Source organism: Candoia aspera, chromosome 1 (genome assembly GCF_035149785.1).
Source record: "Candoia aspera isolate rCanAsp1 chromosome 1, rCanAsp1.hap2, whole genome shotgun sequence".
In the NCBI taxonomy this organism is placed as follows: domain Eukaryota; kingdom Metazoa; phylum Chordata; class Lepidosauria; order Squamata; family Boidae; genus Candoia; species Candoia aspera.
Window position 1 is genome coordinate 200773861 of NC_086153.1, and position 127014 is coordinate 200900874.

The 127014-nt window shown below is 42.0% G+C and overlaps 3 protein-coding genes across 3 annotated transcripts; all 3 read left to right on the forward strand.

The window, feature by feature from the left end:
- The first annotated feature begins 423 nt into the window (after positions 1-423).
- ACVR1C (activin A receptor type 1C) lies at positions 424-50928 on the forward strand. The gene is made up of 9 exons (XM_063318344.1): positions 424-645; positions 13792-14022; positions 27794-28039; positions 32576-32806; positions 37507-37674; positions 40299-40455; positions 42793-42917; positions 44426-44556; positions 46035-50928. The coding sequence occupies exons 1-9, from the start codon at positions 573-575 to the stop codon at positions 46155-46157; spliced, it is 1485 nt and encodes a 494-aa protein (XP_063174414.1). The 5' UTR covers positions 424-572; the 3' UTR covers positions 46158-50928.
- Positions 50929-64067: 13139 nt separating this feature from the next.
- CYTIP (cytohesin 1 interacting protein) lies at positions 64068-79377 on the forward strand. Its single transcript, XM_063318346.1, has 8 exons — positions 64068-64386; positions 68527-68576; positions 69728-69782; positions 72173-72260; positions 72381-72474; positions 74990-75059; positions 76911-76977; positions 78339-79377. The coding sequence occupies exons 1-8, from the start codon at positions 64216-64218 to the stop codon at positions 78800-78802; spliced, it is 1059 nt and encodes a 352-aa protein (XP_063174416.1). The 5' UTR covers positions 64068-64215; the 3' UTR covers positions 78803-79377.
- A 24764-nt stretch (positions 79378-104141) lies between these two features.
- ERMN (ermin) lies at positions 104142-112778 on the forward strand. Its single transcript, XM_063307155.1, has 2 exons — positions 104142-104385; positions 112312-112778. Exons 1-2 carry the CDS (start codon positions 104142-104144, stop codon positions 112776-112778), a joined length of 711 nt encoding a protein of 236 aa, XP_063163225.1.
- The last annotated feature ends 14236 nt before the right edge of the window (positions 112779-127014 follow it).

Consider the following 127014-nt stretch of genomic DNA (forward strand, 5'->3'; position numbering starts at 1 on the left):
CAGAAAAAGAAGTGCGCTTCAGAGGACAGCCCCGGGGTCGATAGGCGGTGATTGTGGCGCGCTCCTGCGGCCCGCGGGAAACTGCTCTGAGGCCACTGACGGCCTTTTGCCCAGGGGTGGAACCAACCCTTCGATCCGCCGTCTCCTTCGAGGTGGGACCGGCGGAAAAGATGCCTGCCTGCTGGAAGGCCACTTTCAGGGCACGCCGCCCTGGGCTACCTCGAGCGGTGCTTTCCTCCCTCGGAGCCTGCCTGCCCGCCTGCCCGCTGGCACTGACCCTTCAGGCGGCTTCTTCACCCCGTGCAAACCCTCCGCTGGTAAACAGCTGTCAGGGCAAAGGGGTGTGTCCGAGCAAGGCGGAGCCGCGGGAGAAACTCCATGCCCGCCTCTTTCTTCCAGCGCGGAGAGTCGCTGGTGGCCAGAGCTCCGCGTCGCACCGCGGGAGGGGTGGGGGGGACCCAGCCTCTGGGAAGCTTGCCTCTCCGGCCTGAGCGTCCCCCGCGCCCCCCGGCTCGCTCCTGCCGCGGCCTTGGCGCGCTTCCTACCTGCCAGAACTTCTCCCATGTGCTGTCATGAGGCAGGCGCTCCGCTCTGGGCTGGGCGCTGCGGCGCTCGTCCTGACAGCTTGCGCCTCTCTCTGCACAGGTAAATGCAGCGCCAGGAGCCCGCTTGGCTGACGGGCCGGAGGTTATGCTTTGCGGTGCTTGCTTTTTTCCCCCGGGTGCCGAGCGGGTATTGGGAGCGGCGAACTGGGCAGCAGAGTTTCTCTCGGATTACAGTAGTCTTGGCCTGATTTAAAATCTTTGCCTTCTGTCTCAAAACCGTGTCCCCAAAGCTTTCTGGTCACTCGGAGAGGGTGGGTCGAAAGGTTTTCTGCGCATTTTCAGCCGGCTTGCAAGTAGGGAAACAAAAGCGTAAACTAGGCTAAAATGTGCTTCCGAAGTTCGAGGAACTCCGTTGCTCCTGAATAACCTGGTAAGTTAAGTTTGATACAGACATATAGCAACCCCGCTTTGGAACAGATAAATAACGAAGAGAGGGAATGTTAAAGCGCCTCGTAAAAAGTTCTGGTAGGCGAGAGCTGAAGAGCCGCGCTCGGTTTAATCCTGGCGAATTTGGTATAATATAAACTCAGTTGGGTGGTGTGGCTGTGACTCCGAGGGCAAAGGACAGCTAAAGGGAGAAACGTACCGTATCTTTAAAGGGCAAGTCCTTCATTTCAAAATAGGCTCCCTTGCCAGAAGTGACATCCGCTCGATCCAAGACTCTTTTGTGGCTCTTTGTTATGACTGCAGGTATGTCAAAAAAACACCCGTGGTTCCATAAAGATACTGCACCTTCTTAGAGATACGGATAGTCTTATGACTTCAACTATTCCAGGGCTTAATCATACATTAAAAACAAGTTTTACAGTAGGTTCTTGGCTTAAATTACAGATGTGGGTCCTCTTAATTTTATTAAAAGTTGGGAAAGGGAGAGAGAATGGGGGAGGAATGCTTTATTGGGAAGGGATTTGGGTTTACAAAAAGCCAGAACTGGAGGTGGCAATCCCAAACCCACTTACCTGTGAGAACAACCCTAAAATAAATCTCTGGGACCTGCTTCTAAGTACATATGTGCAAACTGAATTTTGTTGTAAGCCTCCTTCTTGTGCTGGATCATGTGCAGCATTTAATCCAAACTTTAATTAAATACCGCAGTCCAAGTCAGGTCTACTCAGAAACACACTGATTTCTGTGAGCAGTCCCAAATTGCAGCCATACTGAGAAACTTGTTTCTGATCATTTTAAAATAGACTTGGTCCAGTTAGATACACCTTCCACCTTCCCTTTCTGTTCTGTCAGGTATCTGACTATGATTATTAAAATTCTGATTTCATCATTGTATCCATATTTATCATTGGTCCAGTTTTATTATTGCTGTCAAAATGCTTGGGAAAAAATTAAAGCCTAACAGTTGTGACATCCATTTCACTGACAAGAAAGGTTAGTGTTGGGTACCAAGTCAGTAGATAAACAGTAACATTTCCTTTTGGTTGACCTTGATTTCAGTCACTTTATGGATGTATCCCTGCAATTTCTGAGATCAGCTGGGGCAGTGGGGTGCTACATATCTAGTTTCCAAACAAAGAAAGAAAATGGCATAGTTGGCAGTGATTACTGTATCTGTATAAGAGAGCAAGCAAGGATATGTTGGAGGTATTGGCAGAAAATGCTTATGAAGAAGTTGGATTTTTTTAGTGAGCTTGGGAAGAAGTAGATTCAGAATGGAACTATAAGTAGCGTGTGTTGATGTGGGGATACAGAATGTTAGACGAAGTATTGAAATGACCAGCAGTTTTTTAGGACTGGAGGAAGAGGAGGTGGTGGTGGTTTTGAAACTAAGTTTTTGTGGTTTAAAATGTTCTGGGGAGGAATTCTATAGTGCAAGGAGAAGATGCTGGAACAGGTGTGAGCTGAAGTTGGAAAGAAAAAAAAAAGCAAGCTGCGAAGAGAAGGCTTGAGTTTGAGACACAATCACTATGCAAACATTCTGAATCCTTTTAAATATACAGTATGCCGATTGGAATCCTGTGTTGGGGTCAGCCAACACATTTTCCAGAGAAAATGTGAATAGATCTTTTAAAAAGTCTGTGACAGGGAAGGAAAGAGTTAAATTTCTGCTCCTCACAGTTCTGAGTTCGTTCAGGTTTCCCCTTGGCTGCTATTTACTTAACCAAAAAAACAGTTCCTAATTGCTTTGCTGTGATTATAATCACATTTGGCCTTTAAGCTATTTTGCCAACCTAAGCAAATTAGTTTGGCCACTGTCTTGCATTGTGTTCTGTGGGGTAACTATGTCCGCACCAAGGGTTTTCTTATTGCCCTTTAAAGATAGATAGCAGAAAGAAAATCTAGTCCTAATACATGGAATAAAGGTATTCAAGTATTCATTTCAGGAAGTCTGCAAGAAGAATGAGTTGGTTGGTGGATGCAACAGCTTCTTTTATCTAATGTTATGTTCTCCAGTAAGTTTGGGAGTGGATTCTTCTTAGCTTAGTTTTTTATAAGATTTCCCAGTTCTTCTGGACCATTTTAAATTCTGCAGCTCTACCACCTATCCATGATGCGTTATTGGAGTGGATCAGCCCAGTGTGCATAATCTATGTATATAAATGTATATGATCACGTTTAGTAATAGTAATAATAATAGTAACATTATTAAATAGGAGGAGGAAGGAGTATTAGGTATGTTCGCTGCCTTGAGTTATTTATAAAAAAAATAATAAAGGCAGGATAATAAATAAATAAATAAATAAATAAATAAATAAAATTAATCAGGGCTGTATATTTTTCCCAAAATATAATAATAATTAAAGGCTTGTGCCAAGGCAACAGATATTTTGTGCTGAAAAAAAAGGGATCCTGCAGTCTATACAAACAGCATGAAGTCATAACATCTTTGAACTGATTTTGTCTGAAAGCGACAAATAATTACACAGGTCAGAGATCTCTGAAATGTTCAGTATTTTGCACATTTTGAAGCCTAATTAACACCATAAGGATCTGCTTGCCAAAATCTTTCCAGTGTATGGGACTTTGCTTCTATACTTCACAGCTCCCATCATTTCACAGTTTTATCATGATGATGTTTCTGTAATCGAAGCTGTGAATGCATGTCACACATAGTACACAGTGAGTGAGTGTAAATTCCTGCTAATATGAATGTATACGGCCTCAGTGAGGAATCTGAGACGGACAATTCCTGACTTATTTGGGGGGAGTATGTTTGCAGATACAGTTTAATTTGATATGCGTTTGGGTGAGGGGTGGAAGGCTCAAAATAGATTGAGGTGTGTAAAGTCCCAGCCGTGGTAGTAAACTATCCTTTTGGGATATTACTTAGTCTCTGTTCTGTATGTTCAGTTCCTCATCTTTTTAAATGAGATGAGTTGTATAAAGACCAGGAAACAGCCAGGAAGGGTGTGGATGTAAGGAGCAGGTGTCTGAGCTCACAGTCCTCAGGACCTGGTCCACTTCCCCAGGCCCAACTGGGCAAGACTCTTCCACAAGGATCTCCCCTGGACCTGCAGCAAGGCCGGCATCCAACTGCGAGAGAATTTGAGCAACTTTGTCTGACAGATGCTGAACAAATTCTTCCGCACACCCCTGCAAGGGGTCCTCCAAGGCCCTAAGAGGCATGCATCACCCGAAACAGGGCTGTGGGATGGCTATCTGCAGACACAATAGGGTGGAGAAATATTTATTTATTTATATTTCAAATTTCGTCGCAGCCCATTTCACACAATATTGATGCTTTGTTGCCCTTACCATCCCAAGGTAGGTCTTAACTGCAGTTCTAACCCGCTATTATGCAGTACAGCTTACCCCAATGTAGTGCCCACCAGATATGTTGGATTTTAGTTCCTAAGTGCCAGAATTCTCCGACCAGTAGGCTTGCTAAGAATTAAGATCTCATAAATTTGAGGAGTGCCCGATTGCAGATGGCTGATACAGTATATATATTGAGTCATCCCCATCCTGCAATATCTGCTTTATCTTCACAAATATGTGCATCTCTGTCCCACTTCTTTTCATTTGGTCTAGTTGAAACTACTGTGGGAAGGATTCAGATATTTGAAAATGTATTCATGAAACAATTAGAAGTTAACCAAGGTGGGAGTTAGCTCCAAAATTAGGCTTATGCTGCCATGATTGAAGAAATGTAGCCTATAAGAGTATTATAATGAATTAATTTTGAAGTCATACATTCTGTGTGGATTTTATAGCTTTCAAGTATCCTATTAGATAGGTTGGAACTAATATGTGAATAAGCTTAAATAAGATTGCACTGAAAGTGAAAAATATCATAGGGTGTTCTTGATGATGCAGAGTAAAGTCAGAGCAAAATTTTAAAAGGTTTCCCTTTATGTTTTAATATGGTGGCATTTAAATATGTAAGGATTTGTTCAAGTGCCATCATTAGAATATATAGGTGAGTTTCAGAAGATTGCTATTAATACTCATGGAATTTAATAATAGGCTGTTTAGCTGACTCTGCTCCCAGGAGTGTTTGTATAGCATACAGAACTCTATTTTACAAAGGAAAAAAAAGGGGGGGGATGTTCCCCTTGCCTCTGAAAAATTGGCCCACTGAAGACTGTGAGACCTATTAAGAGAAAGGGAAAAGGAAAAGCAGGAGGCTGAGAGGATGGGAAATGAAATTAATTATTATTATTTTACTCAAGTTGTTGTTATTATTTATATGTCATCCGACTCAAAGCAACTCTGGGCAGTTTACAGATGCTTTAAAATATGAAAACAAGACAATGAAGACAACAAGAAACAAAAAAGGGTAGAGATGGCAGAATAGCAAACTGGAGGGTAACAAAAGAAAACAACCTAGTTAAAAGGAGGCTTCAGCCATCCTCACCAATGTTGGATGCCACCTGACTCCATCCGACTTTGGGCAATTCACAACAATAAAATAACATTAAAAAAAAGCTGGAAGCTTGGATAGCAACTTTTCTCATGCTGCAACATTTTCTTGCAAGTCTTGTTTGAACACCCTAATCTGCTAAGAAGAGAGACTCTCAGTTTTTAGAGTGTTTTGTTCTTCCTAATATTCTCCTTCCTATTCTTTGCATGATATAGAGCAGTGTTTCTCAACCTTGGCAAGTTTAAGAGGGGTGGACTTCAACTTGCTGGCTGGGGAATTCTGGGAGTTGAAGTCCAGCCCTCTTAAACTTGCCAAGGTTGAGAAACACTGATACAGAGAATACCTTGGATTGTGTCCTATAATCAAGACAGACATTTGTGATAATTTATCATTTTACGTTCTGCTAATTTTCATTTCAGTCTTTAATCTGGGTTTTATTTTGGTCTCTAGTAGCGTGATAGGAATGTGGGATGATAAAAATACTCTGCTGGGTCAAACTACAGGCCTTCAGTATTTTGTTCCACAATGGCCAGAGGTGAATGGGAAATTCCCAAGCAGGTCCTGAGAAATGCAGCCATGTCTCTTCCACCCCCGCATGAGCCAACTAGCAATCCATATTCTGAACTAAAACATCTCTCACACCGTATATGCAAAAAGTTAACCACGCAGAGTAGGAGTGCCAAACCTAATAACACAGATTCAGTACTGAACTGTTCCATAATTGTCATATAACATGCAGCAACCTTGTCATATGGCAAAATTACTGATTTAATTGCTAAAAGGTAAATGCTTTGCTAGGGCAAAAGAGCAGACTCACCTTTAGCTGCTACTACATGCTAGAATAAGTATCTGTTGGTAACTTTTAGTCCTTGTTTGCTAGTTGGTTTGGGGAAGAATGGAAATCTGTGATTTTAAAAATCCACCAAGTAGGTGGGCATGAGATTAGATTTAGTTATTCTACATATTTTATAAATGTTTCAGAACAGGGCTTTTGTCTGAGTTTATGTAACAATTTCTTTCCTTTCTTCTAAATATTACCAAATAATTAAGGAAAAGTTGATGTTTTCATCTGATGTTATGTTTTCAAACAGCAGTTTCCGGATAGCTAATATGATTCTTCATCCTGGTTAAGCAGTTCGTTTCTAAAGGATGGAGAAAAGCTAGATGCAGTAATTTAAAATGGCTTTTGCTTAAAGTTTAAAAGGCAACTTTGAAAACAAATTGACAGTATCTCATTTAAGAGATAGGCACAATAGAGAGGATAAAAATGTAGGCTAAAAATGTTTATGCTGCAGTAATATTTGTTTAAAATGACCTGTGAGTTAACTTTGGAGGATGAAAAAAAATGAAAATGCTTTAAGAAAAGTGAGGTTTATGCTATTGTGTGCTGTTATTTCCAGACAACACTTGGCTGTCCTATTAGTCTGATGTGTATCAAAATCTTCTGATAAAGTCCAAAGTCTTGCATGTAGTTGAATGACTACAAGACTATGTATGTATCCCTGTGTCTGTATACTTATACGTATACATATATGTATATGTATAGGAGAAAGGTGGTGATTAAGATGCTAGACACGGGGGAGAAGATCCAGGTTCCTGCCCTCTATTAAACTTGGAAGCTGCCAGCTGGGTGAATTTGGCCGGAGTTTCTCTTTTAGCACTAGACAGATAGTCGAAAAATACCGATCTACTAATCCACACTAGACCAGCATGGTAGATTACAGTCTGTAACCTTCAATCAAGATAACTTTTCCTTCTGTGGATTGATTCAGGCTGAGATATACAGACAGACAGACAGATAGATGATAGAAGCAGGATAATTTGATGGCCCTCTTGGCCTCACTGACAAATTGCTATGCAAAAAAGCAATAGTTATCTAATGTGCTTGGAAAAAAAAATAGAAGAAAAGGGGTTCAGAAAGAGACGGAGAAAATGGTGGACCTATCTCCCTTCAGCTCTGGCCTTATCTTGCTTCAGCTTTACCCAAACAGAATACCAATGAGCGATATGGGCTTTAAAATAAAAAAAAGATTGATCATCATTCATATTTTTGTACATATTCAAATTGATGGAAAGTCTCAAATGAGTAGAATTGACTCCTGGTGCTACATGAATATGCCATGTCATTTTTAATCACCATTACCTTTGCCTTCTTTAGGGATGTTTTTTCAACTTCCCAGAAGAGGCTACAACCCTGGGTTTTCCTAGTCATCTCCCAACCAGATACCAACCAACTCTGGCCCTTCTTAGCTTTTTGAGATCAGCTAAGATTGGCTAGGTGCCGCTACCTGGTGGTCACTTGGATACAAAGAAAGGGCAGGATACATAAGAAAGTAATTTCAAAAGTAAGCTGTAGGATTGGTGAGCTTCATGACCTACCAAAGTGTCACACTACTTACAAACTTATTGTAGAAACCATAGAAATTTCTAAACAGGAGTACATGGTGTTCTATTCAATTTATGATAAACAAAGAACATCCAAAGTATTTTCAGTGAATATAGGATTGAAGTAATTGGTGCAATCATGTCTTGTAATTTAACTGGCTTTTTAGGTATAGCATAGAAATTATGCTGGAGGCATACTGAATGGTAAATGATATGGGAACAAGAATGAGTCACTTCTTTATGGAAAAAGTTAAGTGACTATAAATGTTTTCCAACCAGTAAAATCTACTATAGAAATATTCAGTAAACAAGCATGATTATAGTAGAGTTATGTCGAAATGTGGTTTCAAAGTCCATTAAGCTTATCAGCAGGCTTTCTGGGCAAAAACAGTATTTTTTAAAATTAAGATCACTTTTTAATTTAAAGATTAAGTGTTTGCTTTCCGGGAAAGAAATGTGAACTGAAGATGGCTCTGCTAAAAGTGGAGCCAATGACTGAGGCGGAATGAAGAGCCGGTGAGTAGGCCAGCTTTTCGTAATTCCTCTCCGGACAAGGAGAGGACTTGAGATCGCCTGCAAGTGCTCCATACAGTTGCTTCTTGTGAAGAGACCGCAAGACAGTGGTCTCTGGCAGGTTTAAAACTCTGAGAGATGAGGGAATAGACATCTTTTTGCTCAAATTATTGTCAGTGCCTTCAAAAGGATACTGGGTTCACATACTTCCTTTTTCTAATCACTTTTGGAAATTCCTTGTTAACTGCTTTTCAGCTGTTAGGAACCTTTGGATTGATAGGTTTCACAGTACCAGATGAGTTTCCTTCAGTCCTTATTTTGGAATAAACGGCAAAAGGGTGCTTAGAACTTTGATTTTGGAAAGTTACAAATGGATTAATAGTCCAGATGGATTTGAAATTAGATTTTGGAATTAATTGTAAGAATTCTTCCCATGGGAAAATGCTTTTGTTTTGAATTATCTTTAAAACAATGATAGGATGAGCCTTTGAAGATTGGACACTAGAGGGAACTAGAGGGGACTAAATATTACAATTAAAGGAGAAGAACACTTAAACTTGACTTACAAATACAGAATGAAGTAAAATATTTTAACATTGGACATAATTGAAGGATATTTTTGAACAATGGACTCAGAAGTTAATTTTAAGAGTGCTTGCCTATATAGATAGACTGTGTTTAAAATATGTTATGGAAGAGGAACAAGTTATATCTGTCAAGATTGAGACTGATCTGAAACTGGATTTAAAAGTGACAGGCTACAAGCATCCTAAAAGAAGGCAAAGGCAATGATGATTAAAAATTATATGGCATATTCATGTAGCACCATGGAAAAAGATACTACAATAGATATACTTAAAAGGCATTTGCAATCAATTCAATTGATTTTATTACGGTCACTGACCAGTACAAGATACAATTCTATAAAAATATGCACATTAGCCATTAGCCATAAAATATGAGCCATCTAAATTAAAATAATTTTAAATTTGAGTTTACAAGTTCCAATTTGGTGTTAAAATACATTTGGATCACAATGTAAGTGAGCCCCTTAATCAAGTTTAAAAACAATCTTATTAATTTGCATTATCATGACTAATATTCTATCAGGTATAAGTGTCTATAAAAATATGTGTAAAATATTAAAAGGAGTGATAAAAAGAGTAAAATATCATATATAAAATGTGTTATATATACCACAAAGTTATTAGAAGGGATACATTACTACATTTTTCCAATCATAATCTGACGTATCTTCATAGCAGCTGCGCAGAATCTGGCTACTTGTGCCGTGACAGTTGGATATTCATCTATAAGTAACATTTGCATACAATCTATATCTTTCCATCTAGAGCATTTACTAATCAAAGGTAATATTAGTTTACTCCTGAGCTCTTTATAAAAAGGACAACGGAGAAGCACGTGGTCTGTAGTTTCTATCTCTCCATTGTTACAAGGGCACCGCCTTGCAGCTATTGGGATTTTTTTGTATCTGCCTTCCAAGACTGCAGAAGGGAGTGCATGGCTTCGAGCTAGGGAGAAAGCTTTCCGTTGGCTAGGAATTTCAAGTTGAGACAGGTAGTTAGCGGTATTGACAATATATTTATTATGCTCTGAAGATAGGAAATGAGGGGCAACTAGACATACAAAAGAAGCTGGCTGATGAGAGTGAGCTGGATGATTTTCCTATACTGAATTTACAAAAGAGGCTTGTTAAATCTTTGAAGAATTCTTTGAGAAGGGACAAGAAAAAATGAAAAGAAATCAAGTTCTAGGACATTATTTGAAGGGACTAAAGAGTAAGGTTGTTAAAAGTAAAAGGAAGGAATATAAACTTTGTCTATTTGATCAAGGTTAAAATAGGCATGTTACTTCTGGTAACCCTTAATGGACTTTTGCTGATTAGGATTGAAACAACAAGGCTTTAAGGATTTGTTTATAAATAAGAGATGGGATATAGGACGAAGAGATCATTTGTTTTATTTTAAGAGAAGGTGATAAGTTACTAAAATTGTTTATACTTGTTGTGATGAAGGGGGAAATAATTTCTTTATATATTTCTTTTCTTTTTCTTTATATTCTTATTCTATAATCTTATATATATTCTATAATATATTCTATATTCTAATTTTTTATATTTTTCTTTCTATGTTTTCTTTTCTGCACTTTCTTTTTTTCTTTTCTTTTTTAGCTTGCATGAGTTTTTTATCTTTTTAATTGTAATTTTTTTACAATTAAATAAATTAAATACAAGTAAATTGTAATTACTGGATTAAGTGCTACAGGGCAGTCTTTTATGATGGATATGTGTTCTGTTATTTTTGGAGTGGGACGCAGCTTGGCTCGTCTGTAAATGTTAATTTTGGCTGAGTACACAAATTTCATCGCTGAACCATAGTTTGTTTCAAGAAGCAAGAAATCCTAGTTTCATACATGCTAAAACCTAATTGGGAATAGGTTTTCCTTAGCCTGTTGTCAAACCCAGCCCCTACTCCTTAGTTTAATATGAAACATGAAAAAAGTAACTATGTCAAAGGCAGGGTCAGAGTTTGCATATCACATTAAACCCAGTGGCAACAGTGGTTTCAAATGGTGCTTTGCAAACACATAATGGTTTATTAACTCATATTCTTTACACATCACATTAAATCCAAAGCAACCACATTATGGCTTAACACAGTTTTTCAGTGCAAAGCTAATGATGATTCAGATATACTCCAGTCCTGCTAGTCTTGTGGTTTTATTTATAAAAGGTGGGGTGGCCAGACTGTGGCTTAAGGACCACCAGTGGCTCTTAGGCAATTCATGTGCAATTTCTGAGCTAACAAAGAACCCCGACTGTTTTGCAGTTCCCAGCATCCCTGAAAGATGCTAACAGATAAGACAGTGCTTCCCTGCTACAGGATCTTGAACTGCCAGCACCCACAGAGAACAATGGGGAAGTGTCCAACAGGCAGGAGAGAAAAGCAGGAGTTGCTTTGTAGCTGTAATCTCCGTGAGAAGGAGGTAGGAGATGGCTACTGAAAAGTGGGAGGAGGTTTAAATAACACGGAGAGGGAACCAACCCAGCCTAATGGCATAATCACAAGCCAGTGGAAGAGGAGAGAGAGTATGTATGTTACCAATGCCTGGAAAAGGGCAATAGTAATTTAATGTTTTACTTTTCAGGGAATCATTGCTTTGGCAGGCTAGCAAGAATTAGGCTTTTCCATAACTCAGGGAACTTCTGGGAAAGGAGGAGGAGGAGGAAAAGGAAGAGGAGGAGGGGAGGAGAAGAGCTCTCAGCTGCAAAACAGAATCAGAGATCTAACATTTGCTGGATGTGTCAGATAGCATTGCATGTAGGTGTCGAATCAATATTTCCACCAAGTTTGCTGCTTCCTAATATAACCGAAATGAAGATAATTAAATTTAATCATAGGAGAAAGATAGAAGCTCATGGTATTTTAAGTCAGGTGGACCTTGGCTTTGTGATAACAAATAACTTGCAGGATCTGGATAGTGTTGTGTCCCAAGTGTCTTCCCCTGTTAATGCTTGAAGCAAAATTATGACTGATCCAAAGATTGTAGCAGGCAAAAGTTCCATTAATGTGTCCGTGAAAGTCATCTCCCAACACTTTTTCAGAGCACCAGCAAAGGAGCATGATACCTGGCTGGAATTCTGAAAAGGAGCACTTGGGCCTTAGTGCAATGTCTGGCCAATCCTATTTGTTTCTGGTAAATGCGGTGGCTTCATGTTCTAAAACTTTCTCTTGCTGTCAGAAAGCTCTAAGTAATTTTATTTGTTAATCATGACTAACAGAAAAAATGTTATCTCTGCAGCATTGCATAAGTAGTAGTTTCAGAGAGCTTTTGACACAAATAATACCTAAACTATGTGGCACTAAATAACTGTGGAAAATTATATACTTTTAGGAAAATGGGCCTCTGTGTTTTAAATATGGTTAAAGATAAAGAGCACGTAGAACAATGCACAATATATTGAAAATATACATCAACTGAGCTTGAAATAGTTCAGTTAAACAAGACAGATCAAATAATTTTGTTCTTTTTCCCAAAGGACTTCTGAATCTGTACTGACAAAAAGTAAATAACAGTTTTCAGCAGGCAGAAGTACTGTCTTCAAATGTGCATATGCATGTATGGTTTTGTTTGGCAAGATTTAAGAGAGAGATTCTGTGTCATAACTCAACTCAACGAATACATAATGCAGAGTATTATAATTTTAGCAATATAGAATTTGGCAGAGATACAGAGAAATGTTCATGCATCACTTCTGCTCCAAATAGATGCAGCAATGGTTTTATTGCCACTGTCATTATAAAGTCTAAGTTTAATGTTGTACATAAGGAATGGAGTTGCTTCCTTGTCCTTTTTTCTTTCTTGTCCTTTGTTCCTCTACTTTTTCTCTGTTTTTGTATTTCTGTATTTTTTAAAATCTCTGTATAGTAGAACAATTCAAATATTAGGAAGTCTCTGGACAGATATTATTCAATAATTGAATATTTATACACTGGTTACCAGACACAAATATGGAATTAGATAGCATATAAATGTTCAAAAAACAAATAAATAAGAAAAGTTGGGTAAGTTATTTTTAAGGAGAAGGCAGAAACAAGACTTGCCTTCACCAGAATATACTCTTTCCCTGTGTTTACCAGTCTGGCATGTCTTTCCTGTGACATAAAACCATTGCAAAAAAGGCTATGCACGATTACTGTAGTTTAGTGATGTATGAGTTTTGCTGAAGTACCATTAATTGTATTCCATAGAAGTATACTATTGGGGTATTATATTTTTTTAAAGGGAATCCTCAAAATTGTTTTTAAAAATGCAAGTATCCATGGGACAGGTTGAATGCTACTTTAGCAGCTACATCTGCATTGCTTTTTTTGCTTGTTTGACTGAATTTATATAGCCCCCCCATCTCAACCTTTTGATTCTAGGTGGCTCATAATACAAAAAACACAGAAGATCCTATCGTTTTACTGTAGAATAAGTATAGGTAACCAGATCGGTATCCTTATGTCTGCATTTTACATTATGAGAAAATGAGCTATTTTTTCAACAGTGCAGATCAAGATTGGGCAACTGCAGCGGGTAAGGGGTTAATAAACATCTCCCATGTCCTATGTTAAGGTCCTGATCTAGATAGGGTGTCCTGTGCTTATTTGCATATGTGTGTGGAGGCTTATTGCCATAACTGCCTGCTAAATTTGTATAGTGATATATAGTTTGGCTTCCATCAGCTCTCAAAAGTTCTTTGTATCAGAACAGACCTGAGCACTGGGTGATGCACCAAATTGGATGGAGCTTGTTAACTCTTTGAGAGTGCGTTGTATTCATTTATGGCTGTTTAATTGTATATTGTCCATTAAGGTCAATATAGCTTTTCCCATCTTCCTCATCTTTTGGTCTAGATGAAATCTTGCTTTGGATTCATGGTTCAAATTTAAGACTTGATTATCATTTCAGGCCTAACATGTGTGTGCCAATTATGTGAAAAAACAAACTTCACTTGTGAAACGGAGGGAGCATGTTGGACTTCTGTCATGCTAACAAATGGTCGGCAAGAAGTAATAAAGGCATGTGTTTCCCTACCGCAGCTGAAGGCACAGATCTTCTGCCATGGTTCTAAGAACGTAACCAGAACAGAATGCTGCTACACAGATTTTTGCAACAATGCCACCATTTACTTGCCCACAGGTAAGTCCTTGTTAGTGCAAGAAATCCCTACTGTGAAGGCAGTCCTGTCACATCCATTTGGGCATAAACCCAATATAATGCAGTAAGATTTATTTCCGAATAAAGATGCAGAGTTGGGTTACACATTAGAGCTAAAAAAAGTTCCTTTTTTATTTTGGTTAAGATTTCATTATGAGATACAAGCATTAAAAATTATATTCATATTTTTTTAAAAAAATAAGAGAGATGCTATCCTTTTACTTTCCCACCAGAAATTTCTTTAAAGTATTTGAATTAAGACTTCAGTTTTTTTGTTTACTCTTGTGAGCCAGCTTGAGTCTTGGATGGAGATGGCACACAGATGATGACAATAGATAGATAGATAGATAGATAGATAGATAGATAGATAGATAGATAGATAGATAGATGTTCATAAGTTACACAGCCCTAGAATTTTATAACCCATTTGTCAAGATAAATCTTATAAATCAGTATTACAATACGAACATTATATCATTCCCACTCTCCATGTTTGGTATAAAGGATTACTTTAGTTCACTTCAAGTCTTCATTTAATGATTTTTTGTATAGTTCAAATTTCAGTTCTATGAGAAAATGAAAATCAGAGGAGGAAAAGAAGCCTACAACTTGAGGGGTAAAACTTCAAGTCTGCACTCTGTCAGGCATAGTCTGGTCCCACTTACTCCTACCCTATAAACTTTGTTGAAGTTAAATTTACCAAACAACCAAGTAATAAAATAATAAATATAAATATAAATATGTATGTGTCTAAGTTTGAGGAGTCCTCAGCTGTAGGACTTCCTTTGATCAACCATGAGCTCACTATAGTATTGCCTTAAGAGATACCAGAAAACCATAGACATGTATTCCAATTCCTAGTTTTGAACTATAAATGGTAAATGCTATGGTCAATGACTGTAATTATTTTGATTCTGATTCTGAACAAATATTTACATTCAGAAAAATTATGTAACCAGGTTCTAGTATTGTCAAGGTGAATTGTTAGAATTGTGGGCCACGTGTTTGTACAACGTGAGCACTATACACTTTTTCCTTATCTTTTTCCACATACCTACTGTATAGTAAGATCTTAAGGACAAAAATATTTGCACAACATTCATCTGTGTATTTTTACTTAGGAGTAAATTCTGTTACACTAAGTGGAGCTTATTCTGAAGAACATATAAATTGGATTTTAGCCAAAATCTTACAAAAGAAGTAAGCATTTACTGTCCTGGATGGAGGGATTTTGTTCAAGCTTCCAAAAACTTTGTAAGGGCACCTTTGAGGCACTGTTGTACAATAGGAGGTCTGATAGAATATTTCCTTATCCATTTTATATTGCTTAAACATCTCCTGAAGTTTTATTTTCATTCTGTATTTATTTTGTGGTTAATGTTTAATTATTGTTGACTTCTTGCTTCAGTGTTTAATGTTGCTTGACGACAATAGTTTTTTAAAATGTTTGTTTTGGTAGTTCAAGAATGAATTTCTAAAATTCTGTCTAACATCAATCTTGTAAACACTAGAATGAAGTATAATATACAAAACTATAATAATTAGAGGTTTATTTAGGTTACAGAAAGAAGTTGTTTCTTAAAGAAAGTTAATGAAATACCTGAACTGAGTTTTTCCTATTGTATAGCTGTTGCCTAATGCAGAGGTTCAGTTTAATCAGGGAGCATTAATACTATGCCTCACTTCCATAAGTTGGCTAAATATTTTATTTATTTATTATTCAAATTTCTATCACTGCCCATCTCCCCCTGAAAAGAAGGGACTCTGGGCGGTTTACAATAAAATTAACCATTTAAAACCATCCATATATAAATTACCAAACAAACAACCACATAATAAAATAATAACTATAACTATAACTACGTATGTGTCTAAGTACATATTTGCACTGGAAAATAGGAATATCAAAATACACAATTCCTGCCAACCTTTATATTTTGCCAGTGAAAAGATGTATACATAACCACTATGTGAGATTTTTGCTTAACTTAAATCCTGAGACATTCTTTTCTTCTTGCTCAGTGACAACTGGTATCAAGTCTTGTAAGCTTTTACTATTAGTGAAAGAAAGACTTGTTTGCTGGCCTGAAAATTCTCTGTTTCATGTTTTTGCTAGCCTGTTTTATGGTTTTAATATAGCTTGCTGTTTTGTACTCTGCTTTGGGTCCAAAACAGTAAGCATTTTTTTTAATGAAAACCAGTTAACAATTTGTGTTAATTGTTTTGTATTTATTGACATACATGGACAGTTTCTGCAAAGCAGCTGGAAATCAATTTGCATCATCATCACTCAAAAGGTTGAAAACAGCACTATGGCAAGGGGTACCTCAAAGGGTGGGGAGAGATGAGCCAGGATGCGACAAGAATTCCAGTCAGTAGGAGAGTGAACCGTCTTTGCAGATCTGTAGAATTTTAAGTGAAAGTACTAGTATTGTTGCAATTTTAGGTATATGACTGCTGTCAGCATTAAATTGAGTCATCTCCTGGACACAGGCAAGATAGTAAGATACGGCAGGCACAGAAATGAGTCTAAATTGTACAAAGACCATATGTACCCATAATGTCAAATAAAATAATCAATTCTCTTACCTGAGGGAAGGTATGGTAGTATATTCAGTCATTGGAATACTTGCAAAGGCTGTATTTCTGGAAGTAGGTGCAATTGCAATCAGTTAAACATACTTCAGAATGAATGGGCTTAAGATGGGATAATTCTGGCTTCCTATCTTTTCTGGCCCCATGCACAGAGAGAATTAATCTTTGAATGTGCAAAAATACTTGGCAAGTGTTAAGTTCCCCAGTTAGCTAAACTGTATCTGCTGTATGCTGAGCATTGGGTTTCAAAGATGATAAATAGCCTTGAAATGTAATGACATAAATATTGTAATAAGTAGGTATATATTTAAAGCTTGCATCAGGGAAATGTTTGTCAAAGAAAAAAAATAGGGCCATCTGTATTTTAAATAAAGAGGGTTTTTTTTGCAATTTACATTAACAATTACATAAATTAGAGAAGATGCATAGAAATCTCCCATATGTTATGAAATGTAAATATGAATAGTTATTAAATTTCTTACATTGGTTTTTAAATCAAAAATTACCATACTGGAACTCCCCTACTGGTAACACACACACTAAAACAGTATGCCATTCTGGACAAGTTGTGTAGTAAAATTTACTCATTTATCTCTTGTTTTGTACCCTCCTCAAATTAGAATAAGGGGAGGATTTTAAATATCCCCTGGTTTAGCATTACAGGTAGTCCTCACTTAGTGACCACAACTGAGACTGGAATTTTGATTGCTAAGCAAAGTGGTCATTAAGCAAATCTGACCTGATTTTACAACCTCTTTTGCAGCAGTCATTAAATGAATCACTGTGGCTGTTAAGTGAACCACATGGTCATTAAGTGAATCACTTGGTTCCCCATTGATATTGCTTGCCAGAAGCTGGCCAGGAAAGTCAAAAATGGTGATCATGTGACCAAGGGACACTGCGATGGTCATAAATGAGAACCGGTTGCCAAGCGCCCAAATTGTGATCACATGACTACAGGGATGCTGTGACAGTCGTAAGTGGGAGCACCAGTTGTAAGTTGTTTTTTTCAGCGCCATCGTAACTCTGAACTGTTACTAAACGAATGGTTGTTAAGTGAAGACTACCTGTAATGTATTTTTAATTTGACTGATCTTGGAAAAGCTTGGGCAACTGAAAGAAATAGAATGTCATGCGCTGCCTGCCTCTGAATAAGGCTCAGACACTGGTTCGATGGATCAGGCTCTGATTTATTCACAGCGCAGTTACAGCGTCGGAAGAAAAAAGCTGAGAGTGACAGGAGCGCGCCGGTGCGGGGTTTAAATACCCCGCGCCGGTCAGCGCCCCCTCACTCGCGGTCACGTCACCCCCCTTTGTCCAATACGTTGCCCTGCCGGTGGGTGAGGGGTTGTGAGGCCCCGCTGGCGTTCCGGGATCGCCCATCATCGGGTTTTCTATTCATCCGGTGATTGCTGTCAGCTGGGCGATCTCCGTTGTATTGGCGCTGATGGCTTGGGTGTGCTCCGTGATCCGTTTAGTTATTGTCTGTTGGCCGTTAGTCGTTGTGAGTTGATGGCTACTTATCTTGAGCCCCTTCTCCTGTTTCCTTGCTATTGTCATGTGTGCCATTGCGCTGATGACTTCAGCTCAACGGCACTCATGACATAGAAGCTAGAAGCTTGTGGCTCTCATGAAATTAAGAGCAGATGCAAGAAGGTAGTGGGCATGGGAATGAAGGTATTGACAGAACAGTGATCATATTCTTGAGTTGCTGTAGTAGTTTTTAACATACTAAAGTTTCTGGAGTTCCCTTGCTATAGCTCAAGGCACTCTATGCTAATCCATCATATTATGATTCCATTTTTCATAACTAGAATCTAGGACTATGTTGGTACAGACTATGAATATGGATGGTGGTGTATTGTAACAGCATCAAATTGTGGTGCAAGTAAAATTTATTTCCAGCAATGCAGAGTTTTGGAAAGCCAAAATTTAACACTGAGGACACTTTTACACCGTTAGCATTTTCATTACTTTCTTGCCATTTTATTGGTTTCTAGTGTCTTTCAGAATTACTTTTAATAATAGCCCTGGAAAATAGTGCAGTGGTTATAACTCTTGTCTAGCATGTAGAACATTTCTGATTTGAAACCCCCCAGTATTTTAATTATTTTTCTTTTCCAGTGCTACCTACTTTACCTGTTACCTCAAGCATTTGCAAAAGAGATAAAACAAGTATACCACTTGCCTTATTTGAAAAACCCAAAAACATCAGAAATTAGCTCAAGTATGGAAATTACTTCAAGTGACTGGAGAAATGACAAAATGGCACACCACTTGACTTACTAAGTGAAGAAGTAGCTACTCAGGAGGGCAGGGAATGCAATGTTTTAGAGAAAACTTTCAGCTAGTTTTTGAACCAGAAACATTCTCTGCACTGGAAAGTGTTTTAGCCATTATGCTATTGCAGGGATACTGGGATCAATCACTTTAGAGGGTATTAGAGACCATGGTAACCATTGACTTAGTTGAAGAAGTTTTCTGCCTCTGCAAAGTAGCTGATCAAATTGTAGGATTGGTTTAGAAGAAATCAGAATGCTGCAAGCAAAATAAACAGCAGTGCTTGAGACAAGAGAAGCAGGAAAGCCATACTTTGAAAGCAGAGCAGGAAACTACAGTATGCCTAGAGGTCCTTTTGTGGTGTGTGAGGAGTGTTGTTCCTTTCTTCCACCTAAACATGGTCATTGCCCCACAGTGGTGACAGGGCAAGCCAGGAGTGCAGGTAAACCCATAGTTTAGTTATATTTTTAAAAATTACACTAACAGTATACCACTGGAATTCTGTAATATTACAAACAAGAGAGGAGAAAGTTAGCTCAAAACTGCTGGATCACAAGATGGAGGCTTAGTACTAGGCTTAGTATTTAGTGCGACTCATTTGGTGAGACACTCACAGGATTTGTACAACCATACTAAGTACTCCTCATTTTTTTTTCCTTTTTGTGCAAGAAAGGCGAAGAGACAATCTGATTGCAAACAATCATGTCTCTTCCAACTTTTCCCTCAGATTATTGTTAGGAAAGTAAAATCAGAACTATACACTTTACAATTATCTAATAAATTTTATAATAATTACAACTGTATAATAAATACATACAATTATATAATAAACGTGATCTTTAGCAAACTCTGTAACAAGTCAGATTTTACACATACTAATCCATAAAGTAATTTGCTTTCCTTAGCATAATGTACAAGAGACACCATTCTAATTTAGGACTTTGCCTCACTTGCACCTAACTACAGTGCAGACATGGCCTGGCATCCTATTTTTTCTGCCCTATCCACTTGACATTGCCTACATCTCATTCCCAGGTTCAACGGTTTTAAGTCCCCCTTAGCTATCCAGAAGAAAGAGTGTATTTTCCCTGTTATTGGGATGCCTCAGGCTATAATCCAATAACCAACATTATGCCTCAGTGTAATGAGTGAACTGTGTAACAGGTTATAACATTAAAGCACATTTTTGCTTTACCTCGGAATGCATCAATTTTCTGAGGAAGAATAGCATTGTTATTCAAAATCCTGCCACATCTAAACAACTAGTAAATTAAGAGTATTTACTAAGGAACAAGTCATCCATCATTCCATAACAGTATAGCTTACTGGGTGAATTGTTTTGCAGGGGTGGGGGATTGTGTATAAATGAGACCAAAGATAGTCTTTATCTAAAGTTAGGTCAAGAATCCACTTCTGATAAACTTATGGAGTTAGGCTGTGGCCTTTGTTCAAGCATTGTTAGCTCCTTTGGGAATGCTCTCATGACAAACTTGAGTGAGCAATGCTGCTTGTTTATCATTTATATTAAGTTTATATTAAATTGGACCAATGATCCATCTTGCCCAATACTCTTCAGCCAGACTGGCAACATGTCCAGATGTGTTTCTCAGACTGACTTTCAGAGATCCTAACATAAGTTGTTTGAAATATACTGCTTGCAGTCATAGACCAAAGTTCCTGAAAGTAAATACTGTAAGGGTAAACTGGGAATGGGAGAGTATATTTTCATGAAATTATAATTTGCAGGGAACTTTTTAAACAATCTCTCCCCACCCCATGGTCACATAAATTATGTCCCCTACATTGCAAATTGCAACTAGGGAAAAAAGCTTCCTTTTCGTGTCAGCTGAGAGTGTTTTCTATCACCATTTGCAAGGTACATATACGTTATTGTCAACACTGTGAAAAGGGAAGGGAAAATAAAGCCTTTCCTTCACATTTATTGGGGCTCTGACAAAAATCTTTCCCTTCAAATTATAGTATTATTTTAAAAGGAAACAAATCTATTTTTCATGAAAAGAACTTTATATAAATACTTTCTCATAGAGTGGGTGGCCAGGAGGATGTCCCAAACTACACTTTAGTAATTTTGGACCATCAGTTTCTCCAAGGGAGAAAGAACAGTAAAAGAGTTCTTATTAGTGCTTGCATATTCCTTTTAAAAGATTTTCTTGAATCTGGTTCGTTCTGTCTTTGCTCCTCGGCTTCAATTTCTAGCATGACCAACTTCAAGTTAACATAATTCCTGATCTTTGTCCCATGGGATTTTTTTTAGCTGCTTTCAGTTCAGAGCTAATTAAATTTACAAACAAGATTTACTGTATAATTGCCTGAATAGTAAAAATAAATAAATAAATAAATAAATGCTGCTCGGTATGGCTTCGATCATTATGTTGTTTTAAACTAACATTATGTTGTTTTAAATTATTTGAGTCTAATCCATAATCTTACCAGTCACATGAAGTAAGTTTTAGATAAGTGGGTTTTTTTGCATGTATAGTTATGATCTAGCTGCCCAACACATGGCAGACTAAGGATGGTTTGGTACAAACAGCTGCTTATGCTATCAATCAAAGGAGCAGTATTTGCTTTCCCATCATAGAAAAACTTGCATGCGCCTGCGTGTTTTGTTTTGTTTTATGTAACAGGGCAAATAGGAACTGCTTCTGTAGGATGCTTAGGTGGAAGTAAGTGGGAAAGAAAGGCTAGTATAATACTGTGCTGTTAAAGATGCTATTTTCTTACAAAGAAGGTGGGAAGTAGAAAAGATCATGATTGGTTTCAGCCCATGTCAATCATCTTTACTTTGTTGTAAATATGAAGGAAAACTATGAGAAATCCTTACAGCTGGTGCTACAGTATTTTACCTAAGAATATGATGTCAATGTGTCCTGTGTGAGAGAAAGAAACTTCTGAATTGAGAGAAAGAAACTTCTTATACAATACTTTCAACTGCACAGGCAAAAGTTCTTAAGTTATCATGACTTAAGTAGTAACCAATCACTATTATTTTACTATTAATTATATTCACTGTATATACTGCTTTTCTGACTAAACAGCTCAGATCAGTATTTTGTAAACTTGACCTATTAGCAGTTTGGTTCACCCATTCTACTCTAGCTCCAAAATACTTAAATCTTTGACTTGGACAGTTTCTCTGGTGAAAAATGTAAAACTTGTTTAGATGTTAACATATGGATATCAAATAGCTAGTACAGGTTTCTTGAGATGTGTGCCAAAGTGTGCTTGACTTGAAGCAGGATGTGGAAATGTCTGGGAAAAAGTGTTTTTTGAGCTTTGGTGAAGACATGGATTGTCATAACATACTATGAAGGCTGCAAAATGAAACACAGAATGGAGCAAGCCAAGCTGAATACATAGACTTACATGGTTAACTCAATGCTATAAGTCTCTGGTCTTTTTTAACATATGCTTGTTAAAATAATTATGCGCTAAGATGTTTTTCTGCCACTAATTAAAATTGACTTATTGTTTGCTGTGCAATGCTTTTATTGAGTGTATTTTCAATTGCTTAGTAATCACATGACATCCTCCTCCCATTACCTAATAGTGGCCTTCATCAACCAACCGTGGCCACTATTTAAAGAAGTACTTTAAAACCATCAGGTGGTTGTCAGATTAGATAATGTATTAAAATTAATTGATAAACAGCTCCTGGGTTTGAACCATGAATTAATAGATAGGATTCAAAATCAGAAAGGCAAAATTTGATTTTTCCCCCCACTGGTGCCCAGCAGAGGGTTCAGTTAGTCAGTAGGAAGTTTAAGACTTAGACTATGCTGCTGTTTCATTTTTCAGCACTGTTGTGAGCTTGTGCTCTTCTGCTTCTAGGGGTTCTGATGGTCTGCCTCTGGGTGTCGTGGTGCAGAGTTAAAAACAGATTTAGCATTTAATGGACAGCATGTTCTATTTTCCAGGACTTCCTTGTGGTTGCTGTTTTTGTCTCCAGACAGAGACATGCATCTCTTGATCAAACTCTCAGGAGATTTAAGGTCTGAAATCTCAAGCATGCTTTCTTGGAAGTTAGTTCAGTTAAAATCAGTGGCTGAAGCAAATGTGTTGGGTGAAAGAAAAAGCAAAAAATGAAACATGGAATGCCCACCAGTCTAACTTATGAGGATAAAATAGTTATTCTATTTATTACATTAAATTTATTATGACACTGATTGCTGAGGTCACTTACTCGTGATAAACATAAAATCAAAATTACAGTAAAGCTAGAGACATTAATTAAAATAGTGATTAATGACAGTTAAAATTGTGTTAAAAATATGTGTTTTTAGGGCCTTTTAAAAAAATTAGTGAGGAGTGGTCCAGGACTGTTTCTCAAAAACTGCAACATCTTGGCTTTTCCAGGGAGGTGTCCCTAATAATGGGTTATGAGCATACACTTAGTGCATTTAAACAATGTATCAAAGATTTGGAAGTCCAACAGGACCTGTCTGCTCTACCTAAGAACGTTTTCCTGAGTAGTCAAGCCCATTGTTATAAACTGGCGAGATATTTACATTATGTAACTGTCTCCAAATTCTGAAGGGCATTAACTCTAGCATGTTGCAATACTCTTCCCGCAGCAGTTTTGGAGGGCGATACAAAAAGGTTCCATATGAGCTGAGATTGTGGTTGACAGGGGGTTGACAGCCTCATGTGGCTCAGAGTGGTAGGCGGCAGTATTGCAACCGAAACTCTCCCCACGACCGGAGTTCGGTCCCAGCGGAAGCTGGATTCTCAGGTAGCCGGCTCAGGTCAACTCAGCCTTCCATCCTTCTGAGGTCGGTAAAATGAGTACCCAGCTTGCTGGTGGTGAAGACTGGGGAAAAGGTAAAGGTAAAGGTTTCCCTTGACGTAAAGTCCAGTCGTGTCCGACTCTAGGGGGCGGTGCTCATCTCCGTTTCTAAGCCATTAGAGCCGGCGTTGTCCGTAGACCCGTCCGTGGTCATGTGGCCGGCATGACGACACGGAACGCCGTTACCTTCCCGCCGAAGCAGTACCTATTGATCTACTCACATTTGCATGTTTTCGAACTGCTAGGTGAGCAGGAGCTGGGACTAGCAACGGGAGCTCACCCCGTCATGCAGATTCGAACCGCCGACCTTCCGATTGGCAAGCTCAGCAGCGCAGCGGTTTAACCCGCAGCGCCACCGCGTCCCACGAAGACTGGGGAAGGCAATGGCAAACCACCCCGCTATAGTCTGCCAAGAAAAAGTTGCAAAAGTGGTGCCCCCCCCAAAGGGTCTGACATGGCTCGGTGCTTGCACAGGAGACCTTTCACATCATCACAGACAAGGGGTTATTGAAACTACAGCTCATGTCCTGCTATATTGTACCTTCTACAAGGACTCAGAGACCCATTTTATAACTCCCTATTTGATAAAATACCCAGGAAATTCTGATCTTTTTTATGTACAGCTGTTGCTATCTGATCAGTATGATTCAGTTTCTTTGAACGTAGTTAAATTTTGTTATACTGTCTGTAAAATTAGGCAGACTTTATTGCCCACTGATGATTTCACCATTAATATCATGTTTTATTTTATTTTATTTTAATGCATTTTTATCTGTATTTGTATAAATTTGTATTTTATTTGTAATTCTGGTCTGTGACCATAATAAAAGATTGATTGATTGATAGTGAGGAGATTAGGCCTCCCAATTCATCAGGCAGTGCTTAGTTCTGTACCAACTGAAGTTTCTGGAATAGACAATGGCAGCCCCATACAGATTGTGTTAGATTAGTTATGACTCAGCATTACCTATGCATGCACTGCAGTTTTAGTCCTTTTTTTTCCTCCCTAGGAATGGAGGCAGTATTAGCTCCCTAGGAATGGAGCTAATAAAATATACTCAAGGCCATTGGTGAAACAAAAAAGAGATTCAGATCCAGAAGCACTTCAAAACTATGGATCTGTTCCTTCTGGGAAAGTATGATCCCACTCAGAACAGGAAGATCTCTCGCCTCTTTGGAAGGGTGACACTCCTTACTAAGCATATCTGTCTTGTCTGGATTCAGTTTCAGACTATTATTCCTCACACCAATTTGTCACTAACAGCAGGCAGGCTTTCAGGAGAGTCACATTACTGCAGTATACCACAGAAAAATAATTTTGGATGCCATCAGCATTAGTGGCTTTATAATTACATGATTTGTGGATTAAATCCTTGTAAATCAGTCTTGTTTAGTAACTTGTTCCCACATTGGTCTAGAGATGCCACGATAGGTATAAAATACCTTTCTGCTTCATGGTTCCCTAGCAAAATTTAGTTAGGTTGCAACCAGCTTTAAATCCAGGATGTTCCATAGTTGACAGGACTAATTTGTTTAATCCCCATTTATAACAATCCAAGTGTCTATTACTTTATCTTGTAGCAGCAAAATCTAACAATTTATACATCATTACATCTTAATTCAGCAAAAAAAGTTCAACTTATTGAACTTCATTGCATTTATAGAGAAAAGGTTTAAATAAATTGTCATGTTGTTGGAAATGCAGTAAGATTAATGCTTCTTTTAACCATATGCTTGTACTATGTCCTATATTTGTTCTTTCTGGGAATGACGTTGCTATACTGTATACAGTATATTAACTTTGTGACAAGATTTAATATGCTCAAATGTTCATATTCTTCTGAACTATATTTCTATCACATGGAAATTTATATCAGGATAAAGAAAGAGGATTTTCCATGTCCTACTTATAGATAAAAGCCTTATTTGTCAGCACTGGAAATAAAAAAATATATGGTCTCAACTACTCAGTAGTCCACAGAGTTGATAGTTTAGCAAGTTATGAATGAATTGCTTATCAACATAGATTAGCTATGGATGATTACAATGAAATATGGCTGCCATTTATTAAAATGCTTATATAGAACTTATGTAATATGTATTTGTGAATATATGCCCAGTATGTTTTTGTTTCCTGTTTTTTAGTTTTCTTGTTTTTCATTTTTTCCCTTTTTTCATAACCATGTATATAATTTCTTTTTCTTTCTCTTTGTTTTTTTGGATTCAATTAATAAAAGCAAAACAAGCAAACAAACAAAACATTTTGGCTGTCAACCCCAGAATGAAGGGAAAAGAAAGGGAAAAAAGGAAAATAAGAATGTGTTGTGTTTGGATATAGATGTGTCCAGATGTGTATGAATCAGAATGTATGCTATATAAGAGAATATTATTATCTTCACCACATTGGGAGGTTGGTATATAAATTAAATAATTAGTGAGTCCCACCCACAGAGGTCATGCGAGCCCAAGAAGGCTAATCCCCAGGGATGAAAAATAGCCCCTGGTTTAGACTGTTTTTTTCTGGGACACCCAGTAAATCATTGATTCTTATGTGACATCCCATATGCCATTCATGGGCTTCTGTAATTATGTTCTCTCTTTACATTGTTTCCCTTTTGCAGAAGGCCATGCTCAACAGGCTGGCAGAATGTGGTGGGTATTTTGCATGGGCTCACTTGCTCCACAGCCACCCTCAACACATAGGGCCTCCTTTGCTGGAATAAGAGGCTTAGAGTATCAGTAGCAGGTCCACAATCCGTGTTTCTGTCTTAAGCTTATCTGTGATGACATTCCATCCAACAAGGAATTTATTTACAGAAGCTGAGAGCTTGGTTGCACATGACTAAGTAATTAGTTAAATTTAGGGCAGTAAGTGTTATTTTATCATTGTGTATTCTACAAGGCTGGCCTATGCCCTCTAGGTCTCTTCTGTATTTATTCTCATTTTATTGTAAGACAACCTTTCCTAATCTTTTCCAGAAAATTACATGTGCTGCTGTGCATATTATTTCCCATAGGAAATGTTTATTAGGTATCTATAGTAATTTCATCTTTTTAAAATATTGGGTTTTTACTTGACGGATTATTCATTATGTGGAAAATAAAATTGGTATCTTTCATCAAATTGGATATTAGTGAGTTTCAAACCCTGATCCAAATATTTAAACAGTAGCCACTCTCAACTTACCTGAATGCTTATTCCTTTCCTTGTACTACTGATTTTTCACTTGAATTTATCTCTACTTCACCCTTTTTCTTTCTTTTTTTGTGACAATACAAAATCTATCATCACACGGTATCTTGTGCTCTTGAAGGGGCATCGGAGGAGACTTGTTATAGTTCTTCACTACCCAGAATTACCCCTTTGAAACTGGGGTTAATTCCAGTATATGGAAATAGACTGCACTTTTGGGATATGTCAGGTTATGCCAGCAATCAAGGAAAAAAATCTGAGAAGAGATAGATAACAATAGAATTGTAGAGCTGAGAAGGCCATTTGGCCCATGAAGTCTAATCTTGTGTAGTACAGAAATCCCAATTAAACAATGCACAACTGATGGTTGTCCAGCCTCTGCTTGAACATGTCCAATGAAGGGGAGTCTGCCCCATCCCCTCAATGGGTAATGGTTGAGCTGTTCTTACTCTTGATGTTTTTCTTGTTCTTGCAGATATCTTTGCATATTATTCTTTTATAAGATGCTTAATACAAGCATCAGCATCAAATAAACAAGTAAAGCTTAATTCATCCTCCACTCTAGCTAGCATCCTTACACAGGTAATACTATCATATTTGGAAGCTAAGCATATCCTTTATCTAACACTAGAGGTCTCTTTGGTCAACAGCCTGAGAAGCAGTAAAGGAGTAAAATGTTCAATTTCCTTTTAGTTTTCCTTCCTTTAGCTTATAATTTTTCTTATAATTTTGTTTTATTTATTTTAAGCTCCATTAAGTAGTGAGCTAAGGTCAGTTTTTATAGCAAAATATAATGTAAATCCTTCCAAAAATATGCATTTAAACCTTTTCTAAGAAGATAATGATTGCATTCTGATCTGGTTTTGTGTGTTTTTAAGGTCAAGATACTTCAAACAAATCAAAGCTAGGACCTGTGGAGCTGACCGTAGTTATAACTATACCAGTGTGTGTCTTGTCTATTGCTTTATTGCTGACAGCATACACATGCCAAGGACACCACTGCAGACACAGAAGGAAAAGAAGGCCAAATATTGAAGAACCTCTGTCTGAGTGCAGTCTGGTGAACCCAGGAAAATCTCTCAAAGATCTAATTTTTGACATGACAACATCGGGTTCTGGATCTGGTATGTTTATGTGCCCCAGAGTCAGTTACAGTTTCCTTAGGTGTGTAGTTCTTTCCATAAGGTAGAGCTCGCAGTGATGCAGTTGTGCATGAAGACTCCTATTACATTGTGTGAGTGGCCTAGGAGCTGGTGCAGTCTTGTTTCTTTCTGGGTCTGGGTCACTTCAGAGTTGTAAATTCTCCAAGATCACATGTAAAGGGACCATTGACACAACCACATTCCACAACATTGCCCTACATCTCAGGAAAATATGGTGAAATAATTTTGTTTATTAATCCAGATCACACTGTCCTGTATTTATTATTAAATGAATTGAAATAAATAAATTTAAAAGATAATGTAAGCAATTAAAAGCTTAAAATGCAACAGAGCAGCCTAAAACAGTATTTCAGTAAATGTAGTGTTGAAAATTTAATGGAAGAGTACTTAAGCAGGCATGATGGGATAAGAGGTCTCTCTGTAATGAAGCCTCTACACAATCTGGGCATCACAGTATAAAAAAGGTGTTTTTGCTCCTGAGGGAGGAGAGAGAAAAGGAGAAGGAGAAAGGCCTAAGTAGTAAGATGGGTATCTTTCACATAGAAAAAGTATATTTCAGTGTCTAGTAGATGAAAAATAATTCCATCATGGATTTATAGATTTCACCTTCAAAGGAATTGAAAAGAGAACAAATATTACTCACAAACAAAATCAAGCTAGCATTTGTTTTTTTCCTCAAAATAAAATCAACTGGGGGGCTACATTTACTTTTTCAAAATTTAGGAGGTGGTTGTGGGAGTCTGTTCTAATTTCCTTTGATCTTTAAGAGCCTGACTTTTATACAGAAGCTGCTTCTTTTCTCTAACTCTTCCTGACTGACCATACAACACTTTTAAGTAAAGAGATCCCTCAGCCATTTCATGGTTTGTTTGTTTTCATGGCAGTCTCCATCTCCTCCCATGGGAAAGGGCAACACATTTTTTATAGATTAAAAAATAAAAGAATAGCAGAAAAGCAGGCAGTATAAAAAGCACCTCTTTGATGCATCTCTATGCATAAGGCTTTAAATATGAAATCTAACACTTTGCACTGAATCTGGAAACAAATAGTTACCTAGTGTAAAATTAAATCTAGGTTAATTTTTGAGCCCCAGAAAAAACATGGCAGGAAGATTCTAAAATCATTAGGTTTCCTGTCTCATCCTAAAGACAGTTGCATGTACTCTGCTGTCCAAGGGCCCAACCAGAATGTCTCTGGAGCAGTGTTTCTCAACCTTGGGAACTTTAAGATGCAGGGACTTCAACTCCTAGAATTCCCCATCCAGTGATTCATGGACTTCAATTCCCAGAATTCCCCAGCCAGTTGAAGTTCACGCATCGCTGGCTGGGGAATTCTGGGAGTTGAGGTCCATGCATCTTAAAGTTCCCAAGGTTGAGAAACACTGCTCTAGAGCATTGATTCCTCTTTGAGATTCTTTACCTTGCCAGAGCTGAATGAGAGAAGTTCTGTTGCACCAGCTGCCATGGTAACTAAGAATAAGCCCTTATTTGTGATACATCTTATAAATGATGCCAGAGTTGCCCTTTGTGAAGAGCTGTGCTGTTTTATCTTTCAGAACTGCCTGTAAATGCCAAGTCTCAGAACTGAGGCAGTCCGTAAAATCTTACTTTTTAATAGTGAGAAAATGCTTGTCTCGGGATGAACTTTTGGCTCTACAGAGAGCAGGAAGGACAGATTCTCATGCATATTGCATGACTCTTGCATGTGGTCTGGAGCACTTTTATAGTGAGGGAAGTCTCTTGTGGGTTGGGTGAGGCACATCTATTTCTCAAGAGATAAAATGCAGTGTGCGAGTGTCATCTAAGACAAGCATGCACAACTAAGGGAGCATGGTCCGAAGAGCACCTCAAAAGTTGCCGCTGAATTGTAATTTTTACTGTGACATAAAGGGCAAATAATTAAATACATATTTACTTAAACTGTATTTAATTACTATAACTGAATTGAACCGTAACTCCATTTGTTTTTGTCCCAGCCTGTTCTGCTTTTGTCCTGTCTCTTCCCACAGTTTTAAATTGCACATATTCCCTGCATTTGGGAATATATATGAAAGTATTCTGAGAGCATCTTTTCTGGACAGTGTGAATACATGTTAAGCAATGATAGACTTATTTACAATTATTATCTGCTCAGAGTCATTGGGAGATGGGCGGCATACAAGTTTTTATTATTATTATTATTATTATTATTATTAATTATTGTTCCATGTGGAGCAGTACAAAATTCCATGGTAAAATTTCTGAGAGTGCCCAAATGTCTGTCTTGTCATCCATCCATCCATCCATCCATCCATTTTTTCTCTCTCTATCATCTAGTAAAGCCATTAGTTGCATTAGAAATTTCAGCTGCCCTCGGAATATTCTGCATATACTGTATCTGTAGAGAGAAGAAAAATTTGCCAAAGGAAATCACCATTTTTGACATTCCAAGTAATATGTGACTATAAGCCAAGTGTGGAATGGGTTCATCATTATAAAGCTACAATAGCTAACATTTCTGCAGTGTTTCCAGACATGTTTTGGCTTCAGAGGTCAGGCTCATGATGACAATTCCTGGATATTTTCTGTTCCAGTAACTTTTGAACTTTTTTTCTGAAGTAAGTATAGAACTGGTGAAATTCTTGCTTAAAACTGTGCTTTATGTGAATTGAAGTCACTGAACTCTCATTTCTTCTAAAATGAACAGTCTAAGCCTTGCCCTGAGAAAGAGCTACTCTGTTGAAGATAGCTTAATGAGGGTTGTGCCACTGTTAGTTAGCTGATATCCCTAGGCAGCACCTGGAACATGCTTCAGACAGCCATTGGCTATAATATCTTTGGGGAGATGGCATCACGATTTATTTATTTATTTTCTATCTGGCCTTTATTATTTTTTATAAATAGCTCAAGGCGGCGAACATACCTAATACTTCTTTCTCCTCCTATTTTCCCCACAACAACCACCCTGTGGGGTGAGTTGGGCTGAGAGAGAGTGACTGGCCCAAGGTCACCCAGCCGGCTTTCTTGCCTAAGGCAGGACTAGAACTCTCAGGCGCCTGGTTTCTAGCCCGTTACCTTAACCACATCTCAGAGCCTATTTTGATCGCTAGGACAAATGGCAAGAGTTGGATAAAAGGAAGAGTGCTTCCCATACTGTCCCTGTATCTATATCTCATCTGGCCTATTAGTCAAACAAGTCTTTATGTTTAAGAGAAAAAAGGGATCTCTCTCTCTCTCTCTCTCTCATATTCTTTCTCTCATGTTTCCCATTCTACAGGATGTGGCTTAGGTAAAAGTAAGACTTTCCTATTCCCATCTGTCTGTTAGCATTCATTGAAAGCTGAGCTAAACCCATACTCTGCATCCAAGACAACAACATTATGAGCATTTTACTTTTTCAGTGGAATGCTCTGCCACTTAATTACTGTACATATGCTGAGAAGCACATCCTCTAATCTCCAATATGTTTCCATCCCAAATGGAAAACAAAGCTTTAAAAAGCCACCTCTTCCTGTATTAATTTTTCAGTCTGATGAGCAGGGAAGGGGAACTGGTGACCTGCAGTATATTTATCTCCATGCTGGCTATACCTGCTCAGCATTGTTACTCAGCAACAACTGAAGGGTCACAGATTTTCCCTCCTGCTATAGAAGGCCAAAATAGATTTGTTGCTGGGTGAGATACAACATGAGCTGACTATGTCATCACTGGGTATAAAATGAGGAAAAAAGTTTGGAAAATATTTAATGTGGGTTGCCCCTTATGGAAGAGTAGTCATATGTATTTGGGAAACAGATATTTACTTCTGTTGTAATGATGGTGAATTCACAAAACATCATGATTATGATATATGGAAAAAAGCACCCCTGCTTACAATCAAACTCTGGGTACATTATTGTCCATTAAAGTGTCTGTGCTGAAAAAACACCATGCTTTCTTACATGGACCTTTGTTTAATGAGGTTGCTCTTCTCAGTCCCCACAACTGACCATAATTATAAGATTATTAACAGGCTGTGTATACTTTGCAAATGTGGCAGCATACCATCATCACATACTAAACAATAGTGCTTTGTTCATTATTCCAGTGAGTGTGTTCTTTGTGATAGGCCTTTCTATTCTTTTCCGTTTTCTGTTTTTCTGTTTCAGCTAAAAATCTGTGGTCCCTGAGCATGTGTAGTCTTCATTAGGCTGTTTTAATTTTTTTTTCATTTTATGTTCCCTCTTATTTTTTGTTTTTAGATTTTTAGGGGGTGCTTTTACAGACTTTGAGGTTTCCACATGCATGTTGATACTTTCAACTTGTTTCTCAGTGGCCTTGTTTTGGTTTGGCACTTTACCATTTGAGTTTTGTTCAAGGGGGAAAAAACACTCTACCAGTCTTGTCATAGAGAAACACTCTATCAGTCTTGCCACTGATTTGAATGAGATGAGATTATTTTAGCATAATATTAAACCTGGTAAAGAAAAATTCAATTTAAAAAAGTTTAAAACCTGTAATTGTATTTTTTTCTTGTTAGGTTTACCTCTCCTTGTCCAAAGGACAATTGCAAGGACTATTGTTCTTCAAGAAATAGTTGGAAAAGGTCGATTTGGCGAAGTCTGGCGTGGAAAATGGTGTGGAGAGGATGTTGCTGTGAAGATCTTTTCCTCAAGAGATGAAAGGTCGTGGTTTCGTGAAGCAGAAATCTATCAGACAATCATGCTGAGACATGAAAATATCTTGGGTTTTATTGCTGCTGATAACAAGGGTATCGTACTTCCAAAATGTTTCACAATGTTTGTCTTGTGCTGGATTAGACCAGTGGAATTATTTTTCTATTTAAAAAAAATAGGTTTGAGGAAAAAGAAAGAAACTGATGCATCTTATATGTAAACCAGTTTTGAAAAGCTTAGCTGATCATGCTTTGCATCTGGAAAAGTGAGGAAAGATGTATTGTGTACTTCTGCTGTGAAAAATCAGTACTTCCATATCAGCTGCATGGAAAACTGAAATTATCAGTGGCCTTCAGGGAGAGCCACTGGTAGCACACCTTGGTTCCAAGAGAGAACATTTCCTCTGGATAGGTTCACATATCATGCTAAGTTGTGATTTGTTTTAACCATGGTTTATTTAATAAGGCATTGTGCCCTGGTTAATACATACCACTACTCCATAAGCCATGATTTATAAACCACACACAGAACTAACACACATTGTGTCTTACATGTGAGTCAGCTTCTGTTGTTGAATTCTAACTAGGAATTTACATAGCAAACATCTCCTGCCTTAGCTATTATCTTCCGGGCATTATTATAATTTACCCTCTCTCTATATGCTTTGGAGAGATTATCTGTAATGGTTGCCTAATCCCAAATACTCAGTCTCACAAGCTCGGGCTTAAAGATAACTGATTTATTAAAGGAATAGTATGCAAATACAGAGAAAGCTGAGAATGAGCAAAAGCGCGCCAAATACAAACTTAAAAAGCATTGCCTGTGAGCAAGTTCCGCCCCCATTCCTCGTCAGTGCGCACCCCCTCCCAGGTGCTAGGAACCGTTAGACGCGCCTGGGAAAGTAACCTTGAGCAGGAGCGCAAACCCAAACATACATTCCAAGCCCTCAAAACAACGGAGGGCGGAGGAGTGGAAAAACCCGGGATGAGCGAAGGAACACGGAACAGAAGATGACATGTGAAACGTTACAATGTTAACAGAACACTGAAATGGGTAACATGACATTATCTAATTTATTTTACTATAGTTCTCCCCAGTGAAAAAATGGGACTAAGTTTAAATATAAAGAATACCAAACTAACGACAAAAGGTACAGCAACCATCTCAGACAGTGAAATTGAAGTGGTGGATAGCTACTACTTTTCAGGATTGACTATCGACAATAAATGTACCAGCAGTCAAGAAATACGCTGAAGACTAGCACTTAGCAGGGTAGCCGTGAAGGACTTGGAAAAGACGTTCAGATGCCATGATGAGTCTACACTTAACAAAAATCAGAATTATGCAGACAATGGTTTTTCCTGTAAACCTCTATGGAAGTGAAAGTCGCACTTTGAAGAACCAGTATAGAAGGAGTATTGATGCTTTTGAACTTTGTTGTTGGAGAAGACTCTTGAGGGTACAATGGATAGCCAAGGTAACAAATAAATGGATCATACAACAAATCAATCCAGAGTTTTCACTCAAGGCATATATGACCAGACTCAAATGATCATATTTTGGACCCATTATGCCAAAACCTAGCTCCCTTGAGAAGACTATAAAGTTTAGAAAGGTGGAACGAAAAAGAAGATTACCAGCAGCAAGGTGGATGGCTCAATTGCAGCAGCAATGGACTATTGAAGACGTGAAGGGCCAGGTTGGGAACAGATCATACTGGAGAAGGTCTGGCTATATGGTTGCTAAAAGTTGACACTGACTTGATGGCATTTAATCAATCAGTTTCCTTTTTTTAAACACTGCTGTTAGCATTGTTTTTAGAATTGTTTAAAGCAGGCTTTTACAACCTGGTGAGCTCTCAATGTGTGGGGAATACAGTTTCAACATTTCCTGCAAGTATAATCTGCAAGGCAGCAGGTTGGGAAAAACTGGATATAGGTGTATCTTTATTTATGCAACTATATGAAATCTGACTTTTTTTTAATGATGTGAACTAAGGGTTTTTAAACTTTTTCTGGCTGCAGAATCTGTTAAAAAAAAAATTCCAAGACCGATGATCAAGAGGCAAAGTCTCATTGAGCACAAACACCCCTGGGAGAATTTGGCTTCTGAATGTTGGCTGAAAAGCTTGCTTGCTTGCTTTCTCACTTGCTTACTTTCTTACTTGTTTTGCTTCTGCAGAACACAGTTTGAAAAATCATGGTGTAGACCATAATTATTTTTTAATGATGTAGACATTACTGCCTCTAAGTGCCCTATTCCTTATCATTCACTTGGGTTACTAGGGAGTTGATGAAATAGGTAGGAGAGCATTTGAAACGGATTAAACAAAGATTCAGGCCTGCTTGAAGTTTAACTCAACAGTGGTGGAGACAGCAAATAATGCTTATTACTCTGGTGCTATTGTATCCATATGGAATAAGTCACTGCTTTTTTTCCATGCTGTGAGTCATCTCCTTCATCAAGATGATGGAGACTGGGAGAGGGAGCCAGAGTAGTCAGTGGTTTGCTATGAGTAGTCTGCATAATTCTTTACAGATAAGACTGTATGCATCATGACCTGGGCTTCAGTGTTGGGGTGACCATAGGAATGAAATTTAATTGGATCTGTTATTCAGAATTCTTACAGCTTGTAGATCTGAAGGATGAAGACAGCATAAATGTTAAGATGAAGGTTATCATCTTGCTCATTGTCACTCCTTGCCTCTTCTGATTGATTAAATCACAAGAACAGGACTGGTCCCTTGATTAAGGGTGATAAACAATGCTTCCTTGGTAGTAGGATGGATTTCGCTCTGCCTAAAGGAGGAAATTATATGACTTCTGTTGAAGAAGCCCTCCCTTGACCTGGGATGTCTGTGCATTTATAGCAAATCACAAACATTCTATTTCTGGAAAGGAGACTGAGAAGGTTCACAGCTCAAGCTGCATCTGTATGATACTTATTACCTGGACCCATTTCAATTGCATTTCTGGCAATTGATGAATGATATACTAGAAACTGGATGCAGGAAGTGGGTAGGTACTGTGGCCTACCTAGTTCTGTGCACCTCAGTGGTATTTTTCTGAATTGTTTGCCAAGGTTGGACTTTAGGGGGCACTGTTTCACAATAGTTGTCCTTCTGTCAGGTTTTGTCCAAAACCTGGTGCTAGGAAACTACTATTTGACATCTAGGCCATTGACCTGCGATATCCATCAGTATTTCATCTTGACTTATGTGTCATTCACTCTCTTCATGAAATTGATGAGGGAAATCATTCTGATGACACGAAGCTCTGTTGCTCCTGATCACCCAGTCCCAGGGAAGCTGCTAGAAATCCTTGAATGTTGTATAAACTTGTTATCTTATATTTGTTTTGTATGTTCTTATACCAATGCCATAATGAGAGAACTGTAGAATGCTCTTAAGATATAGTCCTGTGGCAGAATGAATTCCAGGGGCTTCTTTAAATAAATTGCCTCCTGTGGTTTATTTATTTTGACCAAGGAGCAAATATCCTCTGGCCTCTGGCTGTCTTCTCTGGGGATTATAGCATTGTACTATGAAGGGTTGTAGTGGAAGGGAAGGGAAGTGGGGGCCAGGGAATATTGCTCCTTTCTTCTCTGTTGGTCTGCAGCTGCTGGAACTTTAGGCTCAGAGAGATTCTAACCAATTAACTGGATGTTCTGTTAAGTGTGTCGGTTTTAGTAGACTCAAGAATACACAGTTCTGGATGGAGATTTCCACAGAGGGCAGGACTTTTATAGCAAACAGCTGAGCAAATAAGAGAAATAAAGGTGCCACAGATCTCTTTCTTCTCCTGTGTGAACAATGTTTTGAAGGAATGATCTGATCCTTAAAAAGCTGATTGCATCTTTGATTGGAGAAGGGGCATGGTGGCCTTGAGGCTATTAATCTTCCAAAACATTCTTAAATAATTGTTATTAGTATAAAAACTCCAGAAATCATTTCCAGTTTTTGCTGTTCCAGTTCCATATGCCCATTTCTGTTTCATGTAAATGCTGATGTCGCATCTAGGTGCTAATCTGACAATTTGAGATAGTCACAATTTTAGTATCATCTAAACGTCTTTGCATTTGAGGATAAGATCCATGATACGTAGAAGAAGCGTGTCAGTAGATTTGTAAAGATACTGTTTAAGTGAACAGTTGGCATGGGTGGGCTTCAGCATAATAGTTTAAGTCCTATAAATGAGGTAGATGAACTACAAGCAGATAAAGGGCAAAATATACCCCTGCCTGCCCTCCCTCTAATGTGTTGATTTTCACTGATGAGTCTTATGCTCAGAATTATAGCTTATGCCGTATATGCTTGTTTGGAAACCAGCCTGTCATGAGCACTGATGGTGAGCAGGATGGGGCCCCTATCCAGGGGGGAAAACGCATGCATAGTAGCGAGGATTTGAGCTGTCATTCAAAGAGACACAGATCAGACCCGCCTTGACTTTTGGGGGTTATCTGCATGGGTTTTCTCACGCTTCTTCAGTTTGTTAGGATTTTCTGTCTAATGTAGCAGTAATAAAACACTAGAGAACTATTCCTCATCTCGGCGTGGTTCCTGCTTGTCAGGACACAGCCTCTGCATTCAGTGAGAGTTACTCCCCAGGGTTGTGGACTGATGCCTTAATATGAGAAACTCCATTCTAGCATGTTTTATATAGTCATGTTAGCATTCTCTATTGCCAAATCCTTCCTAAAGAAAGGTTTTGGGAATCTCCTGAACCTTGGCATTATTAAACTTTTGTGCTTTCTTGTAATTTCCTGTTAATGCATATATAAAATGTCTCTCCATAGACAATGGGACCTGGACTCAGCTGTGGCTTGTAACTGAATATTATGAACAGGGCTCTTTGTTTGACTACTTAAACAGCAACACTGTGACAGCTGACGGAATGATTAAGCTGACATTTTCAATAGCCAGTGGGCTAGCACATCTTCACATGGAAATCGTTGGAACCCAAGGTACAACCCTTTTCAGTGCAGTTTTGTGTTAAAGTCATAAGACTTGAGAATGACTTGAATGGAAGCTAGAGGGATACACTCAGTGCGGCAACCAAGCTTAACTCAACTTAATTGACATTCACATCTCAGCCTAACCAGGAATAATTGCTGTCCTCCTCTTCCAGCAGCACTATAACACCTGGCAACTTCAGGAGTGGTGAGAAATTGCCTTCTTCATTAGCTTGAGTATCATTTGCTCCTCCCTCTGACTGACATGTGGGATTGGCATTCAGTCTGATTATTGAAACTCTGCGTAATCATGAAGAAGTCCTCCTCCTTGCTTTTTCCACGTCCCATCTTTCCTTTTGCATTGTCTGAATTAAATGTATACAGCACTTGAAAATTTTTATAAGCACTTTATAAACAATTGTGAGAGTAAAGTCTCCTTCACCTTGAGCTTGATTGCTGGGGAAGTCATGGATATGTCCATAGAGGGATTGCCTCTTTCCAGGATAGAGGGCTTTTGTTTTTACTTCTTTACAGTCCAAGGATTTCCTGGTTGTCTCTTATCCAAATACTAACTAGACCCAGCCCTACAGTACTTAGCTTTCTGAGATTCCAGCAAATTCAGATAATGTAAGTGGGGCTTTCTTCACAAAATCTCACGGGTTAGATTCAGTTGAGAGGTCAGACCTCCTCACCCGCACTTTCTTTTGCTGGGCTAAATCCACCCAACTGCACAAAGGGTGGATTTAGACATCTGAGTCACTTTTTTCTGGCTTTATCATTTTGGCTGAGCCAGAGCAGAGCTAGAATTGGGCCTTGTCTTTTTCTTCATTTTGTAATTCTGGGGTTTGATCTGTTCACTTGCTGTACCACATCTTCTAGCTCTGGAAAGCATATATGTCCTTACTCATCACTTACTGTGATCTAACTATGTTGGGGAAGGAATATAGGCAGCCTTATCAGTAAAACTAATCTTAATCCTTCTGGTTAATTTCTAGTGAATTCCATATTTGTTATAAAGAAACTGCTTGCTTTGATTTCCAGTGCTTACCTTAGTAGCATGCACTGAATTCTTGCACCTGCCAGCCTGTGGCTGAATCAACCCCACATATGTGGAGGTTCCATTCTGCCATAGTTAGAGTTATTATGAAGTATCTGGTTGCAAACATGTCATCAAGCTGTCCTTTGAGCATCATAGCTTGCAAAAGCTTTTTAACAGAAACAGAAGCAATGGCATATCCCTAGTAATGTGACTTCCCTGCCTGTTACAAGTGCTAATTTTTAATTCGTAAATGGCCAGACAAATGCACACAACGTTACTGGAATTATGGATGGGGTGGGGATAAGCAATAGCATTTTTTTTTAATGGAGTGAAGGTGAGGAGATCTTTGTCATTCTAAGAGGCAGGGCACTGTCTGAATCATGTTTTTTGAGCTCTTGTGTTAATCAGGTGGAGGGAGAACTGTTTCTCATAATATTCCCCACCCGTTCTCAGCATGTTGAGGCAGGCAGAAGTGATGATGATCAAAGCTCAGGTTTGTGAGGAATGAGAGAGATTAGAAATGGAGTGAAAAATATGCCAAGTGGAAGTGCCCCATAGTGAAGTGTCTGATGACACCAAATGAGTGTGGTGATTGAGTGAGGCTTAGTTCTGGAATGTTTCTGATCTAATTTGCTAGATTAACTTGCATTTCCTCATTCTGTTTTATTTTATAAATATAAGATACTTCTAGAAGTTACAGAATGGTCCTTTTCTAAATCATTGTTTGGAAGCATCTTAGTTTTAGTGTTCATAAATGAGTATGAAATGAACAATAAATGTAGTAGCTCTATTTCTACAATTGGCCATAATGTGGAGTATGTGTTTGTGGAGTAGCCTCGGTCCAAAATGGGAGCTATAGAAGAGTGGTGGACAGCACCTGCTCCCAACAGCCTTCTGTGGGACTCACCTATTGCAGTCAGCCATCCCTGCATTTTCCCAACAATCAGCTGATAAATGGATTTCAGGGGATGCCACTGTGTTGCAGAAGCCCTTCTCCAATATAATACCATGTTCCTCCCTTGCAGCATGCAAAACAAATGCTTGATTGGTTGCCTGGGAGCATAAGATTGCTAACCAGCTGATTCGTGGAGAAATTACATTCTCATAATTTCTCCACTGATCAGCTGTTTAGCAGTCTTATGCTCCCAGCTGTCTTCATGACAGCAGGTTAATTGGGAGGCAATAGAAAAGCAGCACTTAAAAGAAAAACCAGGCTTTCCTGTTCTTTTCAACCCTTCTAGCTGCACCTTGGTGCAAGAAATATACCCCTTTTGGTTACGGTGCCTGAAGAATCCACCTGAATGTGTAAGTTGGATGGGGCTCCATGTATTAGTCCTGCTGCAAGGATCCTAACCATTCCAGGTTAAGCAGCAAAGACTGCTTGAGATTTCTATTTGTTTTCACTTGAACATAAATGGAAGTTGTCAACCAGGAATCCTGCCTTATCAAGTAGATAGAATATTTTATTCTGTTCCTCTTACTAGTGTTGACATATTGTATTCATCCTAAGACCTGAATAGCAGTGTAGTGTGTATTTTCTGTTAAATAAACCAATTGTATATTATTTTGAACTTGTCATATATTTTGTGCTTGAAAGGAAAGCCAGCTGTTTCACACAGAGACCTGAAATCTAAAAATATTCTGGTCAAAAGGAATGAAACCTGTGCTATTGCTGACCTGGGGCTAGCTGTGAAGCATGACTCTATATTAAACACAATTGACATACCACAGAATCCTAGAGTAGGAACCAAGAGGTAAGACAAAAAAACTTGTTTTTAAAAATTGTATGATATGAGCATAAAACTCAAAGGGTGTTGGGCAAATAACCTCTTGTGAATTGTACCTCTTCATTTCAGTGCTAGGTCCCCAGATTTGTGCAGTCTGGCCAATCATTCTCTAGTTTTGCTTTTTAACTTTGTTGTGGAGCATTTTGAATTATCACATGACCCATAGCCATATATGTCTGGGCAAGAAAGAATCAAAATACTGCTGAACTCTCCTTGTGATCCTTCAGAAATTACTTTTGTATGAGTGGATGATATGGTTTTATTAGTTCATTCTCAAGTTGGCCTGAGAAGATTGCTGCGAAAGCTAAGTTCCTATTGCACCTTTAACTCTCTAATTATTAATAAAAGTAAATCTAAAGTGCTGGTATTCAGTAAAAAAAAAAAGGTGAAATACAATTGGCCTATAAATGGAAAACCCACTGAACAAGTTAATTCTTATACTTATTGAGGGGTGGCTTTTACTAACACTGGTTTGTGGATAAAACATTTTAGAAGAGGCGCAGCAAGAGCCAAAGCAAGTACTGAAATGCTATACAAATTATTTTATCACAATGAACCAAGCACGTTGACACCTATCTTGAAAGTCTTTAGGGCCAAAATAATTCCAGTGATGACTTATGGAGCTGAATTATGGGGTTTGAACAAAGTTTCCCCACTCGAACAAATTCAAACATGTTTCCTGAGGCACATTTTAGGAACCGATAGGAACACGTCTGCCTCAGCAGTCAGAGCGGAATTAGGCTTTTATCCTCCAAATAGTTATCTAATGATTAATTTTTTTACATATTGACTGAAGATTCAAACAATGGACCTTAAGAGACTTCTAGAATCTGCCTAATTGAACAGCTGAGTATGATGCAGCCTAAGTTTGACACGTGGGCTTGTCAAATTTATGATGTTACCTCACATTGTGGGCTGTTTATTCAGCACTTGCTATCCAGGGCCCCCCAGGCAAGGAAAATTTTTATGCAGAGAGTTATGCGTATAAGTGCCCAAACTGATTTGGAGCTTTTAGCCAAAAATAGTTCTTTAAAGTGGTTGGCTATTAACAAAAACAAATGTTCACCCTGAAAAATACCTCTCTGTGAGTCTGCCCCAATCTTTAAGAAGGGCTTTTTCCAGAGCAAGATTTGAGTTGTTGGATTCAATGGCCAAATATGGAAGCTTTCACAACATTCCATACTATGAGAGAACTTGGATATGCAATTTGCCTGATATTGAAAATATTTCTCATATCCTGTTTAATTGTCAACTATATGCATCTATCAGACTTAAATATCTATCTCCACTATTGGAAAGAACAGCGTACTGGGACCCGAATTTTAGATTGTCTTATTTTCTCCAGGGTAATAATATATATATATATATTGTATGCAGAACTGCTATGTTCATATTGGAGGCTGGGGCTTTAATTGGGGTACCCTGTAAAGGTGACTCTCTCATCTGATTAGTGCCTCCTTGTACTGTGATTACATATATTTGTGTTTTGTTTTATTATTGTATCCCTTCCTATTATTTGATTATGCTTTGTTTATATTTTAATTTTATCTTGCTGTATTGATAAGGCCAATTCAACTAAACAATGACATGAAATACTTTTGTATGACTCAAAATCTATTGTTTTGCCCTAGTAAACTCTATAACTTCTTGAAATCAAATAAGGAATTTCCTTAAATAAATGTCTTGGCTGTACGGGATGATTGTGTGGGGTTGTGTAGGGTTTAGCTTTTCCCCAAGTCTCAGGGGCTAACACAAAACCAGCAGCTTATCATAGAAGGAAGATTGTTGTTCATTGCTAGTTATTTCCTATCAAAGCAAATTGCAGCTTCAGAGAGACAATTAGGTGAATGAATCAGCATTTCTATGTCCATCGGAAAGTAGTAATGAACTTATTGAAACCTTTTTATGTAAAAAATCAAGTAGATTGGACATGAATCAAATTGACCCATGCCTGATGTGGGAGTGCATATTTTGTTTTGACACTGTGATCAATTGATGATCAATGTTATATTTGGGGAGCGTTTATTCCATTCCCTTATGTGTGTGAATCTTGCAAATTGATTATAGGGAAGCTGCTAAAGTAGGAGGCTTTTGGGAAAAAAATATGAATAATATTTTGAATCTTTCCTCTCAAATAAGTTCACTTATTTAAAAATATCACATGTATAGTCCATTTGGATTATCTTTCCTTTAATCATGCTGCTGAATATTGGAAAGACTAAATCCTCATTAGGTGTGGTAAACAACATATAATTTCCCTTTCTTCAACAAATCTGTGAGTTTCAATGTCTCTGTGTTTGGAAGGTACATGGCTCCAGAAATACTTGATGATACAATGAACACAAATATCTTTGAGTCTTTCAAGCGTGCGGATATCTATTCTCTTGGACTGGTGTATTGGGAGATATCCAGAAAATGCTCAGTTGGAGGTATGACCCATGTCTCTTATTATGGCTACTTACACTTAACCAAAGTTTTGCTTCTTACTGAATTTTTGATTCATTTTGGACATAATGTATTACGTTTATTTATACAAAAATGTATAATTTGTTGTAAAGAGCTTTCAAAATATAATATGCCTATCAAGGCATATTAACCAAACCAAAAGAAGCATAAACAGAGTAAATACCAAAATGAATATTCAATAAATTAAATGAGATAGAAATAAAATAAAAAACTTATTTAAAAATGTTTTCAGTTTTCAAAAGCACATGCAAAGAGAGCAAGGTAACTCTTATTTATTTATTTATTTATTTATTTATTTATTTTATTTATTATTCACATTTCTATCACTGCCCATCTCCCCCCAAAAGGGGGACTCTTTAATACAGTTCCAGGTGGTTTCAAATCAGAGAGAAGTAAATTCTGGGCAACGCTGATTTGAACACTAAGGGGAAATAATCTTTTATACTTCAATTACATGTCTGAATTTGGAGAATAGGGTTGACACTTTTTGAAACTCATGATCTTTGAAGACTAACTGGATTAAGAAAGTCTATTTGATGCACTGGTTATGGTGCCAAGCTAGTAGCCAGCTGGGTGACCTTGGGACTGTCGTTTTCTCTCAGTCCTAAGAAGAAGGTAATGGCAAACTACTTCCAAAAATCTTGCTAAGAAAACTGCAGGGATTGGTCCAGGCAATTGTCAGGAATCAACACTGGGACACAAAACAAAACAAAACTGGATTACAGTTAGAAACACAGTTCCAAAATATACTTATATAGAATTCTATTTCTGGTCCCTTAAGACATTTCTACAATCGCACTCCTACACTGAAGTCAAACTTGAGGATCTCTTTTTGTCATCCAGACATTGTTATTACAAGATTGTAGAGCTGGATATAGGTTCCTGTAAGATTTGTGATCTCATATTAGGTAATTTATAACTATGTTCTGTTATTACTGTTATACAGAAATGCCTAATTCACCCCCTCTCAACCCATACCAAAGTTTGTTAGTCATCAGCTGATCTTTTTTTACATAAGAAGGATTGGTATGGAAAAATACATGCCAAATTCAGGATCCTGTCTATGCTACAGCTTTAAATGAAGCTTGTTTCCAATTATTTTTAATTTGAGCCTAATGGCTCTGAAGATTCTGTTTTACAGCTTACATTGTGTATGTATCTACACAAAAGTTAATATTTTGATGTTGAATCATCTTTTGAAAAAAAACAGATGATGTTGATAGAGAAGCCATTCGCTCCCAAGCAAGTGTCTCCAGATGTGTTCAGAAGTATAGGTCAGCATTTCCTTGGGAATTCAGGAAGTTCTACTCCCAACATGTTTGGACACACCACGTTGGGAAAGGCTTGCAACAGAAAGTTGTATTAGAAAATTGGTGACTAGTATTATAGTTACAAAAATTCTGAAACCTGTTTTCTACAACATTTGAAATGGCACTAATAAATTTCTATTTGTATTACGTTGCTGTCTTAGGAATTGTGGACGAGTACCAGTTACCTTATTACGACGCTGTGTCTTCTGACCCTTCAATAGAAGAAATGAGAAAGGTAGTCTGTGAACAAAAGCTGAGACCAAATATCCCAAATCAGTGGCACAGCTGTGAGGTAACATCATCACCTTCATTTTAAAAAATGTACATTTTCAATAGTCTCTAATGGAATAAAAGAGACACAGTATAAAGCAGGATTCACCTCTGGGTGCCTTATACCTTCACGTTCCTAACTTCCATCCTAGAATAAGAAAGTGCTAATCCAGTACCTGAAGCCACGCTCAAAGAATATCTTTAGGGTTACCTGATAGCTGAACAGGCAAAGGAAGACACATACAATTGGAAAGGAGGGCAAATGGGCGGTGGGGGGAGGACACACTGCCCTGCAGAGAAAAGGTGCTCTGGAAGAGATACCTTGTTAGATACTCAAAAAGCTGGACAATATTTGATTTTAAGCCAGGCAGAGGACATGAGGATGAAAAGGAGGACACATCCTCCTTTTGCTGGATGTCTGGTAACCCTGTTTCTACCCATAGAAAGACATACTGTAAACAGCTTCTGGGGATACTGGCAAAGGGAAACCTTCAGGCAGCCCTGGTGATGTTCTGCATGAAATGTATGTACCAATATAAGGAAAGCAGTATTGGATCAGACCAAAGGCTTCATTGATTCAGCATTAGTTCCCACAGTTGTTGGCCACACAGTTATGGAAAGCAAGAGTGGGCAATCTGTGGCACCCCAGATATGGCTAAACTACACCTCTCAGCACTTGTTACTGTTGCCAGTGCTTCCTAGGGATATTGGGAATTCCCTAGGAAGGCACTCCTAGCAAAAACTGGAGTGCCACCAATTGCCTACAAGCAATGATGGCAATAGCCCTTTTCTGCTTATGTCCTCCAGCAAGTGGTATTATGAAGCCAATTGGAGATATGGCTAGTACGTGATGGAGTAAAAGCTTGAGCAGAAAAGGGGTATAAATTGTATCAACAAATGAATAGTAGCCAGTGTTTTCCTCCATGAATTTGTCCTCTTTAAGCCATCTAGGTGCGTGACCATCACTATATCAATTGTCAGCTTATCTACTTATGAATCTTCTATTTATTCTTTTTGTGCGATGTATGAACCTAAACTTGGATCCAGATGTAGGTGGAGGAATGAAAGTCATATACATTTGAAGAAATAGATGTTTCTCATTTTTCATTGGCTCAGACCAAAGGCTTCATTGATTCAGCATTAGTTCCCACAGTTGTTGGCCACACAGTTATGGAAAGCAAGAGTGGGCAATCTCTGGCACCCCAGAACCCTTTGTTATGCAGTCCTTTTTGCATGTTGTTCTAGAGTGTACCCCAGCTCTCAGCAGAATAATTTTTTGGAATACACAGGGGGTTGCAGAGGGAAGGATGGGATGAGTATGTTCATTCCATGACCAGAATGGAAATTAGGATCTAAGCCAAAATATAAGTGAAAAATAAACATAAGTATGCAGAGATCAATATTTTTGAAATCTTTTCTTGACTTCTGGCAATATTTATACCATACCAAAATACTGCAGTGGGAGTCATTTTTCTTATTCTTGCTTTGCTCTTCCTTAAGGCACTCAGAGTTATGGGCAGAATCATGCGTGAGTGCTGGTACACCAATGCGGCAGCTCGACTGACAGCGCTTCGCATTAAGAAGACAATTTCTCAACTCTGTGGACAAAATTCCAAAGCTTAATTTTATACACTTTGTAAAAATGGAGCAGGAAATGTATTTTTTGTCTTTGGTTTTTGTGGTTGTTTTTGATTTTGCTCTACCTCACATGATGCTAAGGATAGTATTGCAAAGCCCAAATCCCAGACTACTAGAAAGTAGCTTCACTGGTTCTTCACATTTCATCAGGATTAAGTTTTGGTTGCTGGGTGATGTGTGTCTTGTTTTGGCTGGTATAGGAAAAGTGATTGATCTATTTTATGGGCATAATCCATGAATATGCTCCACAGTGTTGACATGATCCTTCCTGCCATGGCAGCAGAAGCCCCTGAATCGCGGAGAATATATGAGAAGTGAACATCAGGGAAGGCATGGCACCATAGCAGAGCTCTCTTCCTGTTTGTGTTGGTGGCATACATGAATCTGATGTGCTAGACCAGAAGTGAACAACTTGTGAGCTAATTTTATCTCACCCGCAGTCTAACTTCACCCTTTTATACAAAAACTGCTTCTTTCCTCCTCTTCCTCCCCCTCCCCCTCCTCCTCCTCCTCCGGTAAAAACTGTCTCTTAACCATCCTCCTGGTTAAAAAAGGGAGAAAGGTTGAAAATAGGTTTCTTGACCTACTTTTGCCTTTGGTGGAGCCCACCGCATGCTGGAAAGTTACCTCAGAGGGGGTGCGGCATTTAAATGCAAGGAGGCTATTTGCTCTTCTGAGGATACTAAATGCATTGAATCTATATTAAAATATATTGGCCACTGACTTAAAAAAAAATCTTGCAAATGAGTGGCTTTTCAGTTCACCTCAAGAACTGAGATGTGAGCCATAAGAACTCATAAGATGTTGAGCCTGGAGATCTCTGGAAAATATCATGCTTGACTGTAGACTTTCCTTGGAAGATTTCTACAGACTTTCTTAATGTTGATTAGATTCACTTAGTATTTTATTTCAGCCAGCAGCAGTGCCTGCCTTACTCTGCAGCATCCTGTGGGGGGAACAGATTTCTGGGAGAGCTTCCATCTTTTGTTCAGGAAGCCCCTAGAGAAAGTTGAGCCCTCTCTCCACTAGTGGCATTGCAAATCCCCCTTTTTAATGCTGTAAGGAAAGCAGAGCATTTTATGACCACAGAAAAAAGTGCAAGCACACACCCTTGACACTGCCACCGTAAAGAATCAGGAGATGCTGCCAGTCAGAGCTGATGTGATTGGGCTAAATGAGCCAAAGGTTTGGTTTTTCTGCATTCCTAGGGAAGTAAGCAAGTGAGAAACTGAGACCAAAGTATCAAGGCATTTTTCACAGAACTTTGTAGAATAGGTGGTACAATATGTTGTGTGTGTGTATGTGTGTGTGTGTGTGTGTGAGGGTGCATTTGTATGTATAATGTGTATTTGTGTGTAATGCACACAAAGATCTTTTTTATTAATCAAATAAGAGTCATTAAATAGAACATGCTTATTGTGAAAGTTCTTGTTTTATTATTAGTCACATTATAGATGATCATTTATTTAAAGCTTTGACCACAACGTTATAGTTAAATGTCAGAAATTCTATACGTTACATGTCTTTTGTCTTCAGATTTCTATCTGTGAACTAAATATTCTAAATCTAAAACAGTGTAAATGTAATAGGATAAATCTGGAATATCTGTTTTGTGGTGCCAACATTTAGAACAAAGTCCTAACAAGGTCCTAATGTAAAATATGTGTAATACTTACCTGACTGAAGAAAAACCAAGGTGTTAAAGAGTAAGTGTTTGGCTAAAGAGAAGTGCTATTTTACACAAGTCTGCATTGATCCATAATTCTGAAAAAAAAATCAATGAAAAGACAGAAGAATAAAGGAATGTCAGATAATCACAGGTATTAATTTTTTGTAAATTTGAAAAAACGGATGCATATATATTTAAATATGTCTTCAGGAAATCAAATTGTAGTGAGTATTGGATTTGGGAAGGAGAGAAGAAGTCTCTCTCTCTCTCTCTCTCTTTTTTTAAGGCCCCATTTTTAGAGCAATACATTCTCTCTTACAGATAGAAGTCAAAGCAGAGCAATTTAGGCAGCAGGAACAGTCATTCAGCTGTGGAAATGCAGTTTAGTTCTTTATTCCCACAACCAGAGTTGGATAGATGTGGCTTTTTTGTGAGCTGTGTTAAGATCTTCTCCTGCGACCAGCATTTTCCCATGTGACAGAACCTGACTGTGGAGGGAGATAACATGGGAACTGTAATTCCCATACATGCCTGTTGCTCACATGAATCCAAAGTGGCATGAAAATCTAAGGCAGCTCTTGGATGGCTGTGGTTTGCAAGTGAATGGCTCCAATTATTTCACTTCATAAACAATTTGAAGAAGAAACTAGTAAGACCAAATTGTTGCTGGTATTTGTGGTTATATCTGTCTCTGTGCATGACAGAGAGAAAGAGCTGTTCCTACCCACCCATGCTATATTCAGCCTGAAATCCCAAATGTTGATTCTCCAAATTTCTAGAAAGAAGGTTGTAGCTTAGTGGTATAACACATATTTTGTAAGGAAGAAGTCCCAAATTCAGTCACTGGGGCCTCAGGGTAGGGCTAGAAAGACTTTGTCAGTGAACAAAATGCTGTCCTGAGGATGAAGACGGAACAACTTTATTTTATTATTCTCTATCTTATAACAGGAACCAAGCCATTGTCAATTAGTGGTGTCCATGTTAACTTTGGGGTCTTAAAAATGCAAACAAATACGTTGATTTCCATCTGAAAAAAATAAATAAAAAACCTATATGCATCTCTGAGCCAAAACTTCAAAAGTGTATCAACCATGAAAGTATGATTTTCAAATTTTGCTGATAACTGACTCTTGTGATATGAATGTGACCTGTGCAAATAAAACAGTAAACGGGGATTTTTAAGTTGCCCATTGCCATCTTCATCAGTATGGCCCAGGCCCACAACCAGGGTCTGTGTCACCTGGGGCAAGTATGGATCCCATGCCCATTTTGGCACCCCTCCCAGCGTGGCACCTGGGGCACATGCCCCGCTTGCCCCCCGCCCCCCGTTGCGGCCCTGGTATGACCATTATTCCTTTAGCTAGTTTTTCGCATAATGCTTGAGATTTTGATGCAGAGGTAACGGCGGCTCCTATTCAACCTGGGCTGAACTCCATAGCTAAGCAAGATCAGCCCTGGTTAGTACGTGAATAGGAGAGCGTTTGCCAATTCTTATGAAATCAGAAAACATCCATCCCCACAAGAAACAGTGACCAACTAGTACTGTACCGATGCCAAGAAAACAGTGTAGGTGTAGTCACTAGCAGCTAAGCTCAACTCAAGGGCCTTTAATTAAGCTAAACATTAATGGTCTTTATGCTGGTACAAAGACAACCGAACCCGTCTAAAAGTCGTCACATATTCACACACAGTGGTCGGTGATGTTCCCTGTCTTTTAATTTGAATTGTGACCTAAAAGCCCTGTGTTTGATCATCTCTAAATGGTCCATGCAGACACACACGAATCATCTGATGCTGCATTTCAGAACTGATAAACAAGCGAAAGTATGAACTGATCCTGAGTCACCAAGGGTGACTCTGTGAGACTTAGAAGTAGTCCTCTTGGATTTTCTGCAGTGGTCACTCTTCTATTTGTCATGTTGCCACGTGCTTACATTTTAAAATTAGAATCCCATTCTGCTGCTGAAATTATTACTGCTATGTGAAAGGGACGTGGTGGCGCTGCGGGTTAAACCACTGAGCTGCCGATCGGAAGGTCGGCGGTTCGAAACCGCGCGGCGGGGTGAGCTCCCGTTGTTAATCCCAGCTCCTGCTCACCTAGCAGTTCGAAAACATGCAAATGTGAGTAGATCAATAGGTACCGCTTCGGCGGGAAGGTAACGGCGTTCCGAGTTGTCATGCTGGCCACATGACCCGGAAGTGTCTATGACAACGCCGGCTCCAAGGCTTAGAAACGGAGATGAGCACCGCCCCCTAGAGTCGGACACGACTGGACTTTACGTCAAGGGAAACCTTTACCTTTACCTATGTGAAAATAACAAAAGTGAGAAATGGCAAATGGTTGTTCCTATTCCTTGTTCTTTAGGGACTGCTGATAAAGTCTGAAATCTATAAGCTGTGCAATTAGCATGTGAATAATTACAGTAGTTGCCTTACAGTTTAAAATATCTTGTTATGGATCAGCTTGTGCTTTTCTTACTTGTGTGAAGTAATCCGAAAGAATCAAGCACTTCCCATTCCTTACAGGCACCACAATTATATGGCCTAGAACAGAAAATAAGTATCAAATGCACAAAATAATACTCTGGAATGTGATGAAAGTGCAATTAAATCAAATCTGAAAAATTTATGTTGTATAAATCTATGTAGGAAGAAATAATCTCTTAAATTCAAACGATAGCTAATGGTGGAGCAGAGCTCCATCCCAGAAGGGGAAGATGTAAATTTTCAATCTGCAAATGCCTATAAAGAATATGTGTTAGGAATAGATTTCTCTTAAAACACAAACTAACTTTAAATACAGTTACAGAACTGAATGATGAAATCAGTTTTCATGCTGTACATGGTTTAACCTAGTGTATACTGTCACAAGAAAATATTTATTTTTTAAACAAATTGCTTTAATATTGCTGCTGCTGCCTCTAGTTGTAAATAATATATGTCTGAATGGTGTATTTTTGTATACCTACATTTTGCCTCTCAAACCATATTTTTAAAGTGCCAATTTTACTATATTAATCTTTCTTTGCTGTTTGTTTTTGTGAAGCGCAACCTCTTTTAAATAATAAAAACCGAATGTCTGAGAAATGTATCCTGTTTGCTGCTGACACATTCAAGCACGAATAATTACAACATTCCAGCCAAAAATTCAGACTTTTTTTTTCCAGTAAAAGCAAAACTCACACATACATACATACATACATGCATGCATACATACATACAGTATATTCCCAAATATATGTGCACACATAGAGAGCTCTCCCAACAAAACTCCCTCAAACCAAGCCAAAGGCCACTGTGTATCTCAGGTGTCATGTTCTTCTGTGTCCCCAGATGTACTTCTAATTGCAAAGACATTTCAGATGTTCATTTGATGGGTTAAGCCTGATGCCCCATTTGATCTTGCATATTCATGACACAAATGAATTAAAATGGTGGTGGGAAGAAAAAGCCTGCCTCTTTCTCTTAATCCGGGAATGGAATATTATTTTTTGTTGAAGGCTCTGTGCAGTCAGGTATTACTGATGGCAGAATTGTGGGAGCCAGCAAAGGGGCACTATTTATTTACTCAATACATTTATATGGCCGCCCCTGTCTCTGAACATGACTCTGGGTGGCATACACTAACACTTAAAGCAATATGTCTGTTTAAAAACTTTATAAATAAAAGCAAGATTGTGGGAGAAGAACATCCATCTAAACACTTCCCCAGGTATTAACATCATTTTGCAGCACAACTTTCCCTTTCATTAGCTATCAGAATGGCAGATATACAGGATGAGCTCTTCATTTAATGGGGGATTTTTAAAAGGATCACAAACACTTTTTGAGAGCCAGTCATTAATAAGAGGGAAGAGTGTGAAACCCTGAGAATAAAAATGAGAAGCTGGGGGGTGGGGCAGCAGAGTATGTTTGCTGTAATGAATAGCAGAGGTGCTGTGCTTCCACAAAGTCCAAAGCACTGTTTCCAAAGAGTTTTCCAAGTGTGCACAGCCATTATTGTGTTTTTCACGGATGCGTGAAAGGTGAAAGGTTCCCTGTGCAAGCACCGAGTCACGTCTGACCCTTTGGGGGGATGCCACTTTCGCGACGTTTTCTTGGCAGACTATATATAGTGGGGTGGTTTGCCATTGCCTTCCCCAGTCGTCACCTTCCCCAGCAAATCACCCTGAAAAACACAATAGTGTATAATTAAAGTAAAGCGCTAGTAATATCCCACTCAATAAGTTATTAGTGCAATTCCGTTTAAATGCAAAAAATTCAAAATTGTACATACTGTAGGAATTGCCTGCTAAGTATCACAATTCTAGGAATATGTAGCACACTCTACCTGGAAATGGCTTTCTTCAAGGTAGACAAGTAAGTTTTTTTAGGCTAATATCTCTGCACCTGACTATAGTCCAGAAAGCTTCTGTGGAATATATGTATTATGGTTTAAGGTGCCTGCCACCAGACTCTTGATATGGCTCATCAAGTTATGGTTTGTTTATTGTTTATTGGCTGGATTTACAGAATAGGCAAAACCATAAGCCACGGCTTTTAAACTAAAAAAGTTGGGTCCAGGCAGCATGTTATATAAAATCCAAACCATATGTTGTGGTTTGTTGGCTGAAGTGTATCTGATTTTGCTAGAACAGACCAACATGGCTATTTTTCTGGAAAAAGTGTACACTGACTCTGATCTGAACTCAACAGCAGCAACATACAAACCCTTCTGCCCAAGGGTCATCCAAAGTCTACTGCCTTCTGGGGATATTTTCTAGTTTCAGCCATAAGGTAGGAAGGAAAATTGGATTATGTTTTTCCACCTTGAGCAACCCCCCCCCCCCTGTATGCTCTTTGTAGAGGGAGAGACTTCATGGTATTCTTCTGTGAAAATGTCCATGTCACCCTGGATTAGTTGATCAAACCACAATATGATAAAGAAGAAACTAGCCTTCCAAAAGGCCATATACTGAGTTGGACCAATGCTGACTTTTGTCTGAAACAGTCCTCTCTGTGTCCAGTGGTTGTCCTTTTAACTGGCCAGGCCAGGTATCAAAGCAGGACTTGCCTCCTGCAGAGAGCTGTAGCCCCTTCCTCAGACAAAAATGTGATCTATTTTCATGGGCCATATTGTTCTAAGTCAATGGAAGATGCTGACGATCCGTGAAGGTTTTGATTAATGGGTTATAAGCTTTATTAAACAAGATATGATATTCCTCCATGGGTAAGTGAGTCTAGATGGGTTGGCTGAAGGAATAGTTTGTTTCTCCAATGTTCTTTGGATTATTACTCTCCCCTCCACCCATCACCAATCACTGCCGGTACTACTGATCCATTCCTGCTCTACTTCTTCATAGCCTCCTCTCTCCCCCTCCTGCCACCTTATCCTGCGGTGAACTTGCCCTGCCTTGTCACTCTGGTGCTGAGTCAGAGTGGGTCCAGATGTACATCACTATTCTAAGCTTCCTGTAGCTCATCTGCAGACTTTCATGAGAACAGAGCCCCAAGTTCATAAGAAATGGTTGCACACGTTGAGTCACAAGTTTTGTTTTTAAAAGACAAAGTTGAAGCAACCCTGATGCACCAAGCTGATGCAAGATGTTGCTCTGAATGGAAATAGATCCCGTGATACGTTTTTAGATGAGATGCAAAACTTCTCCTGGGTAGAAACATTTGGTTAAAAGTCATTTTCTAAAGCATTTGTTTGTTTCTCAGGAGGAGGAAGGCATTTCAAACCTGTCCCCAAACAATAATGTAATATATTGACATTACATGTTACACTTAGGGGGTGAAAAGTAGTAACTGTGCTGTTACCACAGTGAATGTCTAAATGTGCTAGCTATTTGGCTGTTCATTTGTTTGGAACGGTTGGTGTAGGGACCTTGTGAATTCTGGATTTTATTCATTAGCCTCTGCTGGTGCCTTGACTCAGAGCACCACAATCCATCCCCTTGTTCTTGCAAGTCACTTCATGAGAAAAAAGATATTTTTTTAAAATAAAAAGATTCTCTCTCTCTCTCTTCTTTCCCTCCCCCCCCCCAATACAAAAGAAAAATCTACTTGTCAATTTAGTTGGGGATTAAAATACAGCTAGAGAGTAACCTCACTCAGTGAGGTGATCGGTAAGGAAAAATGCATCCCCTTCAGTCAATGCTACAATGCTACAACAAAAATAACAAGTAGGGTGACCATGAGGGAGACCCAGGTGCTGATTTGACTTCTCCCTTAGATTGTTCTGAAGATAAAACGCTTTTTCAAAAACAATGAAACTAGAATGGTTTGCTCAGCCACAGAAGTGTTAGTATTACTTTCCACCCAGGAGCTGAAGACATGATACCTTGGGTCAGGAATGGCAGCTGAGGGTGTGACTTCAAGGCATTTGGCTTTGCAGCCTTTGGTCATTTTTTAATTGTATTTTGGTAAGTGGACCATTTATACGCAGATTTTATGATGGTGCTATGAAGAGAGCTTTCTAAAAAGTAATACTTAGGATTCCCCCCCCCCACTCCCCCCAGGGGAGAGGTTGTGTTCCAATTCTTCTTGCAAGGGAATTGAAAGGAGTTGGAAGGCCATTAATTTTCTGCTTTAGCAGAATCCTCCTCTTTTCCCTTCCAGGTTCAAGACCTTGTCTTACCCATCTAAGGGACTATGGCTGCCTTTGTACAGTCTAAACTAGCTGGTCACATGTTAGTCTAATGTGTTGGGCCGATCCAGCCCTATGACCCACTGTAGGGCTACCGGATCTGGGTTGCAAAGCTCTGGATGACCATTAAAGAAGGAACGTCTATGCTTGCTGTAGTGTAGCAAGTCCAGATCAGGTACCCCTAAGCCAGGGTGGTTGCTTTATGTTGGGCCAAACCAGAAAATTGGTTAAGTGAGCATATCATCATTCAGTATGTTGCAGGAACACAGCCAATAGTGCACTAAGAGAGAGGGGGGGGGGGGAGAGAGAGAGAGAGAGAGAGAGATACAGAAACCATAATGAACTGCTTTGGTGATGTGACTAGTGTTGGGATAGGATTGAGGAGTCCCAGTTCAAAATTTCACCCAGCTTCCAGCTAAAAGGATGACTTTGGATCTCTGTCTAACTTATTCTTGGGATTGCTGTGATGGAGATGCAGAGCTTGATGATTGTGTAAAGTGCCTTTGCCTGAAGGAAAGGCAAAGCAACACATCTATCATTTGTTTTTTATTTGTATCTTTTTTTAGTGTCTTTACTGTACACTGCCCAGAGTCCTTATTGGGGACTTTACATGGGTGGCCATATAAACTTAATAAAACCAATCAATCAATCAATCAATCAATTAATTAAAAAGAAAAAATGCACAATCTTCAATGTAAAAGCATCACAAAAGGAACATCCCAGGGATAACTGGTCTAGATTTGCCCTCTCCCTGTTGTGACTCTCCTCCTGCAGCTTGAAGTTATTAGCATTGCTTGGGGGCAACCACCTTCTAGCACCCCCTTCCCTTCTCATTTAGCTATCCATCGGGACTACCACCTGGTTGTAAGCAGGCCTTTGTATTTACACCAGAACACCTAGAGCAAATCTGCACTTCCTGCTCATCCCATCACCAGGAGGCCACTCACTGCTTTCTGAATGCAAGAGCAGATGACATCATTCCCCCCCAGCTCCAGCCCACCGTAAACACCTCCACGCTGGTGTTTTCCAGCTTTATTTCACCCAAGTTGTCTTAAGCCCTTTGGAGCAGATGGTCTCCAGTACTTCTTTCTATCCTAGTTCTGACTGGCTGCAGTGCCTGGCACATCCCCTCCTTTCCAGTGGCTGGTTGCTACCCTGAGCAGCCATTTTGTCCTGGCCTGTCATGTTTTCTGATGTTCAGCAAATGCTGGTATTAAATAATCTTGCAACTGATTCAGCAATGGTCCATTAAGTCAATGAACTATCCTCAGCCCAGAATGGAGCTCATGTTCCATTCAACCTTTACATCTCCCAGCGGGCACATTTCTACTGGGTAGAGCATGTCCCCCTTGCTTTCCCACCCCCCTGCCCACAGTACTGCAAAACTGCCCTTTCTCTTATTTTTAAAGACATCTTTAAGTTGCAATGTAGGAACTTTGCTTCTGTGAAGCTGCACGATCAATTTGTCCCTGCCACAAAGTTTCCATGGAGCTACAGAGGAAAGTAGGAGTGAAAGAACAACCTGTTCCCTCTTGCTTTGATTACTGTAGTATCAGAACAACAATGATACCACAAGGGAAAAAGAAAGGAAGGAGGGAGGGAGGGAGGGAAGAAAGGAAAGAAGGAAGGAGTCTGCATTTGTGTCAAAAGAGATGATGTGGGAAGGGGAGTGAAGGCATCCACGTGCACAAACATCTAAGAAAGCCCAGGAAAGCCACAGGGACCAGTGAGGAGGAAACAGTCCCTAAAAGGAAAAGGCAGGCACTGATAGAGCAGTCCACCAAAGAACCAGCCAGGGGAGTTGGTCTTTCCTTCAGGGAGTCTGGACTGAGCACCAGCCTGGCTGCTTGCCAATCCACTGAGATCTGGATGGGACTTTCTCAAGTTGGCTTAAGGAACAGCTGGGAGCAGCCTGGGAGACAAGCAGAGCTGGGCCTCTGGGATTATTGTTTCTCAAAGCTAGAAGTCAGGAAGGAATGGTCTTAATTTATTTATTTAATTGACTGATTTGTATGGCTGCCCATCTCAAATAAATGATGCTGGGTGGCTAACAATATTAACAGTAAATAAAAACCAATACTTGTGATCAAATGCTAGCACTACTCATTGGTCTCCAGTGTGTTTCCAGGTGCAATCCAAGATATTGGTAGTCACCTTTAAAGCCCTTAATCCATCACAAGTTAGCAGAGAGCCACACATTGGATTAGAAGCAATTCCAGAAGCCATATTCAATAGGCTTTCCCCAGTGTGTTTTTAAGGCAGAACTGGTCTAGCTATGATTCCCTATGGTTTTCTATTTCTTTTTCAGTCTTTATTCTTCATTTTTAACTTTCCAGGGCCTTGACACTTCATCTTCTGGTTGTTTGTAGCGTGTGCTCCAGTTGTTGTGCCAGCAAAACCTCCACAATGGGTGACCAGCCTAAGGGCCCAGGACTTAGGCTCCCCCACCTTGTGCACAGCTCCCAGTGCAACTTAAAAGTGACCCCTGTAAGATCATTTCAGTGTGACGGAAGGTGGAAATTATACTGTAATCATGTTAACTGTATTCAATTAATATACACTTGTTTAAATGAGAATCTAATCAAATTTAATTTAATCCATTTTTGTTCTAGTTCTGCCACTTTTTTTCCAGGCTCTGCCTACTCTTTGAAATGCAGCCCCGGTTTGCCATTCAAAAGCCAAGGATGAACTTCTACCTGAAAAGAAAGGTGTGCATCCTCTGTGCTCCAATATTATCCTTGCTCCAAGTAATGCTTCTTATCTTTTTTAAATAGTCATGTGAATGCATTATCAGTACTTATAGATCTTCCTAAGGAGTGTTATAGGCTAGCAATGGAGCTGATGGAGGCTCTTCCTTTTTTTCCTGCATTCTGAAAGAAGAAAATAAGAATGCCTTATAATATTTAAGGGGCAGAAATAGGCACTGGTTGTTTTCTGCAGCAGACAACAAAACAATGCAAGAAGAAGAGGAAGAAGGACAAAGAAGGGGAAGCAAACTTAAATTAGTGGGCACTAATACATTAGTCACTGGAGCAAGAGAAGTGATGATACGCTCCTGGGAGGAACTGTCTGGTTTGTGTTTGGAAGAAAAACAAGCCCAGAGGGAAGGTGATTTACTTTTAATCCAGAAAACCAACTGTGGTTTACACCTCTCACCTCAAATACACAAACCCACTGTAGTAAGAGGCAATAAGAACTGGGATGGGAATCTTTGACTTGCCTGGGTTCACAGGCCACCTGTCCAATGTATTCAGAATACTGGTGTTTGCCGTGAGCTGGATTTTCTTTTGTCTCCAAAGATGCCTTAATGGTGGAGCTGCATCGGGTTGAGGTGACCCACTTTGTCTTCTGCGCGGCTTCTCCATATTGCCTGCGCTGCACAGAATCTCCTTCCAAAAGCAGAGAGGCTGCCAAAGGACAGCTTGCTTGCTGCTCTTTCTCTTCACTTCTTGATTCTTGCTGCTTTGTGGGGCTGGCAGGGGGGCTGATTGTAAGAAGGATTGATCCGCCTGGATGCAAGACAGGTCTTTAGCCTGAGCTATAAATAAAATCACAGGATGAAAGGGAAGTAAAGAGAATGGAGTCAAGCAAGGGAAGGAAAGGGGAGGAAATGGAACAGAAGAGAGAAATGGATGGAGAACAGGCAGAGGGTGAGGGTGATGAGGGAAGTAGATCATCCTCACTGGTCATACCAGTGGCATAGGGTTCGCTTGCTCTGTTAAGTCAAAGCCAGGATGGACACTGCTGCTGAACAACAACAACAACTTTCAACAGGGTGCATAGTATACATAAGTCCAACATTTACAACATCAGAATGTCAAGGGCAACTAGTAAATACAAAGCCGTAGACAATAAATTTGTAAAAACACCACAACCTGTGTGGCTGTCTCTGCTACTCAGCCTACCCCACCTAACCAGGAGAGCCCAGGGCAATACAGCAGTGTGTCACCTTCAGCTGGTATTTGCTGTGAGCACCTTCTTTTCCTGCCTTCTTTCAACTCCGTGATAAGAACAAAGCCAAAAGTAGCGAAACCACTTTCCCTTTTTTGCCACTCAGGGGCAGCCTGAGTTGCAGTGGTTGGCCATGTGGAGAGGCCTAGATTTCCAAGGCAGGCTGCAAATCCTAAGACCCAGATTGACATCAAAAATAGTTTTAGAACCCCTAAGTCCCTGGTAGCAACTGAACAGGGGACCAGGAGAAAGATTAGAGGGGTAAGAAAGGGGGGGAGAAGGATGTTGTGATGAAAAACCAAGATCTGCCTGAGACAATGCACTGCCATCTCTCCAAGACAGCCCAAAATGGATTTTGAAATATGGACACCGAAAGGTCTCCCAGTAGGCTATTCACTCCTGTGTTTCTCAAATGAGCTTTGCCTCTCAGGGCTTCTTGTATCTAATAGGGAGGGAATGTCGTGCCAGATTTAGAAAGCCATAACATCTTCCTTATGAGAAGACATGGCTCCAATTTCTTTAAAATGTCTCCCTGAGAGCTTTCTTGTAGGACAAATAAATCATTTTTCTAAAAAATGAATGAATGTGGGTGGTGCTTTGTAGTTCATATTCCAGGGATAGTAAATCTGATGTCCTCCAGATGTTTTGGACTACTCAGGATTCTTCATATCAGTCATGCTGACTGGGACTGCTGGGAGCTGAAGTCTTGGAATCTGAGCGACTTCAGCCTTTCTAACCCTGCCTTACACCATACTAATCCCATGCCCCCAGTGTGGTAATAGGCAGTAGTCTATAAGGAAGGAGAAAATAGTAGAGTAGAGACATTTTTAATTGCAGAGAACATATTAAATTCTTTTGCTTTCCTTCTAGCACCTGCCGAATCAGACAAGAACTTTTGGACCAGAGTTAATGGAAAAAAAATAGAAATAAGTGAGGGCATCTTAGCCAAGAGTAGCTCTATCATACAACCTACAGTTTTCTGATGGAACTTGGAGAAGTTGTATCTGTGCATAGCTGAAACTTAGTAGGAAATCCTAAATATCTATCAAATATTCTTGTAAGACCTAAAAAATTTGCCTAAAGATGGCTTGTGCAGCCTGGCAGAAGAGCATCTTGAAAGCTGCCTGACCACATCCAGCCCAGGCATACAGATTACAGGAAACAAGAACGCAAATGAAGCACATTTTTCATGTGCAAAGGTAGATACAGGAAATCAAAGCACGGTCAGAAACAGGAAATTTTAGAAAGTACCATTGCTCGTTAAAAATTATTTAGAAGAGAGAAGAAATTAAACTAAAAGATTGAGTGAAGCCCAGATTTCAATATTTCGTGGGTTTTCCCAAGTGATGGCTGTCCTTGTGTCATTTCATGTGGGAAATACTAATGTGTTTCGTCAAAGGTTCATATCATGAGGCATCATATATTCCTGGTGCTCAGGCAAAAATACTTGACCATTAGAAAATGGCCTGATGACTGGTGAGGTCCTTGACTTCTACACGTTTGCATCCTGGGAGCATTCCTAGAAGTCCTCAGAAATCTCCAGAGATGCCATTTATGGGGCTTTCTACACGTTCTGCCTTGCTGATCTCCTTCTCTGCAGTCCCTTGAAAGGCAGGAAATTGAAATAAAGGAAATCTGCGATACACATCCACAGAGACATTCAGGCTTTTGTGGCTAAAAACAGTTGTATTGAAGATTAATATCCAACTGCTCACTCCAGCTCTTTTGTGCATCATAAAAACTTGTGTTTCATCAGTAGTAATTTCAAAACAGACATCGTATTCTGTGTCTTACTTGTTGCTGCTAGTGTACAATAAGCATGATATCTGAGTGGCATAAGCACTTTCAGCATCAAAGCTATGATATAATAAATCACTGATATTTTTGCATATTTTGTGATACTTATCCTCTTGCATTTGAACACCAGTCTCCTGAAAACGTTCAGGTATGAAACTTTTTCGTTCTATAGAAATCAACACATAACTCCCTAAGGTTTCCATAGTAGCTGGGACAGTTCTTCTAGGCCGGGATTAAGGTACTATTGGATTTTTGGATTTTTGTAAATTCTTCAACAGAAAAAGCCATATATCCATGGAGCCTTAATCCTTTGCATTCAGAAAGATCTGAGGACCGTTTATATGAACACAAGACTGCCTTCTAGTTGATCAGGTCGTTGGTTTGATCAAGCCCAGCACTGTCTAAGACTTTAGGCTGCCTTGAGTTCAAAACCAAGGTTCCCAAATTCTCTTACAAAATCCCTTTCCAAATTAAAATCAAAACAAAACATCTTCCCCTAAAATTACATGTTGAGTCACTATGGGCTTCTGTGTCCTCATCGAGAAATGGTTGTGTGGAGGACAGAGGAAGCAGCTCTATTCCCAATGGAACCTACAGACTTATTCATTGTGACAACCGTGTTGCTACAACTGTGGACATTGCTACTACCTGTATCTGTGCATTGGCCTTTTGTACAATAGGATGTTTGGGAGATGGTTGGAAGGGTAAACTCTAGTTATGGGTGGATTGCTGCACGCCCTACTCCAAAACAGCTTAGTAGTTAACGAGCTTTCACAATGAAGATCCCAAAGGGGAAAATATATATTTCTAACCCTTCTTTCCTACCTTGTGTTGTTGGCCCATGCACCCTGATGATATCATGTATTTTTGTATTACTTAGTGCAGATTGTTATTCCTAGCCCAATCCATGATGGAGGGAGCCTTGGAAATTCACCCTAACTTGCTAAAATAAACACATGAGGGAACATAAAGGTTCGGACGTGGGCAGCAACAATATCAAACATTTGGAAATAGCAAAAGGACATCCTCACCAAATAAAAGGCTGCTTGATTATGATTCATAGCACTCATCAAGGCTTTTAATGAAAGCAATGGTTTTATATGTTTTAAAATGCATCTGTCATTACAAAACAAAAAGATAAATACTTCATATAGTTTTACTGCAATCACACAAGTTTCAGAAAATAATATTTAAGAAACTTTAGACATATATCTAACTGTAATCTGTTAGCCATTAAAAGCATGCACACACAAGAAGAGCGTTTCCCCCATCTGCACTTAACCATATTACTAATTTGCCACTCTTATTGTGTCCATGGATTGCCATCTGGTGCTCCATTTAAGAAGACCAAGTCCCTGAGTCTGAAGATCATCTGAAGGGCCACTATGAGGACTATTCAAGGCAGATTTTTTAGATAAAGTTGCTTGGATTTGCTCTGAGTTGGACTCCAGCTGTGTTCTTCCAGGCAAGCTCCAGTTGGTATTGATGGGTGGGGGGGAGATCTAGCCCTTGGCTGTTGCTTCGTGAGGTGCCTCGGCTCTCAATTCTCTTCCCACTCCTATTTAATATCTGTGGATGAGGTCATCTATCAGCATGGGGTTAGATATCAGTAGACTGATGATGCCCAGTTATATATTTCCATCCTTGGCCAGCCAAGCAGTACCATCAAGGTTCTGTCTCATTGTCTGGAGGCTGTGGAGATCTGGATGAGAAAGAACAGGCTCAGGGTCAACTCTAGCAAGACTGGCTATAGACCTGGAGGTCACCTGGATCTGGATTTTCTATGTTTGGTTCTGGATGGGGTTGCACTGCCCCTTGAAGAGGAGGTGCCAGTTGTGGTTTGGAGGGCTTTTGCCCAAGAACATCTTATGTACCAATTGAAGCAAATATTTGTAGCTCAGGGTTGAACTGTGGAGTCCTTGGTGCTCTCTGAGCCTTGTTGTTTTCCTGCAGATGTTTCATTGCCAGACTAGGCAACATCTTCAGTGTGAAGAGGGAGTGGGCCTTGCTCTCAGTTTATATACGGTGGCTTGCCCTGCTTGTGTTGGTAGGGGTGTTTTTTTTTCTCCTTGGGAGTTCTTTGATTGGGCTGTTGTTTGCTGCTTGGTTGATTGACTGAGTTAATAGTTCCTCCCTTGCCAGCAATCAACACCCAGATATGCAAAAATCAACACTAGGATTAACACCAGATGAATCATCAAACAGCACAATTCAAGTCACTAATCAAGCAACTATTAACTCAGGCAATCAACCAAGCAGCAAACAACAGCCCAGTCAAAGAACTCCCAAAGAGAGAACAACACCCCTACCAACACAAGCAGGGCAAACCACCATATATAAACTGAGAGCAAGGCCCACTCCCTCTTCGCACTGAAGATGTTGCCTAGTCTGGCAATGAAACATCTGCAAGAAAACAACAAAGCTTGGAGAGCACCAAGGGCTCAACAGCTTACGTGCCAATTGTGCCCATTTCTGGATCTGGAGATCCTACTTATGATCATCATGCCCTGGTCACCTCTCATCTGGATTACTGCAACATGGGGCTGACATTGAAGATCACTCAGAAGCTACAGCTGGTCCAGCATGCAGCAGGATGAGTAGCTATGGGTGCACTAGTTGCTTCTGGGTACAATTCAAGTTGCTGCTTGTCAACGCAAAGCTACAGACCTTGGCTACTTGTGGGACCACCTGTCTCCAATTACATCAGTCTGTCTGATAATATTGGACAGGGTTGGTATGCTCTGGGTCTTCCCCCAATGCACTGGGTCAGGAGGTTAGGTAAACCTAGTTGGATTGTTCTGAATCACTTCCAGCAAAATATGTTTTAATATATTTGGTTTTGTTTGGTTGTTATTTGTTGCTTTTAATTGTGCACACTGCCTTGAGTCATATGTTGAATGGCTGCCCATATACTTTGAAAAACTGGAAAAAAAGAAAAATTATATTAAACCAGTATCTTAAATTGTACCTGGGATCTAACTGGCAGGCAACACAGCTCCCATGGTAGTGGTGTTGAGTGGTGATGAGATGACAAGGGAACGAGTTACCATCTTTACATCACTGCCCTGTCTACTGCACTCCTTACTAGCTGCCAAAATGTTTCTTACATCCAAAGAAAAGAATATAATAGAGGAAGCATGGTTATAAGGATTTCAGCAAATTTTAAAAGTGTTAGAATATGGGCCTGAAGAAATGTATATACCTTGAAGTGCCTTTGGGCAGAGTCAGAATAAGGGGAAATGTTACTTTAATACTGATACATCCAAGTATGGTGGGCTGGGAATGAGATGCAGGCAACATCATGGGGAGACGATGGCAGACAAAGGAGGTTGCTAGGGACATGTTTGTGCTGTGGTTAGGGGCAACTTGGAAAAGACTACATCAGGCAATGAAAACAAAACATGATTTCCAACTTTTCATTCCCACCTTGGCTCAGTCAGGAAGGGTCCTGTCTCATTTGGAAATGAATGACAGCCCCCCTGATATACTTGAAGAATCATTGCTTTACTTTTAAGTAATGGTTTTAATCTCTCTCTCTCTCTCCCTCTCTCAAAATAGTACTGATTATTTCTGCTATGCTGTGGAAAATGGTGGGTTCTTTAATAAGAATGTGAAGACATTTCTAAAAACACCAAATTATCAGATCTGGAGAGATTGGCAGATGGTATTTTGGACACGGATTATCAAGGGGCAGAAAAATAGCATGTGAGAGTCCCTTCTATTTGCCACTAGCTGGAGGAGGCGGAGGAAGAATAGGCAGATTGCTCAGTTTTGTAAGCAAAAAGAAAAGGAAAAAGAAAAAAAAAACCACCCTGAGTCACAACGAGTGATCTGTGAAGAGATTTATGTAACCTGCACCTAAACCACAAGTCACATGGACTCCCCCTATGTCTTTTTTTGGGGGGGGTATATTTTTGGCTAGAGTGGTTATGCTTTTAGCTGGCTTCCTCACTCATGCAACACTCTCCAGTGCTGAATGAGTTCAGCCTGAACGCAAGATGTCCTTGAAGAGGCTTATTCAACAGAGCAGCAATGCCAACTGTGTGGGCTACTATCTCAGCTCAACTTACAGCCCATCTTTGGAGCCAGTCGCCAGTCCACCTTTGGACAACCAGAGAAGCCAAGTGTTCCCAGACCCAACTGGGACGTTGTCCAAGGGCTGCAAACAGGTACTGCTTAATGGGGAACTTGGCAGGATTTTTTTTGCCTATGATGGACATATTTATTTCCTTTCCTTGCGAGTTTTGGCTAACCAGAAATACAAATGTAGAAGATTTATTTGGCAACTTAGATTCAAGCCTAAACTGGTTTATAAGGAAAGTTTTGTACCAGGAGAGTTGCCTGAATGACAGAAATTTAACAGAATTTAGCAGGTGGATTTTTGTCTTCCGCTTACCTTCATGTTACTCTCTGGTTATATATAGAAAATAGTCTTATATCTATATGTGTGTGTACGCATTTTTGTATATCCCTGCCCCCCTCCCCTCTCTTCTGGGATATTTTTATTTTAGGTGCCAAAATAATTCATAGCAATTTCAGTGATATGAAAGTTGCTGGAGAGCATGGTGCCCTTTGCTCTTCTCTGTCAGACAGAAAAATGCTTTGGGCAGTCTCTAGGTAGAGGAGTGGGGTTAATAAAGTGGTTGTAATCCCAACTGATTTCAATGCAATCCACAGGCAGAGCCCAGACGTAGCTTGTTCCCCAACACAACTGAAGAGTGCCAGATGAGAAGGCCGCTTTAAAACTGCAGTCACGGGTTCCGTGCTTAAGATCAGTCCACAGTCCAAGCCACCTTTGACACAAAATTCTGTTGCTACTTGTTAACTGTCTAGTTGTGCCAAACTGGGGACTCTGCTCTGTTTAAAAATATTCTGAGAAGGTTAGGTGGTGGTGGTGGTGGTGGTTAAACCAGGAGCAGCTCTTACGATTTTAGGGAGCTGAGTTTTGTTCCCACAAATGTAATCTTTAACTTTAGGCAATACGGTGATGATGTTTGAGTTTTGGATTACTTGGACAAATGTTTGCACAATTATATAGCTTAACAGCTAATTTTTCAGTTTTTAAAAATGTTTGTATGAGGGGAGGAATAAAGTGACAATGAAAAATAGCAACTCAACATTCTCCTTTTCCCCAAAGCTTGCATTATTTTGTTTCTATCATTACAACTAGCATCAATCGGTTCTCCTCTATGTTTTATTAGTGCTTTAGTTCTGGAAAACATACTTTTATCACATATATCTGCCTGATAAGCACAGGAGGGCAAGGATATTACCTGGAGGGGATAGCATGGAATGAGAGGTGTAGGATGGCTAGCAGTGAATAAGTTGCTTTCACTCATGAAGGCAGCTTTTGGTTGGTTAGAGGAGAAGCAAGGACTGGTTACTGGGTGTTAGGAAGGTGCTTTGCTGGGTTTATAAAACTACATGTTTAGCTAGGTGGATATAGGTAGCTGTTGACATTTATCAATGCTGGATTATTCAATGCAGAACACATTTAGGATGCAATCCTATGTGCTTTTACTTGAGAAGAAAACCTGCTGAACTCAGCAGATGTTATTTCTGAGTAAACATGTATTATTAATTCTGCTCTTTGAAAAAAAATCAGTCTCTAATTAGTTAATAATTAGTTAATTAGTTAATAATTCATTAAATTATTTATCAAGTCATATTACTTGAGACAGAGTAAGGGGAAGTCAACATCAAAATGGTGGGTGTGGTTGGCCAATCAAAATCCTACCCCTTTTTAATGTGCATGGCACACACTTCACACAAGTAAAAAGAGGTGGGGCTTTGACTGGCCAGTTGCGCCTGCCATTTTGACATCACTGACTCCCCTTGAAGATGCCCCTGCGGAGCCTGAATCTGTGTGACAATAATTCCTGCACCTGAGAGAATATCTGAGATTGACCTTGCTTTCTGGAAATCAGTCACCACACCCAAATGCCCAGACAAGGTGCCCCCAGCAAAACACTGAGGGAAAAAAACTCCAAATGCAGAAAACAACACAATATTTAAAAAAAAAACAGAAGTTCATTTTAAAGAGAATAAAAACCTACCTGCCACCCCTGAGAAACCACTCTCTCTGTGTGATTGCCTTAGACAAGTTCTATTTTGTAGCTGTCAACTCCCCACTCTAGCTTAGAAAAGTTGCTGAAAATTAACATCATAATTAAAAAACAGGGAGCCTCCTGAAATGCCTCCTTCGAATGCATCCCCATCTACATAGGTAAGCTAGCCCTTCTATTTTACAGATCTCCCCAGCGTTAAAGGCACCACCAAAATATTCCCCATCTCTGCAGCAGACTTCACTCCAGGTGCAACACTAGTTACAGGCCCTCCAGAAATCCAGTCCTGATTCTGTTAACTATAGAAACTTCAAAGACTTGACATGGCTAAACAAGCTGCTCTACTGCAGATGAGAAAGAAGTCATGCATGTTTGCAGGAAGATCTGCCTATAGTGGATTATAGGAAGCAAGGTCTCTGTGTACGTCATCCCTGAGATTTAAATCCTAGGCCTTTTCCTCAGCATCTTTTAGTCAATGGACTCTTGGTTGTCCTTTTCCCAGTCTTGAGGGTTGTAGACATTTGTTCCATGTTTACATAATGATTTTGTAACTAAGCCTCAGAACAGATGGTTCCCACCTTTCCGGCTTTAGTCCTTCTACCTTGTTATATAGTATTAGTTATCCTGGTAATTTCGGTGCTGGAATGAAGTTTCATCACCTGGAAATAAAATTCTTTTTCAGAGGTGGTATCATAAAGGACCATTGCACATAATGTACATTTATGCCCCACCAATTGTTCATTATCGCAGCAGATGGCAGCATGTGAGAGGGATTACCTGGGCTAGGAATCTGAGGAGGGATAGGCCTGGTTAGTTCATGGATGGGAAATCTCAGGAAATCCCAAAAGTTTTTAAAAAATCTTAGAAGAAAGCAATGGAAAACCACAGTTGTATCATTGCCAAGAAAACTACAGGTACATGTCCATGAAGCCACCGATAAGTTACTTAATTTTTATAGTTGTTCAGTGGTCAGTAGTTATTGCCCTATGACCAAATTTAACTCAAGGCAACCATATAAAATGCTTTTAGCTGTTTTTATGTTTTCCCTAGTTTTATACACTGCCCAGAGTCCATGGAGTTAGGTGGCCAATACATTTCAATCAATCAATCAATCAATCAATCAATCAATCATAGGACCCAACTCATACAGTGCCATGCTTCGAAGGGACTTCTGCTTTTCCAGAGAAGCATAGTCCACAGCATTCTCTTGAGTTATGAACATCATGTGTATGACCATGTATGTGGCATGATACATTATCTCCTGGTTAATCACTGTATAAATTATTGTAAAGATGCTTGAATTGAGTCCTGCTATAGTCTCTTAAATACAGTACTGCCAGGTTTATCAGAATTAGCAAATTCACGCTAAAAACTATCTACAACTGGAATGAGCCCTAGCAACAGAATCAAATATCTGTAAAGATACATACCTTTACAGCCTCTAGTTGCTGTTTTTTTTCCCACAGTTCACTGATATTCTGGAATAAGGAATCTATTTTGATATGGCATTTTGTTCAGGAAGATGGGAGAGACTGCCCTGTAAAAGTTTGGAAAGAATAAATAAACTGGAATTTGCAGGGGGAATACAAATTTGAATAAAATTAGAAAGACACATAATTGTTCATCCCATTTATTTGAACACTTAGCATGTCATGTATGAATTTTATCAATAACAATTTTATGGCAAAACAAAGGAAGGATTCCCCCCCACCCATCCAAATTACTGTGAAAGGATCTTCATAGATCTGAAGACTTTATGGAGAAGAAGCTGTCAATGATAACTGAATGAGATGCCCACATTGAGAAGAAAGGTATCTATTGCTCAGGGAGGCTTATTGACAACTGAAGGTGGACCGGCCAGTGGCTGCTAGGCATGAGTGCTGCCCAAATGAATATACTTCTACTAATAGCTAAAGATGGAAGATGGTTATTGTGGTTATGGTCTCCATGTGGTTATCTACTCTGGGAAAGTTGGTTATGAACAAAATATACCTTTGAACCTCTCTAACTGCTCTAAGCCCTCTAAAGTGGGGTCAGTCAATACAAGATTTCTAACTCAGTAATGCTGGCAGGGTTCTTACCCTGGTGAAGTATTCAGGAAAGCAATTCTGTTGTTTATTTCGTTATTAAGGATTTCTATTGCCCTGCATGTAATGCTTTCATCATGTTAATGGTTTTATTTGATAGAAAAAAAAATTGTGTTTATGATGGAACTAATTTCCATCTCTCCATTTCTATTTCTAGCTTGCTTTAAGTAGAATGAGTTCCATAAGCAAATCTTCTGGCCCACAGAGGTAATAAAGATATTATTTTGCTCTTTTCTTTTATTATTTGTTTATTATGCTCCAGCTGGCAAAGCAACAAATGTGTAGGAAGGCAGAGGAACATAATGAATGGTGAAGATGTAAGCATGAGATTACCGCAGTGAAATATGTGGGCTGCGCTGAGGTGAAAAGATTAAATAATTCATAAGGGCAACCTATCTGTGAATCCAGTAACAATACAGTTATTATGCCATATTGTGGTAAAATGGCATTGGAGAGATAAAGTAGGTATGCATATTAATTTAGCTAAAAATCCCTCTTGAAATACATTGCATGCAAGATCATTTCTATGGAAAAGAAACTGTTGTTTGATCTGCTAACAAATGCATGAGGAAGTGACCGACCATTCTATGTTCTGTTAACTTCATGATATGGTTTATCTAATCAAATTGAGAAGCCAAATAGGTAATCTGAATGGAATGATGCAGAGAATGAATATGCTGAATAACATGTTTTGTTTTGTTTTTTAATTGGGTGACAATTGTCCCCAAAATTATGCTGGGGAGATAAATATGAACATAAATTGTGAGCTGGGGGAGATGTGAGATAACAGCACAATTGCTGCACACTTTGCTCCACCTTGATTTCTTAGCTGTGTCCTTGGTTAACTTTTTCACACATTGGACTGATCTAGTATTCCCCCTTCAGAGTGATAAGCAGCTATCTGCCTTTACTGTCCCTTATCATGACTCTACCCCATTTTGACTCAGTAGAACCCAAAACTCTCTCAGGTCTGTTTTTTCACCATTTTTTGAGTTCCAGCCTGAAAGCCATAGCCTTGCTCTGCATTTTATCTCATTCATACCATTTGGTTTATTTCAGCCTGCTTCTCCCTTCCACTCATCTTCATTCTAGAGCCACCTTCTCCAACATGGTCCCCTCCAGATGTTTTGGGATTTTATGTTACTTGAAGACTGCCAGGCTGGAGAACTATTTGATCTCCACAATGAATGAGTTTGCTGAATTAGTTTTGTTATCAGTAAAGCTGAAGATTATTTTACATGAAAAGCCCTGTTCAAATATTATGATTTTTTTCACACTATCTCTTAAACACTATTGATACCAATATTAGATAGCATAGCTTAACATGTTTTTCCTATCTATATTTTTTTTTAATGCAGAAAGACATTTACAATCTTCAAAGAAGACAATGAAACATATGGATTTGAAATCCAGGTGAGGCTTTAACTTTGTGAATAGATATCTCCATGCCTAACACATGGGACAGCAAATAGCAGTTCTAGAAGACTGGCTTCAGCAAAGGGCATCCATTGATACTTGGAGAGATCCTGGTGTTCCTCAGTTATTGATGCCCATCTTGGCTCATTCCACAATGGCAGCTGGACCTGCAAGTTTCTTTTTAAATTTTGTACAGTGCTCTGCATCAAGCACCCTGGGACATTGTGGAAAATTGAAACAGCAGCTCCCTACCAAGCTTAGAGTGCTGCTGCTATTGTGTGTGGCACGAATGACACAGAAGTCCCATCAGAGGCATTTTGCTCAAAAAACTTCCAGTCACACACTGGTTCCTGAAGGAAGAGACTTCAAACCTACCCTCATTTATGAAGATGATGGCGCAGTCTTGGGCCACTTACTCCTTGTCTACTGTATCTTACATTGCAAGTCTTTAGGGAGAAAACATAAAATTGCATGGACATATCTATGAAGTCACTAGAGTTAACTCATCATGTAGGAGACTTTCCCTTCTTAGAAGGGGACCAGTGATATATGCTCTTCTTAATTCTTTCAAGGAAACATGGGATTACATGGCATGGACAGGCTGAAAATACAAGCAAAAGAAGAGGGGATGTTGATCCACTACTTAAACATCTTAGCTATTCCTATGTGGAAGGGGGCAGATGTGTGTGTGTGATTTTTTTCCTTGCCACTAAAATATATGCAGAGTTCACATTTTATAATTGTTGACCAACGGTGTCCACAGCAAGTGGCACTGATGCCCAAATGACAACAAGCGTGTAATTTTGATTCAAGTGCTTAAGTCATGGCATTTGCCTGCTGACATCACAAGTGTCATTCTTTATCACCCTGCCCACCACCCAGTTGACTGTGGAGGGCCTCTCTTTCAACTGAGAGACCATGGTTCAGTAATTGCCAAGACAGAATGAAAGGGGATTATGTGTTCCTCTCAGTGCCAGACCTACCATGGGGCAAAATGAGTCATTTACCCTGTGTGTCAGATTCCAGGAGGTATCTACATTGTGCTGTGGAGAGAATTGAGTGTCATGTAACCTGACCTGCACCTCTAAGTTAGCTTGTTCCTTTCAGATGCAGGGAAGGGTGTTATCTCTAGCAGAGCTGAAGGAACATTCAACTGCCAATCCAATCAGATTTTGCATATGGAATGGAAGGGGATGCTACCTTGTCCTCTGTCATAGGCAGCAAAATGTTTGGGTCCTGGTCCTGGTCCTGGTCCTGGCTCCTTTCCTGTCAGGGGTGTCTGTGAGGGGGAGAGGGTCAAAAAAGTCAAGAGGGCAGTCACAACTCTGTGTGATGCATATTTTAAAAGGTGGGATTTAAATTGCATGGTTGTGGCTGCGCTCTTGACTTTTTTGACACTCCTCAGAGACCCCTGTTCCCTTTTCTTCCCTTTACCATGTCTAAAAGCTGAGTATCATGCTGTGGAACAGTGCAGGGAGTCTTCTGTGGTGCAATAGCAGAGCTTCCTCCTAATCATATTGCTGCAGCTTGGTAATCATTCATACGCAATGAAAGAACAGGACAGCCCAGTTGTTGGGTGGGAAGCCTATTTTTTCCTCTGATTGTTCCTGTTTTTTTTTTCTTTAAAGGATGAAAAGAGGAAATGTTTATTTTACATTTGACAAGTGAAGCTTTCCAGTGAATTGATGAGAATAGGCAGTTTGGTAGTGATGTAAGGCAAGCTCACCTTTGGTGGACATACACCACAAATGAAGACAAAAGAAGTCATCATTTTATATATTTTATATATGTATCATATATGTATAATATTTAAGTTTCCATTGATACAATATATATTGATACATATATACTAGAGGGGATGTGGAAAGTGAAGGCCAAAGTGGTCTTCATACTTAAATACGTATCAATGGAAACTTAAATATAAAAAGGATACTTTAAATAAAATACACTAGCCCTCAGCGTAGTGAGGAAATAGGGGTCTATGGGATCCATCTGCCTGCTGAGTCTACTAATTATTGCCCAGCTTCTAACTCTGATGAATAAATCCAAGGACTTGGACCGGACAACCCTTCCAATGGAGGACATTTTCCAACAGGATGAATTCACATGACATGCTTATCTCTGGTTGATTTGGGTGATAAACTAGTCATGTGATCAACTGACCACCTAATCCAGAGTCTGCACTGCCATCCAGGCTAAAACGTGGTTGGCTTCTCAGTGAGTCATGTGAACCCAGCTAAAAGAACAAGCTATTCTTTGGAAAGGGGGGCAGATGGTCACCCTAATGGTAGCTATGAATTGGGGCCACAAGCTGCAAGATAGAGTTTCTCTTCTAACGGCAATTTGTTTTGTTTTGTTTTGATTTGATTTGAATTCTTCTTTTTCAGTGCCAAAGTAATAATTTCATGGGAACTTACACTTACATTTGCAATGTGAAAGAAGGAAGCCCTGCCTCTCTTACTGGACTCCAACATGGTAATGAACCTTTCCTCATCGTAACATTTCCATGGTTTAGCTGATCACATTTCTAAGGAGGTAGAAGGGCTGATGAACATCAAAAAGCACTTACGGTACTTCATTTTGCAATTGTCACAGGTTATATCCTGATCAGTATCAATGGAGTGAGCACTGAAGGACTAAGTCACAAACAACAGGTGGACATGATTAAATCATCTAGGAATCTTTTAAGGTAACCAAGAAGTCTTGGGCTTGTGTCTGTGCTTATATTTGTAACATTATTTGTTATTGATTGTGGTGGCCACTGCATTAATTTTTCACATGCTAAGGAAGGAATGTGGTTGCTTCCTCTAGATTGGAAAGCCACTACAAATAAGAGCAAACACATCCAGGTACAAGGTTGGAGAACAGTGGCCAAGATGACTTTATGATGGATGAATGAGATTCATCATAACAAATGGATGAGGATGCAGTTGCAGCACTCTGCCACTCAAAGTTACAGCTTTCCCAAATATCAGACATAGTGGACAATCAGATAGTTGTTTTTCTCTCTCATGGTTTTCATATACTGAATAGCAACTAGAGAAACCACCTTTCTCCTTGTTTTTCCCTTTTGACTAGTTGGGCATGATTAAGTGGCATTCTTTTGCAAATACGTCCATTTCTTAACTACTGGCGCTTGTCTCTTTTAACCTTTAGTCATCTGAACTACATTTTAGTTCAGATAGGGGGGACTTGCAACCCACAGCCCCATTTTTGCTGGTCTACAGAGCAGCATGTAAATAGCAGGTACCATCTGCAGCAAAATGGTAATTCCTGCCAGACTGAGGTAGGTAGGTAGGTAGATATATTCCCTTCTCACCCCTATGGGTGGTATGTGTCTTCCTCAACCTCCGGTCCTCTACCAGAGGCCTGGAAGTTTGAGGGTTCTGCACAGTATCTTAGCTGTTCCTAGCACTTCACTCTTCTGGACAGAGAGCTCTGATGTTGTTTCTGGGATCTGTTGGAGCCCCTCTCCCAGCTTAGGAGTCACAGCCCCAAGTGCCCCTACCACCAGCGGGACCACTTTGCCCTTCACTTTCCACATCCTCTCCAGTTCCTCCTTCAGGCCCTGGTACTTCTCCAGCTTCTCATAGTCCTGCTTCCTGATGTTGCTCTCACTTGGCATCACTACATCTATCACCACTGCTGTCTTCTGCTCCTTGTCTATTACCACGATGTCCAGTTGATTGGCCAGTACCTGCCTCTCTGTCTGGATCTGGAAGTCCCACAGGATCTTAGCCCTGTCATTCTCCACAACCTTCTGTGGAATCTCCCATCTGCACTTGGGAGGGTCTAGCCCATACACTGTGCAGATGTTCCTGTACAGAATGCCAGCCACTTGGTTGTGCCGTTCAGTATATGCTGTTCCTGCCTGCATCTTACACCCTGCCACTATGTGTTGGACTGTCTCTGAGGCCTCTCTGCACAGTCTGCACCTTGGGTCCTGTCCAGTGCGGTAGACCCCTGCCTCTATGGATCTGGTGCTTAGTGCCTGTTCTTGTGCTGCTCTGATCAGTGCCTTAGTGCTATCTTTTAGTCCAGCCCTTTGCAGCCACTGGTAGGATTTCTCAATGTTAGCCACCTCAGCTATCTGTCGATGGTACATCCTATGCAGGGTGTTGTCTTGCCATGGCACTTCCTCTGCTTGATCTCCCTTCCATGTCTGCTGCTGCCTCAGGCATTCTCTCAACAGCTCATCTTTAGGTGCCACCTTACTGATGTACTCCTAGATGCTCTGGGTCTCATCTAGGACAGTGGCTTTGACACTAACCAGACTCCACTCTCCCTCTTTCTGCCTGGTATACAGTCTCTGGGTGTTGGACTTGGGGTAGAAGTCTCTGTATATTGTGAGGAGCTTCCAGGTCTTCACATCAGCAGCCTCCACATCCTCCTTTGGCCAGCTCACTATACCAGCAGGGTATCTGATGACTGGCAGGGCATACCTGTTGATGGCATGGATCTTGTTCTTCCCACTGAGCTGGCTCTTCAGGACCTGTCTTATCCTTTGGTGGTACTTGGTTGCTGCTGTCTTCCTTGCCTCCTCATCGTGGTTCCCATGTGTCTGTGGGATACCAAGGTACTTGTAACTGGTCTGTATGTCTGCTATGTGGCCTGCTGGTAGTTCCACCCCATCAGTCTTAACTACCTTCTCTCTTTACTACCATCCGGCCACACTTCCCCAGTCCGAATGACATCCCGATGTCCTTACTGTAGATCCGTGCCAGGTGGATCAATGAGTCGATGTCTCGTTCACTCTTAGCATACAGCTTGATGTCATCCATGTAGAGGAGGTGACTGATAGTAGTTCCACTCTTGAACTTGTATCCATATATGTATGTATGTTCAGCCTAAACAGAATCCAGTTCTTCAGCAATACATATATATATTTAATTGCCCAAAATGTTGCTCCATCAACTCCAGTGGTATCATTAACATGGCCCCCAAAGGCCTTTGTGGCTGACCATGATGGAAAAAATGCCTCCCTCAAGTCAAAAATATTTGCCCACTCTACCTTTTCTTGGCCTCCTAAATGATATTCCTTTCTGAATGCTGTCTTTTTGAAGTGGTCTAACCTCTTGCTTGCATTCTTGGGTTTATATTGCCACTATAAAATTGTATAAAAATGATGATGATGATGATGATGATGATAGTAATGCAGTTTATTGGTTGGACACTGATGATGATATTGGTAATGCAATTTGTAGGTTAGACACTGTGAACGAAGCTCTGATTATGAAAAGAATGGAACTGGAAATGAAGTTGCAGTGTATGAAGGTATGATTTCTCCATAAAATGGGAAGCAAGGGGGTGTGTTGGTTTCAGCCAGATTCTGAGGTGAAGGGGCCCCTTTGGACTGCTCAGTGAGGCAAAGCTGGATCCCATCGAAAGCAACCCCCACTGAATCAGGGCTACCGTAAAGCACTGTGAAGTATCCAGTGCTTCCGGGTGCCATAGAGAGGCAAACAGGCTGCAAAAGAAGTCTACATCCAGGTTTATTCCTCCATAAAAAGCCAAACTGGATAGAGGGAGAAGAGTCAGAGGACTGACTGACCTATACTGGGACCACCTTTAAATGAAAAATACTTGATGTCGAAGTCAGCTCCTCCACTTACCTATTTGGTGTTTGGCAGGATTTGTCTCCATGCTTTATAGCTACAGATATAAACTCAACCTGTTAAAAAATAAGGAAGTTACAGGCACTCCTATTTATTATTAGTTGTTTGAAGTGCAAAATTCAGTGAAGTTACCTTAAAACTCTGCCATCTGTTTCTATAAGATTGGACAATGTTCTCGTCAGAAATAACCATTTTAGGGTGGGCAACTTTCAGAGTTTGCCCTGCGATACAGGGAGGATTCAAATGTGCTGTGGTGGTTAAGATAATGTGACTAGGACCAGGAAATCCAGGTTCAAATCCACTGTCAGCTATGGAAACTCACTGGGTCATGTTGGACAAGTCATTCTCTCTCAACCTGACCTACCTTACAGGGTTTTTGTTGTGGGGAAAAAAAAGAGGAAGAAAGTATATGCCACTGCCTTTTTTTTCCTGGAAGAAATTCAGGCTATCAACCAAATAAATAAAAAAGTTAAAGAAGCCCCCACTCCACTATTTCTTTGAAATTGGATGGATCTCTACCTCATGATCCATCATGCCTGCAAATGGCATCCCATTTCTAAATGGACTTCAGGTTGTCGTCCACTTCTGCTCTAGTGCTAGCCCTCAAAGGGCAAGAAAAAGTTAGGGGAACAAAAGGGCCAAAACTGAGGAACTGGGGTGATCCCTTTGCTAGAGCAAGGAGAACTGGGAAATGGCAACACACGGGCTTCTAGTTACACCATATTACTGGAAATCCAGGTCAACCCTTCTGTAGTTCCTTAGATTCTGTCCACATAATGTTTAGGCTCACAAGAGTAGAAAGACCAGGTATGAATTATATAAACTACAAAGATTCCAGAACTGAATTGTTCCAACAATTATTAGAAAAGCCCAGTCTATGGAAGTAGCACATGGGATCGGCTTATACCCTTGCTATCAGTCTGTGCAGGGATAGCCAGTCTGAATGAGATGCCATGTGCCCCTACAAACCCACCTGGCCATCAGTTCCCCAATACAGGTCTTAACTACACTATTAACTGCATACTAGGATATTTCTGGGCTACACTGCCGTGCTTTGCCTGCCTGCTGATGGCTTTCCCACTCTGAAAATTGCCACCAAGTTGTGATATTTAATAGCACCAACGAGGCAAATTAGTGTTTAACCAAAACTTCCCCAATTTTTGGAGTGCAGCAACTGGCCCACCGCTCAGAGGGCAGCTGTGGCCCTGAGCCTCCAAGCAACTGTGCATCTAACTAATGCTTGAAATGCAATCCATACCGTAACTTCCTCGGTACATTAAGTCATTCACCATTATGATGGAAAACTACTGGGCTCCACTGCAGCGGTGTAGAACTGCATTTATACAAAAGAAAAGTTCAAATATGGTTGTACCAGTCCTGAGATACCCATATCCTCGGGACAAGTTCTTCACAATGGCAAGTAACTGAAGCACGGAGTCACCCTCTGTTAAACACTGTGTGATATTTCGGAGCAGTTTCCAAATGACAAGGCACTGTTTCCCTTTCACAGAAAACTTTGCAAGATAAGTTGGCTTTGCTCCAGGCCCTATGCTTACGAGAAAAACACCTTGCTCGTGGTAAGTCTGAATATCCTGTTGCAGAAGTAAGAAATAGCAACACCCAATTTCTGTGCAGACATGATGCAAACTCAGTTAATATTTGTGCAGTTGCTTAGTTTCAGTTTTGTTTGTGGTGTTCTAAGGAAGCTCTGAAGAATATGGGTCATGTGGTACATTTACGACACTCTTAATTGTGGGTGTGCCTCATCCAAGAAGTTGTATATTAAGATATTAGAAATGATTTTTTTTACCTCGCCATTCTGATGTATTATGTATTGCTTAGTTTTATTATTGTTCCTTGTCAACCATTCCCCAATAAACTTTTATGATATCTATGATAGTCAGCACATACATTAAGCAAACTAGCAATATTTTTTCTGTCTGGCTCATATCAACTTTTCTGGCTGATTTGGAGAATCATTCTTTAAATCATGTCAGGGTACATGGAGTGCTCTAGAGGCTTAAAAATCATGCTTTGGGAGACTACAGTTCTGATCAACATGTAGGACTTTCAATGGGGGTGTGATTTGCTTAGCTCTTTGACACATTCATCAAATGTGCCAATCTTGGGTTTGGCTCAGCTGTAATTTGAATTGGAATGGTAGGCAAAGAGAAGATCTGTGCATGGGACTCAGTTGAAGGGCAACAGATTAGGCTAAGGGATCATTATTAAAGTAAAATCCCAATTCTCCCCAATTGCAATCTGATATCCTAATGCTGGCTCAGCAAAAATAATACTTAACATTTGTGTAACATTTCAAATATTGAAAATATGATGCATGCAATAGCTAATCATAATCCTCATAACACCCTATTAAGGTAAGTCCATATTACGGTTTCCCTTTCTACAAAGTGGGGACTTCACACTAAGGGAAAGTAGCTTTGTCTAACCCATGGAAGGAGATAGTGGCAAAAATAAGGTTGGAACCTGGACTTTCTAATCTATAGCTTAGCCTCCAGGGACTGAAAATCATCTAAACTACAATTCCCAGTGTTCTTCTCCATTAACTTTGCTGGCTGGGTATCACAGCAATTTATTGTCTCTTCTAGAGTCTTCCTTATTGCTTCAACAGTGGCTGAGCGATGCTATGAAGACTTTACCTGGGACTACTGAGGAAACAGCCTTAAAGGTTGCCGGGAATTGTAACTCAGCAACATGTAGAAGCTTTCAGGTTAACCTCATGCCTGTTCTTCAATTCTCACACTCGTACAGAATAAGTCTGGCAGAACACAGAATTAGGGAAACTAACTCTTTTGCTTCACATGTGAAGGCTTCCAGTATCTTCCCAGTAATCAAATGGTATTTTTGGTATTCTTGTGGTACAAACATTTCTGAATATATAATGCTTGTTTTCTTCCATTGTTTTGGGGTATTTTAGGAGAAGTGTGCTCACCACCAGATTCTGCAGGATTAGAAGAACCTAGTCCCTTTGGTGATCATACTGGATCAGAATCAGCACTGGGCAATAAGCTCCGATTTTCCAGCGAAAGCAGCTGTTTAAGCCGCCTCAGCTCAATGACGGTGGATAGTGAGGACAGTTTTTACCAGTCCAGTGATTTTGAAGACCCTGCTAAGGAGATTTTTAGCCAACAGTCAAGCACAGAAGATGACTGCTTTCTTCCAACTGGTGGTAATGAAGTGAAGAAGACGTCACTGAGAAGGCACCGGAGTTTCAGTGTGACTAGCAAGGCCTCTAGATCTCCTTCAAAGAATGGAGACAACTTCTCAAAGATCTTTGGGACTCTCCCACGGAAAAGCAGAAAGGGGAGCATTCAAAGGAAGCTGTTGACTTTCATTCCTGGCCTTCACAGAGCTGTGGAAGAGGAAGAGAGTCGTGCCTGACAAATGGAACAAGTTCAGAATGACATGGTTCATGGAAACCTTGGGCAGCAATCTGCATTTCTGAAATCAAACTAGGCCTGCATTTCATATTCTCAATCAGTAACTCAGTGGAAGTGAAATAAATCGTTTGGACTGATAGGTGTTTTTCCCCCCTGATATAGTTTCAGGATAACCAGGGTGATAACATACATTTGGGAGTTATTTGTGGAGTTTTGATGGGAGGCAAGAGTGATGGTAACTAGAGTTATTGCCTAGTAACATTACTACAATGTAGGCCTGAAACAATGAGAAGGCAGCAATTTCTAGGAGCTAAGACTTCACAAAGGTACTTCTTCTATAAGTGTTTAACTGCTAGCAAGAAAAGAAAAAAATACTTATTTTCTAAATAAGAATGTATATATTATATAAGCAATTCATGTATTTGATATTATGATCACATGGGAGAAGTTGTATATGAACCAGAAATCTGTGTGGGCACATTCACAAAAATGCAGTGATTTCTATGATCAGTATAGTTTGGAACAATCTAAACACCACAAAGCCAATTTCAATAAAGATGAGAAGTGAAACAGCCACACAGACCAGTATATTCATCTACCTAGAGTTCACACATTACTTTTTGGGGAGGAACTCAAGCTTGAGCAGGCCCAAAGGAAATGTTGGCAGTGTTACTGAATTCCAATAATAATTACTGCTTTCAGATTTTTATAAAGATGCCTTGGTTCACCCCCTCCTCAAGAAGCCTTCAATGGATCCCGCCATACTGGACAACCGGGATTCTTTTCAGTGAGGATTCAGACCTGGGTATGGGATAGAAATGGCATGGTCGCACTTTGGGATGATCTCTGGTATGGGCAGGATAGGGGTTGTGCATCCATCCTTGCCCTACTTGACCTCTTGGCAGCCTTCGATACCATCGAACATGGTATCTTTCTGGATTGGCTCAGAGCATTGGGGGTGAGCGGCATAGTGTTGTGCCGGTTTGCCTCCTTTCTCAGGGGTCGATTCCAGTGGGTGGTGATTGGGGAGGAGAGGTCCCGCCCTCAGCCCCTACTATGTGGGTTCGGTGCTCTCCCCTCTCCTCTCCCTCAGCCCCTGCAGGGTTCGGTGCTCTCCCCTCTCCTGTTTAACATCTACATGAGGCTGGTAGGTCTGCTCGTCTGTCCCCTTGGGGTAAGGTTATACATCTCTGCCTCTGATGAATTAAGCAATGCCATGAATGTCTTATCCCAGTGCCTGGAGGCTGTGAGGGTCTGGATGGGGAACAACAGGCTTCAGCTGAACCTTGGCAAGACGGAGTGGCTTTCTGGGGCCTATTGTCATGTTCACTGTTTTAATGTGCACTCTACATCGTAATGTTTCACATGCCATGGCGCTGACGTGCGTTTCTGTTTGGAAGGGAGCTGCTGTGAAACCTTGTGCCAAGCTCTGTATCTATGTTCATTTCAATGGAATGTGTTTGGGTTATGTGCTCTGCTCAAGGACTTTTCCCCTGGACCATCAGAGGCCTTTAGGAGCACCTGGGATTGTGAGCTTGGGAAGATTCTACAGGGGGAGGGATCTCATTCGTACCAAGGGTTTTTACTTTGCATTTGGCGCGCTTTTTTCATTCTCAGCTTTCTTTGTGATCCTGCATAATATTCTTTAATAAATCAGATATCTTTGTGATCCTGCTCATGAGTCTGATGGTGTTCTAGAATGGACAATCATTACACCTACTGGTTCTAGAACTATGCCATCTTTGGTGCTGGATGGTTTGAGCTACCCCAGACAGACCTGGTGCACAATCTGTGGGTTCTCCTAAACTCACGACTCCTGCTCAAAGTCACCTCTAAATTGGACTACTGTAATGAGCTTTACATGGGGCTGCTCTTGAAGAGGATCCAGAAGCTTCAACTACTGCAGAATGCAGTGGCGCGGGCAGTTACGTGTGCTTCTAGAAGAGCACACATTACACCTCTCCTCTGTGAGTTGCATTGGCTGCCAGTCTGCTTCCAGATCCAATTCAAGGTGCTGTTTTTAACCTTTGAACCCTTCATGGCATGTGACCGGGTTATCTGAGGGACTGCCTCTCCATGATTACATCAGCCTGTTCCATCAGCTCTGGCAGAGAAGGCATGCTGTGGGCACCATTTGCTAGGGACTTACATTTGGTGGGTCCCTGGGCTTTCTCTGCTGGGCACCTGCCTACATTCTCCCGCCGCCCCCCGAAGTCAGGTTACCTCCATCTCTGTTAATCTTCCCGAAGTCTCTCAAGACCTGGTTATGTCACCAGGCCTGGGGGTTCCAGGGAACCAGAAGCATTCTTAGATGGCTCCACTGTGGTTGATATATTCACTCTCTCACTGACTTGTGGTTTGTATATTTTAAATTTTTAGTAATATTTTATTTTTTAATAAGGATTCTTTATATTTTTATAATGATTGTTTGTTTATATATTTGTTGTTTTATTCGATTGTTGTACGCTGCCCTGAGACACTTTTTGTGAGATAGGTGGCCATATAAATTTGACTATAAATAAATAAATAAATAAATATACCACTGCTTCCTGTTCTGTGAAGTCCATGGCTTGTTACAGAAGAAAACGCAGCACTGAAAGAGGAAATGCTTTAGTACAAGGATTCTACTACTTTTTCTTCTTTTTCTCTTTGTAAATATACAGTAGACTCTCAGTTAACTGGCACCCATGAGGATTGGTAGATGCCGGATAAATGTAGTTTCTGGTTGCTTGTGCCTAATACCCACTAGATGGCAGCAGAGAGATAGATTTTTTTTGCTGGTTGCTTGAGTTCCGATTAACTGAGTCTGCTGTAATCAGAATAATAATTTAACCCATGGGTTTGAATATCAGTTTTTAAGCATTCAAGGTTTGTATTTGCTTGCCCACTACTTTGTGACTGAGTTGGCCGAGAAACGTGTTGCATTAATGTAGATGCTGAAATTCAAGTGAAATATTCAAAAGTAAAAACACTGAAGGTTTATTATCCAAAGCTGAAAAAATGGAAACGAAAAAAAGAATAAGTCAAGCAGACTGAAAAATAAAATGTCAAATTTCACTATCCAACTTGAAAAATCAAAATATCTAACATTTGGATTTGTCTTGCTTGAAGGTGTTTGTATAGTTCCATCTTTGAAGTAAAATGGCTGAATTGCCAAACTTCCTGGGAGCTCAGTGTCTGGAGAATGGATGTTCTGGAGGGAGACTGATGAACTTGTCTTTCCAGGGAAAGTGTTCCCATTCATAAATCAACAAAATAAACAGTGCTATGCTAGCACCACTTAGCAAATTTCTTCCAGTTCCTATTTCCCGTATTCAGCACCTCAGGACCTGTTACTGGACTGATTCTGAACAGACATACTGTTTCCATTTCCAACACAGCATCTGGAAGTAAACTATAATTTATCGAAGCATGCTTCTCAACTGATATAAATGTGAATAAATTAATCAGCTAAAATGATCATCACAACCTGCAAAGGAACCTTGTGGGGCAGCTGCAGTACTGCAGTCTGTGCCTACGGTCTCAGCTTATATTATTACCTTGAGAGTAGCTGACATTTTCATTTCTCTTTCCAGTTAAAATGCTCAGCACTTGAGCTTTTCTGCACTGAAGCTGCTGAATTCTTTGGGGACATCTGGTTTCCATTGATAGACCTTCTGTCAGGCTCTGCCTGCTACCCAGTAAAACACAGACACTAGTGTAGGCTTTAGGTTCTGGTTTTATTTGAGTATAGAATGCATGCCCTTGGAAAAGCTGAGAGTGAGTGGAGCGCAGCGGAACGGGATTTAAATAGCCCGCGCCGGTCAGCGCTCCACCCCTCCTTATTCCGAGTGTGCCCTGAGCCCCATTGGCTCCGTTGCCGTTAGGTGAGGGGTCGTGGAGCCCCTCCTGTGCCTCGGGTGTTTCCTTGACTGTTTTTCCCGGCCGGTGATGGGTCATTGCTGGGCGATCAGGTTCGTAATCTTTCTGACAGCTCGGGTGCACCTCGTGGTCAGGTTTTGTCAATTACCTTCTTTGCAACATTGTATCTCTTCCTTCCGCACCTCTGGCTAGAGTCGATACTTTGTTGCCAGCACCTGTTGCTCTCTTTTGTTAGCTAGTTGCCTTCTCCCTTAATCCGCCCGGTACCCATTTCCTTGTATTGTTATGTGAGCCGTTGCGATGCCACAAGCATCGCAACAGTGATCATGACATACTGTCCCCCTTCAAGAAGGTTAAGCCGCGGGTTTAGAGGGGTAGGCGGTGTGGAAGGTGCGGATCAGGTCAGGAGCCTGGACATCATGGGCAGCGACCCACTCAGGGTGTGGAAAGTGTTTCCACTTTACGAGGTATTGGAGGGAGCCCCGCTGCTTACAGGAGTCAAACACCTCCTTTACTTCAAAGTGTTGCTTTCCGTCTATCAACACTGGTGGGGGGGGGCGTGTGTGGGTGCCACCAGGAGGGATCACTTGCCGGCTTGAGTAAGCTGCAGTGAAATACTGGGTGCAGTCTCTTAAGATTATGGGGCAGGTCCAAGCGCACCGTGACTGGGTTCACTATTTGTGTCACCCGTAATGGTCCAATAAACTTGGGGCCCAGCTTCTTTGATGGTTGCAGCGATTTTATGAATCTGGTGGATAGATAGACCATGTCTCCCACCTGAAATGTTGGTTGCTGGAGCCGGTGCTTGTCCGCTTGTGATTTGTACGCTGTTTGTGCCTCTTTAAGCGCGTCCTTGATGACCGGCCAGAAATCTGCGATTTTCTCACTCCAATCACAAGCGGCCACTGTTGGGGATGGAGGCTGAGGTAGTTCAGGGATGGGGACGAACTCCCGACCCGACACCACCCCAAATGGGGCTTTTCCGGTGCTCTGGTGTATCGTGTTGTTGTACGCGACCTCTGCAAACGGGAGGAGGTCTACCCAGTCGTCTTGGTGATAGTTTATGTAGGAGCAGAGGAATTGCTCCAGTGTGGCATTAAGGATCTCTGTGGATCCATCTGTCTGGGGATGCCAGGAGGTTGACAGGGCTTGCTGGGTACCTATCAGTTTCAAAAAAGCCCGCCAAAACCTCGAGGTAAATTGTGTGCCCCTATCAGTCACCAAATGGGAGGGGCATCCGTGTAGGTGGTACACGTGGACTAGGAACAGTTTCGCCAGCTGTTGGGCTGACGGAATCGAGGCGCAGTGGATGAAATGCGCTTGTTTTGAAAAGTAGTCTTTTACCACCCAAATGACCATTTTCTTTTGGCTGGGTGGTAAGTCGACTATGAAGTCCATTGAGATTTCATCCCAAGGGTGGGAGGGTTCAGCTACGGGTTGCAGCAGCCCCTGGGGTTTGCCAGCCGGTCGCTTGGCCATAGCGCACACTGGGCAGGACGCCACGTATGTCTTGACGTCCTTCCTCAGCGAGGGCCACCAAAACTGCCTCTGAGTCAGGTGTAGGGTTTTCAAGAACCCGAAATGACCAGCCTGTTTTCTGTCATGCGATCTGTTGAGGATTGCCTGCCATTGTGAGTCGGGTACATATAGCCTTCCCTCCGCCCATGCGAGGTCCTGGTCCATGGTGACCTTGTTGGGGTTGGCGAGGAGCCAGGGGTCAGATTTCAATGCCGTTATGAAGTCTGCCCGTAGCCCACCTGGTATTTGAGGTTGCCTGCATCTGGGGGCGGGTTGCGTTGTAGTTGTTCTGTTTGTGAAACAGTCCGCCACTCAGTGGCCCGTTTTCCCACACCTGGTACACTGCCCGCGGGCAAGCCTCCGTTGTTGGTCTGCGTGCCAGGTTGGGCCTGGCTGTGGGACTGGTCCTCTTGTGCTGGGCAGGATTTTGTCATCTGCGGTTGCGAGCAGGAACGTGCGCTGAGCATGCTCTGCTTTGCCGGCTAGGCAAATCCACCCATGAAGGGAGGCTGGGTCGTCCCTGTAGAGTGCCCATTGAAGCACCTCCCGGTTGAGGCCACGCTTGAACATGTCGATCAGGGTGGCCTCCGACCATTCCGTGATTTTACTCGCGAGGACCTTGAATTCGAGGGCATAGTCGGCCACCGTTCTTCTTCCCTGTCGCAGCGCTAGGAGTGTGCACTTTGCCCTTTCCTTCGCCAGGGGGTCCTCAAAGTAATGCTTCAGCTCGGCAAGGAAGTCATGGAAATCGACCAAGGCTGGGGCTCCGGACTTGGACATCTGTACGTACCAGTCCGCAGCCCTGTCTTGGAGCTTGGTGGCCACTGCCGAGATTTTGGCGGCTTCTGTGTTGAAGCAATGGCCGTATTGGGCCATGTAGTCCCTCGCATTAGTTAAGAAGAAGGACAGTTTCATGGGGTTCCCGTCAAATTGTACAGTGAAGTCTTTGGCGAACCTCCCAATTTGCGGGTCCCCTACCTGTGGGTGTTGAGGGATGGCTCCCACTGGCCTGGGGCCGCAAATCCCTGCGACAGAGTCTCGTGCTTGGCCCCTTCCGCTCGGGGTTGTTGGCGGGGTGGGTGTGTTGCCCCGATCCCCTCTTACCCCCTGTGCCGCCTCAGTCTTGGAGCGCTTGCTGACGACTGTTGCTAGGGACTGGAGCATATGTTCCAGGTCTCATACCTTGGCTTTCAGGGTTGTGTCCTCATCTGCCGATGGCGGGGACAGGAGCAGGTGCTCAAGGTATTGTACCCTGGCTTCCAGGGCCGTGACCCTGTCTGGCGTGCCCTGGTCGTCTGATGTCGGTGCTGCCAGATGCTAACTGGTACATAGTCTTGCACCTTCCTGCTTGGGCGTTTGGGGGTAGCAGAGCCTCCAGGTGGAGTAGGGTGTTCCCGTCCGAGATCCTGCTCCGTCGGCCCAAGCGAGGAGTTGCTGGTCCCCGACCTCATCTTCCATCGGGGTTCTCCTGTCTGGGTTGGGGCTCCAGGTCTGGAACTGGGATGCGGTGTGGGCAGGGAGGGTGTCCGCATCTCCTTTGGGGTGTGCTGCCTCCAGCCGCCATCGGGTTGCCTCTGCCTCTTGCGGGCCGTCCTTCACGCCTCTGGTGCGAAGTGCTGGCTCCATCGCTGTCCCCGGTTCTGTTTTTCGCCAGTTGGTCTCTCCCGCGGAAAAATTTTCATCCGGTGGAGCTTGGCGATTTTGGTTTGGTGACTCTCAGCTTTTTGTCAGGCTCTGCCTGCTACCCAATAAAACACAGACACTAGTGTAGGCTTTAGGTTCTGGTTTTATTTGAGTATAGATGTCATGAGTGCCGTTGAGCTAAAGTCATCAGCGCAATGGCACTCATGACAATGACAAGGAAATAGGTGAAGGGGTACAAGTTAAGTAGCCATCAACCTACAACGACTAACGGCCAACAAACAATAGCCAAATGAATCACGGAGCCACCCAAACCATCAGCGGCAATACAACGGGGATCGCCCAGCTGAAAGCAATCAGCAGAAGAATGGAAACCTGATGATGGGCGATCCCGGAAACCCTCACCCACCGGCAGGGCAACGCATGGGTCAAAGGGGGGTGACGTGACCGTGAGCGAGGGGGCGCTGACCGGCGCGGGGTATTTAAACCCCGCACCGGCGCGCTCCTGTCACTCTCAGCTTTTTTCTACCAACGCTGTACCTGCCCTGCAATAAACCAGAGCCTGATTCGCAAACCAGTGTCTGAATGTTATTCAGGGGGAGGCAGCGCATGACATAAAGCTGAGAGTCATAAACTCAGCCTCGCCGAGCCCCACCGGACGACAACGAGCCGCGGGAGGAGTAGACGGCGAGAAGACCAGCAAGATGAGGCCGGAACGGCGCGGGCAAGGAGGGCGAGCCGCGCGGCAAGAGACAGAGGAGGACCGACCAAGGCCAGAGGCACCGCGGACTCCCGGAGCCATGGACGCCCACCCCACCCGACCCGAGCCTCAGCTCCAACCCCAAGGGGAGATGGCGACGGAGGCAACCCGACTGCGGGAGGGAGCAGCACGACTTCCGAAACCAGCGGAGGACCCCGCGCCCCACATCGCACCCCAGCAACGGGCGTGGAGCGACAGCCCCACGGCGCTCAACACGGAGGAGGACGACGGAGACACCCATCAGACGGCGGAGGAAGCGGACCCGCGGCAGAGGGACGATGAACCCCGCCGGCAACCCACCCCCGAGGACGCGCCAACGGAACCGGCCCCAGCGGCGGCGCGGGCTGTGGACGAGGAGGCACGAGCTGAACTCGCGGCCATGCGGGCTCAGCTGACGGAACTCCGGACCATGCTCCAGGCGCTTATGCCCCCCGCGCCACCCAACGACGTCCCCGCACAAGCCCACACCCCGAGCGAAGCATCGAACCCACACGGGCCAGCGGAGGGCCAGCAGACGGCACAGGCGGCCGACACCACACCCCGAGAAGCGAGAGGCGGGGCCGCACAAAACGCCCGGGCCCCAAAGGACTTCCCCATCTTCTTCGATGGGACCCCCACAAAACTCTCGTTTTTTGTGACCAACGCTAGGGAGTTCATGGGGAGGCACGGACACTCCTATGACTCCGAGGCCGACAAGATCGCCGCCGTGGCGATCAAACTCCAAGACAGGGCGGCGGACTGGTACGTCCAACTGTACGAGTCCAGCTCCCCCGCCCTCGCCACCTTCCCTGCTTTCATCAAAGAGATGAAAGACTACTTCGAAGACCCCCTAGCCAAAGTGCGGGCGAAAAGCGCACTCCAAAGACTTAAACAGGGCACCCGCACGGTCCCTGACTACGCCCTGGAGTTCAAAGCCCTCGCGGGGAAGGTCAGCGACTGGTCCGAGACCACTCTGCTGGAAATCTTCAAAAGGGGGCTCAACTGCGACGTTCTCCAATGGGCCCTCTACCGCGACGACCCAGAAACGTTACACGGGTGGATCCACCTCGCGGGGAAAGCCGAACACGCGCACCGCACCTTCCTCATGACAACCACGGAAGACACAAACGATGCCGGGAAAAAGGTACCCGCACCACACGGGGGGATGGCCGGCCCCATATACCCAAAAAAGAAGTTCAACCGGGAGCCCTGCGGGAGGTGTGGCAAATTAGGGCACAAGACGGCGGATTGCTTCGCCAACCGACCGCCGACCAGCGCGCCCAAGCCCACCCCGAAAATTAGCCCCAAACCACCCAACCCGGGGCCGCCGCCTCACCGCCGAATGACCGTGGCCACAGCGACACCGAAAGAGAGCTGGGACGCTTACTGGGGGGAAGAGGACAATACCGACCCCGACCAGCCGGCGGGAAATGCTCCCCGCCTGCTCTGAGACGCGTGGCGAGGCAGGCGGTGGGACAGCAACGCGGACCACCTCAACGAAACGACAAAAGCTCCGTAATATTGGCAGCAATTCAACTCTCTACCGGCAACGGAGCCACCACGGCCGCGGCACTAGTGGACTCGGGGTGCTCAAAAAACCTCATCCACCCCGACCTAGTCGCCAAACTCGACCTCCGCTGCTTCCCCCTCCCCACGCCGCTGGCATTCCACCAGCTGGACGGCTCTACAGCGGGAGGAAAACCAGCCACGCTACAAACCGAGCCAGTCACCCTGCAAATGGGCACTCACACCGAGCGCACATCGTTCGTAGTCACGCACATCGGACGGCCCATTGCAGTCCTGGGGATGCCATGGCTCGCGAAAAACAACCCGCGGATCAACTGGGCGACCCGCACCTTCACATTCGGCGACGGCGAGTATCGAGCACCAGTACCAGCTGGCAAAAGCAACCCCACGGTAGGACGAGCGGAGGCGACCACACAAGACAACGCCGCTACCACAGCAGACCTACCAGAACAATACGCCGACTTCTCCGAGGTCTTCGGAGAGGCAGAGGCGGACCAACTACCCCCCCACCGCAAGACGGATTGCCGGATCGACCTACTGCCCGACGTCCCCTTACCTAGACCAAAGATCTATTCGATGACCCCGAAGGAGATGGCAACCCTACGGCTCTGTACCGACTACCGGGGCCTAAACGCGGCTTCCCTGTCCAACAAATATCCCTTACCCCTGGTGAAGGACATGCTCGCCCACCTGTCCACGGGCAAAGTCTTTTCCAAATTGGACCTTCGCGAGGCGTACTATCGCATCCGAATCAGGGAGGGGGACGAATGGAAGACGGCGTTTAACTGCCCCCTAGGCGCTTTCCAGTACAAGGTACTGCCCTTCGGACTCGCGGGGGCCCCTGGGGTGTTCATGCAGCTCATCAATGAGGTACTGCATGAACATCTGTTTAAAGGGGTCCTGGTCTACATCGACGACGTCCTTATTTACACAAAAACACACGAGGAACACGTAACCTTAGTCAGGCAAGTCCTCGACAAGCTCAGAAGGGCGCAGCTCTATGCGAAGCCTACAAAGTGCGAGTTTCACAAAGAGCGCCTAGACTATTTGGGGTATCGAATCTCCGGGGACGGCATCGAAATGGACCCCGCAAAAGTCGAAGCGGTGCTAAACTGGGAGCGGCCCCGCAACAGACGGCAACTACAGAGCTTCCTGGGATTCGCGAACTTCTACAGGTCATTCGCCCGGGGGTTCGCTGAGATAGCCCTCCCCTTAACGGACCTCCTCAAAACCAAAGGGGTGGGGGACACCCGACGCGCCAAGAACCCAGGCACAGTGCTGAATTGGACTCCCGCGTGCCAGACCGCATTCGACAAGCTGAAAGCGCTGTTCACTACGGAGCCAATCCTCGCGCACCCGGACCCAGAACGGCCGTTCGTGGTCCAAGCCGACGCCTCAGACTTCTCCCTGGGAGCCATCCTACTACAGAAAGACTCCACGGGGCTCCTGAAACCATGCGCCTACCTGTCAAGGAAGTTCTCCGAGACAGAGAGGCAATGGCACGTCTGGGAGAAAGAAGCCTTCGCGGTGAAATCGGCACTAGAGACATGGCGACACCTACTCGAGGGAGCCACCCAACCATTCGAGGTCTGGACGGACCACCGGAACCTCGAGGCCCTACGAACGCCTAGACGCCTTAGCCCAAAACAGGTCCGATGGGCCCAATTCTTCAGCCGCTTTGATTTCCAGCTGAAGTTCATGCCGGGCAAGAAGAACTTCCTGGCCGACGCCCTCTCCCGACTGCCCCAAGACGAAGAGCCCGCCCCAGACACCATTGGGACGGTCCTATCCGCCTCGCAACTGGGGATGGCCGTGACCACCCGAAGCGGCGCACGGAGGCAGCTCGACGCTACGGCGCAGCCGACGGCGGGACAACCGGCGACGGAAAGAAGCCAACCGCAACTACCAGGGGGAATGCGCACGGACCTCGCCGCCGCCCTCAAAACCGACCCCTGGTTCCTGGCGAACCCCGACAAGGTAACGATGGCGCAAGACCTGGCATGGGGGGAAGGCAGAATCTACGTCCCGGACTCGCAACGCCAGGCGATCTTGCATAGGTCACACGACGCCAAGCAAGCGGGACACTTTGGGTTCCTCAAGACCCTACACCTAACACGGCGCCAATTCTGGTGGCCCGCGCTCAGGCGAGACGTAAAAACCTACGTGGCGTCCTGCCCAACGTGCGCTAGGGCCAAACGGGCACCAGGCAAACCCGCGGGGCTATTGCAACGGGTGGCAGAACCCTCCCGCCCATGGGAGGAAATCTCTATGGATTTTATAGTGGACCTCCCACCCAGCCAGAAGAAAACGGCCATTTGGGTGGTGAAGGACTACTTCTCAAAGCAGGCCCACTTCATCCCCTGCACGTCGGTCCCATCCTCACAACAACTAGCCAAACTCTTCCTCATCCACGTGTACAGGCTACACGGATGTCCCGCACGTGTGGTGACCGACAGGGGCACACAGTTCACCTCCAAATTCTGGCGGGCCTTCCTGAAGCTGACGGGGACCCAACAGGCCCTATCTACGGCTTGGCATCCGCAGACGGACGGAGCCACTGAGGTTCTTAATGCCACCTTAGAGCAATTTATACGATCATATACGAACTACCACCAAGACGACTGGGCTGAACTGCTCCCGTTCGCCGAAGTCGCATACAACAACGCCGTCCACACGAGCACGGGGAAAACTCCGTTCGAAGTAGTCTCGGGGCGCGACTTCGTCCCCATACCGGAGCTACCTCAACCCCCGGAACCACAGGTGGACGCCAGCGACTGGGGATGGAAGATCGCGGAAGCATGGCCAGTAATCACGGCGGCGCTGAAGGAGGCACAGGCTGCTTACAAAGAGCAGGCCGACAAGCACCGGCACCAACAACCGACGTTCCAGGCGGGGGATATGGCCTATCTATCCACCAAGTTCCTAAAGTCAACCCAACCCTCGAAAAAACTGGGGCCTAAGTACATCGGGCCGTTCCGAGTCACGCAAATAGTGAACCCGGTAGCAATACGCCTGGACCTGCCACACAACCTCCGGAGGCTCCACCCGGTGTTCCACACCAGCCTCCTAAAACCGGCAACCACCTCCCGATGGCACCCAAGCACGCCACAGCCCGCACCGCTTATGATCGACGGGCAACACCACTTCGAGATAAGGGACATCCTCGACTCCCGCAAGCAACGAGGAACTCTACACTATCTGGTCAGGTGGAAACACTTCCCCCACCCGGAATGGGTGGCGGAGCACAACGTTAACGCGCCTGACCTGACCAGAGCATTTCACCGGGCATACCCCGACAAACCGCAACCAAGGTCAGCAAAACCAAACCCCCCCCCCGCAGGCCTCCCCCCGCCTCCCGTGCCCCAAGGGAAAGGGCCCCCCCCAAGCCCGCGACTTGGGTGGACCTTCCCCCCCCCGGGACTCACTCCCCCCGCCCCGGGCCCACGGGGTGGTGACAAACGATCGCCAGCACCCTCCCCCCGCCCCCCGGCCGCGGGGGAGTGGCAAGCAAGTCAACAGGGCAACCTGGGGGCAACGCCCAGGAGACACAACAAAGGCGACGCACTCTAAATAAGAAAAGAAGGGCCCTGCCTGGAGCTGAGAAGCACCCGACCAGCCACGCCTCTCGCCTCGCCGAACTGAGCCAAACAAACAGGGTGTGGTTGGAGCATGCGCACGCCAGGTCAGAACCCGAGCATGCGCACCATGGACACACCCTGGGAAGGCACGTGGTAGAGGGAGGAGCAAAGGGAGGGGCGACAACTACTCCGGCGGGAACTTTGAAAAAAAAAAAAAAAATGTGGCGTTTTGACAGCTCCACGGGGAAAACCCAGAAACCCGGGGGAGAACACTATTCGGAAAGGGGGCAGTATGTCATGAGTGCCGTTGAGCTAAAGTCATCAGCGCAATGGCACTCATGACAATGACAAGGAAATAGGTGAAGGGGTACAAGTTAAGTAGCCATCAACCTACAACGACTAACGGCCAACAAACAATAGCCAAATGAATCACGGAGCCACCCAAACCATCAGCGGCAATACAACGGGGATCGCCCAGCTGAAAGCAATCAGCAGAAGAATGGAAACCTGATGATGGGCGATCCCGGAAACCCTCACCCACCGGCAGGGCAACGCATGGGTCAAAGGGGGGTGACGTGACCGTGAGCGAGGGGGCGCTGACCGGCGCGGGGTATTTAAACCCCGCACCGGCGCGCTCCTGTCACTCTCAGCTTTTTTCTACCAACGCTGTACCTGCCCTGCAATAAACCAGAGCCTGATTCGCAAACCAGTGTCTGAATGTTATTCAGGGGGAGGCAGCGCATGACAATAGAATGCATGCCCTTGGAAAAGCTGAGAGTGAGTGGAGCCCGCGCCAGTCAGCGCTCCACCCCTCCTTATTCCGAGTGTGCCCTGAGCCCCGTTGGTTCCATTGCCATTAGGTGAGGGGCCGTGGAGCCCCTCCTGTGCCTCGGGTGTCTCCTTGACTGTTTTTCCCGGCCGGTGATGGGTCATTGCCGGGCGATCAGGTTCGTAATCTTTCTGACAGCTCGGGCGTGCCTCGTGGTCGGGTTTTGTCAATTACCTTCTTTGCAACATTGTATCTCTTCCTTCCACGCCTCCGGCTAGAGTCGATACTTTGTTGCCAGCACCTGTTGCTCTCTTTTGTTAGCTAGTTGCCTTCTCCCTTAATCCGCCCGGTACCCATTTCCTTGTATTGTTATGTGAGCCATTGCGATGCCACAAGCATCGCAACGGTGATCATGACACCTTCTGTATGAGCCCCTCTACCTTGTCATCTTCCCACCTGGTGCATCTGCTGGTAGGCGGGAGGGAGGGAGGGAGGGAGGGAGGAAGGCAGGAAGGAAGGAAGGAAGACCATTTTACCTTTCTTCCAGTCACTTGGGCTAGAGTCGTTGTATACAAGTTGGTTGGTTGAGAAGTTTAATAAATAAATAAATAAATAAAAATAAGGAAATTGGCAGAACTCTTGTCAGGTGTCTGTGTGTGTCTGTGTGTGTGTCTGTCTCTGTGTTCATGTGCTTTAAATCCAAAGGGAGAAAAAACAGTTCATAGGTGGAGGTCTCCTTAGAAGGGGACAGTCCAGGAACCCAGGACAAAGTGATCAGGTAGGACAGTGAACACCAGAGGAAAGCATTCCTGACACACTGCACAGCAGCCAGTTGAGATGGAAGTACTGTCCGTAATGAAATGAAAAGTAGTAAGCAAACTGGAAAGTCAGAGAATACTAAGTTGGATGTGTAGCAGGAGAAGATAGGTGGAGGTTGCCATCCTGGTGGGCTGGGGTGGGTATATTCCTGCCCTCAAGAAATGGTCCATCCTCTGCTTAGGGTAGCCAAATTGTGCAGGTCAGCCCTTTGACCCCCAGGGGTCTCAGGCTGAATGAACCAAACAGAAAGCCAGACACTTCAGAAAGCAGATGAGTGGCAGCGAAGGGTGGCAGAGAGAGCCTGCCCTGCCCCTCCTGTGAGAGTCCATTATCCTCTGGTACAATGGTAGATTTATTAATTTGCTCAGTTTATATCAATTCTCACCCCCCCTCCAAACAAAAACCCCTCAGAAAAGTGAATCCTGGTCCTTTAAAGACCTGCTATGGAGATGAGCAGGGCCAAACACAATTCCCAAGGCACTGTATTTTAGAGCTGAGAAGTATCATAGGAAAAGCCTTTCCTCCACAATTTGATATGAGTCCCTGAAATTCAACCTCCCAGAAATCTCTCCTGCATATTTTATACTCAGAAAGTTTGTAACCCCCCTCAGTTTCAACTGAGCCCAAAATATAGAAGGTCTGTCAATGGAAACCAACTAGTGAGATCATTCAACCCAACCTGAGCATGTGCTCTAGGAGTCCATGGCCAGTGCTGGATGTCCTGAGAACTCTGTTGGGGTTCAACTGAACTGCCAGTTTGCTTAGATTCTGTCCATGGCATTGGGCAGTGGAGAAGGCCAGGATCTTCTTTCCCTTGGCTGGGCCAGCAAATGTCCTTGACAAGCTCTGATGAAGTGGCTTGATCCTTCCCCTATGACTCTTTTAACAGCAGCCAACCATTATTTTTATTCTCTAAGAAAACTTAAGGAGTTTCTTTGGGGCCAGAGGTATTATTGGAAATAAAACTGATGTTGGAGGCAGTGTACCACCTTTCCATGTTTTAAAACATTAGGTCTGCGGGGGGCAGGGGGGTGTTTAAATGTGGAAATCAAGTAGGGCAGGTACCATGGTAGGTGAGCCCATTAGCACCTAGATCCTATATAGGAGATCCCCCCAAATAGAATTTAAAAATAAAACTAGCTAAAACCAGTAAAATAATAAAACATCTAAGATAACAATGACCTTAAGTAGTGCATCAGTAGGAGCACAAATAACACCAGAGAAATGATCAGGCTCAATCAGTTACTAAGGTAAATTTTAAAAAGCGTTCAACTTTTATTAGTGGATGTGGGTGGGAGGTGTTGAAACAGAAAGGCCCTTCTATGTGGTTGATGCCAAGAGGGTGGGTGAATGTGCTACTTCTAGATTATTCTTCACCCAACTGTTTCCAGATTGGAGTTAGACACTGATATGTGAAGATAAGATAGAACTGCTGGCAAAGAAGATACGAGAAACCGAATATGTAAATACCTGAGGCAATTAAAGACATTTCACTTTGTGCTGAGAGTGAAGGCACCAGGCAAGCCTCCGCAAGGAGCAAATTTTAGAGATGGTCTGTGTGTGGATGTGTGAAGATATGTTGATGGGAAACGTATCAGAGAGGAGGACAGGAGAGTGTCCTATCTCTTCTTGCTTCTTTGTAACAACATTAATATGTATATGTCCACTAGTCAGAACTTTGGGATTTGTAATATTTTTGTCTTTGTGGTTAAAATGTGAAAAGTTCTCAGGCACCAGCAAGGTTACTATCACTACATGAATCTGAAGCTGATCTACAATCCCTGCTTGTTTACAGTGCTAACATTACTCAGGTGGGCGTATGGTCTGTTCCTCTGCATCTACAAGTTTAATATAGCAGGAGAGAGAGGAAGTGGTTTTCTATGGTGTTGCTATACACCAGCCATTGCTACAGTAACTTTGGCTTTGCAGTCTTCACACTGATGACGTGAAAACTTTCAACTGCCAGATGTTCCTTTTGAAAAAGGTCCACAAGTAAATAAGATTTGTGCTACTTGTATGGCTTCCATCTCAACAGAAGTACAGGTTGCAGAAGATCAGCATGCACCTTGCAAATCTTTGTCCTCTTTCCCTGAAAATTTACCCCTCCCTCCCAATCATTCAAGTATTATGTGTCTTTGTTTGTTTTCTCTGAGCAATGAGAAGAAAAGGAAGACGACACTTTAGAGCCAGATGGGCTAACAAGCAACTGCAAGTACATAATACTGAAACTCAAGAAGAAAGAAAATGAGGATCAGTTGGACCCTGGAGAAGAAATCAGGAAGGAAAACAACCCTGGGCAACTCTTCCCTCTCCAGCTGGTGCCCAGTAAAGCTCAAGAAATGTTCTGAGACAGAACTAAGAAAGCATTTAATATCCCTCCCTGGTCAGTGTCTGACAAGCCATAGCTAGACACCGGACTGTTCCCTGCCACTGTGGAAGGAAAGACTTCTAAAGAAGCCTTCTCTTGGTCCAGCCACTTTGGACAACTGTCAGCCCCTCTCCAGTGTACCCTTCTTAGGAAAGATTTGGGAGAAGGAAGATCCTAGATGAAATGGATTTTCTGGGCCACTTGCAGTCCATGGCAAGTTGCCAGGTAGGTTAGGGTGAGAGAGAACAGCTGACCTAAAGTCATCAGTGAGCAACTTCTGTGGCTGAGGATGAACTAGCACCTGGGTCTCCCTACTCCTAGTTGAATATCTTAGCTGCTAGACCACCCTGGCTCTCAAGAATTAAGCACTGCTACAGACCAAATCAAGTGCTTATTTGTTATGTATTAGCAGCTTGCTTGACGCCTGGTGGCTTCCTGGAAATTGCAGCTGGTACAAAATGCAGCTACCCATGTACTTGCAGGACAATCATAATGTGGCCATATGACACTGTTGCTATGGGAGTTGCATTGATTGCCTTTTTGTTTCCAGATGCAAACCAAGGTGCTGGTCATTATGTATAAAGTCCTACGTGGCTCAGGGCATAGAGACCATCTCTGATGCTTAGAGACCATCCCAAATGTTGAAGATCCAATGAGAAGGGGCATAGAGACAGGCATTCTAAGTGGCTGCTCCCCACCAGCTTATCCCAAAAGCAGGAATGTCTCCCCCTCCTCCAGAAGACTCAACTTTTCTGGAAAGCCTTTGGAGATGAATACAGGAATTAGAGCTGCATCGCCACAACTACTGTTCCTGTTACTATCTTGCAATGTTATTCTGTATCTTATGATATTATAATTCTTTTCTTGTGACTTTATTGTGTTAAGGCTTTGGAATGGCACAGCCATTACAAACCAACAAAATATTTTACAATAACTAAATATATAGACTTAGTCTTTAGTCTGCTTTTCCTATTAAAGCGCTCAGTCCCCAGCTAGTGGCTTCTGTATTTTTGTCATTCTTCCTTGTAATATTGGTTCCTTTTTCTCCTATTTATCAATTAGGATCACATTTCCTTAGCATCATCCTCCATCCCCTTTTGTATAAGGAATTTTCCCTCTCCTAATTAATTAACTAATTAAGATCTTCTTAATTTCTTCTGAAATTGCTAATATCACAATTATGCATTCGCATTATCGGGGGCGTCACTCTATTTTTTTTCCATTCTTCACTGAAACCGATTTCTACCAGGTTGCTGTTGACTTTAGGCCAGCTGCTCTCTCTCACCCTAACCTACCTGGCAACCTGCCATGGACTGCAAGTGGCCCAGAAAATCTATTTCATCTAGGATCTTCCTTCTCCCAAATCTTTCCTAAGAAGGGTACGCTGGAGAGGGGCTGACAGTTGTCCAAAGTGGCTGAACCAAGAAAAGGGTTCTTTAGATGTATTTTTAGCTGTAAAAATACTGTATAAACAACCAGACCACTAGATGGGAGCAAAGTGACACAGAAAACTCTTTACTGCCATCTACTGGTCATCAAAAAATTGTTTGCATTCCATATATGTTTAACACACAATCACACCCTGCCCACTATCCTGGAAGATGACTAATATTGTCATGAGTACTGATGGCGAGCAGGAGGGGGCCCCTATCCAGGGGGGAAAACGCATGCATAGCACTGAGGAGTTAAGCAGCCATTCAAAGAGACACAGATCAGACTTTGGGGTTTATCTGTCTGGGTTTTTCCCACGCTTCTTCAGTTTGTTAGGATTTTCTGTCTAATGTAGCAGTAATAAACACTAGAGACCTATTCCTTGTCTCAGCGTGGTTCCTGGCTGTTAGGACAAATATCATGAAATCACTAGAAAGCCATTTTTATTCCCTTGGAGCTCACCTGCAAAGAAAGATAGTAGATAAATAAAATGAAATGATGTTACCTGCTGGGCCGTTTGTTAAACAGGCAAAAGGTTTCTGTGCAGTTGCTTAGGAAACACCCATCTTCTCTTTCATAGGTTTCACTCTGCATAAGGTTCACTCTTCCATTATATTCATAAGGTTTCACTCTCTGAGGAAGAAGCAAGACTGAAAGTAATGAGGTATATACTGGGGAAATGAAAGAAAATCAAAGGGGAAGAGCAAGTGAACAGCAGTTTAAGCTTCCTTCTTTAAAGCAATCCACAAAAGTGTATGAAATCTAATGACTTATCCTACATCACCGACTTTACTTCCTTGCTGTAGATTTCAGTGGTTGCATTCTGATATTTTATTTGCCTTAATTTATTCAATTTAGGCGCCATTTGACTCGAAACAACCTTTTGCAACATTACTGGTCATAGAAGATCTCCCAGGATCTCCTTACATCTGGAAAGTGATGTGACTTGCAGTTAAAAGCCTGGATTGACAGGCTGAATTTTTGCTGAGGTTCAATTTCTAACATGAAAATAAGCATTGGAGAGGAACATGTTCACAGCAAAATGTTTAATTTGTAAATAAATATCATTATCGATAGCAATGATATTTATTAGATATCTATCTCACCTTTCCACTGTGAAGCATGTTTAACAACAGCCTCCAAGCAAACGCAACACAAATGCACATTAATAATAAAAAACACAATGAAATCATAGTGAAAATAATAAAAAAACATGAAAAATTAATGCAAACTAAACACTACCCGTAAATCTACTTCAAAACCTAAATGAAAGAGGTGCTTCTTGATGCCCTTCCTAAAATCAGAGAGGAAATTAATGTGAGGGAAGTGTGTGGATTTTGCCCCGTGTATCTGCTTCCTGCAACAAAGAAAACACACAGGTGTGTCAAAAAACTCTCTCTGGTCAGCAATGGAGAGACAGTTTGGTTCTAATGGAGGGACCAGCCACGATGATCTGCACTTCAGGAACAACACATCAGATGAAGTCATAGTCCTTTGGCTCCACTGCTGACCAGAGAGAGTTTTTTTGACACACCTGTGTGTTTTCTTTGTTGCAGGAAGCAGATGCATGGAGCAAAATCCACACACTTCCCTCACATTAATTTTAAGTGGAGATGCATCCTTTTAGCATGTGGCATACTGGTTACATGATAAGAAGTCATTTGCTGAACTGCATGCTTAATTGGTAGACAAGCTGAACAGGGTATTTATGTACATTTCCGTATGGTAGCCTGCAATTAATCAATGACATGCCACAGGATTTGGAGAATGGACCACAGCCAAGTTCCCTTCCGTCTGCCCCCTCCCCTCCCAAACCTATCTTGTTTCAAGCAGCGTTCCAAAGTGATACAAAAATGCCAAAAACTGGGGAGAGGAAAGGGGAGACATTCTGAAGAATCCCAAAAATGTTGTCCCATCTTGGTTCAAGGTGGTTTTAGTTATCTGCAGCATCGGGCAGACATGCTTCCAGCTGTTATGTGATGTTACCTGCAAAATTATTCATGATAAGATAACCAAAGGCTTTTGTTTATTAAAAAATACCTCTGAGTTAGGGTTTGAATGCATTCCTTTTGACTAAAAAGGAGCAGGTGAGGAAGAAGAACAGTTCAAGTTCTTTAATCTATAAGTTGTCCTCCCAATGCTTGCTTTCTAGGAGTGCTCCAGAGAGACACTTAATCCATAAGGATGCTCGATGAAGAAAAAATAAAGCCTATGTTCATTTTTTCATCTGCTGTTAGATTTTCACAAGCAAGCTGTCTGTCCTTTCTAGGTAATGTACATTTTGTCCTTTCTCCTGAGGCTAGGTTTTAAGCCTAGGATTTCTTGATGCCCTGGAAAGCAGGTGGTTTCTTCATCTCCTGCTTGATCTTTGGATAAAGAGGGCAACTGTGGGAATCAGCTGCTATTGACAGGCAGCTATTTAAACATGCCCTGTGAATAGTTGCAAAGGTGTTTTTATCAGCCATTGACATCCAATAATTTGCCTCCGTTTGTCTTATTAATCAGTAATGAAAACTGGTCCTTACTGGTTGATCCCAGACTTGCAGCTGGTAGAAGCATCAGGGTATTCAATGTGGTTGTGCTTTGTGGATTTGCTCCACATGCTCATTCTACTTGCTTAGAAGGCAATTTAGGCAATCTGGTTGGTTTGTTTTTTTAATAAAGTCTCCTTTGAGTCAAGCTTGACTCCAAGTGAGTCTATGGACATGTCCTTTTAGCTTTCTTGGCAACAGTATGGAAGTGGGTTGACAATGCTTTCTTCCCGCATGGTGATTTCCCAGTCTAGTCTACAGCCCTGGGATTTCCATCAAGTCTAACCTAGTTTAGCTTTTTGATATCAGCTCACATCAGCTAAGTGCTGCCACCCGCTGTTTCACTGAAAACATGCATTGTTTTTTACCAATTCCCACTAGAAAAGAAATTAGAGCATCAGAGAAGAAGGACATCTGACAGCTAATGGATATCTTTCCTTAGTTTCCAGCTGGATAATACCATTTTAATTTTAGGTCTGCAGAACAAAAGACAAATAGAACAGTGTTGCTGCAACACAGTCCTTGAAAACCTAATGGAAATGCTTATTTTTTTAAAAAAAATAATACATCCATTATTTCCTAATTTCTTACCTCTCCTTATCTACAGCTCAGATAATCATGTCGGCTCTTTCTTAATGTGCTTCCAGAAGAATATGTTCTCGCTATGCCAGAGTTTACCTTCTAAAAGCACTTCTTTTCATACCTCATGTAGCAGGGGTCATCCATCACTTGGGCTGGGCGGTAGATTGAGGGCTACAAATGTGAATACCTTAAGAACCTTCCTTGATAATGTTGTCCTAAGTCTAGATGCAGTAGGAAAGGTCAGGTATTTAATATACTATTTGATGCCCTGGGGAGGGGGGGGGAAATAGCATCATAGTAAAAGTAAAGTCTCTTTTGGGTTGAACTAAGTTTCTGGTAATGTCATACAGTTTTATTAGAAAAATGCAGAAGTGGTTTGCCATTTCCTTCTGGGATTTTTTTCTACTTCCTGATTCTCCCAGTGACTACTAATCAGGCTAGACCCTGCTTAGCTTCTGAGCCCAGATTAGGCTAATTAAATGCTGCCACTGGCTAATGCTGAAAAGAATGGCACAATTGAAACATGAAGGACTATCTTCTAACCCCCCCCCCCCCCCCATAAATCTAGACTGGAGAGAGCCATTACAAAAAACAACAACGTTCTTTCCAATCTGTGGTTGATTCCCTGGAAGAACAAGAGGGGGGCATGGACATAGCCCCAATGAATCTGAAGCAGTCGAATGAAATCTAGTAAAACTTCAGATTTTTGCTACCCCCTTATTACCCTTATTGTTATGTATAGGCTTATTGTTGTTCTCAGCAACAGACGTAAAGCTTATAGATACTCTTCTAGAACAACATGTCAGGGAAAGGCTGTGGTTCAGGAGCAGTGCAGAAGTTCTCAAGCCCAGGAGAAACACTCCTGTGTTTGGTCTGATGGTTAAGGCATCAGCTTGAAACTGGGAGACTGTGAGTTTTAGTCCTGCCTTGGGCACAAAGCCAGCTGAGTGACCTTGGGCCAGTCACTCAGTTCAGAAAGAAGGCAGTAACAAACTACTCCTGGAAAACACGTGCATAGGCGTGTCCCTGTAGTCACCAGGAGTCAGGGTAGACTTAATAGGCCATTACTTATACTTGGCTGTCTACAGAAAATTACCTACTTCCTATGTATTTGTGTATACACCGAATTGCCTGCTAACAAGGGTTCTATGCAAAGAAGTGGGACATGTGCTCTCATTTTGCATGCCGTATCAACTCCACCCCTCATTAGTAAATGGGTTCATTTGTGAGTCTTGTCTGAGAATCCCCCAGTCTTGAACATGATTCAGGGCCAAAGGAAGAACTTGTCCCAAGTGGCTTGAAGACAGGTAGATGCTGGAACCTCCCAACTGATCCTCCTGAACTATTCCCTGACGTTGTTGTTCTGAGCTGTGAACCATACCCAACCTGTCCTTTGATTTTAAGCTAACATGTTATCTCAGATGCCGAGGAGGATCCCATCCCATCATCCATGTTGAAATAAGGTTCAACTGCAATCACATTCTGTACAGTGGCTGGAAATGAGGCACTATCTAGTCTTTTACCTGAAGTAGCAAAGTAACTAGAAAAGAATGTAAGACTCCAACAAGAAGAATAGGACCTGAATTTCCATCTGCAGGTACAAAGATATAGACAGATATAGAAAGCATCCAGTTTCTTAGAAGTTGGATTTATTGAGAGCATGATCTCATCTCAATAGGGAAGCATCCCAGTGTAATGAATGAATTAATTAATTAATTAATTAATGACTTTATTGATTAGTCAAATGACCATATCAGAAATCCCAGTGTAATGGAGCTCTGGCAACCAAAGTTTTATGTCTGGTCATTGCCATTTGAATCAGATGCAATGGTACAGAGAGCAGAGTCTGATTTTAGCACAACATACCAAACAATAATGCGGTACATTTAGCTTGGGCTTAGCATGTTGTATGAACCCAGTGGTGATATTGGTAAATCATGGCTCAGTATCTGTGAATCCCAACTGTGGTTTTATATGGTAAATCATGGCCAGTAAACCATGGTTAAACAAACCATAGTTTAACACAATGTGAAAACCTCATCACCGATTGCAATCTGAGCATGGGCAGGTAGGAAGGCAGGCAATTCTTTGGGGATGTGGCTTTCAGGCACCGCCATTTCCCTGCAGTAGGGAAAGAGATCTTCTTGCATGAATGTTGTCATGTGCAAGGTCTATCACTTCATGACACATTTCATTTGCACAGACAGCTATGGCATTCATGAAGCACCCCCACTTGGCTCAATGTTTCTCAGTGATAATAATGACTGACCATCAGAGATCATATATTCAGTTCCTAGCAGAATCTCAGTGACCACCTAAGGCTTCTGGGCTTTTCTTCCATTTCCCAGAGTTGGAACTGAGCTCAGCAGGTGGACTGTGGAAGAAAAAGATGGAGAAAAATGCAACATGTAAATGTTCACTGGGAATATCATTCAACATAACAATTTTTTTTCCTATGGAGGTAGATCTATGTTTCCCCTTGCTGAATTTTATAGAATATGTTCTTCTAACGTTCCATCCTGTTTATTCTGTCACTAAAGCTCATGCGCTACAAGGCTTGTGCTGGCAGAAATGTGAAGATTCCACTTTTGATGGGGAGCAAAACAAGACAGGTAGAGGCTGCTCTTCTGGTGGGCTGGGGCAGGCTGAGGATGCTGTGTGTTTACATCCTTGACAGACAGGTAGTGGGGCATCTTGGTATCTGGGCAGGGCAAGCAAGACACGCAATTGCAATGTCTTCGGGATACATAATAATATCCACCAGAAAAGAGTCTTGCAGCACATCACTGGAGCTTGTTTGGAGACCCCTCCCTGCCCCCAAATGTTATAGGTTGTTGTATAAGATACCTATGCCAAATTGTCTCTGGAATCTGGATAGTCCAGGACTGAAGAAAGGTAGGGTGTCAGGACTGTGCTTTTGTGGTGCAGCAATGCTCTAGACCAATCTCTTTGATATTATTCACTGGGATCTGGGATGGAGGAAGGACACTTGGGTGGCATCCTTGGCCTGTAATGACAGAGGTGTTCAGGGAATCCACTGAAACATTTAATAGCTTGGAGAAATAGAATTGAAGACAGACCCTCAAGATCCATTTGGTGGTTGTGTCATTCAATGGTCACTAAACCCCATTTGTTGCCTTGGCTGAACTACCCTAAAAATGTCTCCTTTGACATCATCAGCAACAGAACTTTACTTTTTGGCCACTTTTTAAAATCCATTCATTCTTTTAAAACATTATTACCATATGTTTTTATTTTTTAACAGCAGGTTAAAAATGGGGGAGAGGGGAGGAGAGAAGAATATACTGTATCCAGAATAACAGTACCTGAAAGAAATGATGCCATCACATGCAAGTTTACCCAGTCCCCACTTTTATTCTTTCACAAACATCAAATGACTCCTTTGTCTGATCTAGAAGAGTTCAAGATTTAACCAGAATATTTAACCTATTTGGGAATGTTAAGCTGGTTATACAGCAGTCCTGTGCCTCAAGGTGGTCACTTGGTGTAGATTAAAAGGTTGGGACAATCACCACTCTTGTTTCACAGTGAGCAGACAAAGAAGCTTTATGGTAGGCGGACAAAATCTCCGCTTATTTCTGTGGGGCTGACATGCGGAAAGCTCGGCTTTGCATGCCAGCACAAAAAGCTTTGTTGCTTGTAGATTGTTTGTTTATGTAAATTGAAAATGGTGTATTTATTATGCAAGGGAAAGGCTGAGAGACAGGAGAGCTACTGATTGGCCGGCTTCTTGTGAGAAGAGCCCTGGCAAATCCAAGACACATCTGCTCTCTATTTTGGTTACAACAACTTCAAGGGAAGGGAAGCTTGTTGATTCTTCATCAGTTCTTTATTCAACAAACACACACACACAAACCCACGCAGAACAATTGGTTTGAATACTGCAATATTTATAGGATTTTTAATTGTCCCTGGATACAAATCTACAAGGAAGCAATTGGACACCACTGTAATCATGACAGAAGATATCCAGGCACCAACCAGTATGTCTGAATTTAATCGGAACACATCTTCTGAAAAACCTCAGCTCCAGGTCATTGATATTATTGATCAGCTAGCTAATTCTTCTGAGATACTTCCTTATGAAATTGCAGAGATCAATCCTGGCTCTCCATTTATAGAAGAAAATCAAGAAGGTACCAAGCATTTGGCAGAGAATTCAGCACACGAAGTTTCAGATGGTACCAAAGAACATCAAGGTAAAATGACACTGGTAAAATTTTTCTTTCTGGTGGCTTCAGAGAAAAAAATAGATAATGAATATGCATTTTGCTTTAATTTGATTCTGAAATATTATAAAGTCATTTTTTGAGAACGAATAACAGTGACCCCAGGTTACAAATGACATTAAAAAAAAATCCATTGAGCTATCAAAAAGGATGTAAACAAACAAACGAACAAACGAACTCCTTATTTTAGATAAGGTCTAGATAAAACTAACTACTTTTAATTCTCATTCATTTCAAATTCAAAAATTTTAATCATGTACTACATGTTCTTGTTGAAATGAGCCTGATTTCAAAGGGTTTTATTTTGGCTGAATTTTGCCCAAGGCTGGTAAATCCAATTAATTTTAATTGACTTTACTCATAAGACTTCAGTGTGCCATTAAAAAATCAGTTGAATTGTAAGTCAGTTCACTGAGAGTTCCAGCTGAATTGTATGGTGAAGGGATTAATAACTGCAGTTATAATCACTAATCCTTGTTTTTAGGGAAATGTCACTTTTATACTTTATATCTTTTCAAGGAAAGCCAGAGGGAAAAAATGAAGAAAAAAATTGTCTCTTTTACCAGGAATCAAGAGTCTTGGAAGAAGAATCCAGAGATGGTGAGAAGTAGGCTTAGTTTTTGGAAACTAAAAAAAAAAAATCATGGATTTTGTGAATTGCAGCATGATCTAACCCGATTTAAGAACCGTGGGTTCAGATTGATTTTAATAGGTTACTTAACATGCTTACCCTGCTCCAAATTTAAACCAAGGTCAGTTGTGCTCCATCAAAGTATGAGGATTTCACTTCAGCCTAATTTTGCTATCTAGTAGTATCTCTCAAGGTATGTTGGACTGTAACTCTTTGCAATGGCCAAGTTGGGCTGGAGATCATGGGATTAGTAATCGAACACATCTGAATGGATCCAGGCTGAGAAAGACTTTCTTATAGGAATAGATTAGAAGTCTACATTTTTTCTCCTGGGCTGGAGGCCAGACCTGGCCTTAGCTGATAGTCAGGGGAATATTCTCCAAAAGTAGTGAGTTGTGAAATAATGTAGACTTGGTCTTGGGAATGGGGAAGAATGAATGAACCATTAAGGGGGGATTTTCAGAAATGATTATTCAATGCTGAGAAAGAAGGAAGCATGAGAAAGAAGCTCAGAATAACCCCACCTTGATTTTGTTTGGTATAACATAGGGCAGAGGCGCATTCCTGGAACCTTCCATCCCTGTTTCTTGACCTTGCCTACCTGAAAGGGCTGACATTATTAACTCTTGTCTAGAATACTTCATTTATATGATAAATCCATTGAGTTACTGGATATACAATAAAAATAATACTGCTGGAAAGAAGAGGGGATGTTTAGCAGTTAATGAGAAGCTGGTCAGAACCTTAAGCCAGGCTCATAGGTAATTTAATTATTGGGTAAAATTAGATTCATGCTCTTGTAGCAAGGTGGGCATGACTCTGAGATAGACTTAGGAATAGTCAACAGTATAATATATTTGGCATGGAAAACTGGACATCTTTTCCTCCAACACAGTTGATGAAATGTCCACTATGGCTTCTCAAAGGACTTAGGAGGGATGCATGTTAGATTCCAGGCAAACTGAGGCATGGTGTTGATTGCAGGGAAGCAACTACTATGTGAATTTTAAAAGTGGAAATAGCTGCTATAGGTGTGAGAGAGTGGCAGAATCAAAGTCATGAGAAGCATTAGCCTTATCCTGTTGTTGCGGTTTCAGTTAAGATGGTCTGCCAAAGCTATGATTAACCTTGGAAGGGAATGTTCCCATAGCCTCTGTGGGATAAAGTAGCCTCTGGGATGGGAAACTACTTGTGAGGAGAGTGAGGAGGAAGAAATGGTTAACCAGCAGGTGATTTACCTCTTGTGTTTTGAAGCATATGCCCGTTGCTTTCCTGAAATTAAAGAATGTATAGTTTGGTTCATACACACAGACACTGAATATACTGAAGAAGAGGAAACAGGAGAGCTCCATTTATGTGATCAGTTATCAGTTCTGTCCTGCCCCAAAACACCAACAGGTTTTGATTGGAGAATTCCAACTAGCATTTTTGAGCTGACTTACTATAAGCAGCTATGACCAGGAACAAAATATGTAGTCCACATTTAAGATTGGTCATTTATTGGGACTAGAGGCACATTTGTATTTTTTAAGACACGTTGTAGGTACTCTCACAAAATGGATGCCATGGGGAAGGGCTTGCTTATTCACAAAATGGCTGTCATGATAATTCATAAAACACCACTCTCTCCAGGCCCCCCAAATTCTTTTTTCTACCCAGTTATCTTTGCCTTCCTTTTGGAGCAAGTGGGCATACGTTCACAAGAAGGGATGAGCTTTTTGACAATTTTCTAAGAATGCCTGCAGGTCACACGTTCCTCACCAGAAATCGGTGGCATCATTGTAAATCAAGATGATCATATAGAGGCAGATGTTTTGTTTTGCACCATGCCACTGTTTCCTGCTGATATCTGATAGGAAACAAACACACAATAATGTGTATTAAACTCATGGATGAACAAAAAGGAAAAACTCACCCTCACCAGTACGTGTGATATTCCTGCAGCTGCCAGAATCTTTTCTGGATCTGTTCTATAAGAACTGTTACCTGGACATATAGATGACAATGTTCTATCCAAGGGACCAATTACCACCCAGCAGCCTACCCAAGGACCAGGAAAAAAACCCCTGCTTAAGAGTCAAGGCTATTCTATCTTGGGGGTGGGGGGTGGGGGACACTGTTCCTTAGGACAGGCACCACAACTGAGAAGGTGTGACTCCCAAGTCCCACAAGATGATTTTTCCTAATGACATAAGAATGCCAATCCTGCCAATTCTGGTTGGGCAGGCAGAAATGATGAGACAGATGGTCTCACAAGTATCCTGGCCCCATGTCATGTAGGGCTTTATAGGTGGCAACCAGCACCTTGAATTGCACCTGAAAGCCCAGTGGGAGCCAGTGCTGCTCACAGAGCAGAGGTGTTACATGGGCATATCACTGAGTGCCCAAAACTGCCCATGCCGCAACATTCTGAACCAGCTGCAGGTTCTGATTGTTCTTCAAGGCCAGTCCCATGTAGAGCACATTACAGTAATCCAGCTGGAAGGTGACTAAGGCATGAGTTATCACAAGTAGGTCCTCTTGGTCCAGCAACAGGCACAACTGGCACACAAGATGAATATTTACAAAGGCCTTAACTAAGGCTACCACCTGTTCTTTGAGTAGAAACCATGAGTCCAGAAGGACCCCCCCCCCCCCCGCCAAGTTATTCACCAACTCTGTTTGGAGGAGTGTTATCCCATTCAGAGATAAAGATAAAAAATCACTGGACTGGGGGCAGGGGGTACTCAAAATGTACAGCCACTTGGTCTTACCAGGGTTAAACTGGAGCTTGTTCTTCTCCATCCAGATCCTTACATCCTCCAGACACTGGGACAGAACCTTGACAGCATCACTTGGTTGACCCAGGGCAGAGGTGTATACAGTGCTTGGTATCATCAGCACATTGCAACTTGACCAGTGTCAATGGATGACTTCACACAGAGGCTTCATATAGGTATTAAAGAGAAGTGAGGAGAGAGTAGAGCCTGGAGGAAGCCCACAAAGCAGGGGCCTTGAGCATGATCTCTTCCCACCAATCAATACTGAGTGGAACCAGTCCCAGAGGAAGGAGGCTGTAGTATCATGCTTCCCAATCCCAAATCCCTAAACTGATCCAGAAGTATACCATGACTGATGACATCAAAAACCACTAGAAGGTCAAGCATGCCAGGGTGGATGCTCTACATCCATCCTGCGCCAAAGGTCATCAACAAGTGCAATCAATGCTGTCTCAGTGCTGTAACCAGGTTTGAAACTTGACTGAAAATGGTCCTGATAATCCACTTCCTTCAGGGTGCTCTGGAGCTGCAAGCTAACTACATTCACAACAACTTTCCCTGAAAGACAAAGGTTGGAGACTGGACAAAATTTGTCCCATTCTGGTGGATCAAGCAGTGGCCTCTTGGGCAAAAACTCCTCCTCTTTCAAAACAGGCAGCACCACCCCTCTACAGAAAGGTATTAACCACTACATAGACCAGCCACATGACCCCTCCCAGGAGGCCTTCACCAACCAAGAAGGATATGAATCTAAAGCTCAAGTGGCTGAACTCACAGCTCTGAGGACCCTGTCCACTTCATCAAGACATACAGGTTCAAACTTTTCCCAGATAATCTGGCAAGACCACACCTCAGGCATCGCCATAGGATCTGTACAGTTAGTCCAACTCTAAGTGAATCCAAGCAACTTCACCTGACAGAAGCCTAGAATGGTCCTTGCAATGGCCCTGCAGGTATTCCCCAAATCCCTCCTTATCCAGGAGAGATTGGTCACCCTAAACAGGGTCTTGGACCAGCTCTCTGTAGATGCAATCAGAGTAGAAAAATAACGGTCAGCCCTTTGAGGTAGACCAGATTAGGAAAACAAAGTCATGCAGGCTAATACTATTTTTATTCTAAGATTATAGAATCTTGCAAGTCTGAATGCACTTCCTCCCTCCCTTCCTTTATCTTCATAAGAACTAGCTGGGTCTGGTCTGAGATGCTTCCTCAGATTACACTTTTGGCCTGGACTCAGATTTATTTAACCATTGTCTTGGTAGCGGTTCTTCCTGCTGTTCCTCAAGGTTCTTCCTTCTGTCCACTACAATAACTATGTTTTTGCACCCTTATTACCATGAGGTAATGTCTAAGGAAGGCTCTTACCTGGGCTCAGTTGGGTTCAGTCTTTGCCATCTGACAGTACTCTAAGGCATCTCCTGTGCTGCTTTGTCATGAGGAGTTCCTCTGAAAACCAGGGAACTCTCTGGGAGCCACACTCATAGAGGATCTGCTCAATTGTGATCCAATCCAAGACCACCATTTCCCACTCATTATAAACTGAGCCACTACTTCTCATGGTAAATGGGAACATGTACAAAAGTGAAAACCTACTGTAGCTTAAGACAGCGGCTGCTTGTTACAGCTCGGTTACTACAGTTGAGTTTCAACGATGCCGTCCCTAAGGCAACTTAGGGAGTGAAAAGGATGGCCTGGTCTGGGAGATGGCAAAACATTGCCTCTTTTGAAGGCACTGGCAGAGTATGGCCAAAAAGGCAAGTGAATGATTTGCTAACTGCTTCAGATGAAGCCCAGTGATGGGCAGTTCCATTGGTTGTTATACTTCTAGAGATGTAAAATGTAAGACCCTTCTAAAAAGCAAAAACACAAAAACGAAAAAACACACACAACAGCCCCCTCTCCCTAATAGCGGAATGCCATTCTAAGAGCTGCCTGGCCCCAATCTCTCTTTATCAGATACTCCCTAGAGAAAATATTAACAAGTCTGCCTACAGATCTAGAAAGCAAGAAACATACAGACTTCAAGGGGACATTTTAATGCAAGAATTCTGAGTTGACTATAAAATCCTGGAAACTGTGATAGGAATCTCCAGCCCTCTTGGATTAGTGAGGTCATGAAGGTGGAATCTCTTTGAAAGTTCGACTCTCTTCTCTCTGGGTTTTCTGAAACCTGGACTGAGCTGCCATTTATTATATAAGCCACTAACCAACTCTGCCATCTGTTGATTGTTTATGTCTAGATGTGGTCCTTTGTTTTTTTCAGCCTCTTCACCATCTCTCCATTAAGGGAAGATAGGATCACCACCTTAATCTCATAGCTGAAACTAGCAGGATATTGGCATTAAATATCTTCACTGTTCTGCTTATCCCAAAGTGATTGTAGTTCTTTCTAAGCATAGATTTCTCCAAAATTATCAGGTGTATAGTACGTTCTTGCACATAGATTATATCCTACTGAATGAAAAAAACTTTTAATACTACTTCTTCCCCATGGACATTAATGCACAAGGCTTGTGCAAATGCCATTTTACAAATCAGGTTGAATTAACTTTGTTCAGTGAAGGCTTTTGCTTGCACAGGGCTTGCTAAGTGTCTGATTTCACAGCCTTCACACTGCATTAGTGCCCATGATTCACATTTCACATCACTAGACTTGGCAAATCATTCCATTCATTTAGAGCCACTTTAATGGTGTGTCAGAAGCCATACTTATCCAGTGGCACAAAGGGGCACAAGAAGATGCAATTTCTGTCTGTTTTGCAGCACTGACATATATACACTGAACTTTTACAAAGTGACTCTAGGTGAACACCTCCAGCAAATCTTCAACTCAATTATCTTCAAACCTATATTTTTGTGAGAATCACACCCAGATGTTAGTGTTTGCTGGGTCAGTAATAAGGGAATAAAACACAAAGCCTTTTTCTGGTTCCTGAGAAAATCTCCCATTGACTCCCTCCCTCCCCACCTACAAAGAATCAAACAAAAAATAATGAAAGAGTGGAGATAAAAGGCTTAGATAACTGTGGATGAATTACTATATTGCCGGGACAAGAAGATATCAATGTTTACACAAGATTTAGTACTGACTGACCAACTATAATTGCAAGCTACAGTATAAGAAAAAAAAAAAGAGGGCCACTTTTGAACAGACAGATATACAGATATACAGATATATACATATACATAATCCGCACTGTTAAAAGATTTTGTATGTTACTCGGTAAATTTGTCAGGGTGGCTGAGAAAATGAAATGGTTATATGTTACTGATAAGGCATCTATTACTACAGAAGTTATTATCTGCTTCTGAGAAATCATTGTCTTTATTATGCCCCACTTGGTTTTTTAGGTATGTCTTATTAATATTTCTTTGGTGTTTGTTGTTAAAAATTCCCTTCCTCAGGGTCTCAGTTCTAGACATTTCTGAACAGGTTGATGGTGATGGTGGCTGCAGGTTATCTCTAGAATATGCACATACATGAACACAAAGACGTAGTGCAGGACATTGGCTGCTGTTTTAGAGACCCATGTTTACACCTGTTGAGTATGTGGTTCCTAACATGGTCCAAGACCAGCCATCCCCAACTTGGGGTCCTCCAGATGCATTAGATTTCAGGGCTCATCATCCCCACTGACATGAGTACTGATTATATTTTTTGGAAATAATGAAAGTTGTCATCCAACACACCTGGAGGACATCAAGTTGAGGACAGCTGCCAAAATCCATCATGTGTTTCTTACATGTAAATATTTGAAAATAAGAAGATTGAGAACACTGCTACCTTGGTGATAACGTAAGGCAGACAGAGGCAGATTAGCACAATGCATTAAAGCATAGGTAGAAAAGCGCTTGTCACAGTGTGCCCAAAGAGCAAGGCAAATAGCTTGAGAAAGACGTGTATCTCTAACTCAGAGCCACCATCATTGTGGAAGGAAAGGAATCCCTGAATGGTTTGTTGGACCTTTAATTTAAACTCTAATATATAGTCTATGGATCATGGCTAACCTAAAAAACAAAACTTTAGTGGATACACTAGGCAGGAAGCTAATCAAGGATGTGATTGTCTCCAACAGACATGGGAAACATAAGGCTAGTCCACCAATTCAATTGTACAACCAGAACAGCCAGTTTGGTATAGTGGTTAAGGTGCTAGATTAGGAATGGAGACACCAAGTTAGAGTCCTGGTTTAGGAATGAAAGCCAGGTGGATGATCTCGGGCCAATCACTCTTTCTCAGCCCTAGGAAGCAGGCAAGGATGAACCACTTCTGAAAACGCTGCCTAGGTAACCACATGGACCTGTTCAGGCAGTTGTCAGGAGTCAAGGCTGACTGAAGGTGGGGGGAAAAAAAGGTACACCAAAAATTAATAGTGCAGGTTAGTGATGATCCTGAAGTCCCTTACTAGGAGCAAGTCTTAGCAAACTCATGGGTTGAGATAGACAAACTTGCACTTTCTGCTTGCTAGCATGTTGCTATATTGTGAGCATTGTTATTTGTTACAGGGCTTCATGAGAAAACTCCTCCTTTAAGTACCAAAGAATTTCAGGGGGAAGAAAATGTCACGTCCAAGCTTCAGGATGAAAATATCTATAGCCCTACGGAAACAGATGAGGACCAGGGAAAGATACAGTTGAATGAGGCCAGGGAGCAAATTAAAGAAGAAACACTGTTAAAAGACAATGAGAGCACAACAGAAGAAGATTGGGATGGTGCAGAAGATGAAACCCAAAAGGAAAACAATGTGGATTCTCATAAAGAAACTCAAGAAAACAATAATACCCAATGCCTTCCTACCAGTCCCAGCTGCACCTCTCAGACTGAGAAATGTGACGAGCCACCAGGTGCCCTGAAAAAAAATGATATCTCCCGGCACAGTTATTCTCGTTACAACACAATATCTTATCGGAAGATCCGGAAAGGAAACACTAAACAGAGAATCGATGAATTTGAGTCCATGATGCATTCATAAACTGAGGCAGAGAATCTAATAGGCTTGCTAGGATACTTCTCTTCCTTCTATCTCAACTCCAGATGTTTCTCCATCTGCAATATCAAGTTATTAAAATGTCTTTGGTGGCTTCACTCCAACTAAATGTAGTAGTCATGACTAATGGTGCAACAACAGTCTCCCTTGCCACTTGGGTGTTAGCCACATCGAGCCCATGAAGGTTTACTTCTAAATAAATATATACATAGGATCAGGTGGCATGATTGCAATCTTATGCACACTTAACTGGAAGAAGTCCTACTCAATATAATGTTACTTACTATGGCAAGTACGTACCTACACATCTTGAAACAAGCTTGTGATCTGACTTCAGTCCTACTGCTTTCAGTGAACTTAGATGAACTGATTGTAGCTGGATTGGGACCCAGTATGTATTATTTGATTATACACTTTAAAAATGTAACTACTTTCATTTTAAAATGACAGATACTTTTAGGGTTTAAGTCAGTAGTATGGCCAGTTTAACCTAACTGATTTTAAAGATACATTTCAAACAAAATGCTTCTATCCATTTTTGGTACATCACCAATTCTTCATTCTGTTTTAACAAGGTTTTTCTTTTCTTTTTTTTTTGCCAGATTTTCTATAGTGCTATTCTGCATAAATTTACATCAGCATCTCATGTTAGTCTTAATAAATCACAGATACTGACTAATTCAGCCCAGTAGCATCTTTCTAGGAGAGCGATCCAATTCACTCTTATTTGGCAGCTGAAATATAGAAGACAGCGAGACTGCTCTGAAAATATGAGTCATTTGAGGCTCTGTCAACCCCAATCCTATACACATATACCTTGGGTGAATGCTATCAAGTACAATGGTTCTTATTTCAGAGTTAGCATTCCTGGGATTGGGCATGCTCATGTGCACATTTGCTAGGAAGGCAAATCTGTATTGGTTTCAACTGCAGTGTCTACTGAGTATAAGTGTGTAGGGTTCTGCTGCACTTAAGTTTATAATAGGATCTCTCAGCAGGCTATAATGTCAGAAGACAGATGAAAAAGAGGATAAGGCTTCTGTACCCTTAACAGCTGTAGTGCAAATGGATACAATACTGTGTTTATCTGAAGGTATTTCAGATAGCATCCCCTCAAAAAAGAAGAGTAGTCAGAGATTAATGTTGCAAATGCAGACAAAAACTGTGCAAAGTCCAGGTTCCTTACTGTGTTAGTATGGATTTCAGCTGCAGCTGAAAACCAGTCCCCAATAAATACATGCACGTGTCACATTTCTGTGTGCAGATGGGTGTTGCAAGAAGCCACAGTGCAAAGAAGAAAAAGCTGATCCGGGACCAAAGAATAAATTAATTATCTCCAAATTAGTAACCACACATTGCCTATAAAATAAGACACCCTCTTTATAAGATTAGTTGATCCCTCCTGTATGTATATCAGCCATTCTCTTTCACTTTAATGGTATGTGGGAAAGACCTTGGAAGAATGAATGGGCCAAGAAATGCTGCCTAGGGAACGATTAGATAAGAGACATCATAGCCTGCAGCTGTATAGTGGCTGGGGCAAGAAGCTGAGAAGGGACCCTCCCTAGTTTCTCCAGCTATAAAGGAGAAGGCGGGAGAGCTGTACTTTCAGACTTGCAAGATTCTGTTAATGTAGTCTTACAATAAAATAGAATTAGCTCATCTGGTCATGTTTCCTGTCTGGTCTACCTAGTAAGGCTAACATTCACACAGAGTAACCTGCAAATATACCATAAAAGCTCATTCTGTTCCTTTTAGCAAAGACAATAAAACAATAACTGTAACCACCAGGACGAAGATGGGGCAAGAAAAAGAGAGTCCACTGGAAATGGAAGGGTAGGGAAATGGATAGGAACAAAGTTGAGTGAAGATGAGGATTATGGAAGAAGTAACAGGCAAGGAAACGAGAAGTCCTGTTTAGGCATTAAGAAAAGAGTTACATTCAGCTGGCAGGGAATCTCTCTTCTGTACAACCATCAGAGGTGCAAGGCTCTAAGTCCCAGAATTCCCCAACCAGCATGCTGAGGGTTGAAATCTAGACATCTTAAAGTTGCCATGGTCCAGAAACATAGATCTAGTTATAAAGGCTACTAATGAACTGTTATCGGCTACAGATCTGGTAATAAAATGAGCCTTAAACTGTTTATTTTTTTAAAAACCTGTATTTAAAAAATTAATCTCATTTGGTTCATCTCACAAACAAATCATCATAAACAAATCATTTTTCTCCTGTAATTTGTCTGATTTAGAATGAAATGCATCTGAAAAAGCACTGAAACCTGATGCATTCTTACAGGAAGCAAATTGTGGAAAAACAGTGTAAATGCACTGAATGATAATGATGATTAAACCAGTGCATTGATGAAGGCCATAGGCTTTGAAGATGTGGATCAAGCAACAATGTAGATACAGGTAAAAGGGTCTTCAAAGGCTTCAGGTTCTAAAAATCACTGATAACAAAATAAAATGGGTGGCTGCTTTAAATCTTGCAATCATCTTTAGAGAACCTAGGGTTACCTTATCTGGATTGCAAAAAATACAGATGACCACAAAGGGGCTTGCCTAAGCGAATCACTCCAAGCAAGCAGATGTGCAGACAGACATTTTGTGGTCATTGTAATAGTCATCAAAGTTATGTTTCTATTCCAACCATTTGAGAATTGACGGGAAATTATGCAGGCTAGTTTTCATGTCCATCTTCTGAAGGTATTCAGCAGACTGACTGGGTTAACAGGTCATGCTAAGCCACCATATAACTGGGTTTTGATTTAGCATAATGGATGTACCTCTCATTCAGCAAACCATGATTAAAATATTACGATTTAATGTGATCTGTGAACCAATTTCTTAAGATCTACACAGTCGTGGCAAGGGAAGGTGTTATGTAATTGGAGTAAGGTTATTTTGTTGAAGGCACCACTTTATTATTGGTTGTTTTATAAAGTTTTCAGCAGGACATATTACTTTAGTGACTATGTTTATGAATCAGTGTGGTAAAATTGTGGAAGCAACGCCTTTGTTCTTGCAAATATCAACACATCATTTTACAGCTACCAGATCTAGGCTGCAAAAATCCAGTTGACCACTTGATGGCAAAATATAATTATACAGGTAGTCCTCACTTAACAACCATTCGTTCAGCAACTGTTCAAAGTTACAATGGTGCTGAATGAATGGTTACAGCTGTTGCAGTACTCCTGCAGTCACATGATCAAAATTCAGGCACTTGGTGACCGACACACATTTACGACTGCAGTGTGCACTTCAGCTCCCCCCACCTGCCCATCTCCCCTCATCTCTGCCCTTTTGGCTGCCCCGCACTCTGCCATCGCCCCCAGCTGTCCTTCGCCATCTTCTTCCTCCGGCTGCTCATGAGGCTCATCAGGTATGGCAGCTGCTGGCTGTGAACATGGCAAAGGTCAGCCTGGGGTGGCAGAGGTCGCAGGGGTAGGTGGCAGAGGCAGAGCACGGGGCGGCCAAAAGGGCAGAGATCGGGGGGAGAGAGGCAGGTGGGGGGAGCTGAAGTGGAGGTGAGTGCAGCAGGGCAGGAGAAGCATGAGGTCCTCACCTAACGACCACAGTTGAGAATACCAGAACTGCCATTGCTGAGTGGTATGGTCACATGATGTTTCGCCTAACGACCACTTTGATCAGCAATGGAAATAGTTCTGCAGAGTGTCTTTCATGAGTGAAATGTCGTTCCTGGAAGCTGCAGTCATAAAAGGAGGAAGGATGGCTACTCTTGTGTTTAAATCCTTCCCTGCTAGCTGCTTTTTCTCTCAGTCTCCCCTTCCCTGTTCCTTCCTCCTGAAATGAAGATATAGGGCTGCCAGGATGGACGTGCATCCATTTATAAAGGATGATGAATGACAGATCAATTTGACTGATTGATTTCTAGTACTTGTGTAAGTAAAACCAACATAAAACAAAGTACACCAGAATGAAAGATAGGTCTACATAGGAAACAGTCCTTAGGCTCCAATAATGTGGTGGGACAGCCATGTTCACTGCCTTCTGGAATGTGATTGGTGCAGAGATCATCTGGATCACAGGAGGGCAGCTTATTCCAGAGGGCCAGGACCATCACCAAGGAAATCTACTTCCAGGATCCCATCCCCCTAATCCCCAAGGTCAGGGTACCTGTACTATTCCTTCCTGGCCTGTATGAACAGGGCAGGTATATTCTGCTTGGAGCAGACAGGCCCGAAAGTGCCTGGAACAAAGCCATGTAGGGTTTCCTCAGCCAATACCAGTGCTTTTGTTAGAAGTTAAGAAGTTTGTTCCCAAGCCGGGCTATGATAAAAGGCAGGAAGACACTTGTGGAGGGATCAGGAAATTGTTTATTGCAGTAGAGCCCAAATCAGCAAGTACACAGAGGTGGGTGGTGGCCATACCAGGCCATTCCTCACCAACTCTCTTATGGATTTCTAATTCAAAAGTCTAGGCCAACCATTAACAATGAGGGAGTAAGGCACTGGCCAATCACATACTTCCTCCATTTGTTTACAATTTCTCAGCAAGGACCCCCTATGTGCAGTTCCCCTTCCCTCTTATCTATGGTTAGCCCAATGGCTACAGAGGCAGCACCTGCAGTAAACCACAACCCCTAAGTTTTAATCTTCTTTTCACACAACTTTTGCGACTTTCTCATTTACTCATGACAGAGCTAGCCCTCCCCTGCAAAATGGCCTCACTACTGCTCATTATTATAAGCTTTTAGCTTCTTACCAGTTCTTTTGCTACATTAGATATTATCGTAAACAAATAAGGAAAATATTCCAACACTTTGACTTATATTCAGAGACCTAATGGCAACCAATGTAATGTCTGCAGAATCGATGTCACACTATCAAACCATCCCTCACCCATTAGCATAGAGGCTGCCAAAATTGTCTACCAATTACAGTTTCCAAATCATCCTTATTTGCAAACCCAGGTACAGCATGTTGCAGCCATTCATTCTCAAGGTGATGAGGGTGTGAGCTGCCTTCACTAAGGCCTCACACTCCAGAAAGTTTGCAGATGGAGGACTGGTCACAGCTGGGCAACAGCACCCTTGTTCATAGCCTCCAGCTATGCCACTAAAGTTTAGAAATGAAATAATTATTTGGATTTACTTTTCACATTTTGTAATTTATTTTTGTTCATCATACAAATCAATTCTTTATTGTTTAAATGGATAAAATGACAGTATTGTACATACCAAACACTAACCTCATTGTACCAAGGCAAGTTGTTTATTCGCCCCATTAGTCGGTATGACCCCAGAGGATATCTTTTTGCAAATAATAGTCTTCTGTTTATGATTGTTGTCTCCAGACAAATGCTAAGAATTCGATCAACATTTAATCTTCATTCTGAGAACATTTCACGCCTACTACTTTAAGTGTGAAATAAAAATGTGGGAGTGTGTGCATACACCTATTGAAATTAAAATTTGGGAAGAAATAAACTGAATGAATAGTCTACTTTGCTCTCCAAACTAGTGAAGTAAACATCTTCCCCTTTTTATCCCAACTATATTCATCAGGTATAGATTTTACTTGTTGCATAATGAAAAAGCTGAACATGTTATATTTGCACTGTTACATACATACAAACAACTCCCCACCCCCCACCCCAATAACACCACCACATGGCAAGATTCTCATGATCTGAGTTCGGCTGCAGACCGTTTCCTTCCAAGAATAGCTTTCAGAATGGCCAGGCTTGGTGCAAACATCTCTTTTCTTTCTGCAGTCTGGTAAGTTGTCCCCACCACCTCACCCCGCAATCAAATTCTAAGAAATCAACAGCTAAATTAAGCTTGGAGTATCAGCTTTCCTGGTTACTTTCCTGAGCTTGTATATATTCCAGCGCAAATCTTTTACTCTGAAATATTCCTATGGACTTCAGCAGCTTTGGTATGATTCTTCTTCAATAAATGCCCTTGTAAAATGTCCCATCAAGGCACAGTTTGGGGGCATTTGTTTGCTTACAACAAAAAGTGCAGTAGAAGAGGTTGAAGAAATCAATACTTTGGGTGACATCAGCTCTAAGCTGTTTCAGTTGCACTGTCCACCGATACCACACACAAGGTTGTTAGCATTACAGGACCAGACCCAAAAGAAGGGTCATTTGCTTTATATACAATTAGTTGTCATTGTTGTTGTTGTTGTTGTTAGTAATATTATTATTTTAATGTGAGGTTTGTATTCTACTAGAGAAGCAAGCAGAAAGAGAAAAGGAACTGTTCCAGAAAGAGGCAGACCATTGCTTCAGGGAAGAGTAAAACAAGTCGACACCGACTTGATGGTGACTCAATCCATCTCTGAGCCCAGCATGAGCCGTGGTGATTCCATAGACACAGCCATGTGCTCTTCTTAATAACTATATGGGAATGGTTTGCTGTTGCTGGTATGTATCTTGATTTCCCAGTCTAGCTTACAATATACCCCTGGGATTTTTCTGGTGATCTTTCATTCAAATGCTAACCAAGTCTGACTCTTAATTTTTTGAGATCAGCCAAAGCACACTAGGTGGTACTAAGTGCAGGAAGGACTATTTATTTTTCTGTTATAGCAGTTGCACGAGGGGCAGAGAGAGAGGTTATAATGAGGATTTGGATATTGCAATGATACATGAAGTGGCACAACACACACGTACTTTAAACCTTTGTGTTTAACATGGACAGAGCAGTACACGTGTCCTAAAACATTAATAAAAGTGAATCAATTTAAGGCGGGGTGTGTTTCGGGAAATTTGCTACCCTGTATGTATTATTCGGCCCCCTATGTGTCGCTCAGCTCTTAATTGGAAAAGGGGCTACAAGAAGTGGACAAGTTCCTCCATTCAGGGACGTTCTTAGACAATTTGCTACCTAGAGCAGGGCATTAAATCATCACCCACATCACATCAAGATAGTACTACCTAAACTCACCCAGAGTTTTTCCTTTTCTTATTTTGGCAGACGAGGCAAAGCAGCATGAGATAGCAGCTGCCCCATTCTGCCTAACAGTAGGGCCAGCCCTGTATTGAGCGTGCAGGCTGGAAACACCGAATATTCTATTTGTCATTGTGTTACCCAGCTAAGTCTGATTCATTACAAGTCTCTATTGTGAAATATTTAAGAATACAGGCAGTGCCTTCCAGTAAGCCCTTAAACCAAAGGGATGCAACTTCCATCAACTGGAGGCCTGCACCACAATTTATGCTGAACATCAAAGGCGGTCCTCCAAAAGGGGCAGGGACAAAACACATTGTGGGAAAGGGCTTCAAACGTTTTAAGGATAAAATGGGCCCCTTAAGTGTCTCTAAGGCTAAAGGCAACAGTTCTGCACCTTAAGTGTCCTCAAAATGAGAAAAGGTTCTTTTGGTCTGACCCATTCTGGAAGGGGCCACAAAAGAGATGCTTGTAGCAATGTCGTCTCAGAACTGCGCCTTTTCCTCCTCTGATTTACACTGAGTTGGCTTCACATCATATCACCCAACCTCTATTCTATCTAAATAAATCTGTGTGAACAGAAGCAGCTTCAAACAGCATGCAAGAGAGAAAATGCAAAGGATTGTAATGGAACATTTTGCTCTATCCTGAATTTTCTCTATCCTGTGCCCAAGAATTTTAGGGAGCCAAACATTGCAAAGGTGTATAGTATTCGATCCCAGTGGAAGCTGGATTCTCTCTCGGGTAGCCGGCTCAGGTCGAATCAGCCTTCCATCCTTCCGAGGTTGGTAAAATGAGTACCCCCCTTGCTGGGGAACTGACGACTGTGGAAGGCAATGGCAAACCACCCCGCTATAGCAACGTCTGCCAAGAAAACGTTGTGAAAGCGGCATCTCCCCAAAGGGTCAGACATGACTCGGTGCTTGCACAGGGGACCTTTCACCTTTCACTCATAGTATTCATGAAACCTTATTTGACACAGCAGTTCCAAAACTCCTACCTATGCAATCTCTGGCGAGAAAAATATGTATTTATTTATTTAATAAATTTATTCACCACCCATCTCTCCCCTAGGGGGGAACTTTGGGCGGCTTACAATAAAACAGGGTTAAAATTCAAAACCGTTACAATACAAAATACAGTAAAAATACGAATATAATAAAATCTACATGGCGAAAAGATCTTAATCAGTCCTTGAGTGTAATAGGCCCCTCAGAATCACTTTACAGTGTTAGCCATCCCCAGGTGTAATTACTTCCCCTCCCATTCCAAGCCTGCCTACAAAACCAGGTCTTTAACCTTTTGCGAAAGTCCAGGAGCGAGGGGGCCAATCTCACCTCTGGGGGAAGGATGTTCCAAAGGGCGGGAGCTACAGCAGAGAAGGCACACTTCCGAGACCCCGCTAGATGGAATTCTTTTATAGATGGGGCCCGTAACATGCCCTCCCTGCATGACTGGATGGGGCGGGTCAATGTAATAGGGATGAGACGGTCCCTCAGATATCGTGGTCCCATGCCATGTAGGGCTTTAAAAGTGATGACCCACACCTTGAATTGGACCCGGAAGCAAACTGGGACCCAGTGCAGCTCATGCAACAAAGATGTTATGTGTGCAAATCTTGGGACACCCAAGATTGTCTGTGCGGCCGCATTCTGGACCAGCTGTAGCTTCTGGATATTCTTCAAGGGTAGCCCCATGTAGAGCACATTACAGTAGTCTATATGGGAGATGACCAGGGCATGAATGACCGTAGGGCCTCTTGGTCCAGGAAAGGGCATAACTGGTGCACAACAAGAAGTTGCACAAAGGCTCTCCTGGCCACAACTGCCACCTGCTCTTTGAGCAGGAGTCTTGAGTCCAAGAGGACCCCCAAGTTACGCACCCAGTCTGTCTGGGGCAGTGCAACCCCATCCAGCACTAAAGATGACAAGTTCCTGGCATGTGAGGTGCCATTAATCCACAGCCACTCCATCTTACTAGGGTTCAATCAAAGCCTGTTGTTCCCCATCCAGGCCCCCACAGCCCAGATGCTTGGAAAGGGTGGTCATGGCATCACTTACTTCACCCGGGATGGAGATATACAATTATCATCAGCAGACTGATGATACCTCATCCCATGGTGACGGATGATCTCACCCAGTGGTTTCATGTAGATGTTGAAGAGGAGAGGGGAGAGTACTGTTCCCTGCAGCACCCCACAAAGAAGGGGCCATGGGGCCGATCCCTCCTCCCCTATCAACACTGATTGGGAATGGCCCTGGAGGAAGGAGGTGAACCAGCGCAGAACTATGCCGCCCACCCGAGCCAACCCAAAAGGATACCATGGTCAATGGTATCGAAAGCTGCTGAGAGGTCAAGAAGAGCGAGGATGGATGCACTGCCTCCATCCCGCTCCCGCCAGAGATCATCCATAAGTGCAACCAATGCTGTTTCCATCCCATATTCGGGCCTGAAACCTGACTGAAAGGGGTCTAGATAATCTGTTTCATCCAGGATCCTCTGGAGCTGCAACGCCACCACTTTCTCAACCACTTTCCCCAAAAAGGGGAGGTGAGAGACTGGGCAAAAGTTGTCCAGTACGCTGAGAACCAGCAATGGTTTCTTGAGGAGGGGGCACACTAGCGCCTCTTTCAAGGCTGCCGGAAATACCCCCCCTCTCAAGGATGCATTTACCATCGCCTGGACCCAACCACATGTCCCCTCCCAAGCTGCCTTCACCAGCCAGGAGGGGCATGGATCTAATGGGCAAGTGGTGATGTTTACAGCCCGGAAGATCCTGTCCACTTCCTCGGGCTCAACAAGATCAAACCGTTCCCAGATAACAGAGTAAGAATGTTCCCCGGGCATCTCCACAGATACTTCCTCACGCTCAGAGTCCAACTTGGAGCGAATCTGAGCGATTTTATCCTGCAGATGCCCAGCAAACTCCTCAGCTCAGCCCTGTAGATGGATCTCTAAGTCCCCTTTCCCCCAGAGGGATCGGGTAATCTTAAACAGGGCCGCTGGGTGGCATTCTGCGGATGCAATAAGAGTGGAGAAATACTGTTTTGCCACTCTTACTGCCACAAGGTAGGCCTTAATAGTAGCTCTAGCTTGTGTTCGGTCAGATTCGGTCTTTGTCTTCCTCCAGTGGTACTCTAGGCATCTCTTAATCCTCTTCAGAACCCTCAGCTCCTCCGTAAACCATGGGGAGTGTCGAGTTCGATGGGATAAGAGAGGCCGCACAGGCGCGATCCTGCCCAAGGCCCTAGCCGCCTCCCTATTCCAGACGGCAGCCAGGGCCTCCGCTGGACTGTGCAGCAGATCCTTGGGTATAAACCCCAGCAAACTCTGAAACCCTACTGGGTCCATTAGTCACTGGGGGCGGACCAATAGAATAGGTCATGCCTCCCTGCGGAGGGGGGCGGCATAGGAGAATCTCAGGCTCACCAGGGCATGATCTGACCATGACAAAGGGGAAAGATGTACTTCTCCCCTCAGATCACATTGCCATTGCTCCAACAAGAAAACTAAGTCTGGGCTGAGGCCACTGTCCTGAGCTGGGTCTCGAATAATCTGAATCAGGTCCATGGCCACCATGGTGGTCATGATCATGTCCCAGGGAAGGCAGGTTGAAATCCCCAGAACCGTAAGTCTGGGAAACTCCACCACCAACCCTGAGATGGCCTCCAGCAGCTCAGGCAGGGAGGTTGCTATGCAGCAGGGAGGCTGGTACACTAGCAACACCCCCAACTGTTCCCGAGAGCCCAACTTGAAAAACAAGGTCTCACAACCGGCCACTTGTGGAGCATGGCCCCTGAAGGCCACAAGAGATTCCCAGATGACAACAGCGACCCCTCCTCCCCTGCCCTGAGATCTCGGCCGGTGCCATACTCGAAACCCAGCCGGGCACATCTCTGAAAGAGGAACACCTCCTTCCGGGCCCAGCCAGGTTTCAGTAATGCACGATAAAATTGCAAACGAGAGGGGCCTTGTTGTTAACAAACCTGGCGTTACAAAGCAGCAGCTGCAGATCAGGGCCTCCACGGGTCTGCTGACCAGGGTCTGGGTTTGAGCGTGGAGGGTCGGAACATGCCACTGGTACTAAACGCCGGGGGCGTCTTCCCCGTAGATGGCTGCCCTTCAGTTCCCGTCATAACATCCCTGATCCCCTCGATCCTCTGTCCCGCCCTGCAATCCCCCGAGTCTTGCAATCCATTAGCCCCCAATCCTGGACGCCAAAGACCCCTGGTTAAAGAGATTCCTCTATCCAAGCACACAATCACTCACACCCTCATACACTCAATCACAATGCAATGGCGGGCCCTTCAAGCGCACCAGCTCATGCTCTTGGTGTTGTCAGGGTCTCGCCATCGCCTACCCACTCATTCACTGTGCCCCCCCCCCGGCTTCTCTCACTGGTTAGGAGGGGGCACACCAACCACTACTCCTCGGCCCCCGTCTCTCACTCAGGAGGCGAGTATTTCCATACAATCCTCTCCAATCAATAACCCGTACTCCCTCTCCCGCCTCTCACACATGAACGTTACAGTTCAAATGCTAAGCTACAGCTGAGTAATCACTAAATATCCATGGTGTTGTAAAATTATCAGATGGGGAGGCCATAAGAACTTAGTAAAACACATAAGCCATTTTTATATAGCAACAATTTTGGCATTTAATGCTAGTTTTCAAAATTAAAACTTTTATGTCGAACATTAACAACATTAGTATGATTTTAAGTTACAGTACAAACACTACCAAGAAAGGAACTTCTTATATAAATATGGGCTCAAGTTTGAAAATGTAATCCCTTATACATATCTGTTCAGAAACAATTTCCAGGGAGTTTAGTGAATATAAACATATTGGACTGCATACTAAGGCATAACCTTGTTAGTTCAGATATGTAAGTCACTGAGAGAGAGATCTGAGTGAGTTACAAGGGCAGGAATCCAGGCCTAGTCCTGCATAAAGGAGACCCACTGTGAAGAATAAGGCTTTATTTGGTAATGCCTAACTTAAGTCCTATTGATTTCAATAAGCCTACCTAAGCATGAGTATGGATCAAATCTAGTGGTGAAATTCTGGTGGCAGGAGTTTGGCTAGCAGAATAGTTGTCTCCATCAACACCAGGCCATTCAAAACTGTTCCGGAAGATGTCCTGAATGGGATTTAAGGCACACCCAGGTGATGGGAAGTCCCACTGTGCCAGCCACGGTTATGTATCCAAATCATTGCGTTAAAACACACTTAAAATTCACCAAGGAAAAGCTCTTCTTGTACAAGATTGCATTGGATGTTAGTTCAGCTAAAAAACAAGGAGCAGCTATTAAACTGAAATAATTTTAACATCAGGAGCACAATATACAACTAAAACAATTCATATTTCATACAAAAATAATCATGACAGAGCTCATACACTGATCCCTAAAGTTCCTGCTTTGTGCCCTTTCAGACACAGACCTGTTTCACAAAACACAGAAGTCTGTTTGAAACAGTTTGCTGAAGAAGTCACCAGGGCTAGGTTCATATATACAAAGATGAAACAACCTATTATTATTCAGCTTAGTATGAAGCATGAATCTAACATGGTAAGATTCCCTGAAATAGTTATCAGGAATTCATTTTGTGTTCCCAGGACCTGTGAAAAAAAGAACAGTTGCATCAGTATCAGCATCTTCATCTTCATCATCACTAGTAATAAACTTTGATTTTACAGAATGGTCCATGTTTTCAACAAGTGAACCCTTGCATCGGACGCTTGGTAATACATCAAAATACAGTAATGCAACATGCTCCCTTTCTGATGCTGTTCAGATACCTGTAGTAGAGAGCTCTGTAAACTAACCCTCTGGGCCCCATAAGGAATTTTTTGTTCCAAGGTAAAACCAAGATTGTGCAGCTACAGATTCCAAGGGAAATTAGTTGCAGAGAGTTTGCAATGATTTCAATGAAGCTTAATTTAAGTTTAGGATTATAGATGCAGCATTGAGCAGGTTATTCACATTTCAGAGTTGACACCTATCATGGAGAGATGACATTGTTAAAGATGACTATGTTTGTCATGTGTTGGCTGGGCTGACACAAGTACAGATCAATATGAAGAGGACAATTTCTCACCTAGGCTTGCTGCTGTTCTTATGATGTGTCAATTCTGTGCCAAAATACACAGAGCAGAGGTTATCCATGCATCAAATATATCTTTAATGGGCATTCCATTCATAAATGCAAAAATCATCACAGGCACACAGTTCAGTTTAATTGGGCTTAACAGAAAGGGGAAAGTGATGGCTAGCCGCATTTGCAAATTTATTAATATTATTAATCCAATTCATATAATTAATATGAGTTCTATAGATACTTTTAGACATTCAGTGCCAGGAACTTAAATTATGATGAACATGAGGCAGTTTGCCATGCCATATGGATGGCTGGATCCTATAGACTGATATTTGTTCATTAATCTATTTTGTACAGTAAAAAAAAATATTAAACATCAAAATTGCATTATGTGCAATTTTTTAAGAGTTGAGAAATGGATTGGATAAAGTCAAACAGTAAAAAAGAGTATGGTCAACTGTATTTACATCTATTTGCGCAAGAGACCAAAGCAGGTAGATTCACTTAAAAACATGGAGTGAACCAAATCCTAGAGAATACCTTTATTTTGGTTTGTTTCTGAAAAGAGTTACATACACTGTAAGGAGCTACAAAACACAGAAGCCAATGAGGCAAAGTAAGTGACAACTCAGGGTTAAGGTAAGACCAGTTTCTTTCCTTCTTTTTTCTCAGATATGAATCTAGGAATCAGGGTTGGAGGATGGGGGGGACATTCTTTCTGTCCTCTTCTATGCTGGTTGACAGTGACATCTATTGGATTTGGCATCACTTCCAAAAACATGGCATCAACTTTCTAAGCCTAGTTGGCTTTAAAAAATACATTTTTGTTACTCTTACCAGTAAGCAAAAAAGACAACATATGGTTGCAAAATATAGGGAAATACGTTGACATGATTGCTTGTTAAAGAGTTAAAATGAGAAATCAGGTTTAATTATAAAGGGATGGTTGTGCCTTATTTGAGGTTATCTCTGTTTGCATCCTTTTTTAAAAAGCTTGCAAATAAAAATTGTATTCAGATACATGTGCTCATTCTTATATCCTGGATTTCTAATTTTTGTTGTGATACTGAGCCCAAGAAATCTGGGGTTCCTGCAAGAAAAAATGGATACAATATTGCACATTTTTTTTTCTATTGCTGCGATGTTCCCTGTACTGCAAACGTTATACAAAATTATTTTTAAAGTCTAAACAAAATC

What these genes read in the sequence shown, in the direction of transcription:
- ERMN (XM_063307155.1), top strand. Translation starts at nt 104,142, where the DNA reads ATGACAGAAGATATCCAGGCACCAACCAGTATGTCTGAATTTAATCGG. An exon ending in TGGTACCAAAGAACATCAAG is followed by an intron (nt 104,386 to 112,311) that starts GTAAAATGACAC and finishes TATTTGTTACAG; the next exon opens with GGCTTCATGAGAAAACTCCT.
- ACVR1C (XM_063318344.1), top strand. Translation starts at nt 573, where the DNA reads ATGAGGCAGGCGCTCCGCTCTGGGCTGGGCGCTGCGGCGCTCGTCCTG. An exon ending in TTGCGCCTCTCTCTGCACAG is followed by an intron (nt 646 to 13,791) that starts GTAAATGCAGCG and finishes TTATCATTTCAG; the next exon opens with GCCTAACATGTGTGTGCCAA. An exon ending in CACCATTTACTTGCCCACAG is followed by an intron (nt 14,023 to 27,793) that starts GTAAGTCCTTGT and finishes TGTGTTTTTAAG; the next exon opens with GTCAAGATACTTCAAACAAA.
- CYTIP (XM_063318346.1), top strand. Translation starts at nt 64,216, where the DNA reads ATGTCCTTGAAGAGGCTTATTCAACAGAGCAGCAATGCCAACTGTGTG. An exon ending in TGTCCAAGGGCTGCAAACAG is followed by an intron (nt 64,387 to 68,526) that starts GTACTGCTTAAT and finishes TTCTATTTCTAG; the next exon opens with CTTGCTTTAAGTAGAATGAG. An exon ending in TCATCTAGGAATCTTTTAAG is followed by an intron (nt 72,475 to 74,989) that starts GTAACCAAGAAG and finishes TGCAATTTGTAG; the next exon opens with GTTAGACACTGTGAACGAAG.